The sequence below is a fragment of the Monodelphis domestica genome, chromosome 1, assembly GCF_027887165.1.
Source record: "Monodelphis domestica isolate mMonDom1 chromosome 1, mMonDom1.pri, whole genome shotgun sequence".
NCBI classification, from domain to species: Eukaryota; Metazoa; Chordata; class Mammalia; order Didelphimorphia; family Didelphidae; genus Monodelphis; species Monodelphis domestica.
In genome coordinates, this window is record NC_077227.1 from 672,485,888 (window position 1) to 672,630,066 (window position 144,179).

At 37.2% G+C, this 144,179-nt stretch overlaps 1 protein-coding gene across 4 annotated transcripts; it reads left to right on the forward strand.

The window, feature by feature from the left end:
- Positions 1 to 21,861: 21,861 nt before the first annotated feature.
- ATL2 (atlastin GTPase 2) lies at positions 21,862 to 106,594 on the forward strand. Of its 4 annotated transcripts, none has more exons than XM_056794251.1 (13): positions 21,862 to 22,091; positions 79,469 to 79,713; positions 87,727 to 87,861; positions 88,823 to 88,927; positions 90,338 to 90,388; positions 90,714 to 90,770; positions 92,571 to 92,663; positions 95,440 to 95,578; positions 96,540 to 96,667; positions 98,285 to 98,341; positions 99,321 to 99,392; positions 100,181 to 100,612; positions 102,881 to 106,594. In XM_056794251.1, exons 1-13 carry the CDS (start codon positions 21,953 to 21,955, stop codon positions 102,998 to 103,000), a joined length of 1,773 nt encoding a protein of 590 aa, XP_056650229.1. In that variant the 5' UTR covers positions 21,862 to 21,952; the 3' UTR covers positions 103,001 to 106,594. The 4 variants fall into 4 exon arrangements, 3 of the variants coding, with proteins under 3 accessions (XP_056650229.1, XP_056650156.1, XP_056650193.1); XR_008911278.1 differs by having other exon boundaries at positions 21,886 to 22,091; positions 100,181 to 102,277; positions 102,377 to 106,594; XM_056794178.1 differs by lacking the exon at positions 21,862 to 22,091 and adding an exon at positions 22,579 to 22,598.
- Positions 106,595 to 144,179: the final 37,585 nt, after the last annotated feature.

A 144,179-nucleotide genomic window follows, 5' to 3' on the forward strand; every position in this document is an offset into this window, starting at 1 on the left:
GTAAGGGCTAGGCAATGGAGGTTAAGTGACTTGCCCAGGGTCACACAGCTAGGAAGTATCTGAGGTCAGATTTGAACCCAGGACCTCCTGTCTCTAGGTCTGGCTCTCAATCCACTGAGCTACTTAGCTGACCCCTAAATCCATCTTTTTAACACCGGTGCTCTTCAAATGATAATGCATTCATGCAGTGGAATATCATTACACTTTAAGAAATTATAATGTGAAAATTCAGAGGAATATGTGTATATATATAATGACACTATTCTGCTTTCTTATGTAGAAAGACTCTTCATGTCACAACCCATCCTTAAAGTATCTGGGACTCTTTTCATATTTCAGCACCAAGTCTTGTACTATGTTAGGTTTGTTCCTTCTAGCTGGGTATTTCAGGAGTGACAGTCAAGAGTGAAAAGTTAGGACAATTTAATGGTCCTCATTAGTTGTGGAATGAAATACTCCCTGAAGTGGACTGGTTTGTCGACCAGCTGTCAGCAAAGTGTAAAGTCTACTGGGGAAGTCTCTGCACAGACTCATCGACAGAGGGCTGTAGGGAATGGAGTCATCATTGAAAACAATATTGTGGTTAGATTTGGAAAGTACATGAAGCAGTAATTTTAGAGTCCCTAATAACAACAGTGGTTGCTCTGCAAGCTGAAATAATGATCATCTGGTAATCAGATCCTGTGCTCTGAGGCCTGAAGCTATAAAATGATTGTTGTAGACTAAACCAAGAGATGAAATTTTATTCTCCTTTACCTACCACAAATGGCCACTTTCCCAAGACCTAGCTGATATATGCTTCTATCCTGGGGCTCTGCATCATGGCTTCCAACCAGACCATGGGGAGATTAGAGAAGCATTCAGGTACCATGTTACTCTCTAGGCTCCATTTCTGACTCTCTAGACTTTGTCTGCCATCCATCCTTCAGCAACCTTCTTACCCCGAAAGGTCAGCCTTTTTACCCAGGAAGTGGCCTCTATTCCTTCAGCCCTTTTCTCTGACTGGTCAGTTCCTCCCAGAACCTCCATTTTAAAGAAGGAACCCAGGATGGTCATGTCTTCATTACTGTCCAGAGTCAACTCTTGACTCTTTGGACTTTTCTCCATCGTGTCCTCACTGCTGCCTACCTTTCTTATACTCACCCTCTCCCCTACTATCTAATGTGTTTTCTTATTCCACTACAATCTAAGCTCCTTGAGGACAAGCCTTTTTTTCTGCTTTTATTCCTATTCCCCAAATTTAGCACTAAGTGCCTGGTATTTATTAACTGCTCTTTGCCTTGGCTTGATAATACAGGGTTGTGAGCTGTAATGTATTGAGCACCAGGACTTCAAGTCAGAAGACTTGGATGGTCTTCCTGAATCTTGCTTCTGCTATTTCCTAGACAGGATTACTGTCATCTCTTACATCTATAAAATGGTGATCATCATCTTTATGCCCTGTACCTCACAGGAAAACCCAAATTGTGAAGTTCAGATGATTTAATACATAATGTGCTATATCAGCACCTAATAACTAGTATTCAATGCAGTAAAATGGTGTCCCTTTTTTAAAAAAAGTTATGAACATGACATGTATTTTAGCTTCCTCTTACATGTAAGGCATCATTGGCAAGATATACTACAGACTTCTTTCACTTATCATGCGCCCTTCCAATAGCCTTCAGGTCACTGGCAGTTGCAATTTTGAGACCAGAGTTCCAAGATTTGCAGTTATATGGCATCACGGGGGACACTTGATTGTTTTTCTTTTAAATTATTTTCACTTTTTTTTACATTGCTATCACTTCCCAATGACTCTCCCTCTCTTGCCAACGGTGTGGGAGGAAACAGGATGGAGCTATCTTTAAGCTTTGGCTCCTACTAAGCCGCCATCTTGGCTCTGCCCACTAGAGCTATCTTTAAAAAAATTTTAATGATTATTCCAAATTTTACAAAACCAAACAAAATAACCATTTCTATATACAAAGATAAAGACGTAATACATGTATGAATCACAAATCTTCTATATATTTAGCTTACGTTTCAGTTGGGGAATGGCCAAATGGTTTGTGGTGTGTAATTGTGATGGAATACTTGTGCGTCAAAGGAAAGAAGCAGAATGACTTAAAGAAACTGGGAAATAACTACATGAGATAATGAACAACAAAATGAGTAGAACCAGGAGAACATTATACAGAGTCATGGAATTAATGCTGGAAAAACAAATTGTGAATATTACCTCCAGAAAGTGAACAGAAAGGTGAGATCTGAAAGACTTAATTTATATGTACATGTTGGTCTTCCTGACTATATCTTCTGTGATTCAAGGAGGGTGAGGAAGGGCCAGAGGACATTTGTGAGCTGGATTAATTATGAAAAAAAGTGGAGCCATCTTTCGTAACAGAAGTAAAGTTGAATAAAATAAATCATTACATTTACCATGTGCCTCATTCTATCTCTATATTCCATGACCTCCCTAATAAGATCTTCTTTACTGGCTGTCATGATTGGTCACTATATTGATTAGACTTCTGGTGTCTTTCCACATTGTTTTCCTTCATATTATTGTAGTTCCTGGCTCATACCTTGAGGACAATTTTTTGTTTGTTTGTTTTAAAATCTCATTTTCCCAATCTTACTCAGGCAAGAAGTACAGTAGTTACTCAGAGGTTGACCCCACTGCTGATCTCAGAAAATTTGTCCTGCTCAGTTTCCAATTGGATCTGGTTTGTTCCTCCACAGGCAGCCTGGTGACAATGCCCACTGGACATCCTGGGGCAGGGTTGACTCTAAGAAAAATTAACATTATGCTGTAACATTGACATTTAATATCAATTTGCAATATATCCCTTTCTGTTGAAATTCCCATCTTTAGTCTGTCTTAAAGAGAAACCTCTTTCAGTCCAAACTGGTTGAGGAATGATATAATTACTTCTGCGCCCAAGTCATCTGCCTGGGCAGGTACCCTTGCTTTTTTGTATCTTGTAAAAGAGAAGTCAGCCTAAGTAAGTTAGGTTCTCAACAGGGACATGTACCTTTGCCCCTGCTTTTCCCCTCATCAAATTTGGGAGTGACCCGGTCTGCAAAGGGGAGACTAAACCAGGAAAATCCTCATTGATTTTTCTGGCCCAGATTGCTAGAGGCAGCTGGGTCTCCTGACTACCCAATTTTCTCCAGTTTTCTCCTGCTGAAACCTCTTCTCCCCCAGTCTCCCAACAAAGAAGTAATAGGGAGGAGTATAGAACTCTTGGCTCACCTCTTATTAAAATGCCTGTCAATTGAAATTGTCTTGCCTTTGCCAGGGGACGTCCAAATGACATATTGTCAAGCCAACCAAGAGGAAGATATCTGGATTTAAAGGGCCCTGTGACTCTCACTTGGAGTCTTTGGTCACCTAACTAATTAATCAATTAATTATATCCATAACTCTTTTTCTCTCAGAATTTCATTCAGCACACCTTATTTTGGAAGACAAAATACACAGTGAACTTTAACTCCACTACAGCACAGAACTCTTGAATTAAAGTGCTTCACTGGCCTCAGCCTCCTCTGGTAGCAGGAATTACAGATTTGTGAACTGTACATACCCTGTGTCTTCCTTTTACTTCCTTTGTACTACATTAGTTCATACAAATCTTCCCAACTTTTTCTGAATTCTTTATTTTCATCATTGTTTGTTATAATAATATTAAACTACATTCATATACTAAAATTTAGAGAACCCTAATTTAAAAAAGATTTTTTTTTCCACCAGGGACTTAATTACTTTTGGTCACTGATCCTCTGAAGTGCCCTTCCTCTCCAATTACATTGTCTTTATTCTCATGTATAAACACATGTTTATAACATGTTTCAATGTGATCTATCTATCTATATATATATTATACATATAAATACCTCCTGTTTTCTCCCTATTAAAATATAAGCTTTTTGAGAGTGCAGATTTTATTTGTAACCTCAGCAGAATGCTTGGCTCGTGGTATATACTCAATAATGCTTGGTGATTGGTTCATTGATTGAATGAATGAACTGTCTGTTAAAGGTCCTGAATGCAATTAAAAATATTTTCTTTTTTAAAATTCAGTTCTGTATCCAACTCCTTTACCTGCAATGCAGGTCCAAGGGATGTATAATGATGATCTAATTCAATAAGACTGATCATTATGATATCCAGTTGCATTTAATAAGCTGAAAAATGTGCAATGTTCCTCCCCTTGGTTTCTTCTGTGTGGATTTTTAGGCTGGCCACTTTGAGTGGATTATGGATTTCACTGATCTCATCAAGGCTATGTATGAGAGGAAAATAAGGTGAACTAATCATGTAGCATGTGTAAAGAAGAAGCAAGTAGCCCTGTTGCTTTACTGGTACTCATAAAATAAAAAATAGAGTAAAAACAAGATTTTTAACAGGAGAAGTTATTACACTGGGTGGTGGTGGTGGTGGTTCTTCATATTCAAAGAGGACCAAAAATGACTTCACTATGTCAAGATCAATGTACATGTCTCCAGCTGTGACTATCAGAACAATAAAGGTCTACTGCAAGTCCATATGATCATTTGAGATGGAGATACTTTAAATTTGTTCATCCTGTGTTTCATTTTGAGCAATTCTGCTTTACTCACAGAGCAAAGTGCCTTCTTTCATCATAGAGTTGTCATGTGGCAGATTTGGGAAATTTAATGCTCTTGCCACTTTCCCAAGCTGCCTGCTCACATAAGTAATTGGGCTTATTCATCCTAGTAGTATTAAGCACCCAAGCTTAGAAGCCTGGTTTTTCCTTCAAAAATTTTTTCTTCAAACATTAATGAACAGAACATTTAAACAAGTCAGATAAACAAGATCCTACAATCATTTTCATCCTTATGCTTTGACTCTAACTGGCACAGCAGTGGCACAAGAAGGAATTTCGGACTTAATATAGACAGTTTTAGTGACAACTGGCACCTTCAAGTCCACCTCTGTTGCATTTTTCTTCATACAATATAGGACACATAATGTTCCCAAAGTGTCTTGTGAGCCTTTCCAGAAAGAAGAGAGGAAGTTAAAAAAGAGTTAAGTCCCTTCTACTGAGGGGAGGTGGTGCTAGCAGAAGCAGAAAGAAGGCTCCCAACACATCACAAAGCTTTGTACCTATAGTGGGAGAGAGAATTGATCAGAACATCTTCAGTGACTGATTGTCCCTCAGCTCTCATTGGAGAGCTCTAGGACACAGGAGAAGGGAAGGGACATTTGGGCACTTCAGTGATGGAGGTATCAATTGCCTTAGCCTAATGTATTCCCTAAGAATGTGACCCTCTACTAGTGATTTCCAAGTATGTGCCCACTCTTCTCATTGACCCTGCAGAAGAGTGTACTCCAGATTTAGGGGGCTGGGGGGGGGGATGAGGAAGAATGTTTTGTAACTATTGTTCTTATAATGCTATCTCAGGAAATATTTTTTTTTTGAGCTAGTTATGTCCACTAGCTGACTATTAAAGTCTGTTGCATTGGTAGGGGCTAATCTCTATTTTTAGGAGTATGAATCCATAAAATACTTTAGATAGGGTGGCAATTACCCCCATAATGATTCAACTTATGGATACAAGTTGTGGGTATTTGTTGCTGTTTTTCCTGGTTATGTTATCTTTGCTAGGGGCCACAATACAGATCCCAAAGCCAAGGCTAGCTTTTCTCCTGACTCACAGAAAGTCACACTCTTCAGAGATACCTCCTGCCTTGACTCCCTTCTAGTGTCAACATGGAAATCTAGAAATTCCCAGTTTACTTAGAGTGTAGAAACCCCAGGTTTTGACGTCGTCACAGGAGAGGGATGCAAACAGGCTTAGGAAAGAAACCACAGCCAGAGACTGGGATATCAGGGAGTGGTCTACTTAGAAAAGATATTAAAATGAAAAGATCCAGCCAAGGGCTGGGCTACCGGAGAGGGGACTTTGATACCACAGGAGAAACTACTAGGACAAAAGGGTATTTAACATTTGATTTAGATCTACTAGTTCCACTGAACTAGGACCATTAAGTACCTTAAGGTCTATTATTCAGTCTGAAATTGCTAAGTCTGGGACTTCCCTTGGGGTGAATTCTCAGGGGACTGGGGCAGAATTAGGGTCTCCAGATTTCAGGTTGACACTAGGTCCACACTTACTGTCAAAATGGGCTGGTTTCTGCTCACCAGGCAGTTTTTGGATTTCCTAACTCAACTTGGGTAGTCTTTTGTTCTACAGTTAGAAGAAGGCTTTGGCTATTTTCCAATTACATACACAGAATGCTTGCTGTAATAAGGTCAACATGTTATCCTAATCTGAAAGGGGCCAAGCTACTTTGTTCTCTTTCTGGCAAATAGAATCTCCCACTGACTCCAAAGACATTCCTGAGAACCTAGAAATTATGTGAAGGAGATTCCTAGCAGGCTAGATATTGCCAGACACCATATGACCTAGCTTTCATTAAGGGTCAAATCACATTGCTAACAGTTTGTTTTCCATTCAATATTTGTTTCAGGCACCTGGCATATTATCCTTATCCTGGTGGCTACATTCTCTTTTCCCCTTTCCTTCTTCCCCCTTCCCTCTTTTTTTTAAATAGCTTTTTAGTATCTTTTGTTGCAAGATTGTGTTATGTGTTCTCTAAAGAAGTATTTTAGAGCATATTTTAGTATCTTTAGAAACAACAACTAACTGCTTAATCAGACCAAATTCATTGATGCACTCACTACTGAAATTTGGGCACTTACAACTGAAATATGCCAATGACCACAAGGGCTCTTGTGCATTAGGAAGACCAGTCATTTTAACAGATTTTCCTTCTCTCTCTCTCTCTCTCAGGCATGCAAGAGCTATATAATGAATTCAAGAATAGCTGAAGTGCTCCTGCTGAGTCCCAGCCTCAGGGAAATTGCCGGTGCCATTCCTCTGGTGCTTCAGGGTAGTTTTTTCTCTTAATGAGATACCTTTCCCTGGCAAAGTAGGAAGAGTTTGGGGGGTTATTACTTCTGTTTCACAAATTGGGGAAGAGAAGGGGCATCCAAAGAGGAGGGACAACCCTATACAGGGGAAAGTGTCAGAGGACCTTAGTTTGAATCACAGTTCTGTCACTTTCTAACTGTGTGACCTCAGATAAATCACTTATCCTCTTGGGTCCCCACCTGTGAAGTAAGGGTTTGGGATGTGATGACTTCTGATATACCTTCTTGTTCTAATTTATTCTATCCATCCATCCATCCATCCATCCATCCATCCATCCATCCATCCATCCATCACATCTATCCATATACATCATTTCTAATTGAGTTTGATATCACTAGTCTAGAGTTCCAGGTGGTTACTTATCAAGATTACAATTGGGGTAGGTAAGTGGCATAGTGGATAGAGTGCCAGACCAGGAGTTGGGAAGTCTTAGGTTCAAATCTGGCTTCATTTACTTCTCAGTTGTATGACCCTGGGCAAGCCACTCAACCCCAATTGCTTAGCCCTTGCCACTTTGCTATCTTAGAATTGATTCTAGGACAGAAGGTAAGGGTTAAAAAGATAATTACTCTCTAGATTCCTCTTGGTGGCTAGTGCCCTTCTGAGGGCAATTATTATGTAAATATCTTATATTTACTTGTACATGTTATTTCTTTTATAAAATGTAAAATTGAAGGTAGAGATGACCATTTTTGTCTTTGTTATCCCAACATCTATCACAGTGCCCAGTTTGTTGAAATTTCTGCACCAAGTCCAGTACCTCTGTGAAGAAGACAAAGGTCTACCGGGGAGAATATAAACATATCTAGTATCCATGAAGATTTAATTAGCCAGAGGCCTCAAATTGATTTTTATAAGCCTGGATTGGGTCCCCTTCTCAGGAATTAAACAAGCATCTTTATGGTATCTCGCCTGCAAGGGGAAAAAAGGACCGACAAAATTAAAACAAAACACATAGAGATAATAGCCAAATATAGAAACAAAACTAGCTTTCTTCAAAAATGAAAGCTCACTGCGGAAACACATGTTTCTTGTTGAATTCTAAGAGAAAAGGTTATCCAGAATAACTTTCTGAGTAGGAGATGGCTGCCATTACTATTGAGTGTACTTCGGCTTTCATTTCAGTCAATATGGCAAATTCAAGTTAGCAGACCATCTAACTCATTCTTACATAATCTCGTTTTCATGTCTCTTCACATGTACCTAAAGATGAGTTCATGAGAGTTTATAAAACCTAATGGGTTTTCTGGTCCTTAGCATTATCTATTAGTCTTACATTTCTTTGTCAACTTGTGCTCTTTGGACTAATAATAGAATAGAAAATGTCCTGACAAAGTGGACTCGACAAACAGTTTGTCACAAGGAGATAAAGGCAGTGCTATTCAAGAAGTTGATATGTGCACTCTGAAATCACAGAAACTAGTGCTGGACTTTATCCAGGGACAGCCTTTTAGCAGTGTCGGCTAATCCAGTGGGGGTGAACTTGTGTAGTGTGTTGTAATGGCAAAGGTCACAGAGCTATAACTTAAGTTCCCAAAGAATATATTGATGCAGTTAACCATTAAGTCCCCACAACATCTCAGCATGTTTCTTGGATCCATGCTCTTCTCTCCATTCACATGGCTACCATCCTAGCTCAGTCACTCATCATCTCTGACCTGGGCTAAATCACAAATAGCCTCCCAATTAGTCTCTCCGTTTCAAGTCTTTCTGTACTTTAATAATATATTCTTTATTCAGCAGACAAAGTAAGTTTCCGTAAAAACAAGTATGACCATATTAACTCCTTCTGCAGCAAACTAATGACTCCCTATTACTTTTTTTTTTTTAAATCAAAAATATACTCCTTTGTTTGGCATTTATAATTCTTTACAACTGGCCCCTTTCTTTCTTTCTCGTCTCCTTATACATCACTTCCCTCCAGGTTCTCTACAGTTCAGCTGTATATTCTACTTTTGTTCTTTATATATGATGCCCTACTTCCCATCTCTGTGACTTTGCCCTCATTGTCTCCCTTGCCTGGAGCTGTCTCTCTCTCTCTCTCTCTCTCTCTCTCTCTCTCTCTCTCTCTCTCTCTCTCTCTCTCTCTCTCTCTCTCTCTCTCTCTCTCTCTCTCCACTTCTACTTTTTAGAAATCCTGGCTTCCTTCAAGATTCAGCTCAAAATCACTTTCTGTAGGAGGTCTTTCCCAGTTTCACCCAAGTGCTGGTGCTGTACCCTCTAAAGGTAACCTCTCAACTCTTCTATAGTTTTCTTATATAGATAATTTTATGTACAGGCTATGTCCTCGATTCGAATATAAATTCCTTGAGGGCTGGGACTGATGCATTTTTATTTTGGTGCTAGCATAGAGAATTTAAGAACTTGCTTAGATTTTTAAGAAGACATACACATATACATATGCATATTATATGTAATAAAGATAGATAGAGATATAGAAGGTAGAAACAGGAGCAGGTAGTAGAGGATGAATTCAAAAGCAAAATATATTTCAAGGGTGCAGTAGCTTGGAATGAGCTGAGGTTGGAAGAGAAAGTTAAGGATCATAAAAAAGGGTATTGGACTTCTTTTTTAAAAAGAGATATTGGGGAAAAGAGGAAGATCAAAGAAATGATCCTAGAGAAGCAATTTGTCCTTGTTTGCTCTAGAGAAAATTTTGTGAGGAATCCACAAAGGGAGAAAAGGACTCCCAAATGGACCCTTTCCCTACATTTGTTCTTTATACTTGTGCCTCATTACTTGCTCCTCTTCTGATTGGCCAAGGGACTGCTGGATGGGCAGTTTGACCTCTCCAGTCTCTTTTGTATGCACTTTCAGTTCCAGCTCAACAGTCAGTTAAAAGACTTTTCTTCCCCATACAGTAAGCAGGTTGGAAATGATACAGAATGTCTGCTCAAGCTCTGAATCAGAGATATGACACCTCTATAACATATTATTTTACATTTCTAGAAGCAGGCTGATCTCTTCTCCTAATCTACCAAAACACACATATATACACACAGGGTAATAGCAAAGGGTTCCTTTTGGGCATGCCCAATCTTCACCCTCTTCTCTCTAGTCTTATACTTCAATATCTTCAAAATTGTGCTGATGCCAGAATAGATCCTCTCTGTTTCCTTGGTCTAAGTCTATCTGCTTTCCCCTTTGTTTCTGTCTCCTCTGGACACATACCTAGAGCTAGGCTGTTAGAGTCCAAACTGAGGGCTCTGTTCTTGATGGTAAAAAGAATTTGTTATAAAAAAAAATCTTTGCAGAACTCTCATATCTTTTAATTACTTGCTGTCTTTTTTGTCGAATCTATCCTAAATGCCCTAGTGATGACTTTGCTTAGCTGGGTCTCATACCAAGCTTTCCTCAGGCTCATTTTCCCCTCCACTGCTTCTTGCTGTCTCATGAGGTGATACAGCTCATAATCTTATGCTATCTTTTCCCCAAGTGTTTTACAAACAAGTTTCTATTCCATCAGGGTATTGCTGTTGGTTGCCATCTCTCTTTCCTTTGCAAAAATTCTCTTCTAGATGCTAGATTTTACTGGGCTGGGGGGGGGGGGGGGTCAGAGGACCTTGGTTCAAAACTTGATTTTGCCAGCTACTATTTGTAGGGGCAAGTGCATTTACATTTTTTGGACCCCAATTATCTCATCTATAAAATAAGTGGGTTGGACAAACTGACCTCTGAAATCCCTTTCAGCTCTAAATATATGATCTTTTATTATTGTAGAAAGTTAGGTGGCACAGTGGACCTAGGATCAGGAAAACAAAAGTTCTAATCCCACTCCAGACATGTCCTAGCTGCATAACCCTGGTCAAGTCACTTAATTTCTCTCTCTCTCAAGTCTCTCATCTGAAAAATGGGGATAACAATAGCACCTAATACCCAGGGTCAGTAAGAGGATTAAATGAGATAAAATTGGCAAAGTATTTTGCAGTTTCTGTTATATACTAGGCGTTTAATAAATGTTTGTTCCCTTCCCTTAAATCTTAAAGTGCTAATATGGATACTGTCATTATGATTATCATTATTAAATGTTTGATGAATAAGGTGATGGTTAGGCTTTTTGGTATCATCATATCAAATAATTGACATCAGTTAAACTTTTGCTAGAAATTGTTATAAATCAAGCTCAATGACAACTTCATCTCTTTCCCATTTTTGACATCAAAAAATTTTTTTTTCCATTTAGTCAGTTTGGAATTATGTAAATTGCAAGCAGTATCATTTTCTCATTTTTATTCTTCTAGCTTTATACTAATTTTGATCATTGACTTAATGAGTTGGTTATGGGACAATATAGAGGTAGTCAAGTCAGGAATGATTTGTATGTTAGTAATGAATTATTTCTTCTCTGTTAATATATAGTTGACTCCACCATGGGTAGTGGTGGTGTTATTTGGTGCATTCCTCAACTAGTGCCTCCTAATTCTTTTTTCAGATAAAGTATTCATTATGTATAGGGATATAACTTTGTGTAGTCCATGAGTCTGACCTCCTCTTTCCTTATTCTTGAACTATATTGTTTGAAAAAAATGATTTTTTTGCCATCTTCACCTCATGCTCCCTTTGCATTGAATTTACTAAAGAATTAAATTATATTTTAATTTAGTTTGGGTTTATTAAGTTCTTCACATACATTTTTGAAATTTTATCTTCTGTGATAAGTGTTAATAAATAAGCATAATTATCTTTTTAAACTATATTTGTCAGGTGGCTTAGTAGATTGAGATCAGACCTAGAGATGGGGAGGTCTTAGGTTCAAATATGGCCTCAGACATTTCTGAACTGTATGACCCTGGGAAAGTCACTTAACCCTAAATGTCTAGACTTTACTATTCTTCTGCCTTGGATCCAGTACACAGTGTTGATTCTAAGATGGAAGGTAAGGGTGAGCATACATATCTATCTATATTTATGTCTTTATCCTTAGAATATGAAGTGGTTAGATATCCAATGAAATGAGTTTTCTTGTTGCATTTGGACACATAATAAAACCATCTTCTTCAACCCATTTAATTTAACTTTCTAAGGAGAACCTGTGAGCCATTCTTTAAGTGTTCTGTAACTTCCTTCTGTTTCTGGTTTTATTAATAGCAAAACTGTCAAGATGGTAAGACTAGATTCCTCAATGGTTTGCTGGTAAATGCTTAACTGATTCCCTGAAAATACAAGGTATATTTTAAAGTGTAATATGCATTATTCACATTTTCTCTATTACTTTCTTAATTCTAGACAATCAGCAAAAAAAAGAAATCAAGCCCTGATTTGTAGGCTTTTGAGTTTCTGAAGTCTAGTTGCCCACACAGACAATTTAACAATTGCAAGCTGCCTTCAGGGCACTCCTAGGAGTTCTTTCAGTAGTAGGTTCATTTATTGGTCAATAGAAAAATCAATAGACAGTAGACAAAGTTAATGGACATTTAGAGTACTAATAGCGAAATTAATGTTTGTCTATTATCTCAAGACTTTTTTCTCAAGATTCTTTGTACCTTATGTCCTCTTTCCCACCACCCACTGCTATTGCAGGTGGGTGTTGAGGTGACTGAGGGCTCTTTTATATTTTTCTCAGTTTCAGGTTTTTGGCCATGGCCAAAGAATTCATCATCAGGTCACTAGACTATTGTTCAAGAACCTTCCATATGAGTTTAATAAAAATTGTACCCCCTTATTCCATTTGAAAATCCATTCTTGGTTGATATCAGACCCATCCTTTGACTATGAGAGGACACCAGAGGTCTGCTTGACTACCTGGTGTCCTGATGTGGTATTCTAGCATATGGAAATGGGCTGGTGGAAGTCCCTGTGCAACTGATGGTCTGTTTGGAAGTCAAGACTAAGACCCCGATGGAGATTCAGCCTGTCCAATCAGAGAGTCCCAAGAGGAGTGGAGAAAACTGGTTTTATAAGAGAGGACATAGAAGGCCCCTTCTCTCTCTTGCTGAACATTTGCCACTCTCCCTTCTCTGCATTGTTTGCTTGAGCCAATTGGAGCTTGAGCCAGGGAAGCAATTTTTAGTTAGGTGTAGTCATGTGATCTTTCTCTTTTTATCTCTCTCTAACCTTTACTAATAAATAATTATAAATTAATATTCAGCCACTTCCTATAATTAACTAGATTAATCCTTAATAAGCAGGCACTACGTATTGCCAGGACCATCCATAAAACCTTTTCAATATGGCAGAGCCTTCTGGAGCTCACATTCCCCAGTGAAGCATCACTATAGGGCTCTAAGAGAACAATCAAAAAACATAGCATGATCTGAGAGAGATCTGAGACATTAAGAGAGGGCCAATGCCTGGGTCCTCCTATATACTCTGTACTTTTTCCTTCACTTCCATGAGATTGTGTTTTGTTCTGAGCATCATGTTTGAGGAAGGTTAGTGAGAAGTTGATGGTTATTGAGAAAAGGAGAACCAAGGTGAAGTGGTCTTGAGATCACATTCACTTCAGTTCAGTTTCTTCCAATTCAATTTAGCAATCACTTATTAAACATCTACCATGTAAAGGGAACTGTGATAGTCACTAAGGATACAAAAATATAATGAAAAGCCATCTTCACTCTTAAGGAGTTCCTAACTGGAGAAAGGACTGGTTGAAGGACCTCAGGGTGTTTAGCTGAAGAGAAGACCTCAGTATTTGAAGAGCTATTAATGGAGGAGGGAATAGGCCATTCCTAGATGATAAGACTAGGAGCAATGGTCTAAGTTACAAAGGGACAAATTTAGATTTTATTTAAGGAAAAACTGTGACAATTAGAGCTATAAATTACTGTGGAAATAATGGGTTCTCCTTCCTTAAGTTTTTCAACCAAAGCTTAGATGACCATTTAGATATATTGTAGAAGATATTCCTCTTTGAGACTAAATAGCCTCTGAAGTTCCTTCTAATTCTGGATTCTAGGCTTCTGTGAGAGGTGAAAGGAGAGATCAATTGGCTAAGTTTGCATCCCAAAAAAGGGTGTTAGGGATAGAAAATGTACACCTTTAAGTGTAATCTGCATTATTATCATTTTCTCCATCACTTTTTAAAATTTAGAAAACCAACAAACAAGAAATCAAGCCTTAATTTGTATCATTTATTAATATCTGAGATATAAATGGGCGATACTGAAAATTTAAGAATTGGTTTTTGAGAGCCAGGTCAAGCTAGCTCCAGCACACGCTCCCTGCCTATAGCAATGCTCCACAGGATTGTTTTAAAGAATAAATGAGATTAATACATTTACATATTTTTGTATATAGTATATGGTAATATGTAGAATATTAATATAATATATTCATAATATATGAAGTGCTATGTACTACAAATGTTAGTTACCAACACTTTTTATGCCCTTATTGATAGTATACTACTATACTAGCTCTAACTCCAACCCCTTGAAATGAGATTTCCTACACTACCCTTGAACCTTCTTTAAGGTCACCAATCACCATCCCATTTAATGGCTTTTTTTTCACACCTGATCCTACTTGATCTCTGTAGCTTTTGATGCTGTTGCCCATTTACTAATAGATACTCTTTCTCCTTGCTAGCTTTAGGCACCACATTTTTCTGATTCTTTTGCTGACAAACTATTCCTCTATCTCCTCATCCTCTTTCCAACTCCTTAATATAATTTCCTACCAAGTCCTTGATTCTATTTTCATCTCTTTCTATATGCTTTCCTTTGACAATCTTTTTTTCCAAATCACCATTTAAAATATATAACATATGTAACAAAGCAATAATATAATGCATATTATTTGTTATAAATATGTAATAAATTACAATAAATATGCTTATCCAAGAGAAACAAATTCTCACATTAGATATGTCTAAAAATCTACCTCATTCTTTCCCCCTTCCCATCTTTCTCCCTTCCCCAAGAAGGCAAGTAAATATGATTTAGATTATACATATATTATCATATAATACATATCTTCTGGTTTGTCATGTTGTAAACAAGACATATATTGCTTATATAAGAGAAAAATTCATGGAAAAAATAAAGGGAAGAATAGTATGTTTCAATTTGCATTTGGACTCTTTCTGCTCCTTTTATAGCAGTGAATATCCTTTTTCATCTTGAGTCCTTTGGAGTTGTCCTAGATCCTTGCCTTGTTTCTAATAGTTGTCATTTAGTTTGATTGATCATCATACATTACTGTTGTTTCTGTGTATGTTCTGGTTCTGCTTATTTTACTTGGTATTATTTCATATAAATATTTCCAGGTTTTTTGTGATCATCTTGTTTGTCATTTCTTATGGCACAACAGTATTGTTAATACAATCAAATATCACAACCTGTTCAGCATCCCTTCAGTTTCCAATTCTTTGCTACCACAAAAACAGCTGCTATAAATATTTTAGAACATATAGTTTCTTTTCCTTACTCAAGTAATTACTGGCAATCTTTTTTTTTAATTAAAAAATTTTTTTTAATTTAAAATGTAAATTTTCCTTTAAAGAATTTTAATTAACAAACATTTCTCTCTCCCTTCCCCATAAAGAAAATAGTTCTCAAAATATGCATAATAAAGTAAAACAAATTCTCACATTAGCCATATCTGAAAATAGGTGTCTCATTCTGCATTTTGAGTCTAGGATCTCTCTGTCAGAAGATAGATGGCAGGTTTCATCACTGGTCCTTTGGAATCATGACTGCCTATTGCATTGATCTGAATTCTTGAGTCTTTCAAAGTATTTTTTTGTCTTTACCATATTGCTGTTATTGCACAAAGTTTTCTCCTCAATCAGTTTACTTGACTCATATTAGTTCAAATTCATATGACTTCTAAGGTTTCTATGAAACTGACCCTTTCATCATTTTTATGGCACAATAAAGTATTCCATTACATCTATATACTACCATTTGTTTGCTATTTCCCAGTTGATGGGCACCTCATTCATATCTGGTTTTTTAACATTACAAAAATATCTCCTACAAATATTTTCTTATATATGGCTATTTTTCCTTTTTCTTTGATCTTTTTTGGGGGATGTTTGTCTATTTGGCAAAGTAGATAGAACTGCAGGCAGGAAGACTAACCTATATGAGTTAAAATCAAGCCTCACATTTACTAGTTGTGTGATTCTGGGCAAGTTGCTTAACCCTATTTGCCTCATTTTCCTCAACTGTAAAATGAGCTGGAGAAGGAAATAGCAAACTCTCCAATATTTTTGCCATGAAAACCCCAAAAGGGGTCAAAAAGAGTCAGACACAACCAAAAATTACTATGTAATAACAAAGCCCAATAGATGTATCTTTAGATCAAAGGATATATACAATTTAGTGATTTTTTTTAGACATAGTTCTGAACTACTTGCTAGGATGCTCCCATGATCATTTCATTACTTTCTATAACTTCAGTAATTACATTTATGCAGGTGACTGCCAGATTTCTGTTTTTGATCCTGAATTCTCTCTTCTGAGCCCTTGGCCTCCATTTCCAACTGCCAGAGGATATCTCTACCTTGATTTCTCAGGAACATCTCAAATGCAACCTGTTTAATGTTGAACACTTTATCCACCAACTCAGCCAAACTTAAAGTCTTTCCACCTTCAGTTTTTATACCTGTGGTTATATATACCATAAAAGACAAAAAGCACCCACCAGATCTGCTTCCTACCTATCTTGACTTTTCCCTTTTCCTTAACCTTTAATCAGTCACTAGTTCTTATCCATTGCAACACTACAACTTCTATTGGCTCTGCTCCTTTTAACTCCCATTGCCAACCCCCTAATTTAGGATCTCTTTATCATCTGGGTAATCATTGACATCCTTCATAACTTCATTGTCTCCCTACTCAAATCCAGTCTTTGTACCACTACCAGAATAATTTTCCTTATTGTATAGATTTGGACATACAGTCTTCTGCTAAAAAATATCCAAGTTCTCTTTTGTTCACTTGTTTCAGTCATGCCCCTCTCTTCATGACCCCATTTGAGGTTTTCTTGGCAAAGACACTGGAATGGTTTGCTATTTCCTTCTCAATGGCTCTCTACTGCCTTCTGAATTAAGTTCAGACTCTTTAAAGGGCTGTCATTTAAAGACCTCTTCAACTTAACACAGCATTCAGTATTATTGTATATTGCTCCCCTGCAAGAAATGTACAAACCAGCCAGACAGGATAATTCTCTGGATTCTTAAAGCCCATTGAACTCTCCTGCCTCTATGACTTTGTTCACTGGTCAAGATGGACAGTGAATGGTGATTTCCAACAAGGAGGGACTGGAATGGGTTTGCAGGGGGCGAGACTCTGGTGGAAGAAATAACACAAAGAAATGAAAATTTGGGAAAGCCCAGGAAGTATTCAAGGAACAATATTTGTTTGGAATGTAAGGTATCCATAGAGCAGTAGTGGAAGATAGGGATGAAGAGCCAGGTTGAGACCAGGTTGGGGAGGATCCAAAGACCAAAGGGAAGATGTTGACTTTAAAGTGGTAATGAAATCACTAAAATGAAAGACAAAACTAAAGGTTTTTGTGCAGGGGAATGATTTATTCAGACTAAGCTGGCTGTTGTGGGGATGGAAGAGAATAGAGGTAGACAGACTGATAGAGGCTGTTTCAGTATTCCAGGTCAGAGATTAAATGAGGGCTTAAACCAGGGGGATAGTGAAAGTGAAAAGGGAGGGACAGAATCCATAGGACTTGACTTGATTTTTTTTTTTTGTCAGGGGCAAAGGAGAGGGAGGAGTCAAAGAATGGCAGCCTGAGTGACTGGGAATATGGTGACCATTAACAGAAATAATGAATTTAGAAAGAAGAACCAGTTTTGAGAGGTTTGCCGCTAGGGACAAAGTTGGCAGATGATGAGTCTGGAGCTGGACATTGAATATGAAATGCTAAAGGCTACATCATTGGGGAAAAATTTAGCAGGGTTGAAAATATGGAATCTGAGCTTGGGAGAGAAGGGGGAGTTTTTGGAAATAGATTGGGGAGACCTCTGCTTAAAGATAATAATAGAAGTCACAGAAGTAGATAAAAAAAATATAAAAAGAAAGAGTATATCAGAGACAAGTAAAGAAAGCCAAGTCAGAACTTGAGGGAATAGTTGTGTTTAGGGATGAGAAAGAAGAATCCTCAAGTGACACTGATTAGAGTGGTCATAGAAGAAGGAGAAGAACCAGGGCATTTGAAATATTGTGAAAGATAAGGGAGTTTTTTTGTTTGTTTATTTGTTTTGTTTTGACCTTCCATCTTTTGACTCCAAGTATCCATTCTAAGGTAGAAAAGTGGTAAGGGTTAGGGTGATTGGGGTTAAGTAACTTGCCCAGGGTCATACAACAACCTCTGAGGTCAGCTTTGAACCCAGGACCTCCCATCATTAGGTCTGGCTCTCTCTCTACTGAGTTAACCTAGCTACCTCAAGTTAAATGAGTTTTCAAAAGCATATGTTAAATGCTACAGAGAAGTGAAGGAAATGGAGGGTTGTGAAGGCCAATGAATTTGGTGATTAGATAATTGTTGGTGACCTTGGGGAGCCAAGATGGTGGAGTGTAGGCAGCAACCTAGTTGAAGTCTTCCAATATTGTCCTCTAAACAAGTATTGAAAATAATACATTAAATAAAATTTTGGAGCAGCAGAGCCAAGCCTACACAAACTTCCAAGGTTGGCCAGAAAGGTCTTGGAAACCAGCATGAGTGCACACAGGACAGGGCAGCACCATCAGTGGATCTTGGAAGCAGCAGCTTGAAGTCAGGGACAATAAATGAGTCGAACAACTGGTTAAAAAGGGATTATGGGGACCTTTTGATAGCACTGGGTACAGCCAGCACTGACTGGCAATTGTAATGCCCATGTTCTCTGCACAGTTTCAAGGCAATGAGAAGCACTAGCACTTGTGGCTGTAGGAAAATAGGGGCTCTTCCTGGGGAAAGGCTAGAATGTAGACCAGGAGATTGGTGATCACATATTTTCCTGGACCACACCACCTTGGAAACCCTGAAAAATTTAAGAGGCCCTAAAACTGGCTCTGAAAACTGCAGCAAAAGTAGCTTGAAGCTTGGGACAGTGCCTTCCCCCACCCCAAGGTGAACCAAGTTGACTTTCACATAAAGTTCAAAGTCTCCCTCCACCAAAAATGAAAGAGTGAGAAAGAGGTTGGGCAACTGGGACAAGTGGGAAGGAAGAAGTAGGATGGACAAATTTTTTCTCACATAAAGAGGCATTGGAGGAAGAGTTTTATACTGGACAGGAAAAATAGACAGGTGGAAGTCAATGTTTGAATCTCTATTATTGGAACTGGTCTGAAGGAAGAATACACACACACACACACACACACACAAATACACACTTAGGTATGTAAATTTTTCTGACTCAGGGAAATAGAAGGGGAAGGGAATAAAAAATATGGGTGGCAGATAAAAGGGAAGGCAGATTAAGGAAGACAAAGGCCAGAAGAAAAATAGCCTTTAAGAAGAGACAAGATAAAAAAAAGGATAAGCAAAAGCACATTGGATGGAGGGGAGTACACAGTTAAAAATCATAACTGTGGAAGTAAGCTCACCCACAAAATAGAAGTAGATAGCAGAATGGATTAGAAATAGGAACAAAGACAGAGTTAGAATAAAGGGCTGGAGAAAAATCTATTAAACTTCAGTTAAAGTATAAATTACAGATGATTTCAGACAAAGCAAAAACAAAAATAGACCTAATTAAAAGAGATAATCAGGGAAATTATATTTTGCTAAAAGGGACAATAGACAATTACAGAGCAATATCACTTCTAGGTTTGTTTCCCAAAGAGATCAAAGAAAAAAGAAAAGGATCTATGTGTACAGAAATATTTATAGCAGCTCTTTTTTTGTGGTGGTAAGAACTGGAAATTGAGGAGATGCTCCTCAGTTGGGGAATGGCTGAAAAATTTGTGGCATATGATTGTGATAGAATAATACAATGCTAGAAGAAACGACAAGGAGTTGGTTTCAGAAAAAACAAAAAACAAAAAACAGAAAGACCTAAATTGAAGTGAGAAAAATTGGGACATCACTGTGTATGGCAACAGCAACATTGTAATGATGATCAACTGTGAGAGATTTGGCTACTCTGATCAATACAATGATTTCCAAAGGACTCCTGATTGAAAAAAAATGCTGTCTACATCCAGAGAGAGAGTACTGATGAGCTCAGAGTACAAATGGAAGTATAACTTTCTCACTTTATTTTTTGCAATGTGCTTAATAGGGAAATATGCTTTGCATGATTTTCTTATGTATAACTGATATTATTTTGCTTGCTTTCACAGTGGGCAAGGGAGGGAGAGTATTTGGAACTCAAAATTTTAAAAAATAATGTAAAATTAATTAAAAATTGTTTGTTACTTTTAAGAATACAGTTTTGTTGACTGATGCTGACATCAGACACTGAGTAAGGTGGGAGAGGAAAGAGAAGTGTGTAATGTAGGAGTATTAACTAAACTTAAACAATTAGTTGTGTAAAGTAGAAAAAGGAAAGGGGTGGCGGTGGAGAGAGAGAGAAAAAACCAAAACCAGTGTTTACAAATTCTTTTAACTAAAAGACTATTGGACTGCTTCCTCAACTTTAATTTAAAATATCTATAATTTCTTTTAAGACCACAACTTATATAATTAAGCAATCAATTAATATTCATTAAGTGCTTGCCATTGTGCCAAGCATTGTGCTATAAGCCCTCAGGATGCAAAGACAGATAAAAGACAATCTCTGCTCTCTAGGGGTTCACAGTCTGGTGCAGGAGACAACATATACATAACTATGTGGGGGGGAAGCTATTTTACAAGATGAATTGGAGATAGTAAAGACTGAAGACTCTCAAGTCAAAAAGGTTCAGGAGACCTTTTAGCAAATTTAAAATTGGTAAAATTAAGAAAGATTAGGAAACTTTCTTCTAGAATGTGGAATTATGACACTAGCTGGTAAACTAGATTGGAGAAGTCAAGAAGACTTGAGTTCAAATTTCCCCTTAGGCACAAGCTGTGTAAGCCTGGACAAGTGACTTGTCTGTTTCCCTCAATTTCCCCATCTGTAAAATGGGGATAATAAAAGCACTTCCTTCCTTACGTTGTGAAGGCTCAAATGAGATGGATATAAAGTATCTGGCATGTAGTAAGTGCTATATAAATGTTAACTATTATGATGTTAATAATTATGCCAAAAAGAGAAGTCAAGTTGCATTTATTAAGCTCTCACGTGCCAGGCATTGTGCTTGGCAATAATAAAAAAGTAAAAATCTTCCATCTTTTTATGCAATGCTGGCATTGCAGTTCACAAACTGCTCTTTCTTCAGTCTGGAGGGGCATGCGATATATGCGTTATCATCCCCATTTTACAGATGATAAAACTGAGGTGACTGATGCTTCAAAGGTAGTGTCTGAGCTAGTCTTTTAATTGTAAATCCTAGAATAGAAGAGACTCGGGTGGGGGAAGCACAGGACAAGGAAAGAGGCATCTATCCAGTAGTGTGTTGGCAAATGTTTTAATCACCGGCTCCCCGGTGAAAAATGCACCCACGACATACTTTTTAAGTTTAACTTGCATTATTAACATTTTCTTCACTTTTTTGAAGCCTACACAATCCACAAACCGGGTATCCCGGCCCTGACTAGTCTAGTTCGCCGGATTTCGGAGGAGTAAAAGCTCCGGTTGGAAATTTAACAATCAGATCAGTCCCGGTTTTCGTTTGCTTCTCTCCGCAGCTGCCGCAGCAGTCCGACATTTGTTTACAATGTGCGCTCGCGTCCTTAAGCTCACGTGTTTGGGGGACCTGGACGCTATTGGCCAGGCCCCGAGTCCCGGAGGGAAGGCGCAGGTTTCGGAGTCTCTTCCCCGCAGCCCACCCAGCGCGGGATGACCACGAGGCGGGGCGGTGGGAGGTGGGTGCGGGTGGGAGGCCGCCGCGGGCGGAGGGTGGGGGCGGAGGAGGCGAGGGGCGGGGCGAGGCGCGGGCGGCGCTAGGACCCACCGCCCGCCCCCTCCGGCTCCCGGGAGGTTGATAAAGCGGCGGCGGCGTTTGACGTCAGCGGGGAGTTAATTTTAAATCGGTACAAGATGGCGGAGGGGGACGCGGCAGCGCGGCGGCAGCAGCAGCAGCGCCCGCCCCAGGAGCTGCGGCGGCGGCGGCGGGGGCGGCCGCGGAGCGGAGACCGGGCGGTCCAGGACAACCACGTCTCGTCTCCGTCCTCGCTAGGTAGGGGCAGGGCTGGGCCAGGCCGGGTCCTCGTCCTCCGGGCTCCCCGCGGCCGTGCCCTCCTGCCTGCCTGCCCGCCCGCTCGCTCGCTCTCTCCTTTCCTCGCTCGCGCCTAGGCCGCTGCCGGAGAGAGTGGGAGCGGGCGCGCGCGCGTGGGGCCGGCTTGGCCTTCCCGGGGGGGGGGGCGCTGGAGTCGGGGGCTGCCCTTGACTGTCCCCACCATGGCGCCTCCCGCGGGGAGGGAGAGGTGACACCTTTCGTGGGTGGACTCTCCCCGGGGAAGGGGGCACGCGGAGAACCCCGAAGGAGCCGGGCCCGGCTCTCAGGCCCCTCCTCTTCTAGCCTGACCCCCGGGGGGCTTCCCGCGGGGTGCAAGTTCAAGGGTCGTCGGCCGACTCCGCCCGCGCGTGCCTCCTCTCAGGTGGGGAGGGGGAGGACACTGTGAGGGCGCGGAGGGGGCATGATCGGGACGGGAAGGGACGAGCCCCTCAGCTCCACTGGACCCACGTAAGCGCGTCTGGTGCATGCCCAAAGCCTGGCTTCTCATCTTTACCTTCCTCCCGAGCCCACTTGCGGTGGCAGCCTAGTGTTAGGTATCCCTTTGACCAGCAACACCCCTATTTTTAGGAGAATAGCATGTTGGCCTCTTGGGTGGCATCCAGGGTATGGAGACCGCAAATTCGCTGTCACCCCAAGTTATCCAGCTCTTGGGTAACAATGAATTTCCCACTCCCTAATTGGGTTTGCACACAGCCGAAGCCAAAAATCACTGTAAACACAACGAGCCCACAGAGAACTTTCTCTTGTTTGTCCGGCAATTTCGGTTTCAAACTTACCGTCGCTTTTGATAGTTCTTTGACTTATTTTGTATAGAAGTTGGTGGATATTTATTTTATATAATCCCAGGTAGCTCTGGACTTGTTAGAAAGATTAAATTCTTCCCCCCACATTGTTAAAAATGTTATCGGGCAGCTCTGTACATGTTATTGGAGAGATTAAGTTCTTTTTCTCCCATTGTAAAAAAAAAAATGATCCTACCCCCCAAAGTAGCCCTATATATACACTGTTGATAGAGAAATTGGAATTTTTCTTCTATGAAAAAATGATCCCTGTACATGTTATTAAATTAAAATCTTCCCTCCATTATGAAAAACGAGAACATTTATTAAGATACCTGAGATATCCTAACTGATACATCCAGTATTCTTTCCAGTATTCAGAAAACTTTTCGCTAAATTATACTAGTAAATTATACTAGTTAGACTTTTGGAGTATTAGCTAATATTTTAAGCAATTAGCTATTAGTCGTTATCCTCAGCATTAGAGAAACTTCTCTTTGCTAAGGAATACTAGATTTAAGAATTCTAGCTATTACCTATTATTTTGAGTAATTAGTTATTGTGCTATTTCCATCATTAAGAAAACTTGTTAAGTAGAAAAACTTATGGAGTGTTTGCTAAGGTACACTAGAATGTAAGAGTCTTTGGAGTAATATTTTTTACTCAGGTAATCTAAAACTCCCAGAAAATGAATCATCTTAAATAATAAAGTGCTAACCTGTAATTTTTACAGCCTCCAACATTTTAAATAAATTTTATATAAATTTTAGGTATTAGAAATCTTCTCGATTTACTACTTCTTAACCACTGTTGTCTGTCACTAATTTTATCTTCAAAACTTTAGTCATTTAAAATAGTTCTTAATTAAATCTTAAGGTATTAGGAATCTTCCAGATTTGCTGAAGTTAAATTGTCCTTCACTGAATTCCTACTTAAATGTTTCACTCTGGCTTAGAGGTGTTATCTCTCAATAGATTTTTGGAAGGTGTGCCAGCCGACCTACCAAACCTGAAAAGCTTTCAATTCGTGGCTGGTTGTCATTGGAGAACCAGACTAGATGAGTCTTGGGGAGTAGCTAGAAAGTTGGCTACTTAGGTAAAACTTTTTTTTTTCTTTAAGTCTTAGCAACTCATGCAAGAATTGGCTAATTCCTGGAAGGGGGGATATACTCTACATGCAAGGATGCACTCACAGATATGAAGTCATAGATCTTTTTGGATTAGAAGTGTATGTTGTAAATTCATGGACTGTTATGAAAAACAATTATTAAGGTGGTGCCTTTATAATGTCACCTATTGCTAGGCTTTTAAAATTCTGTCTTCATTCAGTGAGCATTTATATTATTATTTATATATTGTGCTAGGCACACTGAGGTCCTTGTAGACAAAAGTGAATCTGTCCTCAACTTATTTTCTGTTGGAAGGATACAACATGAAATCAGCTAAATAGTTAGAAATACATACTGAGTTATTTTGAGGGGCTGTAGCATGTGAGGCTATCAGGACAGGCCTCTTGTTGGAGGTGAGAATTGAGCTGAGTTTTGAAGGAGGGTGGGGATTTTAAGGGACAGCTATGAAGAGGAAGGCATGGAGGCACAAGGAATAGAGGAAGCCAGCCAGTTTGGCAGTGCATAAATGAACACCATGTCTGGAAAGGTAGGCCAGGGCTATTCTGTTAAGTTTTAAGTGCCAAACAGTTTTTGGGGGGGAGGTGGATATTTTATCCTAAAAGTAAAATGGAACCAATGGAGCATCTTTTTTGTTTTGCTTTGTTGAGAGCTAGTTAGGTGGTGCAGTACATAAGAGCTCTGGGCCTCATCTCTGGAATACCTGAGTTCAGATTCTGCTTTTAGGCACTTGCTAGCAGTGTGAAGTCACTTAACTTTTGTCTGCCTCGTTTTTTCTCACCTGTGAAATGGAGATGATAACAGCACCTACCTCACTAAGTTGAGAGGATTAAATGAGGTAGGCACACATAAGTCTAGTCACTGCTTATTTCCTTCTCTTCCCCATCTTTCTGCTTATCAATTGTTTGTACAATTGAGTGTACACAGCATGTTAAAGATTCCTTCTACACAACAATGGACTCCATATTTACTCTCTATGGCTTTGTATTGGTTATCTCTCCACTGAAGTGAACTCCCTTTTTTACCTGTGCCTCATAAAATATCTAACTTCCTTCAAGGAGCACAGACACGACCTTCTATATGAAGCATACTCTGTTCTTCACAATCTCCCCCCATGTATTTTCTGTATATCCATGTGTACTTGTTGCTTTCTGAAATCCATTGTAAGTTCACAGTTTTTGTATCATCCGTACTTAGGAAGACACTGCTTGTTGACTCATAAAATTTCAGTGAAGAGAGCCCAAGAGGGCTTCCTTTCTATTAGATAAGGAAAAAAACAGAGTCCTGTGCCTGGTCGAAAAAAATTTTTTTTATACCTCCTCTAAAACTTAATTGTATTTTCTGTACAGTCAGACAATCAGTAGGTTTAGTGAATGAATCAAGTGCATGAACTTAGGTGTATCTTTTGACTGCTTAGAAATCTTTTTTAAAAGAAACTGGTTTCTTGTCTATTTTCCTCCTAGGTGAAGTATCATGTTTGAAGTTACCATTTTTAGTAAGTTTCAAAGGAATAGCTTAATCATCCTAGAAAAATGAAATGTTTTATTAAATATCTTTTGTACTTTTAAATTTAAGTTTCAGAGTATGACCCAAACAATATGTAATATTTAAAAATAAATTTATTACAGGGTATATTTTTGGCCCTTGGTGGAATGCAATACTCGAGGTGGGGAGGGAAGTGGGTGTTGCCTGGTAAAGAGACACTACCCTTTTCAGTGAAATAGATTAGTGTTGAAAACAACTCAGATTCTAAGTAAGGTTAGAACACCTTCATCTATTTTTGAGATTCTGCTTAGTTGAACCTAGTGGTTTAATGCTTGGAGTTAAGAAAGCCTGGAACAATTCTGTTTTTGATGCTTAGTAGTTTGTGTGACCCTGGGCATGTCATTTAACCTCTTGATGCCTCAAGCAATAAACTTTCTAAGACAATAAGCACTTACTAAGTGCTTACTATGTGCTAGTCACTTAAGATGGGGATGCTAAAAGGAAAACTTACTATGTACCCTCAAGAGATTCAGTTTATAGGTGTAGATGACATGCAAACAACTATGTACAGAAAAGCTGCATACAGATTAAATTGGATACAATCTCAGAGAATGTACTAGGCTTGGAAAATGTTGCAGAAGGGAGGACTTTAACCGAAACTCCAGTAACATAAGAGTCATAAATATGCATCTTCATTGGTGTAGGGAATTTTTACACTCAAGTGCTACACCAATGAAATCATAGGCCTAGGCCAAAAAAAATGCTGACATATATATTGCTTTCTAATGTGTAGGTTACTTTCTTCACAGTAGCCCTGAATTCAAAGAAATAGTCACTAGAAGTGTTATAAATTCCAGTTTTATAGTTGAGGGACCAAATGCAGAAGAGGAATTGATATGTTGAGGTAATAGAAACATGTAAACTACTCCACTCAGTGTTAGAACTAGGACTTAGACTTAGGGAATTTATTTTGTAGGGTTTTTTAGAGTTGACATTGTTTCAGAATGACCATATATGTCTGATACCTCTTTGACTTAAGACAACATTTAAAAGTAACGAACTAGTTGAATGCTCTTGGAATTCAAGGGCATATGTCTTTTTAAAAGCTGTAGATTAAGTTGTATCAATGAAAATGAATGAAAAAGCAAATTATTAAGCACTTTCTATGTGCCAGCCACCATTGTAATGGAGGGAATATCGAAACACGTAGGGTAATGGGGACCAGGAAAGAGAGTTTTGGTCTAGGGAGCTACCATGATTCTGAGTAGTTATCTAGTGATTGATCAATCTTGCTTTTTCTAGTAGCATTGGTAGCTACATTGATTACTGTTTTCAGACAAAGCAGAGTGGGGAGCTGGGTGGTGGGGAGCAGGAGAAGAGAAGTGTTGGAACATGTCCCATTAGTGGCAGAGCAGATGGCAGGATGGCTCCTGGTGGATGGTTTGGGGCCAACTAGATATAGTGGGTTGGATTTTTAATTCACTCATCCACCAATCACGATAGTACTCCCCCAAAGCAGAGATCTAAAGGGTGGGTAGAGGGTCTGGGTATAGAAAGCTACCATTTCTGGTGGTAAAATAGTAAGATTTAAGAAGCAGATAAAATCTTGCATCTGAATCCTAATTATCATCCAGAGATTTTGTCCTTTTTTCCCTCCTTGTCATCTCTTGATTATTACTGAATAATAACCTTAAATTTAATTAAATGAAATTATTTCCCCCCACGTACTATCACGTACTATCAGATGTTGCACTGTGAGTAAATCCTACTTTAGTCAAGTTGAGACATTGAACTGGGATTAAAGAAGTACAAGAACATAGAATTGCTGACCAATCTTCCTTCCCTGATCCAACCAGACTGATGCACTTGCTTTCACCTCTTATTTTGTGTAGTTGCATCTCTTTCCTATAGTTTAAACCTTATCATTCAGGTGGGCCCAGGGGTTTTACTAATGAATTCCTATTTCTGAAGCCTTTTTTTCCCCTCGGGAATACAGCAACAGTTAACTCACCTCATCCCCCCCCCCCCCCCCATTTCTTTGGGTAAGGGCAGTAATTAAGACTAAGGAGAAAGAAAAGTTAGAGAAAAGAAATGAAACATAAAGTAACTTAGGCTCTGGGATTCAACTCCCCAAATTTAGGATATCGAAAAGAAATTTAATTGCTATAAACTTGTCTCTTTTCTATATATGAATAGTTGTGATACTGCATTAGATTATGTAGTATGATGAAAAAAGCATTTATTAAGCACCTCTGTGCCAGGTACTGAACTACATCCTTTCCAGTTTCTAGTTCGAACTGCCAACATATTTCTGAAGAGGAAGAGCTTTCAGAAATTAGAATATCTGTCTCCTGAACACAACCTCTTGTCCCATGTGATTGATCAGGTTTAGTCAATGCAGAGAGGAAGGATGGGCCTAGATGAGAATGGAGGTGAAACCAAACACTGGTAGAGAGCATTGCTTTATTTTCTTGAATTTCTGCCAGTGGGATAATATTTCTGATCTCAAACTTTTGGCTTTTCTAATTTTGTAGTAAAATGTAGATCCTATTTAACTTAAGGAAGTATGTAAAATTAGATGTCTGCTCCAATTTAGTATGGAAGAAGAAACTTTTCACCTTTAATTCTTCTTCACTACCTTACATTCACATTATCTAGCTATTTAGAGATTAAATTTGAATTTGTGCAGGCAAATTCTAGTCCTGTGATACATTTGGACCTTTCTTATTACTGTAGAGGGCAATAACATCCTCCATGTCCCTCAGGCTCACACTCTGGGAGTCAGTTATCCAAGGCTTGTGGCTTTCACCTTTGCTACATCTGGAAGATTCTCCCTTCTCTCCTCTAACACTGTCACTACCCTGGTACAAACTCTCCTTGCCTTGTATCTGAACTATTGCAATAGTATTACTGGGTCTGCCTGGCTTAAATCTCTTCCCCACTCCAATCTATCCTCCATTCAGCCACTATCCTGATTTTTGTAAAGTGCAGTTTCAATCTTGTGTCCTCATATATCCCTCTATTCCCATCCCCCAACTCCAGGGGCTTCCTGTTACCTCCAGGAGCAAATGCAAAATACCCTTTGGCATTCAAAACCCTTCATAACCTAATTCCCTCTATCTTTTCAGGTTTCTTACAACTTATTCCTCACATATACTCCTGTGTTATTGGACTTCCATCTGTTCCACCAACAAAAAAGTCCCTTCTCTTGTCATTTTTCTGTGGCTGTCCATGCCTGGAACATGCCCTTCTCTGCTTAGAATGCTGACTTTCCTGCTTTATTAGGTTACAACTTAAATCCCACTTCATGCAGGAAGCCTTTCCTAACCCCTTAGTTTCCAGTGCTTCCTTTGAAAAATTAGTTCTTATTTATTGTGGATATAGTGTGCTTAGTACATATTTGTGGTATATTTGTTTGTCTCCCCCATTAGATTGTAAGCTTGAGAGCAGGAACTGTCTTTTGCCTCATTTTGTATTCCAAGCTTTAGCATGGTGCCTGGCACACATAGTAGATATTTAATAAGTGTTATTGAATAAATGAATGAAAAAGAAGTCAGAGAAGTTAGAAATGCAAAACAAAGAGTGGAAAAAGGGAATAATGGGAAAGAAAAAATGTGGGAAGGAATTGGGTCAAATTGTTAGTCTTTTGACTTTTATCACATCTTTAAATGGTTTCTTTCTTCCCTGAAAACAGGTAGTATGAACAACTTTCTTAATTCTTTATCTTGGGGCAGTGACTATTTGCAAGACAGTAAACATAATTTGTAAAGAACAATTTATGTTCTGGATCCCAGGATTTATACTTCCTTTGAGGAGATAGATTATCAGCATTTTGAATTCATATTAGTTAATATTTTTCAGGACATTTAAGCCCCAAATCCTTCACTAACTTGCATTAGTATACAATTGCTTTTCTAAATGCACAGAATAATATGAACTTAGACTAAAACTCATTTCTGTTAGTGGAACCAAAATAACTAGATTTCAGATAGAAGTAAAAATTATGTAAGGCTTATACTTTTATCTAGATAGTAAAATTTAATAACCGTTCTGAATTTTGCCAATAAATCTGGACATTTGACCTAGGATTGATGCAAGTATCCATTTAAAATCCATATCTTATCTTTAATTTTGTGAGCATAGTTTTTGAGTGTAATTGAGGTTCTGAGATTTTTATGCTCACATAGATGTTAAATAAAAGAAGAGGGATTTGAATCTCAGGGCTTCTAGTCTATAAGTTCAGCACTCTACCCATTGTACCTGATGCCTCTTGAGGATAATTTATGTTCTCTTTCTCTGAGATGGTGTATCAATGTAATAATTAGGTTTGAATATGTAGGTGTAATACATTTTGCCACCCAAAAATGTCTTTTATCTGTGATGTTGCTAGTTTGGAATGGGTAGGGTTTATCACAATAAGTAGAGTCTGATGTACTTGTATATAGAAGAGGGAGACTTCTTTGTTCAAAATAGGAAATGAGGAGTTCAGGTTAGATGCAATGAAGACTGCTATAGCAGTGACAGTTATTAAACATGGGTAACTTAGTTGAAGACCTGTTCCACATTTTGAGGTAGAGGAGTTGGGTTTGAATCCCAGCTTTGCTCCTTGCACTAGTGTAATGGGAATTAGTCATTTAATGTCTCTTAATCTGAGGACAAGACCTATTGTTTCTAGTTTCCTTCATGGCCTTTTCCAGGACTAGCAAAGACCATGACTGTCCTTCATTGGGCTCCCCTACCTCTGCCTACTTATGAGATAGGCCTCATTTCCATCTGCCTGTATGTTGAAACTTAGTGAAGGATTTTGAACAGTATAATCTTGTGCTTCCCTCAATGAAATTTTATACAACCACTGATAGTTTGCTGGGACTCACTATTTGGTGGTTAGCTTGCTTTCATCTTGTGTCACCCTGTCCTAGTGATTCTGAACCCTTGGCTGCTAGTGTACACCAATCCAGATCCTGGTGATTTTTAGTTATCAACTCCCCAAAAGATATTCCCTTTATTCAGTGAGTCCATTACTTGACTCTCAGTTTTTCTCTTTTCTTTTTCTTCTGCCCTCATTTTAGGGGTCTCAAATACATATTGATACTCTCAAATATTATAACTTCCCATTTCAGTCTACTTAGTTCTCATCAACCTGTACCTCAGCTGAAATAGAGGGCTGAATCACCCTCGATCTTACCATTACCTATAAGTGGCCACTTCTTCCTAACAAACTCTGGATTTCCTTTATCTGGTCATAAGGCACCTGGAGGGAGAGAGAGGAAATCTATTTTAGGCAGGCTGAACCATTGTTCCTACCTCTCAGACTCCGGTGAAGGGAGCTCAGAATGCTGAGCTCAAAAGCCTTTGGCAGGGCATTTTCCCTCCCCATCCCCCAACAAACCACTAGACCTGCTTCCAACCCAGTGCCACCAGCTTTTATCCAGGAAGCAAACAGTAGGAATGCAACCTGGCAGCTACTTCTGAAGGGGCTGTAACCCCTGGGTGTTAAAACAGACACAGATACTGAAGACTGGAAAAGAAAATTGTTGCTATCAGAGCCTTTGCTTGCTATTGACCAATGCTTCAAAGCAGAAATGATCTGTGGAACTGATGTTAAAAGAAAGATGTATTACTAGCTTTTCAGCTGTCTACTGAAGTTCTTTCCATCTGACTTGGGTGTTGAAATCTCTATGTATTGTCTCCTCCATTATTGTCTCCAATTTGAACTCCTTGAGAGTAAGGACTATTTTTTCTAATTGTAACTCCAGTACTTTGCACACAATAAGTGCTTGATAAATGCTTATTCATTAATCCATAATCTTTTATTATTCCATCTTTCCCTAAAACCTTTCATATCTGTTTTTTTCTCCAAGCCGTCATGCCTACACTCCACCCTTCCCTGTCTTGACTGTTTTGGTAAACTAACTCAAATCTGCATTATACTATAATCTGAAATCCTTTGCCCTCTAGCTGTTTCCACTCACTTCTTATTCTTTTTCATTTTCTCTGCAATTTGGCTGTCAACTGAAATGATCTTTAAAATTAAAAACAATATTTTAATTGTAAAATCTAATGACTTTTCTCAATGTGTCTTGACCTCTCTACAGCATGCAACATGTTTTATTACCTTTTGGGCACTTATTTTTCAATAGGTTTTCATGACTCTCCCTCTCTCCCTTTTCCCCTTAACTTCTTTCTTTAATCAATACTATATATCACTTCCAAGGCAGAAGAGCAATAAGGGCCAGGCCTTGGGGGTTAAATGACTTTCCCAAGGTCACACAGGTAGGAAGTGTGTGGGGTTGGAGTTGAACCCAGTACCTCCCATCTTCAGGCCTGGCTCTCTACACTGAGCCACCTAACCTGCTCCAATGACCCTTCCTTCTTCTGGTTCTCCTACCAGCCAGACCTCTCTTCATTCTTCTTTTGTTGTTTCTCCATCCATGTCTCTTATCCTGAAGGTCCTCAAAGACTTTCTTCACTTTATATTCTCTCACTTAGTGATCTCAGCTCCCATGGGTTCAGTCATCTTCTTTATGCAGATGATTCTTAATATGTCTACCCCTAAGGGTCTTTCTTAGTTATTTTTGAACTGGATGGTGAATAAGTGTCTCAAACTTAACCTATCCAAAATAGAACAACTACTTCCCCTCAAACTTTCCCCATTTCCATATTAACTTGTTATAATTAAAAGTACTACTGCCATCTTTGAAGTCACAGGCCACTAACCTCAGCATCATCTTCAACTCCTTACTCTTAACTTACCCCACATATCCAATATATTGTCAAATCTTATTTTTGTTTTTACAGCATTTCTCTTGTGTACCTTTTTTTTCTCATTTATATAGCCACCATTCATGTTCATGCCCTCAAAACCTCTGGTTCAGTTGTATTAGTCTTCCAACTGATCTCCCTGCTTCAGATTTTTCCACCTTAGAAAAACTGAAGCAGCAGCTGAGGTGATTTCCCTAAAGGATAGCTGTGATTATGTGAGCTTCAGTACTCCTAGATTCATTAAAAAAATTTCAAAACATGGTTCTTTCTTAGCTTTCCAAACTTCTTTAACCTTGCTCACTTCTATTTCCTCTCCCCCCCCCCCCCATATACTCTGTGATCTATCTACACTTGCCTACTTGAAGAAATCTTTCATCACCACCCCAAAAAAATCTCTCTGTTTTTGCATTGACTATTTCTACCATTTACTTCTTGGCTTTTTCAAGACTCAGCTCAAATTTTACATTTTCCTTCCCTCTCTCCCTTTCTTCATCCTCCAACTGCTAGACCTTTTTTCTCTCTGAAGACCTTTTTTTCCTCTCTGCTAGACCTTTCATCTACCCTGTATATAATCTTGTATTACCTATTATTCACATTTCATCTCTCCCATTAGAATTGTGAGCCTCTTGAGGGTAGAGACCATTTTGGCCTTTTCTTATATTCAATGTCTAGCACATTGTAAGCATTCAATAAATACTTTCTTGATTGACTGAATGTGACTGACTGATTGACTCTGGGTCTTAGTTTCCTTATCATGAGTTTAGATTAAAGGACTCAAGGGAATCCTCTTTCTAAAGTCTTATCAAATTTTTTGTTGTTGATGGTGATGGCTTAAAGTGTGGTTAGACCTGCCATGTTGAAGAGAGAAATTCTCCAACTCATACTACATAAGAATTTCTTGAGAGCTGGTCTCAAAGTTAGGAAGATCTGCTTTCTAGTCCTACGTTTGGCACAGATTGGCTTCAGTATCCTGGATTTAGCCCTATGGTGCCCCAAGCACTTCTAATACCAGAAGACCTAGATGTGCATTGGTAGAGTTTTTTTTTTTTACCTAGGAGTTCCCTATGTAAATGAAATTTAGACTCCAAACCTATCTGTCTGTAACATATAGATCATACTTTTACTTGATTATTTGTTTTGTGAGGTAGGAATAATTAGTTTTACTTGGAGACATCTCTTTGTTAAGATAACTTTATGCCTCTTCTCATTCCCCCTAGCTATGCTCTCTGGGACCAGCAGAACAAGATAAAAATCCCTTTTTCATATGACAGTCCTTCAAATACTTGACAGTGGCCTCATGTCTTTTCCAGTGTGCCATATAGCTGCCCAAGTGATTTTCTGAAAGCCCAGGTCTGATTGGGCCATTCTTTTCAGTGTTCTCTGTGACTTCTAGGAGCAAATATTTAGCTCCAACCTCCTTTCCAGGAGTGTTACCATCACTTTCATTTACATCTCACAGACAAAGGCCCATCTTCTGACCTTGGAACTGGTTGTCTCTCCTACCTGGAGGGAATCTTAGAATCCCAAGTCTTCTTCAGGCCAAGTCCCATCTTTTACATGAAATCTTTCTTATCTCCCCAGTTGCTATTGCCTTCTCCACAAATATTTTCATATATTTATTTTGCATCAACTTAGATATGTATATGTGCTGTCCCTAGTTAGAATGGAATCTCCTTGAGAGCAAGGATGCTTTCATTTTTCTTTGGATCACGTTAATTGCTATATAGACTTAATAAATGTTTGTTGGTTGAATAACAGCCATCTCGTCCTTCCCAGGTTTCTCATTTTTTTAGGCTAAACAAAATCTTTGGTTTAAAGCTGGCATCCCCAGTTTCTTCAACCACTTCTTTTATGGAATGTTTGAGGTCTTTCACTACCCTTGTTACTCTCTCCTGAATAGTTTCCAGTTTGTTAATGACTATTTTCAGCTTACAGGGCTAACTTTAGGAGGTAGGAGAGGTAATATTTTCTGACCATTTCTCATCATTTTAGCAAATGCTTTCTAAATCAGTGACTTTATGGTGAGTTGGACACCCTGTCAGAGAAGCAAATAAAGAAAGCTAATGAGCAAAACCTAAATATCCAGGAGGTTTATTAAGAAATATAGCACTATCCACCTGGTCCCATTATGATACAGAAGGATGCTATAACAAAGCTTCCATGACATTTCTCTTAGGCCTGTGATAGATCTTCATATTGGTGAACACTAATACCCATGGAAGGCAGGCAGGAAGAACACAAGCTGACCTAGCCATCTAGGTTTTTATATCTTAAGTTTATATTTTGGAGTTAAATATTTCTCTGTTTCTCAGTCTAAGATGCAATATTAGACTCTTAAGTAAATAATTTCCGAAAATGGGCATCTGCATTCAGTGTTAAAAGTGTTGCTCAGTGGCCGTAAGTTGGGAGGTTCCATTTTTCTAGGTCAGAAGGTAGTCATCTATAGAAAGAGCTATTCTTTGGAGGGGGATGACCCCTTTCCACAGATAGCCATTATCAATACAGTTCCTCTAGGAATGTAGACAGGAGACCTCAGCTAAGGAAAAGACAAAGGCTCTTAAAGCATTTAACAAGAAGGGTATTAAAATAATATAGGTTATTCTAATGTATTTGAAATAATTTTCTGCAAAAGACATACAGGAGTGTATTTACACAGTAACTTTTAGGGTTTTCCTTTATTACTCTTAGTTTCTAAATGAGTATGTTCTGCCTGTTGAATGAGTTATGGATTTTCATTCTGTACTTCATATTTATGAAGAGACATATGTTGGGGAGCCAATTATAATACCCTTCCTAAAATGTGCTGCCTAAAAGTAAATAAGGTTCTTCACATGACATGACAAAGGTAAAAATAGGATCTTTTCCACCAAAAAAATTTAATGTTATACTTTTAAGAAAAGAAAAATTCACTTTAAGAATATATTGTTGCTACTGTGAATACGAACCAATGTAGTAATTTAAGAAATATTTTGAAGGATTATAAGAAATATTATAAAAGTAGTTATTTGAAAGGCTTTAAAATATGCTAATAAGGACAGTGTAGTATTTAAATGCAATCGGCCAGTTGAATATAGTATAAGAGGAAACAAAGCATTCTGAAATGTATACTTTTTTGATTTGGATTTTATTTTTTTATTTTATTATTATTTTTTAAAACCCTTATCTTCTGCCTTGGAACCAATACTGTATATTGGTTCCAAGGCAGAAGAGTGGTAAAGGTTAGGTAATGGGGGTCAAGTGACTTGCCCAGGGTCACACAGCTGGGAAGTGTCTGAGGCCAGATTTGAACCTAGGACCTCCAGTCTCTAGGCCTGGCTCTCAATCCACTGAGCCACCCAGCTGCCCCCTGATTTGGATTTTATAATGGTTGATTTGAGATCATAGTAGTTTACAGAAATAATTGTTTCTTGAATTCTTCATTGACTTCTCAGAAATACCATTTTATGACCTGCACATAGGTACTCAGTGTTGACTGACTAGAAATATACTGGTAGTAAAAGGAGCAAAAGGCCTTGGTCATTTAATCATCTGTAGTGTTCACTGTTTTGTGATGGTTGGAATTTTAATGTGCTCAAGACAAATAAAGAGTCCGTCTTTACACTTCTGTATTATTTGACTTTCCTTGTCCTTTTAGAGCTAAGTCTCCTTTCCTTTTACTTTTTGTCCTGCAGAGAAACTCCTGAAAGGGTAACTATTGACATAGTATTTTGCATGACCAGGTTTGTGTGAGGTCTAGACAAATGATGTTTGTTTTGCATTTTTCTTCTGAGTGAAATATGTGGTCTTGAGCCTCAAAAGAGAAATTATATAACACCTTTCTATAGGAAATGGTTAATTGAAAACAATTGTTAGTTTAAGATTTTTAAAAATTGTTGCTTTTTGTTAACACTTTAATTTTTAAATGCATGTGGTACTATGAACCATGCTGTGGAAAATTATTGAGAACTGAGAGGCTATTAGCACAAAAAAACTGCAGTCACTTCTCATAAAATGGTAGGTAGTTCAGTAGAAAAATATACAGTACAATAAAAAAATGACATCTTTTTTTTTTAAACCCATATCTTCCATTTTAGAACAATACATATATTGTTTCCAAGGCAGAATAGCAGCAAGTGCTAGACAGTTGAGGTTGTCCAAGGACACTCAGTTAGGAATTATTTGAACTTAGGACCTCCCATCTCCAGGTCTGGTTCTCTATCCACTGAGCCATCTAGCTGCCCCTGACATTGCTAGTTTTTAGGATTAAGTTGATTTCATATATTCATTATTAATATTGATGTCTGTGATCTTTTGAAGATTTGATATAGGTTTCTGTCATGTTATTTCTTACTCTCACTAAAAACAATACACATTTGATGGCTTATATAATTTATTTAAATTGCCATTTGAGCTCAACAACCCTGTGAAGTAAATTTGGATATGTATTAGAATCTACATATAAGTGGAGTTTCGGAGAAATCGAGACCTACTTTCTGCATACAGCCTTTAATATGTGAATCCAGTTCTTTTCATTCCATATTCAGTGTTCTTTCTATTACATCATAGCTCAATTTACTGGTACTCCGGCTCTTGTTTAGACTTTATTACAGCAATTCTTAAACTGATATGGATTGGGAGAAGAGTCAGAGTCATGGAGTTTAAACACATTTTTTTTTCAACTCCAAGTGTGTGTGTGTGGTTTTTTTTTAACATTTTATTGTTACCTTTTTCTTTTATGTTAGTTATTTTAAAACCCTCTCTTCTATGGAGCCTTCCTTGCAACAGAGAAACAGTTAAGCAGAAAACAAATAACACAAGTGATTGGATCTGACAATATGCATTTTGTATCCATGATCTATGAAGGTATGATGAGTGTTTCTTTATGTTTTCTAGGACCATTATATAATCTCTAATGTGTCATTTTATATGATCTCTCAGGAATTCAGTTTTCTTTTAGTGTAATCACCAGCATTTTATGTGTTTGGGTATTCTCTTGGTCTTGCTTACTGAACTCTGAATCAGTTCATGCAAGTTTCTCATGTTTCTTTGAGTTTATCATTTCTCATCAGCTACATTCATATCTTTGTGCAGCCATTCCTCAATAAATGGACATTCACTTGATGTTGGTTTTTTGATATGACAAAAAATGATGCAGTAACCATTTTAGTGTACATATGGGCTTATTTCCTTATTTGACCTCTTTGGAGAATGTGCCCAATTGTGCTGAGTCAAAGGGATATTAAAATAGCTTATTGACTTTTTTCACATAATTGAAAATTGATTCCTAGAATGGTTAGACTAATTTATAACTCCTTCAGTAGTGTTTCAGTGTGCCTGCCTTTTTCTACAACCCTTTTACTTTTTCCATTTTTTCATCTTTGTCAGTTTGATGACTATGAGATGAAACTATAGAGTTCTTTTAACTTTCATTAATGATTGGAATCTTTTAACTTTCATTAATGATTGGAATTTTTTTTTCATGTTTTTTGGGTAGCTTGCAATTTTATTTTTTCTTTATTTTTCATTCATAGATATTTTATTTCCCCAATAACAAATAATAACGATATTCAACATACTTTTCTGAAATGATACAGTCCAGAGGTGGTAAGCAATTTGATCTGGAGTATACATGTATTATCATGCAAGAAATACTTCTGTATTGGTCATTGTTGTAAGAGAATACTCATATAAAATCATAATGTCACAATGAAACCATAAATAAATTAATGTGAAAAATTGCATGCTTTGATCCCACTCTAACAGTTCTTTCTCTGGAGGTGGGATAGCATTCTTGTCATAAATCCTTCAGAATTGACCTGGATCACTATGTTTACAATTATTTTTAAAAAACTTTTTTTTGTTTATCTTTTGGGAATAATTTTTTTTTTAAATAAACCCTTACCTTCCATCTTGGAGTCAATACTGTGTATTGGCTCCAAGGCAGAAGAGTGGTAAGGGCTAGGCAATGGAGGTCAAGTGACTTGCCCAGGGTCACACAGCTGGGAAGAGTCTGAGGTCAAATTTGAACCTAGGACCTCACATCTCTAAGTCTGGCTCTCAATCCACTGAGCTACCCAGCTGCCCCCATTGGAAATAATTTTTAATATTATCTGCAACTCCAATTCTTTCCTGAGTCCTGCACTATTTACTTCTCTCTCTGATCTGATACTCCCCTTCTTGAGCTAGATCTATTCTATTGAACTTGTTTTCATTAAAGGATATGTGGATGTTAAGTGGTTGTTGTGGTTTTTTTTTTTTGTAGGATAGATGTATGGAAATAGAGAACATGACTTTTTTCTCCTTTGTCTTAAAAATACTTGCTATGTACAAGCCTATATTAGTTGGATTGTGAAAGGTATAAGATAGGTTCCCATCTTCAAGAATCTTATACTTTGAGATAAACTATATACATAAAGATAACTTATTGCCTTGTATTATATATCAAATGAGTGGTAGGCAGTAAGTGCAAAGAAGAAACCAAAAGAGGGCGCTAAAGTCTTTGGGATTTGGGGAGGGAGTACAGGAACCTGAAATGGTCAGACTTTGGAGTATTCAAAGAATTAGAAAGTTGTAGATGTTCTGGGAGGTGGAGAAACATACTGATATGTACCCTTATTAAACACATAGTACCATGCTAGGCTTTTATAAGATATAAATCGTAATCTCTGCTTTCTAAAAGATTTATAATAATCTATAAGGAATATTTATTATACTTTGGGAGCAGCTAGGTGGTTCAATGGATAAAGAGCCAGACCTAGAGATGGGAGGTCCTGGGTTCAAATGTGACCCTAGACATTTCCTAGCTGTGTGATCCTGGGCAAGTCACTTGATCCCAATTGCCTAGCCCATACTGCTCTTCCGCTTTGGAATCAATATACAGTATTGAGTCTAAGATGATATGGTAAGGGTTTTAGAAGAAATCAAAATTAAACATTTATACTATGGTTTTCTCTATAGAAATTTTACTTATTTTAGTGTGGAGATGAATATGGCTTTTCAAAGTATATTGGCATAATGTAAACTGGCTTACAAAGTTTGAACAAAATGACAAAGACTGTCTCCCACTTTAGGAGACTTCACTCCAGAGGCTTTAGTGCAGGGGTTCCCAAACTTTTTAAACAGGGGGCCAGTTCACTGTCCCTCAAACTGTTGGAGGCCCAGACTATAAAAAAAAAAACCCAAACAACTATGAACAAATATGAATACTGCTGTCTGGGATAGCAGAGGCTGCAGTGCTGGCTATGATAGGCCTATCATACCTTGCACAGGCCCATCACCGCCACCACTATACAGGGCAGCAGTATAAAGAGTGTGGAATCCCCTCCCCCAGATCGCCACTCACCATGCTGACCATTGTGAAGCCACATAATCCTTTGCACCGTGCCTCATTTTCATTCAGTTTCTCTCAGAACAAGGTACCACACAAAGGATTATGCCACCGGAAGTAGTACTGTACCTGAGCGACACTGCTACATACAGTGCTCCTCTCACTAACCACCAGTGAAAGAAGTGCCCCTTCCAGAAGTGTGGTGGGGGCCAGATAAATGGCCTCAGGGGACCACAGTTTGGGGATCCCTGCTTTAGTGTAATAAATGTTTTAGCCATAGCAACTCTCCAAGAGAAGGCTAGAAAGGTTTCAATCTTGGCTCACAATGATGGAATAAATCATGGATTGAAAGTGTACTCTTTTTTTTCTAAACTTTGTCTCCTCAAGGGTCTTGCAAGAGACTCTGCACAAAGTAGTTTTGCACTCTGCACAATGAATGTTTGTTGAATAAATATAATTATGAAACAGTATAATGATATCATTCTTTACTCGGGGAACTGAGAAGTATAATAGAGGAATACTTTTAAAAATGAGGTCAGGATATGATTTTGGATAATTTAGGAAAATTTCTCTTCTGAATGATCTAGATTTTATCCTCATTTCTCAGCTTCACTGTGATTGGAGATATGAGCTTTGGGTTACTGTTTTGGCATCTGTTTAACATTTGAAAACTAGATGCATACTCCCAAATCTTCAAACCAGGATAGGGAAGAAGGAAGGATGGGATATATGGAGAAGCCATTGCTTTCTTCTGCTGCTTTTAAAAATTGTAACTGCCTTTTTTTTTTAAGCTTGATGCTTAAAGGATGCATATTTATGTTCATCTTTGGCATTACTTCTTTTTTTTTAAAGCTTGCTACTCTCCTAGTAGGAATTTTGTCTGATGTTTTAAGCCAAGCCTGGAGGATGAGCATATGATTTCTTTAACTGCTGCTATATCAAGTTATCTGGGGGTGGGAAGATGTTTTAAAATGGAAATTGGCATCTTCTTCCAGTCTTGGCAGATATATTTTTTGAGATTTGCTCTGGAAACCTTAGTCCAGTGATGGTGAACCTTTTAGAGGTTGAGTGCCAGGCCATGCCCCCACCCTACCCCCTAGATCAAGTGCTGTGCCTGCCTCTCCCCCAACCCCCCCTATCTCCTGTGCTCCTATTGGGCTGCTGGCTAGAGGGGTAGGTGAAGTGAGATGTGTCCTCAGCCAGGGTGGAGAGGGGGAGGGGAATATGTGCTCCCATTGGGCTGCTAGGCAGAGGGGAGGGTGATAGGAAAAAATGTCATCAGGTATGGTGGAGAGGGGGAAGGGAGCAACTCCATCCAAGTCCCTCTGCCTTTCTAGTGACAAACTCTGGGGTGGGGGTGGGGAGGGCAGCTGCATGCTTAGAGAGCACTCTGTGTGCCATCTTTAGTACCTGTGCCATCATCAGTTCACCATCACTGCCCTAGTCTAACCTGACCTTGGATCTTTATATTCATTTCATTTATGTATATTTGTTAATATGACATCTTGTCTATAGAGTAGATACTAAGAACACAAATCCGAAAGTGTTCTTATTCAGCAAACATTTATTTCCTTAAAAAATGCTGTCCCAGGCATTGAGGGGGGGATAAGCCAACAGTTTCAGCCTTAATGATTTAGTAGAAAAGATAGCACATTCACTTGACATAATAGTTAACCACATGGAAGTCAAGTATTTGAAAGTGCCTTGGGAGTATAAGTGAAGAACGTGTTTCTTCCAAATTGGGAAAAGTAAGATAAACTGAAAAAAGGAAGACTTTGGGATAGATGTAGCATTTGCAGTGGAATGCCTAGAATGGGTAGAAGATTTATATGTTGAAATGTACCAATTAAAAAAAAAGAAAACAATTTTGTAGGAAGAATGAAGTACAGAGGTGATAAAGGTACAGAATGAGTTTCAGTCACAAGAGGTAGAAGGAATTTGTCTGCAGTAAATGTTTTCCTTTAGTGACAAATAAGTTTGAAATGACAGTTATGAAATTTATAGATGAATTCACAAATGAATATTACTACAAAAATATTGAGTAAAATAGTAACAAAACAGCCTCAGCACTATGAATATAATGAAAAGCTATTAACTTTGATTAGATTAGAATTATAAATGAATGTAGAGGGATAATTTGACATTAGGATAACTTATCTTATGTTTATAAGATAAAAACAACTTGTCCTGTGATTATATCAGTAGGTATAGAAAAGGCGTTTTATAAAATATAGTATCATTCATGTTTAAAAAGCACTAAAAACAGGAATAAATGAATCTCTACTTCATATGATAAAGTCTTTAAAAAACCAAGAGCTACCCTTATTTATAGTGAAGAAATGCAGGAAGTCTTTCCAGTAAGAAAAAGGTTGGCCATTGTCATTGCTTTTATTTGATAGAGTTCTAGAAATGCCAGCGAAAACAATAAGACAGAAAAACTAAGCCGAGAGAATAAAAGTGTATGAGAAATAGGTTCTGGAGGGATCCTATGAGTAGCCAGCCAAGGAGGGCAGTCTTGACCTTGTTTATCACTTTCCTCTTTTCACACTCCTTTTTCCTTTTATTATTTTTTTCTTCTCTCCAGGTTCCCTCTCTTCCCTTTCTTTTACTATGACTAACCCTTACTTTAGTCTGTATCTGATTAAGCATTTGATGCTAAGGTGGGAATGACTAGTCTTTTCTGCTTTTGAATTCTTTTACCTAAATGAATTCCCAATTTAGGTTTTTGGCTCATGTTTAGAGCTGGACTGAATACTTGAAGGAGGTTGGATGTTGATGATGATGATGATGACATTGATGAGGATGACCACGACTTGCTATAGATAAAAGCCCAGAAAGGCCAATCTACTTGTCCAAAGGTGACAAATGACAGAGCTGGAATTTGAATTTGAAGGACTTTGATTTTAGTACTCTTTCCTTGTGGTGAAGGTATATGAAGATTTGTGCTAAGGGGTCCTCCTATGAACAAACAACATTTGATATAAAGGACAGCAGTATTTATACTTGTACCTCCTAGCACCTATTACAGTGCCTGGCACTAGTAGTTGCTTAAATATTTACTTGTTTGATATTAAAAGTTAGAATTAGTTTTTCAGAATACAAGTAGATATAGAACTAGTGCATATCAGTACTAGGTAAGCAGTGTCATATTCAATTATAGAATCTCAGGAATTGGTAGTGATACTAGAAGTCATTAATTAGAACAATTCCCTGAAGCATGAGTGTCCTGCAATATTCCAAACAATTTGTTGGTTAGAGAGTAGCATTACTAAAAGTATAAAGGACTATGGTTCTATTCTTGAAAGGTCAGAGTTGAAAGTACAGTTGGGAACAAGTCAGATAGTTGTGTTAAGGTCTTATGTCATTAAGGAAAAGTTTACTCTTATTGAGGTAAAGTAGGTTCTATCTGGTCCTAAGGCATATCTGTAGAGATCAAGAAATCTCAAGTCCCTTGTTGACATCTCCTAGGGAAAATAGAGTAAACAGGTAGATTCCAGCTCCTTAGAAAACTCCAAAGAGCAAAGACTGATATTTTCTATGGTCAGTTGTGGTTTTGACACAGACAACTTCAAAAAGTGTTATTTTTAAGGTGATAAACTTTTGGGACCTATTGGAATGAGTTCAAGAATCTTAATGAGGTATTCTAGCCAACATCTTCATTTTTCAGTGGACAAACTGAGGCCCAAAGAAGTTAAATTACTTTCTTAGGGTTATACATTTAGTAAATAGTAGAGGCAGGATTCAAACCTGACCTCTGATGCCAAGTTCAGTGTTACTTCTTTATCATTAGCTTTTGTCCAAGATATGGTAGAGTTCATCCCCATATTGCCCAGAAAAACTTCTTGTTTCTTTAATTCAAAGATTTTTTTTAAACCATTACCTTCTTAGAATCCATACTGTGTATTGGTTCCAGGGCAGAGTGGTAGGGGCTAGGCAGTGGAGGTCATTTGACTTGCCCAGAGTCACACAGATAGGAAGTGTCTGAAGTCAGATTGGAACCTAGGAGCTTCCATCTCTGGGCCTGGCTCTTAATCCACTAAGCCACCTGACTATCTCAGTTTCTTTGATTCTTATTAAAACTAGCTTCTTAAATTATTTTTAAACATTTTAGCTTTACTAACTAATCCTAATTATATATGTGCTCTGTATTGCATTGGCTTGTTTTGAGCATGAGTAGGTAAAGGCAAACAGGAAGGTAAAGTACACGAGACCTTTCACATTTGGGAATCCCTCTTTCTGGATTTTCAAATACTCAAATTTTCTCATTGCTAACCCATGTTCTGGCCATATTTATTCTGAGCTCATTGAGATTCAGACCTGTTTTCAGAGAGTGGGTCAGGCAGAATTGCTTGTTTACAATTAACAGTGCTTTTTATCTTTCATTATTACTTGGAGGAGAGATAATGGTGGTGGTAAGGAAGGCAAAGTATCCATGTTTAAAACTACATATTTCCAAAAGTGGTTAGCAATTGGAATTTTTTTTAGGTTAATGATCTCTTTTTGGGTACTACAGATAATCATTTGGAATGTTAAACCTATGGATCAGTTCACTTCAATCAAGAAGCCTTTGTTAAATACCTACCATGATCCAGGCACTTGGCTAAGCCTTGGGAATACAAAGACAAAAGTGACAAACCCTCCTGAAAGAACTTGTATTCTAATTAGGGACACAATATATAAATACATATATACACAGAACATCATAATATATAATGGCTTAGAGAGAACACCTTGTAGGAAGAGTTAGGAAAGGAATGTGAAGAAGGTAGTGCTGGTGGTTGGCTCAGTAGGAAATGTGTTCAGGCGTGGAGGACATCCATTGCAAAGACATGGAGATAGATAATAAGTTGTCACATATGAGGTACAGTAAGTAGCCAGCAAGGCTTCTGCCCAGTATAATACATTGGAAATGGGAATGAGAGGAAGAATATTAAGTTAGAAGACTAGAAAGATTGAAGGGGCTAGGTTGTGAAGAGCTCTCCTTGCCAAATGAAAGAGTTTATTCTTGATCCTAGAGGTAAAAACTAAAGTTTGAGGTGAGAGAAGGGGCACATGGTTTTACATACTCAGCTTGTGCTTTAGGGAAATGAATTTGGTTGCTGGGTAGAGAATGCATTGGAATGGAGAAGGACATGAACAGGAAGAGTAATTTGGGGACTCAATAGTTTAGATGAGTGGTATAAAGGCTTGAACTAATGTATTGTCTATATGAGTGAAGGAAAAGGGGTCATATTAAGGTTTGGCAACTAATTGGATATGTGGGGTGAGACAGATATTGAGGATAATACTGAAGTTGATAATTAGTAGGACTAGAAATGTGGCAGTGCCCTTGGAGGGAAAATTTGGATAGTGGGGAGGTTTGGGGAAAGGATGAATTCTGTTTTGGACATACTGATTTTGAACTCCAATAGCTGATTTAATTGGTGCTCCTAAGAGAGATGAAATGGATATATAGATCTGGAAGTAATCTACATTTTTTTTTGAGTCCTTTGGAGCTAATGGCATTACCAAAAAGGAGTCTCTAGAGAGAAACAAAGGATAGAGCCCTGGATGATAATTCAGCAAAGTAAAATTTGACTTTGAGAAGGTCAGGGGAAACTCAGAGAGTAATGTTAAGGTAACTCAGAGAGTATAGGGTTAAACTCATTGCCATAGAGCTCAAGAAAGATGAACAATAATGCGGTGCCACCACTAGGTTTAGCAATTAAGAAATGCATGTCAACCTCGTAGGAAGGAAATTGGTTTTTGGGTTAAAAAGACAATGATTATAACAATATTACACTGTGGGAAGGAAACTCCTTGCTTTTTACATGGTGTAGATATTTGCCTGGTTACCCTTTGGAGCCATTGAGTTAACACACTACCTTTGAAACAGTAGTATGTTATGTTTTGGGATGTTTCTTTTGATCTGTGATCTTACTGATGAAAGTACTCCTTCCTCCCAGTGATATAGATGTAACCTATCTGTGTTCTGTAAAAACAGAAAGAAATGGTTTGGGTGGTTTTTATAAAACTGTTTTCTGGTTGAATAATTCCATTGGATTTGGAGTCAGAGGATCTGTGTCCAAGTTCCACCCCTGACATTGGACAAGTTATATGATTTGCCCAGACTTCAGGGTCTTTATTTTAAAAACGAGGAGGTTGGATTAGATGAAAGCCATTTCAGTTTTCAATCTTTGATCTTGTGATCCCTTCCTTTCTATCTAACTTCCAACAACTAATTGAAGTCCTTTACTCTGTATGCCTAGACTATTTCAACAGCCTTTTGACTGGATTCCTTGCCCCCAGACTCATCCTTCTTTTCTGTCTCTTTTGCAGAATGGAGTAAGATTAGGTTTCTAAAAGTAGAGCTATAACTTGAAAAGTACAAGAATCTGTGCTTGAGGCAAGGGCCGTTATTAGATTTAAAATAGTTTTGAGCGTTAAATAGTTGTAGATAAGAGAGTGGGAGCCATAAACTGTGATAATTAAAATGTTTGGGAGCAAGGGAAATATATAACAATTATGACCACTGAAATATGTTTCTACTGTGTCTTGAGTTTATATAAATATAAGATGGTCGCCAGGGAATATATTCCCAATTTATGAATATGCCCAAGCCAACTGGGTTTTATAGAGAAATTTAATTTATAATACACTGATTAATCAATAGAAAAAGAGAGAAAGTAAGAAAGGAATAAGAATGAAGGGCCTCAAGCCAATAAGGCCTAGACCTCAGTCCTAAGAGATAAATCAGTCAGTTGGTTTTATCACTCACCCAAGATCTCTCTTGGTAAAGCTTCTCATGCCAACCTCAGGCTCCACCTTCAAGAGAGCCTCCTTTCAAGAAATGTTTCCAGAGAATTCTCCTCCTGACTCCTCCTGAGTTCTCCTTCCATTGCCTCCTTCAAGACCTCTCCAGGAGCTCTCCCTCCAGGACCTCTCTCCTCTCAGACCTCCTTCAGAGCATCAACTTCCCTCTCAGTCCTCAGACCCTGCTATCTTTAAGCCAACAATCTAAGTTCCCTCCCCTCAGTTCTCACATCTACCAATCACTGTCGATGTCTCCCCTGTGCCAATGGTGGCTCTAGCTTAACCCAGGACCGCCCAGAGGTCTCCCCCCTTTGCATATGTCTGTTGAAGGTCATATTCTCAAATAATTAAATCTTGATCTTTGCTGCAGCCCTTCCTAAATCCTGTTACTCTAAGTAGGGTGGAGATTGTAGTTTCCAAGACCTGGTTCTGTCATTCCAAGTATCTCTATTGTATCAATTCTAAAATCAATCATGACTCAAAAGAACTTCCTGTTCTATGCTTAAGCATAGGTCAAAGCCCTTTCCATTGTTTAGCAAAAGGTTTCTGTCCTAAAGTAGTCTTAAGTAGGGAGGAGAAGGATCCTCCCATGCCAAGGAATTTCATATTCCAATAGAGTTCTTACTATCAGTAGAAATTTTTTTCAAGTATGAAAATTCCCAATGGGGAATTTTCCAACATTCATAAGTCTAAGAAATTTTAAGGTTTATAGCCGCTAGCCATCTGGGGTCAGAGTATAAAAGGAGTTGTCCAGTGAAGTCAGGCAACAAGTATTTATTCATTAATCACTTATTATATGCTCAGGTACCATGTGAAGTGCTTGAGATGCATAGAAACACAAAAACCTAATCCCTGCCTTCAAGGAGTTACATTCTAATGGGTTAGATGACATGCAAACAACTATATGCCCACTATTTATTCTGTATGTACATACTTAAACCTACACACATAGACATACACCACTGGAATTTATTCATTCATTCATTCATTCATTCATTTATTTATTTTAGTTTTTAAAACATTTTATTTGGTCATTTTCATACATTATTCATTGGAAACAGATAATTTTCTCCCCCCACCCTCCCACCCCTCCCCTAGCCAACTCACAATTCATCTAGGTATCACATGTGTCCTTGCTCTAAACCCATTTCCTTGTTGTTGGTATTTGCATTAGAGTGCTTATTTAGCATCTCTCCTTGATCATGTCCCCTCAACCTCTGTAGTCAAGCAGTTGCTTTTCCTAGGTGTTTTTACTCCCTCAGTTTGTCCTCTGCTTGAGGATAGTTTTTTTTCTCGTAGATCCCTGCAGATTGTTCAGGGACATTGTAAAGCCATTATTGGAGAAGTCCATTACGTTCTCTTGTACCACAGTATGTCAATCTCTGTGTACAATGTTCTCCTGGTTCTGCTCCTCTCACTCTGCATCACTTCCTGGAGGTTGTTCCAGTCTCTATGGAATTCCTCCACTTTATTATTCCTTTGAGCACAATAGTATTCCATCACCAACATATACAGTTTGTTCAGCCATTCTCCAATTGAAGGGCATCCCCTCATTTTCCAATTTTTGGCCACCACAAAGAGTGCAGCTATGAATATTCTTGTACAAGTCTTTTTCCTTGTTATCTCTTTGGGGTACAAACCCAGCAGTGCTATGGCTGGATCAAAGGGCAGACAGTCTTTTATCGCCCTTTGGCCATAGTTCCAAATTGCCCTCCAGAATGCACCCCTGGAATTTATTGACTGAAGGGTGGAAGGATGACATGGTCAGACCTGCTCTTGGAAGAAGAAAAGGGAATAAGCCTTTATATAGTGCCTACTATGTGCTTAGGCCTTGTACGAAGTACTTTTTTACAGATATCTCATTTGTTCTTTATGACAATCCTGTGAGGTAGGTACTATTATTATCCCTGTTTTAAAATTTAGGAACCAAGGCAAACAGGTAAGTAACTTGCCTAGAGTTACATAGCTAATAAATGTCTGTTGCCAAATTTGAACTTGATCTTCCTGATTTCAGACCCTCTTGACTCTATGCCCAGTACCTTATCCACTGTGCCACAGTTTGACAGCTAAGTGAAGGATGGACTGAAGTGAAGAGAGACTTGGCTGTTTCAGTGGACCAGCTGTGAAGTGATAGGTTCTACCTCAGGGAGGCAAATGTGAGTGGAAAGAAGTGGGATGTATATTTGAAATGTGAAGGTAGAAGTGTAAGATTTGGCAACAGATTAAATATTTGGTCTGAGGGTGAATGAGGAATCATTGATGATCCATGGATTATGACAGTCTGAGAAATGGGAGGATGATAGTACCCTGAACAATAATAGGGAAGTTTGGTAGAGGGGAGGATTTGGGAGAAGGATAATGAATTCTGTTTTGGAAATGTTGAGTTGTAGATGCTCATGGTTGTCCAGGTCCTAATCTCTGGAGATCCAGTCACACATCACCAATAGGGCCTGGAGAAGTAGAACTGAGACTCATTTGGATAGAAATAGTAATTGAAATTGTAGAAGCTGGATCCAACCAAAATAATATAGAAGAGGACCCAAGGCAGAGTTTTAGACAGCATTCATAATTAGTAGACTTGATCATCCAACAAAAGAGATTGAGAAGGATTTGTCAGATAGGTAGGAGGATAACCAAGATAGAGCAGTGGCATGGAAATGTAGAGAAAAGAAAATATGAAAGAAAAGGAGATTATTAATTGTACGAAAAGCTGCAGAAAAATCAAGACGGATTAGGATTGAGAAAAAACCATTTGATTAGACCTTAAGTTAAATTAAAAGATCATTGGTAACTTTGGAGACAACAAATTTCAATTGCTTTTACAGTTTGAAAAAGATTGGAAAGGAAATAGAGGCACTGATTGTAGGGTTTTCTTAAGGAGTTTAGCTATACAAGGGAGGAAGATATATAAGACCATAGTTAACAGGGATGAGGGATAGTTGGATCTAGTAATTGTTTTTTCAGGACTCGGAAGACATTGTCATGTTACTAGGAAACAGGATAGATTGGAGGAATAAGGAGAAATGGAAAATTACTGAGATAAGTGTGGAAGGTGGGGATAGGAAAAAAGACCCTGCAATGCTCATACCTGTATACAAAGGGACACTGACTCCACCTAAAGAGATAGACAAAGGAATAGCTGGAGAGAAGCAGGCTCTCTTACAGTTTCCTATTTTAACTAATTATCCTAGATAAGTAAACACTAGATATCTAGAGGAGGAGAGCCTGCCTGGAAGCCAGGAATATCCTGATCAAGTCCTACCTCTGAAATACTTGGCTGTATGAGTGTCAAATCTATAAGACTATAAGGTGCAAATGTGTGCTTACCTGCATTGGTAGAGGAAATTTTCTCACCTAGGAATTTTCTATATCCATGAAAGTACAGGTCTGATCTCTATCCTTATTCATAACTAGATGCTTAAGGAAGGTTTTTGTTCACATTTGACAACTGGACAGCAGGAGCAAAGTAGTGTTAACTCTTGTGACTAAGAGCACTCTGGGGAAGGATCTAAAAAAGGACTTGAGGCCAAAATATCCTCACCTTCCAAAAAAATTAACAGTAACCTTCAGAAGTATGAAAATATTAGCTTTGGGATACCAAAAAAGGCAAAGGGGAAGGAGACCACATAATAAACAAGTAGGTATCTACAAGTTATGTATAACATTAATGAGAGGCATTAGCAAAAGGGAAGACCTCCTGGGCCAGTCTTGGGGAGTTAGGGAGTCTAAATATGGGTGATGGGCTAGAGCATTCCAGGAACAGATGTTAGCTAGTTCAAAAGCATGGAAGTGGAGCCTTGCTTAGAGTCAGATTCATTCAGCTCATACTGAAATTTGGGCTTAGTTGTAGATGAGTCTGAGCTTCTGAAATTTATAGATTGTTGTAAGGGATAATGCAAGTCTTAATTTAAGTGTCAGAGATCAAGTGTTAGAGAAGGGGGTTATTACTTCTCCTGAGCCTTGAAATTTTCATTTCATTTGTTAAAATTTGACATTTTGAAATAGGGTAAATAAGGTTCACTCCCTTGTACAACAGTAGAACTTCTAGCCTTATCAGCTGAGGGAGAGGGTCTGCCCTTCCGAAGTATTCGCTGGTCTCCAACTCTAGCCAATTTTATTTTTTTACTCTGTATTATAAATTCTATTTATTTACTTATTTTTTCTCTCTTGTTAAGTTCATTTATTTAATTAATTTAGAGAATATTTTTCCATGGTTACATGAATCATGTTCTTTTCCTTCCCTCCTCCCACCCCCCTCCTGTAGCCAATGAGCAATTCCACTGGGTTTTGCATATGTCATTCATTGATCAATACCTATTTCCATATTATTAATATTTGCACTAGGGTGATCATCTAGAGTCTACATCCACAATCTTATCCCCATCGAACCATGTGATCAAGCAGTTGTTTTTCTTCTGTGTTTCTACTCCCACAGTTCTTTCTCTGGATGTGGATAGTGTTCTTTCTCATAAGTCCCTCAGAATTGTCCTGGATTATTGTATTCAGCAGGCATTTATTAAGTGCTTACTATATGCCAGGAACTGTGTTAAGACTTTGGAGATACAAGAAGATCTCTGCTCTCAAGAAGCTTACATTCCATTGGTGGAAACGACAAAAATACAGAGAAATAAATGGCATACGTACACATGCAGAAGAATTGGGAGAAGAGGGAGTATAATCAATACCTCATTCCAAATTCTGACTTTTTTCTCTTTATATTACTTGGAGTAACCAGAAAGTAATTTGTAGCCAGTACTTTGAATGTTAAATTATTTGAGAATATTTAAAGGAGGGGGAAAATTCTCTTGGTTGGTAAACTTTTCCTTTTAAGGAATGTTAAATCCCAACCTTCCATTAATGGGCTTGGATTTTTTTTTCTTGGTTTCCAGATGCATGAAGAAGGGAAAGAGCAATTTAAGAAGTACTGTCAGATTATCGTAAATTAAAGAGGAAGAATAGAGCAGTCTCACATCTTGCTATGTTCCTGAACCATGTGATTTTGGTGTTTCAACTTTTGGGAAATGTAGGCGTTATAAACTTGGAACTTCAGTGCCTGGTGATTTCTATGCAATTGTAAAACCACCTACCCATCCATCATCCACTGCCACTCTTGTTTATTTGTTCCCATTAGCTTGTTAAAGTTGGTCCAAAAGGGCTATTTTATTTACACTGTAGATCCCGTGTATCGTTCATATCTTACTCTTATCACATTGATTTTTCATTCCCTTAAATAAGTTTAATTATTGCTGCCTTTTTGTTTTTATAAAATCAGAGTCATTTCTGGATAATATTCCCCAAGTCCCACTCAATGAGCCTTCACATGTAACAAATGAAAACAATTAAGTGAAATCATCTGACAAAGTCACGGTCATACTTTTCTTCAATTTTATCATAATTTCTTTGAGCAATCCTCCTTTGTTGTGAGCAGTAGATTTCATGTCTGCCATTTGCCACTCTGTTGCTCTTTGGATGTTCCTCAACTGCAGTTCTTCATTATATTATTTTGTAGTTCTACAGCATCAAAAAAAAAAAAGAGTACAAATGTTAAAAGATTGACCTTTGTTTTAGGGATAAGTGAGTCATTAAGAAAACTGCTTAATTCTGGGCTCTGCTTTTGTCCCATATAGAACAATGGGAAAGTTCTGTTTGGCTGGCTAATTGCGCAGCATAGAGTTAATGGAACATTTTTTCATCTACTTTGTTTTTGCCTGTTTGGATAGTTAAACCTAACTTTTTTTTAAAATTTTAATTTAGATTAATTTATTTAGTCAATTTAGAACATTATTCTTTGGTTACAAGAATCATATTATTTCTGTCCCTCCCCTACCACCACCCTTCCTGTAGCTGACATGCAATTTCACTGGGTATTATATGTGTCCTTGATCAAAGCCTATTTCCATGTTGTTGGTGTTTGCATTAGGATGTTCATTTAGAGTCTACATTCCCAACCACATCCCCTCAACCCATGTATTCAAGCAGTTGTTTTTTCTTCTGTGTTTCTACTCCCACAGTTTTTCCTCTGAATGTGGATAGTGTTCTTTCTCATAGATTCCTCCAAGTTGTTCGGTTCACTGCATTGTCTCTAATGGAGTCTATTACATCCAATTGTACCACAATGTATCAGTCTCTGTGTACAATGTTCTCCTGGTTCTGCTCCTTTTGCTCTGCATCAATTCTTGGAGGTTGTTCCAGTTCCCATGGAATTCCTTCACTTTATTATTCCTTTGATCATAATAGTATTCCATCACCAACATATACCACAATTTGTTTAGCCATTCCTCTATTGAAGGGCATCCCCTCGTTTTGCAGTTTTTTGCCACCACAAAGATCACAGCTATGAATATTTTTGTACAAGTCTTTTTCCTTATTATCTCTTTGGGGTACAAACCCAGCAGTGCTATAGCTGGATCAAAGGATAGACAGTCTTTTAGCACCCTTTGGGCATAGTTCCAAATTGCCCTCCAGCATGGTTGGATCAATTCACAACTCCACCAGCAATGCATTAATGTCCCTACTTTGCCACATCCCCTCCAGCATTCATTACTTTCCATAGCTGTCATGTTAGCCAATCTTCTAGGTGTGAGGTGATACCTCAGAGTTGTTTTGATTTGCATCTCTCTGATTATAAGAGATTTAGAACACTTTTTTCATGTGCTTATTAATAGTTTTGATTTCTTTAACTGAAAATTGCCTATTCATGTCCCTTGCCCATTTATCAATTGGAGAATAGGCCCAACACTCTTCAGTGACTTATGGGCAGCTAGTAATAAGCATAGTAATATCTTGTATTTAAAAAAAAAATTCCACATTGGTCATGTTGTGAGAGAATACTTACATAAATCTAAAACCTCCAAATAGAAACACATACAAATAAAATAAAGTGAAAAATAGTATGCTTTGATATGCATTGAGTCCATCAGTTGTTTCTCTGGATGTGGATAGCATTTTTCATTATTAGTCTATCAGAATTGTCTTGGATCATTGTGTTGCTGAGAATAGCTAAGTCTTTCACAGTTGATCATTGTACAATATTGCTGTTACTATGCTGGAAGCCATCAAGCCAAAATACCTTGACATGGTTACACATGGAGGCCAGGAGGTCACAAAGTGGCTCCTTGGCAGGATAGAGGCATCCACTCAGCCCCCCTCTGTGACTTCTAACAATCCCGTATTATTAGAACTGCTATGATTATTGTTCTCTCCCCAGCTTCAGGAAAAATAATATAAGAGCAAAATACTTGCACACCTACCCCCTAGAATACCACTAAAAGATCATATTTTCAAAACCAAACCCAAAAGACTATCATGGATGAACTTCTGCTTATGCATAGAACTCCTAACAAAGCTGTGCTCAGAAATTTCCCACTCCCATGCACAGAACAAATTCTCGTAAGCTAGTAGTACATCAATCACTTTAGGGAGAGGCTTGTACATCATGCCTCAGTGACTTGATTTACCAACTGAAATCCATCTCAGGAACTCACCATGAAACTATGAAAAATGATTAGTTTTATTATTTTTGTTTTTTATATATAAAATATAATTTATTATTTAAAATGAATTTTGTTTTGTAAAAATTAAAATTAATCTCAAATAGTAAAAATATTATATTTTAAGGGATTTATTAATGATCCTTAGAAATCAAAGAATAAAGAGGATACGAAGTAAAGACCACGTGCCCATGGCTGATCATCCATGCCTGTCTTATCACCACCAATCTCAGGACAGGAAGTAAAGAGGCGGGACCCTCTACGTTCCTGCCTAATATCCTGTCTACAGGAAGTACAAAATGACAGGAAGTTGGTGGGCTCCCAGGAAATGTAGTTCTTTTTTAGGGTAACAGATTTTCAATTATACATTCACCCCTGAGATCCATGGAAGACTAGTCTCCAATGGATCTTGTAAACATAACCAATTTTGAAATTACAGTAATTTGGGGATAAAAGGAAAAGAGAACAAAACCAATGATTGCTAGGCGCATTGACAAAAAGCCAGTTAGGGAGCAGTCACCTTCTGTGTAAGAGTATAGGGGAAAAAAAAAATGCATTCAACTCCACACAGTTCAAATTACCACATCCCAGAGTTCACTCTGGATCTTATGGTGCAATGTGTGGTCTATGGAGGCATCTTCATGGTGCCTTCTCCAAATAGTTCACTTTCTGGATTCAGAGAAGTAGCATGTTTCTTATACTAAAATTACTCTCAAAAAGAATTTAAACTTTGCATTTTAGGATAATAATACATTCCCCCCCAAAGAGGGTGTTGAAAAACACAGGGATCACTTAGGGATGGATGGCTGAGTTTTGAGGTATATGAATCAATTGGCAAGAAAAATCAAAACCAAAAAAAAAAATCCAAATAAAAGCAAAAATAATTTGTGGATGAAATATAGACTATCAAAGTCTCGTGTATAAAAATTCTAAGTAAAGGAAAAATAAACCTATAACAGGTCTTTGAATCAGGGCCCAATTATAGTGATTTAAGCAATTATGCATTTACCCAATCATAAGCCAGGACTAGATTTCTGTAGTCCTGGCTGATTTAATTTAATTTTTAAAGTAAAAATAGATTTTTAAAATTTTATTTTTTTATTATTTTAATAATAGTAATAAGAAATCTAGATTGTTCTAGTGGAAGTAAATTTAAACTGAAGAGTTTTGTAGGAGCTATTTTTCTGACTTCCTGCTTCATAGAAACACCTTGGTAGGAACATTTCCTTGTTGCTCTACCTTTAATACAACATTCTTTATAATATAAATATATAAAAAAATTATTCATTCAGAAACCACTAGTTAATTAAAATGATTTCTGAGGACTTCTTAGAATTACTATTTAAATTCTTAGCTCATTAACTTCTCCAAAGGTTGTTAGCCAGGTTGAGTTCATCCATCATCTATGTGACACTTAACAAATGCATAATGGAAGAAAAAGCTGTTTATGAGCATTACAATATTTTGTTCAGTATAGTAATAGGGGAAAGGTAACAGAATATATCTAATATTTAAAACAGTAGATTTAAAATGATTCAGTGTAACAGAATAGTATTGATAAGATTAATATATCAACTTAACAAAATTAAGTTTAAAACATACAATCGGCAAAATACAATTCACTTCAGAGACTTTCATAAAACAATGGAGTCTGAAAAGGCTTAAAATTTTCACCTCCAGACTCTTTAAAGTTCCTTTCTCTATCCATCCAGATCCTTTTGTCAGAGGTATTTCCCATAGTGAGGGAGAACATGGGTTTGAGGAATCTCAAACTGGGTGAATCTTAGAGACTAGGAAGGTCCAAATGGCAAAGGGTTGTAGGGAGATGAATTTCTTCCCTGAATCTCAGGCAAGATAATTGAAAGGATCAGTGCACTCATGAAAAAACATCTTAAAACTGGAAGCTGTTTGAAATAGGTAATGCATTGCTCTTTCATAGAATGTGCCATACTTGTAATTTACTTCCTGTTTGTTAGAGTACCTTCCTTCTTCCCTTCCCCTTACCCCTGAGGTAAAATGCTAGGGAGCAGTTTGGTTCCCTAGCCACGTGGAGAGGGATTTAGCAATGTTGCCCAAGGAAAATATACCCTGGTTTTTACAGTTGCCTGGAGAGCAGCTCCAAGTTTATTAATTCCAAAGATACAGCAGCAGCTAACAGCAATCTGGGACCGGGCTGAGGCTGAGGCTGAGGCTGAGGCTGAGGCTGAGGCTGAGGCTGAGGCTGAGGCTGAGGCTGAGGCTGAGGCTGAGGCTGAGGCTGGGGCTGAGGCTGGGGCTGGGGCTGGGGCTGGGGCTGGGGCTGGGGCTGGGGCTGGGGCTGGGGCTGGGGCTGGGGCTGGGGCTGGGGCTGGGGCAGGAGGAGGAACGATCATAATCAAGAAGATCAGGAGGCAGAGCAAGTGAAATCAGGGGCAGCAATGCCAGAGGCAGTAGTGAGGAATTGAGGAACATGGGCTCAAGCAGATGAGTGAGAGAAGTTCTTCCCCCAAGAGTCCCCTGGCTAAAAATAGCCCAGCCAGTAGGGAGAGCAATTGGCAAAAAGTAGGGAAAGAAAAAGGCAACAGCTCCAAAGAGAGTTTGGAGTTCTCTCAGAGTTTGTGAGTGTGGGTGGGTGAAAAGCTTTGGCAGGAGAAACGTGATTTATATTAAAATTAATCTCATTAAATTAATAGTAAAAATATTATATTTTAAGGGTTTTATTAATGATCATTAGAAATTAAGAAATAAAGAGGATACAAAATAAAGACCACATGCCCATGGCTGATCAGCCAGTTTAAATGCCCGCCTTATTACCACCAGGCTTGGGACAGGAAGTAAAGAGGTGGGGCCTTCCACATCCCCGCCTAATATCCCTTATCTACAGGAAGTACATAATGATAGGAAGTTTGTGGGCTCCCAGGAAATGTAGTTCTTTTTTAAGGTAACAGATTTTTAATTATATAGTTTCTATTACCCCTTTGATCTGTCAGCTTGACCAGTGTTTGTCAGTTGTCTTCACAGAGTGTTAATCAGACAATTTGTTAAAAGTTATTGTATCACTTATCCAATTACCTGCATTTGAACATGTTGAATAATGTAGCTGTGTGCCAAAAAGTATGTAATCCTTGGGGTATAAAGATAAATTAGCCCTGGGCCTGGAGGAAACAGTTCCATGCAAAGTTTGGCCCCAGACTGACACACATAGCTATCTTCCATCCATTATTTACGCCTTTGCCATGACACAGACCTGAGAACCCTTGAAGCCGTTAACAAGGCAGGCCCTGAACTTGTGGCATTATTATATACAATGTTCTCCTCGTTCTGCTCACATCACTCTGTATCAGTTCATATAACTTCCCAGATTTTTCTGAAATCATCCTGGTCATCATTTCTTATAGCACAATAGTATTCCATCACCATCATATACCACAATTTGTTCAGCCATTCCCCAGTTGATGGCTATCCTTTAATTTCAAATTCTTTGCAGCCACAGAAAGAACTGCTATAAATACTTTTGGGCAAATAAGAGGTCTTATATTTATTAGTAAATCATGTGATTTGTTAGGATACATCACTTGTGAAAGCCTGCTTGTCTACTTGTAACACTCTCTTTAAAGATACCATGACAGGGATATTTGAATAGATTATTTAAAAATTTTTTTAAATCTATTTTTACTTTAAAAATTAAATTAAAAAATTTAAATGAACAGTGGCGCATTTTTTCCTTTCCATTCTTTTTATTGAATAAAAAAAGAAGGGGCAGCTGGGTGGCTCAGCAGATTGAGTCAGGCCCAGCAATAGGAGGTCCTGGGTTCAAATGTAGCATCAGACACTTCCTAGCAGTGTGACTGTGGGCAAGTCACTTAACCCCCGTTGCCTAGGCTTACCACTCTTCTGCCTTGGAACCAATATTGTTTCCAAAATGGAAGGTAAGGGTTTAAGAAAAAAAGAAAAAGCCCAAACTCTTCATATGCATAGTCACATAAAACAAGTTCTCACAATGGGCATATCAAAAAATGTCTGTTTCATTCTACACTTTGAATCTGAAACCTCTGTGTCATGCTTTCTCATTGATCTTCTGGGAATCACACCTGATCTTTGTGTTGATCAGAAATCTTAAGTCTTTCAGAATTATTTATTTTTATAGGGTGTTTTATGTGAATTACTCTCCTAGTTCTGCTTGTGATTCCCTCAAAAAAATGAATAAGGCCTTTTGTCTTTGCACCACTAATTTCAATTCTCCCCCCTCAAAAATTTATCATAAGGGAAAAAGCCACAAAAACATGATACCTTGGCCATATCTGATAGTGCAGACAACAAAACTCTGACCTCTTAGTTCCTGATCTATCAGTTCTGAGAGGAGGGGATATATTTCCTTATGTCTTTTGTCTGGAACCTCTTTTTAAGTTTCTCAGTTTTATTTCTTTTGACTGAACTTTTAATTTACACTGTTATTGGGTATATGGTTCTGGGTCTGCTTGTTTTGTTCTGTATTAGTTGTTGATTATTAAAATTTTGCTATAGACGGAAAAAGGCATATTGATTAATAGTTTTGATAGTCTTCCAGGGATAATGAGAGTGTAATTTTCTGCCCCTCCATCTTTTGATAGTCTCCTCTTTGGATATTTTATGACTTGATCCTTTGATTCCCTTCTTAATTATCTCATACTTTAGCATGAATAATTGGTCCAGGCCAGTTGCTTTTCTCAGTTTTGCTTTTGTTGATGCTATTTCCATTTTCTCTGGGAGCACACCTCAGACGTTGATGCTATAAGATGTTTTGTTCTTATTGGTCAAAAAATTTTGTTATAAAGATTTTTTTGCAGAAATTTTCCCTATTCAGTTTGTTCCAATTTCATCCTTAAATGCTTTCAGTTTGATATAAAAAAGTATCAAGTATCTACTCAGTATATAGAACTATTTAAAAAATTTTTTACGACTATTAGGCTTATTGTGTTCACTTTTATTTGGATTTTTTTTTGCAAATATTTGCATACTTTTTTTAGACTACTGATTCATTTGCATTATTTTTGACATTCATATTTTTAAAGTTTTGAGTTCCAAATTCTCTCCTTCCTCTTCCATCTTCCACCTCTGAGACAGTATGCAATCTGATAACACATTTTATATGCAGCACTGTTCTTAATTAGATGCTGTTGATACAAAGACCAAAAAATTCAAATAAATCTCTTCCAGCCTTGAAGGAGCTTACATTTCATTAGGTGGAAATAGCATCTATACAGAGAAACATGTAGCATACACAGTAAATTTTGAGAGGTTTGAAATTAGGATCAATGTCTTGGAAGTGGTGCTTGAGTTAAGCTAGAGGGAATAGTTAGGAGGACTGTGTTTAGAAAAGAGTAATTTGAGCCATTTTGCCCAGAATCCAGAACATATAAAAGGAAATAATGTGAAATCGATCAGAACTGGTCAGCTAGGTTAAAACTCTGTTTTTGAAGTGTTTTAAAAGTCAAACAGGTTTGTATTATATGCCAAATGCAGTTGGGAGCCACTGCAGTTTTTTTGAGTTCAGGGATGATCGTCCTGTACTTTAGGAATATCAGTTTGGCAGCTGTGGAGGGTAGAATGGAAATAGAATAGAAGAGGTTTGACAGTTGACAATCTGGAGATGAGAGTGAGCAAAGAATTGAGGATTGCTTCAAAGTTGTAATCCTGGGTTTTTGGAACAATGATGAGATGATTTTGCTTAAATTAGGTCTCTTGCCAAGCTTGCTTTAAATTTATTTTTCCTTCTTTTTCTACTATATATGAGATTTTATAATTAATTTTATATTGAATATAGATGCTACCAGATGTTAGCAACTGGCAAGGGGATCAATTGTTGGCCGACTTCTGATTTGGTTCCTTGTTATGTCCATTGATGTACATGAGTTAAATTTCCCTAGGAACAGTTATAGTTAGTATCACTGTCCTCTCCTCATCCATTTAACATTTTTCATTGTTAATTTCATTCACTCTGATCTGACAGTTACATGATGATAATTCGTTAAAAAAAATTTTTTTTGACTATACTCATCCAATTCATAAATTTGTTGTCAACATAGATCCCTCCCTCCCTCCCTTCCTTTCTTCCTCTCTCTTACTATGCTCAGTGCTTCCTGCATTTTTTCTCAAAATGAATTGTGAGATACTTATGGTGTCTACAAGCTACTAAATCACATTTTCTAACAATTTCTGCTATCTATTTCTATAGTCCTTTTTGCATTGAAATCACCAAGTATCAGGTTAAGTCAACAAGCATTAAGTGTCTACTATATTCCAGACACTGTGAAAAGTGCTGGTGATATGAAGAAAGGCAAAAAAACAGCCTTTGTTCTTAAGAAGTACACAGTATAATGGAGGAGATATCATATATATATATATATATATGTATATATATATATATATATATATATATATATAACTAAATTAATATATAGAAGAAAGGCATTAGCACTTAAGGGGACCTGAAAAGGCAGCTTCTTTTTTTATGTTGTGGGTTTTTAAAATTCAAAATTGAAGGAAATGCTGAATTCCAGTTGTTAGGAGATAAGGAAAATAAAGGTATATTTTTTCTCATCCATGTTCATAGGCTCTCAGAAATCTCTCCACAAACACCAGGTTATGACTGATCTAGACTACATATTGAGCATACAAAGAAAGAAATTGCCTAAATGATCCTCCACAGAGACTATTCAAGAGCCTCCAGCTCCTTGAGATTTAATCTTGAGCCATTTGCCAAGATGCTTAGCCTGGGAAAGCTTCTTGCAGAAAGGTTGGATTTGAGCTGGAACTTGAAAGAAGCCAAGGAAGTCAGGCAGTGGAGACAAGAAGGGAGAACATTCCAGGCATGGAAGACCTCCAATATATTTACCCAATCTGGAGATGGAGTGGCATGTTTGAGGAAGAGTGAGAAGACATGCATTACTGAATGGTAGAGTATGTGGAAGAGAGTGAGATTTAAGGTAGGAAGGGGCCAGGGTATGAAGGATTTTTAAAAAGTCAAATTGAAGTTTATATTTGATCCTGGAGGTAATAAGGAGCCCCTGCAGTTCATTGAATTGGGGGAGGGAGGTTTTCAGACTCACTCATACTTGCACTTTAGGAGGGTCAGTTTGATAGCAAAGTGGAGTAGATTTCAGAGGCTTGAGATTCAAACACTGATCTGAAAGTTCTTTGAATAGTGCAGGTGATCTGGAGGGTCTGCACCAAGGAGTGGCAGTGCCTGAGGAAAGAAGGGAACCAAGGAAGAAATGACAGAACTTGGACTGATTGGATACTGGGATAGGAGAGGGAGGAGTTAATGACCCTGAGTTGTAAGCCTGGGTGACTGGAAGACTGGTGATATCCTTACCATTAGTAATAGGGATGTTAGAAAAGTAGTGGGGGGTGGGGGAGGATTTGGAGAAAGATAATGAGCCTTTTTTTTTGCTTGAGTACTGCAGTATAAGATGATCATCTTATGAAATTTGTTGTTGTTGTTGTTATTGATTTTTGGTGCAGAACATAGAATGACAGTAGATTTAAGACTGGAAAGGATCTTCAGAGGTCATCTAATCCAGTGCTTTATTTTACAGATGAAGAACCAGCCTAGAAAAGTGATGATTTTTCCCAAGGTCACACAGGTAACTAGTGATAGGCTCTGGATTTGAAACAAGATCTTTTGACTCCAAGCCTTGCAGCCTTTCTATTACATTACTTTTACCTTCTGATAAACCGAACTTAGCCAATTCCTTTATTTGCCATTCTTTTACCATTTGCCATTCTTAAAGAAAGGCTTGTGAATCATTCTTTTATTGATTTATAACTTTTTGTCTTCTGGTTTAACTTAAAAATATCAACACTGAATTTGGTCTTGTTGAATTCCTTTAGTTGTGTTAGTCACTCATCTTTAAAGCTTCAGTAGTCAGTGTTCAGAGAATGTTTAAAAATTCTTGATTCTTTCTTTTTCCCCCTCTTTTTGGCTATTGGGGGTCTTCATGTAGAGATTAGAGTTGTTTTGACGAGTTACCTGTTTTCATTACCTCTTGCTTCTTCCCTATCTCCTTTTCTAGGTACATATCTCACAGATAACTTTTGGATTTCACTGCATAATTCCTTGTTAGTAACCTTTTATAGCCTATCCACTTCCACCATGCCTGTCTATATTGCTCTTTGGGTCATCTACTTTCACTTCCTAGAGGAGTCTCATATCCACCTTTTCTAATTTTTAGACCTTTTTTCCCCAGGTGAGAAAAATATGAGCATTACTTTTACAAAGACTTGGTGGTATTTGACAAGCCAAATAGTTTATTGGTTATAGATAATATTTATTTTTTTATTCCCCAAAAAGTATAAACAGAATTTTTGTGCCTCAGTATTTTGTGAGAACAGCAGAATTCAATTCTGTGACATCAAGGCAGGTTACTATGGTAACAAGATTCACTTCAAGTGGGAAGAAGCAGAATAACATAGCAGGAGTCCTTCCCTCCTACCCTCATGACTTTGAGGGAAAAATTTCATGATTCCATACTTATGAAGGAAGAAGAATATTCAAGTTATATAGTTTTAAATATGACATTTGCAAAATCCTTAATGATGACATTTGGCATGCTGTGCATGGAGCAAGATAGAGTAGTGAATATAAGCATTTTATAATTTATTTAATTATTCTTTTGTCCCATGCTTAGTTATTTGGACAAAAAAGCCTTCAAAATTCGTACAATGTTTTTATACTTAAAAAAAGATATTGTCTGCTCACCAATCCCTCCATTTTTAAAAACTTATTGCTGTGTTGGCACCTAGGCCAAAAATTGGTAGCATTTATTGATTGTATATTATGTGCAGAGTACACTGAGCTACCTTAAAGAAATAGCAACCTACCTGTCCCTTACCTTCAAAGTTGAACTTATCTCTTGTAGCTAGAACCCCACCCCCTTTCTTTTCTTTCTCCTTCTCTCTTAATAGGTGTAACCACTTTGCTAGAGGGGAAAGCAGATAAATGACCCTGAACATTTTGAATGGTTACTGTTTATAAGAAGTCAGCGAGGTGACTTAGGAAATAGTTGCTTGGGTCTGAAGTCAGTAAGACCTGAGTTCAAATTTGGTCTCAGATACTTACTAGCTGTGTGACCCTGGGCAAATAGTCACTAAGCCCTATTTTTCTTAATCCACTGGAGAAGGAAAACCTCATGGATTGTATTTTTATGCTTTGGCTTATGGGGTCATGAAGAGTTGGGCATAAACCACATGTTCTGAACCACAACAGTTCCTATAAATTCTTTGCTTTGGGGATCAAATTGTAGGGTAAATTAAAAATAGGGAAACCGAGTCAGTAATCAAGTGTCCAGGGTTTATTAACTGTTGTGTATATATTTTTATATTGAATTGTAAGGGGGGAAAGTGATTATTAATTTTAAAAGGGTTGGACTGGTTATTTGATAAGAATGTGGTCGCCAGGAAAAAGAGATTTATTTACAAAATGTAGAAAGAGTGAAGTAAGAAAATCAGAGAGAGGATAAGGTAAGATATCTTAAGTCTCTCTCAAGAGGTAAATCTCTCCTGAGGTTAGTTTTTTCAGAAAATCCAGCAGTTAAGAGTCAGCTTTTTCACTTCGTGTCAGTTCAAAGAAAGAGATTTTAGAATAGCCTCACCAGGAGCAGGGTCTTGGGTCCAGCCAACACTCCAAAGAATGAAGAATTGTCTCCAGTCTCCACTTCCAAAGAATGAAGAACTCTTTCTCACAGGAAGTGACACTCTTTTTAAAGATGCTTATTTTGTGTCACTTCCTATGTCTTCCCCTAATTTTATGTCTACCAATCACAGTTGAAGCTTTGCTTTAAGACTGCCATGGGGCAGTTAGTTTAATTCTGATTCTTCACCCACTATTGCACACTTGGGTCACAGACCTCCCACTTAATAATAATCACTTTTGGTGATTAGATCTAAAAATGGGCAGATCTCCATACTCAACTTTTAAGTAGGGTAATATACTTTTGGTGATGAAATCTAAAAATAGGCAGGGGTTACAATTTTAATCTTTACAATCTGGGTAGAGTTAATTTTAATATTTGTGGAATATTAAAATTCCTTTCAACTATTGCTCCTGGGGTACCTTAGGTTTTTTCTTTTTTAGCCATTTAAGCCAAACTATAGTTTTAAATTATATCGTTTGTGGAGATTGCTAAAAATTGCATTTATTCATGCTATTTACACTTCCAGTTGTATGATACTGGGCAAGTCACTAAGATTTTGTATAAAATGGGACCTCAGCAGCCACACATGACATTTGTTGTTTGATCATTTTCAGTCTTATCTGATTTTGTGATTCTATTTGGGGTTTTCTTGGCAAAGGTATTAACTTGGTTTGCCATTCCCTGCTCATTTTCCTGCTCATTTTACAGTTGAGGAAACAGAATCAAATAAGGGTAAATGACTTGCTAGTAAGTGCCTGGGGCTGGATTTGAGCTATTTGCTGTGCCACTTCACTGCCCTACTAGTGATAACATATTTGACAGGCAGTCATTCATCCTCTATTTGAAGATCTCTAAGGAAAGAGTCCCCTACTTCTTAAGACAAACCACTTTTGGCCAGATTAATTGTTAGCAATTTCTCCTAGCATTAAGCTGAAATTAGCCTCTGCAGCTTCCAGTCAGTGCTCCTGTTTCTGTCCTTCGGCGTCAAGTGAACAAGTTTTGCTCATCCTCATGACAGTCTTTAAATAGAGCTAACCTGTCCCATGTGAGTTTTCTTTTCTCCAGGTTCAATTCCTTCAGTTAGTAATTCTCTGATATGAGCTAATGAGGAAGGCCGTTCACTGTTCTGGTTGCTCTTTTCTGAACACTCTGGCTTAAAATGGACTTCTTGGTAGACTAGAACTTGGTATACCACAACTGAACACCATATTCCATATGGAATCTAACAAGGGCAGAGTAAAGTGGCACTGTCACTTTCTGTTCCTTCAAGTTGTAGCATTCCTAATGTAGTTCAAGACTATTAGCTCTTTTGGCTGGCAAATCATACTGGGGACTTATATTAAGCTTATTCACTTATTATTATATTCACTAACATTCTCCCTGCCCTGCCCCCCCACCCCACCCCACCTCCCAATCTGTTTCAAAATTGTTTGCTATCTGTGATAATTAAAAATAAATTTAAAAAATTCTCATTTTACAATTGTTGAAGCTCATTTTTTGTACCTAAGCTTAATACTTTACATTTATCCTTATTGAATTTCATCTTCTTAGATTCAGCTCAGTGTGTTAGCTTGTCAGAATCTTTTTGGACCTTGTATGCCATCTACTGTGTGAGCTATTTTCCCCAGTAGTGTGTTGTCTATAGATTTGATGAGCATATCACCTATGCCTTATGGATATCCAGGTCATTGATAGCCATATATAGATTCCTCTATTGGAGACCTTGCCAAACTGACATTGAATCATTAACAACTACTTTGAGTCTGTCTATCCAGCTGTTTTTGAGTTAATATGATTATATCATCATCTAGTTCTTGTTAGTAATATTATTTTGAGTGTAATAGTGATTTTCCTTTGCAGGGCAAGCAGAAACAAAATAAAAATTGAAAGCTCTACCTTCCACCCCCCCCACCCCCCAGTTATTATTGTCCCATTTATTCCCTGAGCAAAGGTCCTGCTCCTTTTGGGTCTTCCTTTTTCTTCTAGTATAACAACAACAACAACAAAACCCTTTTTGTTTTCTTTAGCTTTTCTCACCAGCCTCAGCTCGTTCTGTCCTTTTAACAATTTCTGATACCATTTTTATGAGTCTGTGCCATCTTCTTATAGTCCTCTTTTGTTATCTAGACCTGATTCCATTTCCTATACATTTATTTTAAAAAAAATCTAAAGTGATCTATGAGTCTCCTGTTCACTTACATTGATTTGTTTCTTTGGACAATCACATTTTCTTACCTTTATTAGAATTGTTCCCTCAGAATTTCACACTTGGACATTTCTTATTCCTTCTGGCCTGACTTCCTCTGAAGCGTTTTAGTCCGTAAGATCCTAGCTATCTTTCCTCCAAGCTCTTTGAAATTTGTTTTCCCCATATTTAAAGTGAATGTTTAAGACTATGCCTCATTTTCCTATTCCTGAATAGAAGCCTGGATTTGGAATTAGGAGACATGGTTTAAAATCCTTCCCCAGATAAGATTTACTAGTTGTGTAACCTTGGGCAAATCACTTAATTTTTGCTTCAGTTTTTTCATGTCAGCTTGGGATAATAATAGCACTCATCTCACAGATTATCATGAGGATCAAATGAGGTAATACATTGTAATGTGTTTTGCCAACCTTAATGTGTTAGGAAGATTTTAGTTTTTATTCTGAACTGTAGATTAGAGTGATCATTTCACCCAAATGTTCTCATCATATCTGTTTCAACATGCAGTTCTTCCTCATTAGTCAGATCTACAATAGACTTTCCTCTTTTTGCATTCTCTGTCTTCTGAAGGATAAAATTATCATTAAAAGTCATTAATGATGATGATGCTTATAGTAGTAGTAGTAGTAGTAGTAGTAGCAGCAGCAGCAGTAGTAGTAGTAGAAGTAGTAGTAGTAGTAGTAGTAGTATGAGCTTTCCATTTATTATCAAATTTGATCCTCACAACCACCCTGCAAAGTAAGTGCTATTAATTATCCTCATTTTGCAGATGAGGATACTGAGGCAAACAAATATCTTGCCCAGTGTCAAACAGGGGTTTGAGGCTACATTTGAACTTTCATGTTCCTGGCTCCATGTCTAGCATTTTATCCATTTTGCCCCCTCATTGCCTTTGGGACAGTCAAGAATTTATCATCTTTTTTTGGCAAAACAAATTCTAGCAGATGTAGGATATAAAGGATAATTTTAGCGTTGTGACCTAAACTATATTAATTATTTGGTCACCATGGATATCCCAAATAAAAAAAAATACCCAAGTCAGCTGGAAATTTATGGTGATTTAATTTATATAGTGCAAAGAAATTAAGAAGAAGGGAGAAGGAAAGGGTGTAGGATTTCTCCCGCCTGGCTTGTGCCAGGGGGAAGATTAGAGGCTCTAGGAAGGTAAGGTTTTGGAGAGTAAAGGAGGAAGGAATCAGCCTGAACTTCAAGAGGGCTCAGCCAAGATGCCTGAACCTGAATTAGCTCAAGGGCAAACTCACCCCCAAAACCCACACAAAGAGCTGCCACTACGCCAAGATGTCGGAATGCTTAGCACACTGCCAGCCAGAGCCACCTCTCTGGGGAAAGAGCGTGAAGAGAGGAAGTCACGTGCCCTATATAGACAATTTTATGTCACTTTCCTGCTTCTCATCTGTACCAATGTTAGCTTAGCTTGACTTAGGACAGCCCAGGGGTCTGTCAGCTGTTTCTGCACATATATGTTGAAGGCCATCTTCTTAGATACTTAATCCTTGAGTATGGGTGCAGACATTCCTGACCTTGTTTAAGTAGGGTGGAGCAATGTAGAGTTCCCAAGACCTGATTCTGTTATACCAAGTACCTCCATTGTTACAAATAAGGAAATAGCCAGATCAAATCTTCTAAAGTAAGGTCTGAGTAGAGTGGAGTAGTTTTAAAATTCACAGGGATTTAGAAATTCTCCATGATTCTATATCATGCTAATGTTCTAGGCTTGTCATTTCTTTCCTAAGCTCTTCTCTTCTTTTTCTGTCTGGCAGTTCTGTAGTTTAAAAATAAAAGTGAGACCTGTAAAACTAATAAGGGCAATAGATTGATTATTGATTATAAACTGATTTAGATACTCTGCTTGCTGCTCTCACAAAGTTGTTGCTCTTCAGCTTATATAAGTGAAGCGAAGCTCATAAATGAACTTCTCTTCAGGGCCAGGCACAAGATGCTAAAGAGACTCTTGTTATAAAAAATAAAATATTTATTGAAAATATGACGATAAAAGGACTCTTAAGGAATTCTAACTCTACCCAAATAAAACTCCCTGATTCTGCAAGGAACCCCACTTCTCCTATGTCCACAGGCTACACTATCCTTCCAAATCTGACTAACCCAAATATTCCTTATTCTTCAATAAACTAAAACACTATTATCTTTATAATTCTTAATTTGCCTCCAAGTTATAAAAATAACAAAGACCAGCTGGCTGAGTCTCACTCAGCAAGAACCAAGTTAGGATTCTGAGAGAGAGAGAAACTCCTCACTACCTCCCAGAGAGTCATTCCCAACTCCCTCCTTTCCTTCTAACTCAGACAGTGACGGGGGCGGGGGCAAATATATTACCTTCTCCAAGCCCTCAGAGAGGCTGACTGCCAACTGCCACACCCAGAGACCAACTGCCACAGAAAAACCATTAGATTTGAAACTGATACTCTGCCTCAGCTTTGTTTGAAACTCTTAATTCTTTCTCATTCCGGCTTCTCTACTTCTTATCTCTAAACTAATATTACAAGACTTAATTTCTAATATCATCCTTATAGTATAGTAGTGTGCTGCAATGACAAGATAATTTTTCTTTGTCTTTTTGTCCTTTATCCAAATATTCTATCATCCTTTCTTTTCCCGGATTTTCTCTCATGGGTGTACTCCTTATTGTACAATGCTATCCTTTTCTCTCTCTCTCCCTCTCCCTCTCTCTCCCTCTCTCCCTCTCTCCCTCTCTCCCCCTTCTGTTTCTTTTGAATAAAGTATACCCATCCAGACCCATGGTCCAGTAGTGTTTCATACCACCAAATCTCTATGAGATCTGTGAAGTTAATTTCCCCACCTTGAATTAGGATATTTAATTCCTTTTGTTTAGTTATCTAAACCATGGGCCTTTCTGTTTTGGGTTTTACTAATGGCTCTTTTCTGTGAATTTCTGAATATTTCACCTGCTATTTTTCCCTTTTTTGGAGTATTCTCTTTAGTATCTGACTTTGGAGATTTACAAAGGCAGTTTTCTATCTCCCTCATCTTTTTTACTTTATAAAAGCCCATTTGATTATATTTAGAAATTATTCTTTATCTGTTTAGGATTCTGCCAACCTTATATCATAACCCATAAAATTTTAAATCCCATTCTCAAATACCATCTTGTTAGCCAAGTCTTTGCATCAAATTAATTTTTCTCTTCATTTCTTGCTTAGTCTTCTTGATTTTCTTTCCCAATATTTCACAATTGCTGACAATGATTTTTAAGTTCCTTCAGTCTATCATTTATGTTCCTGTAAATTGCTAAAAGATAAGTGGTTGTCTTTTTGCTAAGGCTTGGGAGAGTTGGTATTTTGTCTTTTGTAAATATCCCCAGAAAGACTAAAGACTTCTATTATTATATCAGGCCTACAGATTGCTTAATATGTGCTTAGCAGATCATCTCTCACTTGATAACTTATATGGCTCTATTATAATATCCTTAGGAGGACAAGGAACTTCTTCAGAGTATCCAGCTTTCTCCAGGAAGAGCCTCAAGATTTGTAATTAAGCAGTAATTGTATAGCTGTCATTTCCTTCCCAAGCTTCCTCTCCTCTGTAGCACTTTCATGCTCCATCATTTTGAAAAAGGGTCAAGTTTCCCTGCTTTTACCTCAGGTCCCTTTCCCCCCACCATTGAAGCCTTTTATCTCTTACCTGTAGGAGCTTTTCATTCTTCCTAACTTCATGAGGGGTGGAGAGGTGATCTTTGAGCCCCTTGAGATGGACAATAACCTTATACTTGTAGCTCAGATCAGTCACTTTATGTGACAGTGTGGCAGAATTGTAAACATCATAACTTTGCCCACTTCCCATGGTGATTTTGAGGTAACTAGTTTGTAAACAGTTTAAGAAATGAACCCATTATAGTGTTACTAAATAGTTACCTCTTAAGACTGTTGTTTTCATTTCTAGTATCTGAGATTTCCATAAAACTGTTTAATAAATATCCTGTTTATGGTTTATATGAGCTTCATATCATATTCTCTGATGTCAAAATAAACTGATCAAATACTAGCTAATATCAAGAATAGACTTTTCCTGTAGCAGATACTTAATAACAGATTTATTGAGCATTACTTTGTGTAAGATGCTATTTTTAGGCACAGTAGTGGATTCAAAGATGTCTAAGATAAGCTTTTGCATTCAAGGAGCTTGCATACTAATTAGAGAAATAGAAAAAAATCCCTGTTTGCAAAGCTTTTCTTGATTTTCTGCCAAACCCTCCTCCCCTAACCAGAAGTGATCCTTCTGAGAATTTTATAATCTTATTCAAAGAGGAGGGGAAGAAATAGGAATGGAAAACTTCTTTTCTCTATCCTTCTTTCTTGCGTATAACACCATGTTCTAAACTTTCCTTGAAGCAAAAGTAAGAAGTACATAATATAGGAAAATTTGGGATCCATCTCTTACTCTTCTTTCTCACCCTCCTCTCTTTCCTTGAATGGCTTTTTGGGTTCTATATAGGTCAAGGATAGCCCATATGAAGTCTACAGTTTCTTGTGTCAGCTGCTAAGGTAAATTTTATTTTTGGAGTGATTATTTTTTCTTTATTCAGGGACTAAACTAGATGGTTTGTTAGCCCTCTATAGGAGTTGTGTATGTCAGCTTTTCAGAGACAGGATTGTAGTATTAGAAACCTTGGGCCATGTGGATCAGTTTACATAGACGCATATTATGTATTTATAGTGTTATTTTAAAGTTTGATCTTAGCCATATCTTTTTTTTTTTTTGGGGAGGGTCAATTTCAGATATTATTCCCTGGTTACAAAAATCATTTTCTATTCCTCCCTCCCCTCTCCCCATCCTTCCCATAGCCAGTGCACAATTCCACTGGGTATTACATGTGTCCTTGATCAGAGCCTATTTCCATGTTTTTGGTGTTTGCGCTAGGATGCTCATTAGAGTCTACATCCCCAACCATATCCCCTTAATCCATTCAAACAGTTGTTTTTCTTCTGTGTTTCTACTCCCACAGTTTTTCCTCTGAATGAGGATAGTGTTCTTTCTCATAGATCCCTCCGAGTTGTTCAGGATCACTGCATTGCCACTAATGGAGAAGTTTCAATTCATTCGATTGTACCACCGTGTATCAGTCTCTGTGTATAATGTTCTGGTTCTGCTCCTTTTGCTCTGCATCACTTCCTGGAGGTTGTTCCAGTTCCCATGGAATTTCTCCATTTTATTATTCCTTTGAGCACAATAGTGTCCCATCGCCAACAGATACCACAATTTGTTCAGCCATTCCCCAATTGAAGGGCATCCCCTCATTTTCCAATTTTTTGCCACTACATTAGCCATATCTTTTTGATATGCCACGCATTTTATATTTTTAGAATCCTTTCTGCAAATATATATTCATTTCAAGTCTGATTTAGTTAATTTAAAAATATTTTAAACCTTAAAGATTTTTAAGAAGATCCATCTCTACATAATTTTTCATATTTTGTCCAGGCATTTGGTCTTAACTCTGATCATATGCCACATACTCAATAGAAATTGAGATACATCATGCTGCAGTTAAAGTTTTGCTCAGTTTGAAGACGGGCTTGACTATGACTTTGACTTTTTAACTTAGTACTTGTGTGATGATAGCCAAATAAATCACTTGATCTCTCTGAAAGCCTCGATTTCCCCTGTAAAATGAAGGCCTTTTTGTGTGTGGACTAGATCACATGTATGGTCCCTTTCAGCAAAATTTATGAACTTATGATCTAAATACCAATAGATTTTAATAAATACATAATGCAAATAAATCATAGAGGCAGCTGATGCTGCAGTGGCTAGAGCACTACTGGGCTTGGAGTCAAGAAGGATTGAGTTCAAATCTAGCCTCAGACAGTTAATACTCTATAGAATCCTGGACAAGTCACTTGATTTTTTTGCCTCAGTATCCTCATTTGTAAAATAGGGATGATAGCATCTACAAGGTTGTGGATATCAAATGAGGTAATATTTGTAAATCACTCAGCATGGTATCAGCATTTGGTAGGCACTGAATAAGTGCTTATCTTCCTTTTCCTTTGGCACATACAAAAATAGGGGTACCATAAGGTATTATGTTACTAATTAAAAGGCCAGTGTAGATATTGATAGAAAGTCAGATAAAGGAACAATCATTGTCCTTTGGAATAGTCTAGGAAGATTTCATAGAAGAATAGGGAGAGTATAAAACCTTTTAAATGTAGGATTTTGTTAGAGAAGAACATGGATTTCATGTCAGGGAAAGGAAAAAAAGTATAAACAAATGTTTGGAGGAGTGGAAAGTCAATGGTGTGGGTTTATTTGTATGTGTTTGGTGGTAGGTAAATAAGACCAACTTGAATGTTGAAAAATGAGGTTGGGAGGAGGAAGGTCATGAGGAGTCATCAGTGGGAGCCATTGAATTTTTTACAACCAGGATATGATAGTAATATTGTGATTTTCATCAATGTAGACAGTTGGAGAGGTAACCTGCCTGTTATCTATCTAGCCTTTGCTTCAAGAGTTTAAGTAGGGAGAAAATGGACTTTCTATGTTATCCTGTTTTAGGCACACATAAGTTTTTCTTTACATAGATCCTAAATCATCATTTCTGCATGTTGTATCTTTTTAAAATGTGGTATACTGCCTTTTATGATGTGATCGGGGCGAAATTAATTCATTTAACTTGCATTTCATCAAAATTTTCAAATTTTTTTCCAGATGAAATACTATTTAGCCATACTTCTCTTTTCTTGTACTTTTAAATTCAAATGTACTTTACACTTATCCCTGTTATTCTGCCCCATCTTATTAGATTTCAGTCTAGTATGGAGTTCTCCCTGATCCTTTTGTTTCAGCTACAAATATGAAGAGTTCATGCAATCTATTCTTTTGGCCAAATAATTAGGAAAAATGAAGTTAAATATAACAGAACCAAACACCAATCTTTGGAGTGTACCATTAGATAAGCAACCTATAAATGATCATCTTTTTGCCATGACCATCTAATTAGTTCCCAAACTACCTATAGTTTCATTATCTTTCTCACAAAATAATCTGGGATTTGATCATATGCTTTGCAGAAATCTAGGGAAATTTATCCATAAGCATTGCTGAGATTTCCAGAAGAGTAACCCCATCAAAACAGTAAAAGAGATTGGTTTGTCTTGATCTGTTCTTGATGAAGCCATGCTGGCTTTGCAATCACTCTTTTCTAGGAATTTTTTTCTAGGATTTTAACAGCAATCAAGGTTAATCATTTTCTTCCTGTTTTTGAGTCAGGGCAATGTTTTCCTTTCTCCAGGCTGCTTCACTTCTTCCAGTCTAGAGACTTTCAGAGTTCACTGACAAGAGCTCACTAATCACATCCATCCATTCTTACTGTACTCTAGGTGTAGTGCCATCAGGGCCTGGTAATTTGAACTCATTAAGCTCCATGAAGGCAGCCATATGCTCTTATCTCCTTACTTATCTTGAACTTCAACTATTAGTTATTTTTATTATTTTTTTTAAACATTATTTTATTTGGTCATTTCCAAACATTATTCATTGGAAACAAAGATCATTTTCTTTTCCTCCCCTCCCCTCCCCCTCACTCCCCCCAGCCGACCTCGATTCCACTGGGTATCACATGTGTCCTTGATTCGAACCCATTTCCATGTTGTTGGTATTTGCATTAGAGTGTTCATTTAGAGTCTCTCCTCAGTCATATCCCCTCAACCCCTGTAGTCAAGTTGCTTTTCCTCAGTGTTTTTACTCCCACAGTTTGTCCTCTGCTTGTGGAGAGTGTTTTTTCTCATAGATCCCTGCAGATTGTTCAGGGACATTGCATTGACACTAATGGAGAAGTCCATTACGTTCTATTATACCACAGTGTTTCAGTCTCTGTGTACAATGTTTTCCTGGTTCTGCTCCTTTTGCTCTGCATCACTTCCTGGAGGTTGTTCCAGTCTCCATGGAATTCCTCCACTTTATTATTCCTTTTAGCACAATAATATTCCATCACCAACAGATACTACAATTTGTTCAGCCATTCCCCAATTGAAGGGCATCCCCTCATTTTCCAATTTTTGGCCACCACAAAGAGCGCAGCTATGAATATTGTTGTACATGTCTTTTTCCTTATTATCTGTTTGGGGTACAAACCCAGCAGTGCTATGGAAGCTTTTAGCACCCTTTGGGCATAGTTCCAAATTGCCCTCCAGCATGGTTGGATCAATTCACAACTCCACCAGCAATGCATTAATGTCCCTACTTTGCCACATCCCCTCCAGCATTCATTACTTTCCATAGCTGTCATGTTAGCCAATCTGCTAGGTGTGAGGTGATACCTCAGAGTTGTTTTGATTTGCATCTCTCTGATTATCAGAGATTCAGAACACTTTTTCATGTGCTTATTAGTAGTTTTGATTTCTTTGGCTGAAAACTGCCTGTTCATGTCCCTTGCCCATTTATCAATTGGAGAATGGCTTGATTTTTTTGTACAATTGATTTAGTTCTTTGTAAATTTGAGTAATTAAACCTTTGTCAGAGGTTTTTATGAAGATTGTTTCCCAATTTGTTGCTTCCCTTCTGATTTTGGTTACATTGGTTTTGTTTGTACAAAAACTTTAATTTGATGTAGTCAAAATTATTTATTTTACATTTTGTGACTCTTTCTAAGTCTTGCTTGGTTTTAAAATCTTTCCCTTCCCAAAGGTCTGACATGTATACTATTCTGTGTTCGCCTAATTTACTTATAGTTTCCTTCTTTATGTTCAAGTCATTCACCCATTCTGGATTTATCTTGGTGTAGGGTGTGAGGTGTTGATCCAACCCTAATCTCTCCCCCACTGTCTTCCAATTTTCCCAACAGTTTTTATCAAATAATGGATTTTTGTCCCAAAAGCTGGGGTCTTTGGGTTTGTCATAAACTGTCTTGCTGAGATCATTTACATCAAGTCTATTCCACTGATCCTCCTTTCTGTCTCTTAGCCAGTACCAAATTGTTTTGATAACCACTGCTTTATAGTATAGTTTGAGATCTGGGACTGCAAGGCCACCTTCCTTTGCATTTTTTTTCATTATTTCCCTGTATATCCTTGATCTTTTGTTCTTCCAAATGAACTTAGTTATGGTTTTTTCTAATTCAGTAAAGAAGTTTTTTGGTAATTCAATGGGTATGGCACTAAATAAGTAAATTAATTTGGGTAGGATTGTCATTTTTATTATGTTAGCTCATCCCACCCATGAGCAATCAATGTTTTTCCAATTGTTTAGATCTAGTTTTAGTTGTGTAGAGAGTGTTTTGTAGTTGTGTTCATATAGTTCCAGTGTTTGTCTTGGCAGATAGATTCCCAAGTATTTTATATTGTCTAGGGTGCTTTTAAATGGGATTTCTCTTTCTAATTCTTGCTGCTGAGCTGTGTTGGAGATATATAGAAATGCTGATGACTTATATGGGTTTATTTTGTATCCTGCAACTTTGCTAAAGTTGTTTATTATTTCAATTAGCTTTTTGGTTGAATCTCTAGAATTCTTTAAGTAGACATCATGTCATCTGCAAAGAGCGATAACTTGGCCTCCTCCTTGCCTATTTTGATGCCTTCAATTTCTTTTTCTTCTCTAATTGCTACTGCTAGTGTTTCTAGTACAATGTCAAATAGTAGAGGTGATAATGGGCATCCTTGTTTTACTCCTTATCTTTTTGGGAAGGCTTCTAGTTTATCCCCATTGCAGATGATATTTGCTGATGGTTTTAGATAGTTATTTTTATTCTGACCTTTCTGTTCAAAGGTCACTTTTCTCAGCAGAGAAACCAGAAGCTAAGTAAGAATTGAGGAATATTTCCACTTCCTGTCTGTGATGCGTTATCATTATCTAACAATGCTGAGCAGTAGGCCTGCCCATTGACTACTTTTTTCTTTAAGATGATTTTATAAATGCCTTTGTATTACACTGAGATTGTCTCTTATGTGCTTATTGTCAGTTTTGGCATTAATATGTAGAGAAGTTGCTGTAGTTTTGTAATTGTCCTTTCGTACTTATCATTGAGCTAATATTCAGTACATATGTGCCATTTAAAAACCAAAACTGGTTGGAGGATACTCTGCTTTCCACATCAGTGTCTTCAAGCAACTTCCATCTTTTCTCTTCCTTATGTTTGTTTCTTTCTCTTTGTGTCTTTAGAATCTCCTTTCCCTAGCCTTCCTCACGATTTTCCTGTAGAATTTTAACCTTTGGAATCTTTCCTTTTCCAGAACTTCTGGAGAAATCTGTCACCCATGGTTCCCATCTACTTTTGGGGAAATAGAGAAGTAAGGTGTGTAAAGATACTTGGTGACTTTTCCAGGAAAGGGGAAACAGTCTTGAATAGACTATGAATTTAGGCTAACTTTCATTGGATGAATCTCTTCATATACAGATTCTCCTAAAAGACAGTGCAATAATCTAAGCAAATGAAGCTTATTATTAAGATCATGATTGTTGTATAGCCACAAAGCCTTCCTCTTAATAATGCCAGAACTTATATATGAGTATTGAATTTGACAGTAATTGCCTTTGAGACTATATATGTATATATTAATTCCTAAAACAGGTTTGGAATTTTTTAAAAAGAATTCTCTTTAGGTCTTTTTATAAAGCCTTTCTAATAGAACCCATTTCACTACTTCAGCCTCCTCACTTTTACTGTTACCTCTTGATACCTTATTCTATGAACTTGTGTCTCTGACTTTGCTTCCAAAGCATCATCTCTATTAAAAAGAGCAAGATTTCTATCAACTACTGAGAGAATGCAATTCAGTAAATATTGAAGTGCTTGTAGGAGTACTAGACATGGTGTTGGAGATACAAAGGTGAAAAAATTATATTCCTTGCATTCAGAGAACTTGGAATTTAATGGAAATAAGAATGTGAGCATAAACATAATACAAAATACAATGTAGAAGGGAAAAGGAAATTTAGACAAAATTTGTTTAAAAATTTACTTTTACTTGGGTTTTTATAGAAGACTTCCTGGAAGAGGTGGTACTTGAACTTAATCTTTTTTTCTTTTTTTAATCCATACTTTCAGTCTTAGAATCAATATTGTGTTTTGGTTCAAAGGCAGAAGAGTGTTAAGGGCTAAGCCATGGGGGTTAGGTGACTTCCCCAAGGCCACACAGCTAGGAAGTATCTGAGGTCACATTTGAACCCTGGACCTCATGTCTCTAGTCCTGGCTCTCATCCCCTGAGCCACCCAGCTGCTCACCTGAATTAGATCTTGAAGGGAAGAAGGCAGCATTTTCATGGTGATGATTATGGAGTACATTTCTATCTGAGTGAGTCTATACAATATATGCTATAACCCTATGCCTGGAGTATACAGGAGATTGGAGAGTAGTTTGAATGATGAGGAGTTAATCCTAGCTCTGAGTAAGGGGATATTAGGAGAGATGGTATAGTGACAATTGAAAGATCACTGACTCTGGAGTTATAGGAGCTAGGTTCAAGTCTTGATTGTGCCTTCTTCTGTTTGCATGAAACTTTGCAATTCATCTTGCTTCCCTGGACTTGTTTCTAAAATGAGGGATTCTGACCTCATTTTTCATCTTAGTCATTTAGAAGTTTTATTCTTTGACTGGATGGTCTCTCAGCTCTTAAATCTAGAGCTATGATCCTAGTTCATCTAGTCCAACCTCTTTCATTTTAAAATTAAGGAAACTTGGGATAAGAGAAGTTTGCTAAAGCAGTTCACAGATGGGTTACCAGAGTTGAAATTTCAGCTCAATTTTTCTGACAATAAGTCATCTACTCTTTCTACTTTGCCAGGGACCTTTTCCTGTTTTGGAAAAAAAGAAGTTCTAAATTTTGATCCTGTCTATTCATGGAGTTTATGGATTAGAAGTAGGCAAGGGACCATATTTTCTTCGGTGTTTTTACTCCCTCAATTTGTCCTATGTTTGTGGCTAGTGTTTTTTCTTCTAGGTAGGTCCCTGCAGAATGTTCAGGGACCGTTGTATTGACACTAATGGAGAAGTTCATTACATTCGATTGTACCAGTGTTTCAGTCTCTGTGTACAATGTTCTCCTGGCTCTGTTCCTTTCGCTCTACATCACTTCTTGGAGGTTGTTCCAGTCTCCATGGAATTCCTCCACTTTATTATTCCTTTTAGCACAATAGTATTCCATCACCAATAGATACCACAATTTGTTCAGCCATTCCCCAATTGAAGGGCATCCCCTCATTTTCCAATTTTTGGCCACCACAAAGAGCGCAGCTATGAATATTGTTGTATATGTCTTTTTCCTTATTATCTGTTTGGGGTACAAACCCAGCAGTGCTATGGAAGCTTTTAGCACCCTTTGGGCATAGTTCCAAATTGCCCTCCAGCATGGTTGGATCAATTCACAACTCCACCAGCAATGCATTAATGTCCCTACTTTGCCACATCCCCTCCAGCATTCATTACTTTCCATAGCTGTCATGTTAGCCAATCTGCTAGGTGTGAGGTGATACCTCAGAGTTGTTTTGATTTGCATCTCTCTGATTATCAGAGATTTAGAGCACTTTTTCATGTGCTTATTAATAGTTTTTATTTCTTTGGCTGAGAACTGCCTGTTCATGTCCCTTGCCCATTTATCAATTGGAGAATGGCTTGATTTTTTTGTACAATTGATTTAGTTCTTTGTAAATTTGAGTAATTAAACCTTTGTCTGAGGTTTTAGTTATGAAGATTGTTTCCCAATTTGTTGCTTCCCTTCTGATTTTGGTTACATTGGTTTTGTTTGTACAGAAACTTTTTAATTTGATGTAATCAAAATTATTTATTTTACATTTTGTGACTTTCTAAGTCTTGCTTGGTTTTAAAGTCTTTACCTTCCCACAGGTCTGACAGTTCTTGATCTTAAGATATGCTAGAAGACTACTGTCATATTCTCCGGGTTAAATATCTCATCTTCTTCAGCAGTTTTCCTCTGACTTGTTATTGTTATTAAACCCTTTATCATTCTGGTTACCTTTCTCTGTAGTAGTGTTATTAGGAGAAGGGGCTGAGGATCTGCAGTGGACAAGGGCATTCACTCAGAGGAAGGGCTAACAATCAGAGGGTGGGAGGACTGTTTGCATTCTACCTTCCTTGAGTGGTGAAACTTGTTTCTATTGCAAGTTACTGTTCAGTACTTGCCAAATCCTGGCTTTGCAGCCAGCATCATCCCTTTAGGGAGGACAGAACTTTATTTTGACAATGTGGTTGTCATATACGTTTTTTTCCTGGATCAGTTCAGTTCACTCAGCTTCAGTTCCTCTAGATCTTCCCAGGTTTTTATGACATTCTTTTCACCAAGGCTTAAAGCAAAATAGTCTTCTGCTCCAGTGGTATTTCATAATTTGTTTAGCCATTCACCATTGTTTTTCTTTGTTAGTGCATTTCATCCCTTGTATCTCTTAATTGTTCACAGGGAGACTACCATACCAGGAATATTATCCTACTTGACCTCTTGGAATACTTACTTCCTTTTAGTGTTGATAGTGTCATTTCTTTCCTAATTCTCTTTTGAACCTTTGTATTAACATGAGCATATTTGCTCATTTGAGATTTTGTCATGTGTCCCCAGTAGAATGTAAGGTGTAAGATGCTATGTTACTTTCACATAAAATCTTATTTCAAGAAATTACAGTTGACATTGTGTCTATGCTTCAATAGTGAGTCTGTGGGTAGGTTATTAATTAATCTAACAGTAAAAGGGTCATATTTTCTCTTTTTTCTCAGGTGAAGATTACGAAGATGATGATCTGGTAAACTCAGATGAGGCTATGAAGAAACCCTGTCCAGTACAGATTGTTCTTGCTCATGAAGATGATCACAATTTTGAGCTTGATGAAGAGGCATTGGAGCAAATTTTGTTACAAGAGCATATACGTGATCTTAATATTGTAGTGGTGTCTGTGGCAGGAGCTTTCCGTAAAGGGAAATCTTTCTTACTGGATTTCATGTTGAGATATATGTATAACAAGGTAAATAATGTTTCTTTACTTAAAAAAAAATTTCCACATACATTATAAAATGGGGTATAAAAAATAATTTTTGCATGTTTTTAGGTTACAATTAGTTTGTATTCTAATGAGTTCTCCCTTTCCTTCATTTTATCAATTATTTTTTCTTAAGCATTATCTGTATACCCTGAAAACACATGACATTGTCCACATTAGGAGTGGGAGGTCTGGGTTTTCTTGTTTGTAAAATCAGAGTTGAACTAGGCCAATGTTTCTGAACCTACAATCTATAGAAAAATTTTTTACTAGATTATAAAATTTAACAAAAATTTTTACTTTTCCAAAAAAATTCAAATTTAAATGACTCCTTTCCCAGTAAGTTCAGTCATTCTATACCACTATAGTTTTACAATAGGTAGTTCATGATAGAGGAGTAATATATAATTATTTTACTTATTTGTACTATAGTTCTGGGTTGGGCAACACTGGACAGAATATCTTAAGATTTATTTCATCCCTTCAAAATCTTAAGATTCCGAATTTTGAGCTTAATCATTGTTTTATATTACTGGTAAGCAGTTGAAATAATAGAACATAATTAGTATTGCTTTTATATAGCTAAAACCAATATTTTTGTGGTTTATGCTAGAGACTGAGGGAACTAAGTAAATCGGAAATGTATTAGAAATAATACTTATGTGAATATCTTTATATATTTTTTCTTGCTGTTATTAATCTTTGTGGAGTATAAATTATACTCAGTAGTGGAATCATTGGGCCAAAGAATATAATTTCATAATATTTCTTGCCTGATTGCAAATAGTTTTCCAAAAGCATCGGACCAGATCTACTAGCAATGAGTTAACTGGCCCTAAGGATATTGTGCCATGTGTGGCCAATTATTTTATGGATTATTAGGGAACCTCCTTCTCCTTGAATGATTGAGGATATTTGTTGCAGAATTGTCATATAGAGAAAATATAATCATCAAAAACATGAGAATATTTTGAAGATTACTAGAAATCAGAATATATTATATTTAATATTAGTTATTTGAAGTAATTATATCATGTTAGATGCTAACTTTTTAGAAAACCAATTCTACTGAATAGATAGCAAGATTATCAGGTAGAGTATAGAGCCCAGTAAGGAAGGCCCAAGTTCAAATCTGGCTCTGTGACAATGGGCAAATCACCTAACTTCTGTCTCAGTTTCCCCATCTGTAAAATAAGGATATTGAGCACCTACTTTGCAGGATTATTGTGAAGATCAAATGAGATCATATTTGTAATGTACTTAGCACAGGATATGGCATATAGTGGGCTGTTTTAATAAATATTTACCTCAAGTAAGTTAATAAGTGCTTATTCTCTTATCCTTTCCTTTGAATAAAATCATGGTATAGATCTATGCTTTCCATTGAATAATAATCCTTATTATGAAGAGCTGCTTTTTCTTTAATGAAAGAAATATAGGAAATTTTTTTGGACCCTTTCAAGAGATAACTCTTAAGTAACTTGGAAAAGACTAAGGTTGAGAATTGTTTTCCTAATTCTCTGTTTTGCTCTTTTATCTGATTTATTCATTATCATATTTGATAATTACTAATTGAGCTTTGTAATGCAAATTAGGATCTTTGTTCATTAGCTTTAAAGTGGTCATATTGGACCAATTTTATGGTATATCATTCTGTATAGTTGTTTTAGATAGGCAAAAGTTAATAACCAAAAGTAATTGTAGATGTTCATAGTAGAGCTCCTTGGTCAAGACAGTGGTATGCTAATCAGGATGGCAGTTTAAGAAATCTGAGAGAAATAATATTTTGAGTTTTTAACTCATGAACTCAATTGAGTTAGATTCCTTGACATTTAAGTATATGGATTACATAAGGATGTGAAACAGATAAAATGCAAAAATCCTTAGAAACCTATAGGTAAAGGTAAGCATTTTAATAATAAAAATATTTAACATTTATATAGTGCAAAGCACTTCAGAAATATTATTTCTTTTTATCTCACAACAAACAGACTTTGGAGAGGTGCTATTATTCTGTTTTGCATGGGAAGAGAAGGGGAGATGGAAAGGAAATGGCATTTATTAAAATGACTCCTGCCAGCACCGTGTCAGGTGCTTTATAATATTTTACAAAAAATGCTTTACAAATAGGATCTCATTTAATCCTCAAAATAGCCCTTGGAGGTGGGTGCTGTTATGGTCTCCATTTTGCAGATGGGGATAACTCAGGCGCACAGAGTCGGTTAAATGAGTTATCCAGGGTCAAATGGCTAGTAAGTATTTGAGGCTTGATTTGAACTCAGGTCTTCTTGACTTTAGGCTCTATCCACTGTCCTTCCTAACTGTGTAGATGGAAAGATGGGAAGGAACAGGGAATTGTTTTGTTAAATAGATTTGAATAATTGTTCTTTTAAAAGTATCCTGAGATTCACCAAAAAAGTTTTTGTTTATGTCAATGCAATTTCTAACCTTGTCCTAGATTTTTCCTTTATAATGTAACCATCTCTAGTGATAGGTACCCACTTTGTAGACATTTTTTTTCCTAAACATAAAAGCTGCTACCAAAAATATTTTTATACACGAGACTTCTCCCTAGATTTTGACCTCACTCGGCATATATGCTCAGAAAACGTGATCTCTCAAGTCAAAGGATGACTTCTAGATAGTTCCAAATTGTTTTCCAGAACTAGTGGATTACAGTAATGTTAATGTGTGTTTTCCCATAGTCTCTTTTTTGCCATCTTTGTCAATTTGAGGTGAAATCTCAAACTTGTTTTCATTTGCATTTCTCTCCTTTATTGATATGAGAGATGTAGTTTTTCTACGTGCCAGTATTAACATTACATAGTTATTGCTAATAGACGTTATTATGGTGATGATGTTAGGTGATCATGATAGCATCTCTGGATTTGTGTGGTGTTTTACATATGTATCTCATTTCATCCTCACACCAACCCTATGAATAGGTACAATTATCACCCCAATTTTACAGCTGAGAAAACTGAGTCTTGGCAAGTTTAAGTGACTCACCCATGGACAGAGCTCTTAAGTGTTCATAGAGGATTTAAACTTCTTATTTTAAGAGCATTGAACTGTACCTCATACCAAACATAGAAATGCTTCTAAAATTGCTGCTGTAATTTAGAGGAATAGTTATAATAGCAGCAAAAGAAGCTTGTAAGTTTCTCACTAGGATCAGTAATACTGGATACATTTGTTGGTTTTGGCTGATTAGTACAAAATAGCCCAGTTCTGGGTGACCCCCAGCTTTTATAGCTATAGTGATAGAATGGAAGGAAATAGGCCCAAGAGTCAATGATTACACAGTTTTGGGTCTGTCTACAGATCTTAACTTATTTCTTTGTGCTTTAATGTGTAATCTGGTTCTACCTGTCTGTTGATATACTACTGGAAACACTGGACTATATCCATATTGATATTCTCACTGTAATTGAAATTATAAGGCATAAGTTACCAATTAATAGTACCTAGCTATTGAAAACAATCAAGGGAAAGAACTGTTTGCATACATTGGCTTTACTTGCAGTGGTGAAAAAAGCTGTACCTAGTGTGGGTTTTGTTATGCATCTAGAAGTTAAAAAGATGAATAGCTATTCATGGCAACAGGAAGAAACACCCTTTTTGGACTCTATCCTTCTCAATGTCTTATGTAAGTGCTGTGGGAGGAAGCCACAATGACTCTTAAGTAAATGAAATCCAGAAGGATAGTTTGAAATATATGCAAGGAAAAAATCTAGTTATGATACAATTTTACTAGCATTTGATATCAATTCCTCAAGGAAATATGAGGGGAAAAATTAACCAGTGATTTTTTTGACGTTTTCCCCCCATCAAAAAAACCCAAAACAATCGGAAAGACATCAGTAATTACTGACAGGCTTACCTTTTCTTTTATTTCTGTACAACTGGTAATGTAGACATTTTCCTTGAAGAGGAGATAAAAATTTAAAGAACCTGCAATGACCTTAAAACTTTTCTCAAACATAGTACATGCTCTAAAATAAAACAAAATTCTTTACCTGCACTCACCTTAAGTAAAAGCCAATGGTGATTGTAGAGTTCAGATAGAAGGATGAACCCTTGTCCAGTTTTTGAGTATGTTGTCCTCTTATTTCCAGTGTTGGGTTGCCAGAGAGTCTTAGGGAGACGAACTTCAACTCCTTAGCTTAAAGAATTCTTCTTTGACACACAAAATCTTGAATACTATACCTTTTAAAATTAATATTTTAAATGAGTTTTAAAATTGAAAAATAGTTTTAAATATTTTTGGGGATGAGTTTTAGAATGTGAATTGCACTGAAATACTTGATATTGAGTTAGCAATGTTACCTCAGTTCTTTTTATTAAGAGTAATAACAAAATTTGCATTTGTAAGCACTTTAAAGTTTGCAATGTGATTTACATGTTCTCTCATTTGTTCCCTCATAACTCTGAGGTAAGGGCTATCACCACTATTTTATGGATGAGAAAACTGAGGCAGAGAGATGAAATCATGGCTTAACCAAGGTCACACAGTTAGGAGGTGTTTGAAGCAGTATTTGAACTTATGTCTAATAAGTCCAGTCCTAGTTTTTGATGCATCAGAATGGTTTAGGAGGTATAGGATTGATTAGATTCCATCGGATACTTGTCCAAATTATCAGTGCTTGGAGTGTGTTTCTTCAGTGGGTATTGCCAGTGTGGGCTGTGCCTCCCAAAGGTTGTGCTAGATGCAGACAGAAACCGCCTGCTGTGGCACAGAGCCCTTCTCCCTCCTCTGTGGATCTCAAGTGCTTTTCTTTTTTATAGGAAGGTGACTGAGCCTCTCTTCTCTTCACACAGGAAAGAGTACCTGCACTCAGGGCTCCATTTCTTAAGTGGGAGCTTGAGCAGTAGAAGAGGTCTGAGGCTGACAGCTTTCAATCCTAGAGGCTTTAACCTTGAGATTGTACTCAACCGGAAATGTCCCCAGGGTGGGTTTGGGTCTGTGCTGGGCTCTCTCAGGACAGTGGAGGCGAGGACACCTAGAGTTATTGCCCAGTGGTCATCCCAGCTGTCAGACATCACCGGCAGAGCTTCAGCCGGGGTCTTCCTGATTCCCAGGCTCTCCGTTTGTTAGGCCACATTGTTTCTGTCCATCCGTTAAAAATACCTTTTGTATAAAGGGACTGCGTTTATTAAGAAGTCACAGCAGTATTTTGTTAAGTGAATTATATGAGGCATCTAGATGGTCCAGTGGGTTGAGCACTGTGCCTGTAGTTAGGAAGACCCGAGTACAAATTGGGCTTCAGACACTTCTTAGCTAGTGACCCTGGGCAAGTCACTTAACTTGTTTGCTTCAATTCACTGGTGAAGGAAATGTAACTTTGTCAAGAAATCCCATGGGGTCATAGAGTCAGACAGGACTGAATGACAACAACAAATAGGTTTTGAGCAGAAATCCCCAGCAACCAGTGGGGCTCAGGGAAGAACACCCTTTACATTAGTAAAACACGATGGACACAATGTTGTCCTTTGTGATCTTTCAGTCCAGAGTGGAGGACGGCTCAGAGTGGAGTTTGAGTAGAAGGAAAAGCATGCAAGTAGCAGCATCCAGAGTTACTTTTGCCAGCCTTTTGGCAGGTCTTTTTTCTGCCTACCTGCCAGCTATTGATGGAGCAGCACCAAGGCTATTTATAGCTTTAGAAATCCCAAAAGGCTGGTCTGAGTGAGTGCTGCTTCGCTCCAGACCTACTTATGCTGATGGTACTAACCAAGGTAATCACTTGCTGGTGCTAAAGTTAATTCAGCTTTTTTTTTTTTTGAGGCAGATACAATATTTTATCATTTCTTGAAGATCAGTAGTATTTCCTATTTGACAGGTTTTAATTTTATAATGATATTTTGGGCCTATATTTTATTTTCATAGATGTTCTATATTGATTTTGTACTGGAGATTGATTTCAAGGGTATATCTGCTGAATTTAAAAAATTATTATCAAATAGTTTTGAGTTTCCAAGATTATAATTACTGTTAAAAGACATGTTAATGATGTTTGACATATTAGAGGAGGGAATAAGAACTCTTTTTTTTAAAACTCTTGCCTTCTCTCTTAGAGTCAATATTGTACATTGATTCCAAGGCAGAAGACCAGTGAGGCAATTGGGATTGAGTGACTTGCTAGATCACATAGTTAGGAAGTGTCAGATTTGAACCCAGGCCTTTCAAAGACTCCCTATAGCCCTGTTTCTGTATCCATTGCCTCAAGAACTCTTCTTGAAACTTCTACTTGCTCTTGATGATTTTGTATGACTATTTAGTTGGTTTCCTTTAATTACTTTTTAGGATCTCCACCACTGAATACCAGAGATGAATTACTGTTCATTACATTTTTTAATATAGGAGCTCTTTTTGAAAAGTTGCATTGGTGCAAAAAGCTGAAAAACTCTTAGTCTATGAATTCATTCACCTGCTTACTATTACTGGGGAAGTTAGGTGGTTGCCCTTGACCTCAGTTTCCTTATTTGTAAAATGAGAGAATTGGATCTGATCATATTTAAGGGTTCATTCCTCCTTTGATTCCTATTTTCTATTCATTTAAAAAAGTCTGGTCCTGGCAATTAAATTATATCTCAAAACAGTAAAGTAAGAGTAGGTCTCTTCCCATCCCCCCATTCCTTTTAAGGAAGAATACTTATATTTGTGAGACCCTATTAATCAAGAATAACCAAAATCTTATGAGTTGGACATTTCCTACTAAAGTGGCATGTTATAGAATCATAGATGTATACTGAAGGGAACTCAAAGACCATCTACTTTGGCTCCCTCAATTTACAGGTGAAGAATCTGAAGATGAGAGGACTTGCCACGGTCATACAAATAGCACATGCCAGGTGGTGGGATTTGAACCTATTAGTTCTCACTATAAAGCCAATGTGCCTTTCATTGCATGTTTGTCCTATAAAATTCTTATTCTCATTTTGGTGTTTATTCAATAAATAAGCATTAAAATTGTTTCTAAAAGCTAATGAGTTCATCAGAAATACATAGATGTTTGATTACAAAACAGTCCATGTCCTGGATGACTTTAAAATCCCATAGGAGAGATAGCATTGTGTGTGGGTTTGTAAAGTGAAATTTCCAGATAAATGATGCTCATCCATGGAAAGGACAATTGAAAAACATTATGTATATCCTTTAAAGAAATATATTTAAAAGTTTTTTCTTAAGGAGAATATAAAAATAATTTAGCCTTTGTCATTCATTTGTCATTATAAACGTAACATATATTCTGTGATGTGGCAATAATGGCCTCATACAATTGAGTTGTGAAGCATTGCTGACCTATTGCCCCAGGCTGCTATGTTTACAATTTGTTTTCTTTTTTTTTTCCTGAGTTTTTCTCTCACTTAATTTGTTTTCACTTATTACTGTGTGTGCTTGTCTCTAGTAACTCTTCCTCATACAATTGAGTTGTGAAGCATTGCTGACCTATTGCCCCAGGCTGCTGTGTTTACAATTTATTTTCTTTTATTTTTTCTGAGTTTTTCTCTCACTTAATTTGTTTTCACTTATTACTGTGTGTGCTTGTCTCTAGTAACTCTTCCTCATTCCTTTGTCCTTAAGCCCTATTAGAGACTGGGGAACCACATAACTTATTAGAATTCTTTTTAAAGCAAGGATAACTATACTTTGGATGAAGGACAGTTTTGAATGGCTGACTCAGTGCATGAACTTGGACAACTGAGGGGCTAAGTAGGAGGGAAAATGGCATCAGAGGGGTGTGTGTGTTTTCCCATTTTTGGTTTTCTTTTTAGTTGAGGATCTGGATAAATGAAATATTACTTCTATATTATTATTTGAGTTCTACCATTTTGAATATTTCAGCAGTTGTTTTTTTTTAATGAATACTATTTTAAAGAAAATTAAGACTGTGAGGTTATTCTAGAATAGCATTTTCCTTAACAAACAAAAACTAAAAAATGGTGGTATTTGGAATACTTTGTTTCAATATATAAACTTATGCTATATTTCAACAGAATTCCTCTAGCTGGATTGGTGGAAACAATGAACCATTGACTGGCTTTACATGGAGAGGTGGATGTGAGAGAGAAACAACAGGCATACAGGTCTGGAATGACGTATTTGTAATTGATAGGCCAGATGGAACAAAGGTAAATTTTTACAACACGTTTTCCCTCCCTCTTTTCTTTCCTTCTTCTCCCTGCCTCAAGCCTTCTCAAAACTCATCTTTTAGTTGAGGTTAAACTATAAATGAAGTTTTCTCTGTTACATTTGATCCATTTTCCTATTCCTAATACCTTGTCTGAAGTGCAAGGTTCAGGTGTGTGAGATTGACTAGTCTAGTTCATCTCTCTCTGTCCTTTGCTGTCACTTGGCTTTTTTCAAAGATTGTAATTGGAGGACATTTTATCCCATAATGACAGGAGTCTTTCTTACTTCTTTTACTTCTTCCTGTCCCTTCTTTGCCTTACCTATGATTTTTTTTCTTTCCTGAAGATCACCTACCAAACCCTTGTAGTAAGGAGAAAGGAGAACTTTGCAGTCAGAAGGGAAGGGGGGGGGGGGGGTCAACGGAGAGTTGTACAGCAGTCACAGGCTGTGGAAGGGAGAGGGAAAGTTGGGGTACCCGTGCTAAAGAATTCTTTATTTTTTTGTAGAAGTGAAATGTGCAGAGACACCTGCCAATACTGGGAAGACATATTCTCTGGCATTCTTGTCTTCTTCTATAATAACCTGGACTAATACTCTTATTTCCCTTTGCCAGAGGCTAAAGGGAAAAGTGACAGAATTATTTCTTGAGCCATATCTTTATGGCAGACAATCCAAAATCTCCTCTTGCCCACAAGAGGCTGTTAATTGTTAAGCAGTAACTTCAGAAACTCAGTTTCTTGTTTCAGCCTCATTGCTGCTTTGTAATGACTTCTTTAATGTGATCCAAAGAGGTGCAAAAAGCATTGAGCTAATGATGGTAAAACAAATGAATTTACAAAGTAGTTAACAAAGACCCTGAATGTGACTCTGTTGGCGTATAGTTATGTGAGCCTTAAGGAGTCCATTGTTGATGGCCAGTACATTTGTTTAACATGCTAATTTTTTTTCTTTAATTCATAGGTTGCTGTATTGCTAATGGATACCCAAGGTGCCTTTGATAGCCAATCGACTATCAAAGATTGTGCAACTGTATTTGCTTTGAGCACTATGACAAGTTCTGTTCAGGTGAGTCACAGGAATTATGTAGGATGTTCAAACTAGACAAGCCTAACACATTTTGATTATTTTCCACATTCATACTGAAAAAGGTTAACACTTAGAGAAATCTCTGTCTCTGTTTCTCTGTCTCTTCCTCTCTCTCCCTTTCCTCTCCCTCCCTTCCAGATTTGAACCTAGAACCTATTGTTTTTAGGCCTGACTTTCAATCCACTGAGTCACCTAGCTGCCCCCATTGCTTTTCTCTTTAGCTAAGATTTTTAAGGCATTGTCTCCCATCTACAGCTGTGCCTTTCTGTTGTTTCTTTGATAATTTTGGCCCTTTACCTATCAGTGTAGGTGGTATGATATAGTAAATGCAATGTTGGACTTGGAGTCAGGAAGACGTGAATTCAAATTCAGATCTGGACTCAAATACTTGCCATGTAGTCCCAATCTCGCTGCCTTAGTTTCCCCATTTGTACAGTGGGGATTAAAATAGTGCTTTCCTCACAAGGTTGTTGTGAGACTCAAATGAAATAATATATGTAAAATACTGTGCAAATCTTAAAGGAGTCTGTAGCTGTCAGCTATTAATATATTTTTTCATTTTATTTTCCTAAGAGTATACCACATCCTAACTCAGATTGGTAATAATAGTCTTGGTGCTTCCTTGCTAGTCTTGTCTTACTCTACTCAGTGGCTTTAACTCTTGAAGAAGCTATTCTCTAAAAGTTAGACCCTGTCCAGCTAGGGATTTGCTAGCCTGTCATGGTGCCTAGCACATAGTAGGTACTATTTATATATATGGACTGTTTTATGGCTTGGTTCCCCAGGTTAGTCTGCCTTTTATCCTTCTCTTGGAGAAAATGAACTAAGATAAGGAGAACTTTGAATATAATCATGATGATTACTATAATTGCCCAAATAAAATGGAGAGATCGAATTCAGATTCTTAACTTGTCTTTTGATGCCTTCCAGAATCTGGTGCTACCATGCCTTTCTAGTTCTTTATTTACTACTCGTATGTGTGGTCTACACTTTAGCCCTAGTAACAGAAATCTTTTCAAAACAGTGTGGGAAGGATACAAGCACATGACTTAATTGCAGCTGGTTGCTAAATAGCCAGGAAAATGAGATTCTTGATCATTGGGGAAACAGATAAACTTCACTGAAAGGGTGGAAAGCTAGTACTGATACTATATAGGAATTGTTGTGCTTTAAATTATTATTATTATTATTATTAATTATTATTATTTAAGTTAGATGTTTGTACTACAGAAATACTAGACTTTAAATAAGAAAAAGACCTTTGATATCTTTATTTTGTTGGTTATAAAATGAAAAAGCTTCATTATATGCTGTGGTATAAAAATTATAGCTAGTATTCCAGCTAAAATGATACAGTGTTATGTAAAGATTTATTATTTCTCTTAACAGGTATATAACTTATCTCAGAATATTCAAGAAGATGATCTTCAGCATTTACAAGTATGTACATTGAAGAATTCTTGTTAAATGGCTTTTGCTAGAATATTTCATCTTCGTATCTTCTTGGAAAATCTTAACACCCCTCCCTCCACCAATCTAACTGTAATTATATTGAGAGTTGTAAGAAACCAGTTAGTAGGCTCCTTATCAGGATAACCTTTGTTATATAAAAACTGTTAGAAAAACTTAATATTTGATTGCTTTTTATGTTCTATTTGAGATATATTTAATTCCTGATTTTAAAAAATAGACCATTTAATCAGTGTCATATCACACCCTCTTCCTATCTTCCTGTGTCATTAATTTTAATAGCCTGATTTAATAGTTGTTTACAGAGTATGGAAGACTAGCAATGGAAGAAATCTACCAGAAACCATTTCAGGTAAATTTAAAAAAGTTATTCTACCTCAGTATAAAAGTTTTCAAATTAGCTTGAATCTTTTAGAGAAACAGATTTTAGTCATCCTATGGAACCAATAGTTAAATTTTTGGCAAATACCAGTTACTCAGACCTTTCTGGGTTGGTCATAAGACAAAAGGAAGCATAGAAAAGGAAAGATGGTATTTGGGCTTTTTGTTCTCAGTAATTTTTTCACATTTCCCAAAGGTTCTGCTACTTTTCCTTCATATAGGGCTGTGGCTCTTTACCCCTATATCACCTTCTCCTCTCCTCACTCAAAGTATACATTAAGAAAGGCCCCACTTAAACTCTGAACAAACTATAGTGTAACTATAATTATAGCTTGTTGGTTTGGGTAAATTTTGTCCCTTTTTGCTTTGGTTTAATACTTTTCCTTGTAGCAGAATTCCTGTGTTTGTGAGAGCAAAATTAGATTTAAGTGCTTTTTAATATATTTTGTTTCCTCTGGAGAAGCCCTTATTAGTGAAGGTAATATAAGTGCTGTAATTTTAGCTATGATGTCTTTTTCATATGTTTTGTTTGTAATAGCATCTGAGTATTTGAACATCACAGACTATTAAATCTACTACCCTCCTTTTTAGATATGGAAAAAGATTCAGAGTCAGTAAACTTCTTTGTTTAATTTGACTCTTGACTGAGAGACAGTTGTAGACAGTAAGATTGTTCTTTATGTTTCAACATATTTTGTTCACTTATTAATGCTTCCCGTTTTCCATGATGATAATGATACTATTGATAGTCTGTTTTGCTTGGTTTGGAAATAACTGGCTTGGATAAAGGTTACAGTCTCATGTGTATATGGGTAGAGGTAATATTATTGAATTGACCATATGTCAAATTATTATTTTGACCTCTTAGTACCATATGAGGTAGAAAAGTAAACAGGGCTTGTTTTTTGAGCTCCTGAACTCGGCTACTCTGTGTATTGACTATAATCTTGAGTACAAACCACTTTTACCTAGTTCTTCATCTATAAAATGACTGAGTTGTATTAAAGAATCTCCAAAATAGCTTTCAGCTCTAAAATTAACTAGTTTTATTTTCTAACCAGTACAGTCTTAATATAGTTGATTTATCTTATTCTTCTAGAATGAGGACTTTGCTAATGTACAGTATTATGATCAAATCGTGTGTTTTTTCATAATCTTGTTATAATTTTTTAAAATTGCTTTTATATACTCCTAGATAGTGGTATGGCCCAGTTAACTGTCTTTGATAACATTTAAACTTTTAGTTTGATAATGGCTGTGCTCAGTGTGAGTGGGATGCTGATATTACTGAATTGTATACATAAATTCATACACAGCAATATAGACACATGCTGTCCTGTCATTTCAGTCATGTCTTACTATGTAACCTCATTTTGGGTTTTCTTGGCAAAGATACTAGAGTGGTTTGTCATTTCCTTCTCCAACTCATTTTACAGATTAGGAAACTAAGGCAAATAGGAAGTGACTTGTCCTGAGTCACATAGTAAGTGTCTGAAGCCAGATTTTAACTTTTGGGGAAGATGAGTTTTACTAACTCTAAGCCCAATACAATACTCTACTCTGCCATCTAGCTGTCTCTACACACATATATTTGTATTATATATTTAGTGTGCATGTGTGTGTATCAAGAGGGAGAAAGTTGGAAGTAGGGACTATATCATTGTTTCTAGTAAAGGTTATTTAGAGGATATGGAGAAATTTGTTAAATGATAGTATTAAATATAATCATCTTTATGTGCTTGTAAAATGATCCCATTTTGTTTTTGTGTAGACATTAATGTTCTTGATTCGAGATTGGAGTTATCCATATGAACATTCATATGGCTTGGAAGGAGGAAAACAGTTCCTTGAAAAAAGATTACAGGTAAGTTCCAGGTTAGAGAATGAAGACTGGATATATAAATATTGCAAATAACCCAGCAAATAATATAAGTGATTGGTGTGTATTAACCAGAAACAATAAAATAACATTGTAGTCCTATTTATATAAAATGCATAATGTATTTGGGAGTCAGTCATTCTATTAAAGAACACTCAATATTGTATAGATGACAGAATGCATCTTGTAGAAATAAAGAACAATTTAAATAGCTGGGGGAAAAAATGACACTACAAAAGTTAGTTTGTGAATTTAATTCTATTCCAATGAGACTACCAAAAGGATACTTGATCAAACTACAATAAAGTACATAAAGATCAAACTACATAAAATTAAGGAATCAAAGATTTAGACTCAAGGAAATAATTGGGGGGGGGGCAGCACATCCAGACCACAAACTATTTTCATTTAGAAGCAATCAGAACCCCATTTGGAACTAGTTAAAAAACTAAAAGTGTATCAATAAGCAGAAATAGTGAAACTCATTAACTCAGTGTTTGATATATCCCAAAATATAAATTAACCAAGAAAAGACACCCTATTTGATAAAAACTGCTGGGAAAACTGGAAAAAAGTTTGGCAGAAATAAGGTTGAGATGAACATTAATATCTTATACCATATTCCATAATAAATTAAAAATGACTTGCTCATACTATAAAATAATTAGAAGAAAATTATTCTGTGCCTTTCTCTATGGGTAAGGGATGAATTATTTTTTTTTCTTAAACTCTTACCTTCCATCTTAGAATCAATACTAAATTTTGGTTCCAAACCAGAATAGCAATTAAGAGCATATACCTTAGGGGAAGGCATTGACCATTGTGTAGAAGGGCTTCATTTGTGCTAAAGTATTTATTTATTTATTTAAAAAACCCCATAGCTTCCATCTTAGAATCAGAAGGCAGAAGACTAGGCAATGGGGGATTGTCTGAGGTGAGATTTGAAGCCAGGACCTGACTTTTAATCCACTGAGCCATCCAGCTGCCCCTTTGTGTTAAAGTATTTAGAATGGTACTTTCTTTGGTAACAAAAACTGAAAAAGTAAATGTCCATTGATTAAGTTGTGCTTAAACAAATTTTGGTACATGAATGTAATGAACTGCTACTGTGTTGTAAAAGTTGTGATTGTGATGAATACAGAGAATGCTGGAAATACCTATGTGAACAGATCAAAGATGTAGTGAGCAGAACCAGGAAAAAAATATGTATGCTACTGCAACAGTATAAATGGAAAGAACCACCACCACCAAACTCTCAGAACTTAATGTTGTAAAATTATAAATTATATTTGGTCTCAAAGAGGAGATGAGAGAAAATAACCCTCCCTTATGCCTTGCAGGGATTGGGGTACATCGATTTATAAAATTATACCTAATCTTTTTGATATACGCATTGTTTTTGTTAAAAATTTTTTTCTTCTTTTTCTGACTACTGTCTTTGTTATAGATGATCATCTGCCAGTAGGTAGGGTAAGGGGAGAGCTACAGAGTAAAATCTAAGTGATAGTTTTTTATTGTTCTTTTTTGGTTTTTCTGTTTTAGAAAATAATTGGGATTTTGTTTTTAAAAATAGAAAAAGGAACAGAGGTTTCCTTGCATGGAAAACTGGATGTTTTACAGTCATTGAATCTTAAAGCTAGATGGGATTCTTAGAGATGTTCTAAGCAGTCCTCTAATTTTACTAATGAAACTAAGGAACAATGGAGAGGTGAATTTCTTGTCCACTGTATTAATGTTTCAGTTGGAACTAAAATAATAGCATTGTGTCAGGAGTCGGAACACCAGCATTTTAGTTCAGAGAAACAGAATTTCACCCTTGAGTCTATTTTATATTCAGATTGATTAAAGTACTATGTTTAGCTGGGAAAGGAGAAGACTTGGGAATATGATAGCTGTCTTCAAGGGTTATCATGTGGCTTCCTACAGAAATGGGTTCTTCCTCTTTGAAATCTTCAAATAGAAGCTATGACTTTGACTAGATGACTGGTGAGGTCTCTTATAATTCTTAAATTTGATTCTGTGAACCAGAATTCAGGTCTCTTGTGACATCCTTCTAGCTCTCTGTTGGTAAAATAAAATATAAATATCTGCAATACAATCTTTTTTGTAATTTACCTTGAGACACACCTAAGATGCTCATTGACCTCCCATCTGAGAGAGATATAAGGAACTTAAGAGCCAGAGTGATAGATAGGAGTGGGACTGATGGAGGAGGAAGAGGAAAAGGTGGCAGTTGCTTTTTTGATGGGGGTAGAGGGGAGCAAGAAGTGGTAAGAGGCATTGCATCTGCTGGGTGAGAGGCACTATCATAGGCCACCTCCAGTGGGGAGAGTATTGAGTTGGTAGCAAGCTAATTAAGGCGGGACATCACCTCTCAGATCTCAGAGAGGGACCACATAGAATGAAAAAGAACCTGAAAGATTGAGTCCAACCATCTCCATTTACAGATGCAGAAGCATTCACTTGATCTAGGTTACCCAAGTAGTAAGTCACCTGGAATTGACCCCCAGTCTAGCATTCTTTTTCCTCCTTCTCTCTTCCCTTTTGAATTTGGGTACTCATGCTTATGCAATACCTACTTAAAAAAAAAAAAGGAAGCATTATATGAAGTGGAATCTGAAAAATGTCTTTACTGATTTTCTAATATTCCATAGTGTTCTTTGTTGGCATTTAACCATGTTTGTTAAAAAACACACACACACACATACACATTTCCCCAAAGCTTATATATTTATCTTTTTTTCTTCTTTCCTTGAAACAGGTAAAGCAAAACCAACATGAAGAGCTTCAGAATGTTAGGAAGCATATTCATAATTGTTTCTCTAACCTTGGTTGTTTCTTGTTGCCACATCCTGGACTTAAAGTTGCAACCAATCCAAGTTTTGATGGGAGATTGACTGGTAGGTATTTTTCATTCTCATTTATATGAAAATGCTTTTGGTACCAGTTTTTAAAGTGTTAGTTGGATTTTATGAGGTTATTGTGATAGATGGCTATACATGCTTTTCTGCTCATTTTTCTGTTTTGAAGCATTTTTAAAAGATGGTTACCATGATCCTTATTGCGAGAAGGTGTTGAAAATAGAATTTTGTCACAAAAACATTAACTTTTTTATGTCAGTTTTATGTTAGTAGCAAAATTTTGAAAGGTTGGTTGTGTATACTAATTTCCAAGCTATAAAGCAATATACTAAGAAATCCTAATGTACTAACTGATATAGTCTGGAGTCTTCCCTTTTTGTTTGAGAAGATAGTAATAGTTCCTTTGTGGAAATAAATGGGGAAGGGTTGATTAAGATATAAAGTAACTCATTTAGGAGGACCAAGAAAAAAACAAAACACAAATATTTAAATATAGCCAAAACAAAACACCAACAATTTCTTATCCTTTGCACTGTCCAAAATGAGACTTTTGACTCCTTGTTATTCTAATCCCCTTCATTCAGTTCTCATTGATTAAGCCCCTACTGTTTGCCAAGCTTGATACTAGATGCTAGGCTTCATACACAAAATAATTCCTGTCTTGTAGGAGCTTACACTGTATTGAGACATCATTTTCAACAAGGGTATTAGGGAAACTGTTTTTATTGTTGGGTCAGGTACCTGCTATAACTAGTTGTGCCAGTCCATATACTGTGTATAATTAGCTGAGTAAAAACAATGCCTTGTAAAAAATTATATGATCTTCTAAAAAAGAAAAAAAAAGATATAGCTTCTCAATGAAGCTGTGTAAAGGAGGGACGTGATTTCTATATTGCTTTTCCATACTAAGAAACATAATGCAATTTTGTAGCTGATAGGGGCTGAAATCTCTTATTTCTTTTGTGACTAATTTAGTGTTGACTAATTCCATCTCTACTAGATATTGATGAAGACTTTAAAAAAGAGCTTCGCAATCTGGTTCCGTTACTGCTTGCCCCTGAAAATTTGGTAGAAAAAGAGATAAGTGGATCCAAAGTGACTTGTAGAGATCTTGTAGAATACTTTAAGGTAGGCAAACTGTTATATTTAAAACCATTAAGATAATTTCCTAAATTAGAAGTGATAGCTCATGAGGTTTGATGTTACATGTAGATGTATAAGAGAATTTGTTCCTATAGCGGCAACAAGGAAAATTTAAAGTCTATTCTCCTTTACTTTTTACTCTTCTTTATTTTTTAATTTTTAGGACATTTTGAAAGAACTTGTAATTGTGTTGAATTGGCCTCATTTCCTGCAAGATTTTATTTTCTTGCATAATTTTTCTACCTTTTATTCTAAGGTTTGAAATGGATTTGGTGGGTGGGAGATAAGAATAAGAACAATGACATTCATGTTACTCTAACTAACATTTATGAAACCTGTTAGGATTGAGGGTTAATTCCCTATCTTTGGTCACTAGGAAGAATTCTGGCTGTTCGCTAAGAGCAGTTGAAGTTTAAGTAATGGCAAAGTACCTTTGTGGCTCGCACTTAGAGCACATTTCATTCCTCTTTAGCTATTCTTTTCTGTCCTTCAGTGTTAGGATTACCCCTGCTACTGAAAATGAGGTAAAATAAATAATGTAATGGAAAATCAGTTTTGCATTAATTATTCAAAATTTGAGTTAGGGGTATGGGAAAAGAAGGTTGTTATTTATTGATCTAGCACCCAGCTCCTTTTCTAAAAACTTTTGGTCTAGATGTGATGTAGTTTGTTTTTATTTATTTTTAGGTTTGATTTAGTTGTAAAGCCTGTATGTCTGAATAATTATGCATATGAAATAAGATAGTCTTGATAGTCTTTTAGATGAATTGAAGGGGTAGAGTGGGATGGGCAGAAGACCCCAAATCTGCTCCTTCTCTCTTTCTAGCCAAAAATTGGAGATTGATTTTCCCTTGAGATGGAATGTGATGAAAGATGCTGGCCATCATATAATCTTGAATTTTAATACTTTCAGTGACTATATTCTGCATAGACTTGTGAGGGTATGAGTAAACCATAGTTCAAAGCAGATATAATGAAGAAAATTTTTTATTTATAACTTTTGTCCTACATCATCTGCATTTCCTTTTCTTTCCCTACTCCATCTCAGAGAATTCTCTCTTTTAATAATTTCTGAAAGTTGAGTAAAACTAACATGGAAAAAATTTGCTACATGCATTATTCGGCACCATTAGACCTTTTCCTTGCAAAAAAAGGAGAGGAAGATACTGTCTCATATCTCCTTTTTTGGGGCCAAATTTGGTCATTAATTTTGAAGCATTCAATTTGGAAGGTTTTCCATTTGCTTTGTTTTCTTCCCTTTTCCTTTGTTGTAGTTATTCTGTATGTTGTTTTCCAGGGTTTATATAGCAGACCATATTTAAAATAACATGAAAATGTTTCAGTTCAAATATATCCTTTATTCTTTTAAATTTAATTTGCCTTATATTTAATAACTTTTTTAAAAGGGGGCGGATTGGTAGTGTTGTGAAACCAACATATGATTTCTCTTTGTGACAATTCATATGCTTTACGTGGTGATGGAAACAAATTTTTTGGATGATCATGTATATGAACACTTTCCCTATTACTTTAAATTTTGTTTTGGTCTTTTTGAGCCATATTTTAGTAATAACCAATTAATGAAGATTTATTTGCTTTTAGGCTTACATAAAAATCTATCAAGGAGAGGAACTTCCACATCCTAAATCTATGCTTCAGGTACTTTATCTTATTTTGTTATACTTGAGGTAGAAAAACAGGCTTAACATAGAAAGTTATGCTGAGGGCATGAAAAAATTACATGATTTTAAAAACAGGTGACTACATTTTAAAGATAAATAAAAACTCAACTTGGATTAGGTAATTTCATAAGTGTTTTGAACTACAAATTTGTCCTGGTGTAGATTAGAAGAATTAAGTTAGGAAGGGTTAAAGTTATTCCTTGTACTAGAAACTGTATTTTATAGGAGGATGAAAATGCTATTGGAAAAGTTTGATTAAGAATTCTTTTATAGGATTTGCTGCTTTGGACAACCTATTAGTTTTACAATATAGCAGGCACATTCTCCCCTAAAACATAAAATAAAATTTATCTTTATGGATCGGAGTATGTCTTTACTTTTACATGGATTATGTGACTACATTTTTACTTTTAAATGGACTATGTGATTAGAGAAATGTTAATTATTAATTCTTTGAGTGGCAGTGTTTCATTTTTAACCCTATTCTGCTACCCCAACTTACTTTAGAGTCATTTCTGGCTATAACTATTTGGTGTATAGTCAGGGCCCTTTAAATATCAGCATCAAAAGATTTAGATCTGGAAAAAAACATCAGTCTTCTAGTCCATTCCCTCTCATTTTACAAGGAAATTTGAAGTCAGAAAGTGATCAGGAACTCACAGGTGCATAGAGTTGGGATTTGGGCTCAGATTTTCTGAGTTTTTTTCCTACTAATATAATTTGTATGTAAATATGTAAATAAATATATAGTTATTGCTCTTCTTCCTGTTCTTTTACCCTCCCATCTTCCCCAAGAAAAAAAGTAATATTTGCTTAAAGCATGGGTCTTTGGACTTCTTACTACTGTTTCTCTTCTTGGAAAAATGATTATTTATAATTTTTTGTGGCTTACTTTGAAGATTAATGTTAGATATCAAGAATGTTCTTCATTAATGGAAGTGATTTTTTTTTAATAGGCAACAGCTGAGGCTAATAATCTTGCTGCAGTAGCAGGAGCAAGGGACAGCTATAGCAAAAACATGGAGCAGGTTGGTAATTGTGTAAATTTGTATCTGTTTGTGATATGTCTATTATCGTGACATCTACATTCTTGTCTCCTTCCTCATTCTCATTTTTCGAAATTATTTTATAAGGGGTTTTGTTCCTTATAAAACAGAAAAGAAGCCTGGTAGCAGGTCATAAACCATATAAATAAAATGGGTTTTTGTTAAATAATTTAGAATGCTCTTAATAGTGGCCTTTGACAAAATAAGTAAGCTTAAGGCTCAGAGTAGTAGTTTCTTTAAAATCAGTTGTAAATTAAAGATACCATTGGGTAGTGTGTGTTTATTGTACTTTTACCATGCATCTTCCTAGCAGTTTTCACTGCATCTTCCATTCATTTATGCCAGTCTTTTTAAAGTGCCTACTATATTCCAGACGCTGGGAATTCAAAGATTAAAAATAAAACTGTCATTCCCCCCAAGGATAATGAAATTTTATCAAGGACACTGCATGTAGGATAAGACAGAGTGAAGGTGACCCAGAGTAAAGGAAATAATTTGGCTTTCTTATGCATCAGGTCTATTGTTTATATGAGGGTGATACTGTTAACTTGGAAGTTTCTAGTGGTTTTATTCTTTTGGGAAGGGAAATGACTTGGTGTACTTCTGTGACTTAAATAGACCTTTCAGGTGAAGCACATCCCTTACTCAATTTCTATACTGAGCTACTGAGAACTTGGGCCTTGCACAGTTCTGCCTATCATTGTAAGAATTAAATTAAAGCATGTTTAAAAAAATGTTATTTCTGGAAGGTAATTGTACTCTTATTATAGGTATGTGGTGGAGATAAGCCTTACATTGCACCTTCGGATTTAGAGAAAAAACACTTGGATTTCAAAGAGGTGGCTGTCAAACAGTTCTGTGCTGTGAAAAAAATGGGAGGAGATGAGTTCTGCCGTCGTTATCAGGACCAGCTTGAAGCTGAGATCGAAGAAACCTATGCAAATTTTGTAAAGCACAATGATGGCAAAAACATCTTCTATGCTGCTCGTACACCTGCCACACTGTTTGCGGTCATGTTTGCTATGTATATAATCTCAGGACTGACTGGCTTCATCGGCCTGAACTCGATAGCCGTCTTGTGTAATCTGATAATGGGTTTAGCACTGATATCCCTTTGTACTTGGGCATATGTTAAATACTCTGGGGAATTCAGAGAAATTGGAACAATGATTGATCAAATTGCTGAAACACTATGGGAACAGGTTGGTATCTATCTTTTAGTTTTTCATTGACTAATCTATCCTTCCCATCTTGATATTTTCCTCTCCATTGTTTGAATAGCTACTCTCTCCCTTGTATCAATTCTCATCCTCTCTGGGCTTTCCTTCTTTGTAAAATGAGGGGGTTGTAATAGATGATGCCTTGAAGTTTCTTCCACCTCTAAATCCTTTGAACTGTTGAATGTATTGAAGTCATGCTCTGTTGAATGGATTTAAAATCACAATGTCAATTTGTCATATAGATATGAGAGATTTATTTTCAAAATCACAATAATCATAAAAGTTTGGCTATGCCAAAACTGACAACTTTGGGATAGATCCTAAAGCTTTTTCTTAGGGTTGGTTGTTGCAGAGATATGGTCAATTCAACAAAAAATGTTCAGTTCAGTTTAAAGAATTGGGAGTATTTATTGTGGAGTTTTTGGTGAGTTTTCTTTGTATTATGAAAACCCTCGATAGTAATACAATCAGTGAAGACTTGAAGAGGGAAGACAAATAGGTTTGGGAATCATAACTAATATTTTTGAAAAGGGCTGCTTACCAATATGAGCAAAAAGTAAAATTGAGTAGTGGTCATATCTGCAACCAAAGTGATAAAATTGCTTACCAGGAAGATAAGGTTGACAGACTGAAGTACTTTGAAGAAAAAAGCCTAGATTCATTTTGTACTGGACCTGAGAAGCTGTTAACTCATTTACCTATGATATGGGACGACAGACCCACTGGAAGCCAGAAGGACTTGTTTCTGGATTTTGCTTTTTGGTGTTTTGGTATGGCCAGAGTCAAGCTTCACCAACACTAAACAGTTAATGGGTTGGAGCAGCTCTGTCTGTATCTAGCACTTATATGCTGACATTGCATGTAGTATGCAGATATGAAAAATGGTCACCTTGGAATATTTGAACACTATAAGAAGAAGAAAAAAAATAAAGCTGCTCTTATTTGTGAACAGTAGACTTAATTATTTTCAGTTTGCATTTCTGTAGCCTAGTGAGATATTTGCTCTTTCTGAAGCTATAATTCCTGTCGAATCTCCATGTTTCTGCTTTAAAAACTTCTAAGAAAGTAATTCTATCTTAATGCTTTCCTTCTCCAATTTATCTTGTAAAAATGCTTTCTTCTTTCTTTCCACTGCAATCCACCCATAAGAATGATGACTCATTCGCTTAATTTTTGAAATAACATTGTTTATTTTTAGTTGACTAAAGACTTCATATATGTATCAACTTAAATTCTGCTCTTCTGAAAATTCTAATAATTTCATAGCATCTTTGGTGTTTTACTAACAAATTGATTGAAAGACAAAACCTTTGATTTGTCCCTTGATTTTTGTAATAAGTATATTATCTCTCCCCCTCTTGTCCCAGATGCCTTTTATTATTTTAGATTATAAATATATTTTAATTTTCCAGGTTCTTGCTTTAAAAATAATCCAATTATTGTGCAGCATTTTATCTAGAATTTTAAGTGTCACTGAAACAAAGTCAGTCAAGTGAAAATGGTCTGTAGTATGTAAAATTATTTTCATGTTAATTTGAATTGCACTGATTCCTACTATTCAGAGGACAAAACCTCTGTGTTGTTATTGACTTTGTCTAAATATCTTTGCCTTTCTCTTTTCTTTTGCCTCAGAGGAGTCCCAGGAAGGTGAGAAACCTACCAAATCTCAAATTTCTTAGTCTTAAAACTCTGTCAACTTCAGGTCAATCTGACGCCATTTTCCTAACCACTCACTCCATGTTTTAGGTGTTTTCCAAACTGTTTGAAGTTATTAGACGTCGAATGATTCATCGTGCTCTTTCGTCAGCACAGCGACAGAGACTATCATCCAACAATAACAAGAAGAAAAATTAGACAGTATTTTTAACTTTTCTGTATATGAAGTGTTCATATTTACACATGTAGGACAATAAGCAGGACCGTCTGGGCCGGTCTGCATAAAATGCTGTAAACATACCAGATTGATGCTGCATATAGGGTATGGAATTGCACATACATCTCATAGGAACTATAAAATGGTTTGAATTCAGTGGCATACCATATAGGAAGAAAATAATTTCTATTTTTCTTTGTAAAGTGACTAAATACATTATTTGCAGCTTATTCTTTTGAAACTTTTTAGTTTAGTTTTCCATATTCTTGGTTACTTTGCTCATTACTTTGAATTGAATTTTAAAATATTTTTATATGTAACTTTTTTTTTTTACCTTATGGCTTTTTGTTTTGTTTTGCACATTTCTCATACCACAGGTATTGAAGCCCCTGGGTGATAATTTGATGGAGGAAAACATAAGGCAGTCTGTATCAAACTCTATCAAAGCAGGCCTGACTGACCAGGTGTCTCATCATGCCCGATTAAAGACAGACTGACAGTTCATCTCCTCTTCAACTCTGCTCTCCGTCCTTTTTCATGCTTGCTGTACAATGAGAACTCAAATAAACCAAAGTTTACAATCCACTATAGAAGTAGTTTAGTATAACTGGCTCCACAGATTGTTGCCACAGAGTGTGAAATTGCTTGTTGGTTTTAAGTATTCTCTTCACTTGCTTCCAAGACACAAGTTAGTGCCATGGAGACTGAGAGAGGAGCATTCTTTTATCACGCACATTTGTGCCATGTTTAATTCTTAATTTAATCTGCAGTCTCTGGCTTGTTAGAAAAAGTCGTCGTCTGTAAAGGATGTATCAGGGAAATATTTTGAGAAATCATTTAAAGTGAATCTTTTAACAGAATGTAAACATACAGTGTCCTGTTGAGATTTTAATTTCTGGAATAGCTATGAATCAGAGTCAGTTTGAGATGGTAGTGACAACTGGCACCAGGGAATTCTCTATTGAGCCACGACATTAAAAATATATATTACTTTACTGCCATCAGTACCAGTGTTACACAAAGTGCATGTATCATCAGATCTTCACAGAAATGACATGACTTACCCTTTGTCACTAAGGAAGTGATTTTGGAGTGTGCATTTGTCTTGCCTTCTTAAAATTCCATAAACCTGCCCTGAAAGGAGATGCATAACTGGGAAATGAAACTCTTCTGCAGTTTAGCCTTTGTGTACATAAAATATGCCATTAATTTTATTGGGGGAGGAATTCCATCCAAAAATGTTGCCTACAGCTATGATTTAGGATTGTCTGTACAGTGTGTAGCTTTTATTTTCTAAAATCACAGATAGGGCATGTATATGAACTATAAATATATAAATACAATTTTGTATTAAAAGTTTTGTAGTTTATGGCAAAATCTGGTTCTGTAGTAGGCTAAGTACGGTTTATGTAAAGGAATGTTTGTGGCTCATGTAAATGTGTGAATGCATAAACAATTTGGAGTTTTTGATATATTTGTGATATTTACCTGCCTTGAGCACCGCAATTTCACTCCCCCCTTGCCCCTCTCCATGGGAATTCAGTGAGAGTGTTTGTTGTGAAACTTTGTCTTCCGTTGCATTTTAAAGTAATTTCCTGTAATTTATTTTCAGTACATAATTAAAAATTGGTTATATATGTATATATACACACATATTTCATATGTATGTATATATGTATATAGATGATATGAAATGTGATTCTTTTTTAAGGAACTCTTCAAATATATATTCCCCAACACAAACCATGTTTGTTTATACTAAATGAGCATGAGCAGGAAATGCCCAAATGACAGCTCCTTTGGTACTATACCTTGCAATGAAGCTATGTTTGTGAAAGAATAGTTATTCTTCCATGTCTGTCTCTATTAGAAGGAAAAAAAATCTGTCTAGGTGTAATTGTGGGGTTTTGTTTTTGTTGGTGTTTGTTTTCATTTTGGGGGTATAAGTTAAGGCTGATATTCTACAATGACCTGCACTTGTGAAAGCACATAGCTTATTCTCCAAGTGAAAATGAAGTTCCATGTTGAATTTTGAAACACACTTTGATTTTGTATCTTTTTTTCTCCTTGGAATTTTGTTTTCATTATGGATTGTATCTATTTCTATCCTTATTAAATTGATACCAACTCGCCTATTTTCAATCAAAAAGAATCCACTTGAAGTTTGTATGTTTCCTCTTATCACCTTGTTTAATGATGCTATGGATTGTTTATGAATAGAAAAATAAAAAGTTGGCTGTGTCATAGCAAAGCTTTTGAAATTGAAGATTGTATTTCACATGTTTCTAACCAAGAGAGTGATGAAACCCAGACTACTTCAGTTTTGTTTTTTTTTTAAAGTAATGCTTTTAGCATTTCATGATAGGAAGTAGTATGGAAAGAGCGTTAACTTTGAGTCAGAGACCTTGGTTCAAACCCTCCCTCCCCTAATTTTAACCTGTGTGATCGTGGGCAGGGAGGGATACATACCTACCTGGTCTGAGCTTTTGATTCCTCATCTGTGAAAATAGAAGATCTGTCAGAAGGGTTACAAGGAGCAAATTTATGTAAACTGCTTTATAAAGTCTGGTATGAGCTAGAATCTGTTATTGAATGGAATTGAGGGTAATTTAATTCTATAAAAGATATCTAGAGAAATGTTTCTTTTGATCAGTAAAAGTCTTTGACCCTCATGAAATAAATAAATTAGTAGGAAAACAAAGCAAAACTAAATCTATCAAAATTCTTTACATTTAATATTAATGCATTTTTTCTAGTGAATATAAATAAGTTTGTAACAGGAATTAAGCAGTTTTCCCCATCAATAGACTACTTTTCTCCCTTTCTAAGTCACCAAGAGAGCTTGATGGACAGTATTCTGGTGAAAAGTGAAGCTCTACTTTTAATTAGGTTGCAAATGAAAGGATTTCAGGTAATTCTTTGCAAATAATACTTTTCTAGTCGCTGGATTCAAAAGGAAGTGTAACTTCCTAACTTCCTAGAGGAAGAAGCCTGGCAGAGTGAATGAATGAATGAAAAAACATTTTATTAAGCAATTATGTGCCCAGCACTCTACTAAGTGCTGAACACATAAAGAAAAAAGGGAGACTTTCCCTGTTCTCTAGGGGGTTCACTTTCTAGTTGAGAGACAACATGTAAGAAATTTTAGCTTTTGGATGGACAAAAGCGCCTGGAAGCTCAATAGAGTGAATGGCTAAGAGCTGTAACATGCATTGGTAAATTGAAGGAAGTGTCAATGGAGTAGGGTAGATGGTCCTTTATCTTAGAGAAGAGCCCTGGTCTGAGAATTCAGAAATTTGGGCTTAATTTGTAACTCTGCTACTAAGCCAGTTATATAGCATTCATCAACTCTTGAGATTTAGAAAATGCTTTGCATTCATTTGCCTGCTCTCAATCTTAAAACAATACTTTGAAGTAGGTAATATAAATGTCTCCATTTTACAGATGAGGAAAAGTTTCAAAATGTGACTCATACATCTTAGAAGTGACAGAATTGGGATTAGAACCCAGATCTTTTCAACTAGTACTCTTCCTATACCACCATGGACCTAATCTCAAAGGTCTGACAACTGAAAAAATGAGTGAATTTAGATGGACTAGTCTCCCAAAGCTACTAATGACCAAATATTTAATAAATGATCACCACCAAGCAAGTGTGTGGTCCTTTCATACAATGCCCATCTGCTTTAGGACAGTGTGACATAGCCTAAACATCTGGGGCAGAAGCAAAGTGGAGTTCATCACCTTTATCATGAATCATTTTACTCTTTATTTTCTGTGGGAGAATAGATGGGAGAGCTGATTTGCTGCTTAGTAACAGTTCTCTGAGAGGCTGAAACCCTGACCTGTACAGAGCACTGGTTGTACCATAGACTTGATCCAATGTTCACATGTGAGATTGCTCAGGACTCGAGATCCTTTTAGAAGGTGGACCAGAACCTTTCTTTGGATTGTCTCCCGAATGTGTGATGACAGTGTTTACTTTGTTATAATAACTTTCAGATAAAGGAATTCACAAATCTACTGTTTTTGTTTCCTTTTTGATAAAATTATCTAGAAATATTTCAAGAATAAAATAAGTTTACCTAGAATATTTTTTACTGATTCTATGAACATTCTGTAACTCTTTGTCTCTGTCTCTCTTTCATATTAACATCTCCGAACAAGTTGATTCTGTTCTCTTTGGGGGTTGGGGACGAATGCTGCTCTGAAACTTTCTGTTGCATGCTCACATAACTCATGGGATTCTCTCCGGGGAATAGAAGATGCAGGTATAACTGATTTTTTATTTTTTGCAATGACAGTTTACTAAGTTCTATTTATTTTGAGATTAATGTTCTCCCAGTTAGTCTTATTCTACTAATTTTTTTTTTTTGTTAGAGTGGAAAAACATTTCTTAGTTTAGCCCCAAATCTATTCTAAAGGGTAAAACATGTCAAGGATGCCAGTAATCATCTATTTAAGCTTTCTTTTACATAACTTTTTGGAGATGATAGGGAAATTTAAAAATAAGTTGCCTAACATTGAGGTATGCCATGAAATTCATGCTAGCCTTGGTTAATTTGTGAGTATTTTTTTATTTACACTGTCTTAATACTTTTGAGACTACCACAACATTCATTTAAGAGGAGTTCCCTAGAATGAAGTCAATAGCAAATGAGCTCCCTCTTTGTTGGGCTCTTTGTGAAACCTTTTGGGTATATGATGTCTCCTTTTCTAAACTGTGGTCTTTGGTCATTGCTGGGTTTTTTTGTAGAAAACCCCCATTTTATTTAAATATTCTAAATATGTCACAAAGGAATGGACACTGCACTTTGAATGGTAAAAAGATACAAGTTTATAACATCTTATAAAAACTATCATTTAAAATTTCTTGTCCATCTGTTACTCCCTTCCCACCACCCCCTATAGCAAAATAAGTATATTTAAAAAAAGGGGGGGGGTGAGAGGGTGAAGGGGATGATGAAAATAAAAGCTCCAAGGCCTGTGTAGGGTGTTGGGAAGAGGGAGCCGGGAAGAGGGGGTCAGGGAAACTTTAGTCCTCTGACTCCTAGGCAGAGGGGCATTATCAGTAGCTAAGCAGCTGCTGCGGATGGTGAGGGGGTCTCCGACCCTGACTCCAGGGTGGACAAAAAAAGGAAGGACAAGGGATGGAGGAGATAGAGGAATTTGGGTAAATGCTACATTGATGTAGCAACTCCCCTATAAACTGGCTCATCTCTTCCTCCCAGCTGTAGTTATGTAGTGCAGAGGAGGTGGTGAGGATTCAATCCAGGAGTCCTTGCAGTCTTTTGTGGTTTCTTCCATTCGGTGAGGCTCCTAGGCCTGGGTGGTCAGGGGTGCAGCAGTGCTTTCTATCCACCCAGCCCTTCCTCTAAAGTCTTAGCACCCACTGTAGCACAGAGGGGACTTCAACAAGCACTAAGTTTATTAAGTGCCAGGTACTGCTGGGAGGCATTGGTAGTACTTGCATAAATGGGAAAATCTGCCTTCCAGAGGCTTGCAATGTAACGGGGAAGGCAAACCATGCATTTATAGGCCTATGTAAATTAAAATTGTTAATCTTGGAGGAGAAGACAATAGAAGCTGGTCCTGAGTGGCCCAGGAAAAGGCCTCATGGAAAGCGGTGCTTGAGCTGAGTCTTGAAGGAAACTAGATAATCCAGGAGGCAGGTATGTAGGGAGTAAATTCCGGAACTGAGGGACTGCCAGGACAAAGACCCAGAGATGGGGAGTGACATGCAAGTAAACCAGAAAGTAGGAAGCCCTGTGGATTGAAATAGAAACTTGAGGGAGGAAGGCCAAATAAGTTATTGTAGTAGTGCAGGCTAAAGGTGATGAATGGAGCTAGGGTGATGTCTACATTGAGTGGAGAGAAGAGCATCTAAGAGGTTTTGGATCTGTGGGATGAGTCCAAGTGTGATATGGTTGACTAATGAAAGAACAGAAGAAGGGTGGCTTTCTCAGTTTGGAAGAGGGGTGCGTCTGGGGTGAAGATAACCAGTTTGGGACATGTTGGACTAGAGGGGGCTGCAGAACATCTAGGTCAAAATATGTGACTAGGAAGTTCATGTGGGGTGGAATTCAAGAAAGAGATCCAGAGTTTCTTTTGCTTGAAAATGAATTCACAAGAAGTATAGAGAGTCCAGGATGGAGTGAGCCTTGTGGTTCTCTAGTGGACAAAAACATGGATGATCAGCCATGGCAGGAGAACCAAGAAAGCAGTGAGCAGGAAATGCAGCAGAGAGCAGTGGTCGACCTTTCTGGCCCTAGAGGGCAGAAGTAGAAACAAGATAGAAGTTTCTGGGAAAATAGATGCTTGCTACAGAGAAAACTGCCCTAACAATCTGTACTATTTGTAAATGGGATGGACCGCTTTGAATGGTAGGGGGTTTCTCCTTTCAACAGTTCTTCAGAGGCCGCATGATCCCTTGCTGGGTGAGTGGTAAAAGATTCTTCAGGTCCAGGTTGGACAAAGTGGCCTCCTTCCAACTTTGCTTCTAAAACCATGACAAAGCCCCAATTCTTCTGGGACGTGTTCTACCTTTAGAGCAGAATTGGGTCTTTACTTGTCTGATTCACTGATTATTTCTTCCACACAGATCTGCTCTGCCTAATCTCCAATAAAAATTTTTGACTTGTTTCTTGAGTGAATTAATGTTCACAACATATTGCCCTTAAAGACTGTCCATTCATTTCAGTAACCATTAAGTGCCTACTATGTGCCAGGCACTTTGCTAAGTGCAGGATATACAAATGAGAAAAACACAGTCTCCCACCTTCAAGAAGCTTATAGTCTAACAGGGGAAGATAACCTACAAAGGAAGCTAAAAAAGCAGGAAGTAGGTTGCTGCCAGGAGGCCCTGGACCAGGGGATGATATTTTTTATTTTTTATTTTTTATTAAACCCTTACCTTCTGTCTTGGAGTCAATACTGTGTATTGGTTACAAGGCAGAAGAGTGGTACGGGCTAGGCAATGGGGGTCAAGTGACTTGCCCAGGGTCACACACCTTGGGGGGGGGGGAGAGGCGGGGGGGATGGTATTCTTGAATTAAAACCAAGGGAAGCTGCTGATGGAAAATTACCAGCAAGGTTTGGGGAGGCGTTTTAACAGTCTTTTCTGTAGCCCTCCATTCAGAGGTGAGAAGGTAACTGAAGGAAAATTGAGAAAATGTAGAATGTCAAAACATGAATTATTCAAATTGATTATAGGGATGAAGTTTCCGGTGTTCATGGAGAGGAGAGGGAAATTCCATGAAGTTGAAGCCAAGCAGAACTGCTTTTGGAGAATGTCACCAGGATGTCTAGAGATAGGAAACCATTTAGATTTTTGTAATCTAAACCAGTAATGATTTTTGTGACTCTCATGAGAAAAATGGTGTCCTAAAGAAAGCATGGTCAAGGTACAGAAGGGGTAGTCTAGACATTGACATTGCATTGGTGACCTATGACAGTCAAATGGCAAATCCTTGGAAGTATGTTTAAATGAATCCAGAGAGCCATTCAACTATTTCCAGAAACTTCTATATATGAAATTAACTTTGGGGAGCAGTCATTTGGCAAGGCAGTCAGTCTTGTATCTATCACCGTTCAATGTCATTTCAAACTAGTATTGCTCCCTACAAGAGCATACAGCTGTATGACCATCTCAAATGAGTAATGTTAAATTAATAAACTCAAATCTAGGGAAATAAAAAAAGAGACCTGATATAAATCTGAATTCTGGGGTGGGGAGGGGACTCACTTCAGGTTTATAAATATTTTTAAAAATATAGACTAGAACTGGATCCATTAATCGAGATTAGGATTATAATTGAATTTAGAGATTATTTTTTAACAGTATCTTTATTAGTTCTTCCAGATGATTTATGTTAGAATGTGGACTACTTTAGTTTTTTTAACATTGTTATTTACCTGATGATTTTATTGTGAGTATTCATAATAAGCCATGCAACAATGCAAAGAACATTGGATTTGGAATGAAACAATCTGTTCAAATATCAGTTCTGCCTGTGGGACCTTGGACATCTAACTTCTGGACCTCAGTTTCGTTCCCCATAATGATGGTTGTTAGATCACTTTCTTCTCTAAATGTATCATTCTATGATCTGATGATAAATCATTCTTGGGATTCTTGAAATGTCAAAGATCCTTTCAACTTTATAGGAACCTCTATAGGAAACTTGTTGAAAGTTATAGCAGTGGGGGGAGGAAGGGCTAATCCAAAATGGTGGAGTAAAGGAAGTACTACTGCTGAGCTCTCCTAGCATTCCCTCTAAAAAACTGAATGCCCTCAAGTTGAACTCCAGAGTTGCAAAGCCAAGAAAAGGTTGAGATAGGATATTTTTCCAGGCCATGACAACTTAGGAGGTTGGGAGGAGAGACTTAGGAATCCAGCTTGGGGACTGGCCTGGAGACCATCTGGTGAAGATACCAGCTCTGGCTCTGAAGACATGATAGGAGCTTTTCAGAAGTTCTCAAGCCAGAAACAGTAAAGGGGATCAGGCAACTAACTGGAGATTATAGGGGATACCTGTGCCCATACTGGTTGCAGGATTAGGTGCTGTTTGGTAATTTCATTGCCTAAATCGACTTATGGGTCACAGTTCCAGGACAGAGAAAGGTGCTTTTGGTCACAAGCAGTCAGGGGCCCTGAGGAACAATATCACTTGTGGTCCCAAGGGAGCAGGAACCCTTCCTAAAGTTGGAACAGAGAGTGGACCTGGAGAGCAGTGACCATCCCTCTCCCTAGATCACTCCCCCTTGGAAGCACAAAAAACTTATAAACCCTGAAAGTTATCTCTGAAAACAGCAGCCTCAACCAACTCTTAACCCCAGGAAGAGAGCCTTTTAGAAGAGTTTTAAAAGTTAAAGTCAAGAAACAGGTGGGAAAATGAGCAAATAATAGAACTTGACTATAAAAAGTTACTATGGTGAGGGAAGATCAAGACAAAGTCAGAAGACAATATCAAAACAGCTGTAAGCAAAGCCTCAAAGAAAAAAAGAATTGAATACAAACTCAACAAGAATTCCTGGAAGAGCTAAAAATGATTTTAAAAGTCAAATAAGAGTGGTGGAGGAAAAATGCAAAAAGTGAGAATACTGTAAGAAAATTGTGAAATGAGAATTAACAGATTGACAAAAGAGGTACCAAAAATACTGGAGAAAATATATTAAATAGCGAAATTGGCCAAATGGTAAACAAGATACAAAACTTGGCCAAATGAAAAATTACAAAAGCTCACTGTGAAAAATAATTCCTCAAAAATTATAATTAGGCAAATAAAATAGAAGCAGATAACTGAATGAATTAGAAACCAGAATCCAATGACTCCATGAGATATGAAGAAACTATAAAACAAAATGAAAAGAATGAAAAAAACAGAAGAAAGCTACTGATCTGGAAAGTAGGTCAGAGAATTTAAGAATTATTAGACTATCCAAAAGTCATGTTCAGAGAAAGAGTCTAAACATAATGTTTCAAGAAATTATAAAGGAAAACTGGCCTGATGTCCTAGAACCAGAGGTAACATAGAAATGGAAAGAATCTGATGACCTCCTAAAAGAGACCTCAAAATGAAAACTCCCAGGAAAATATAGTCAAATTCTGGAGTTCCCAGAGCAAAGAGGAAATACTTCAAGGAACTAGAAAGTAACCATTCAGATATTGTGTAGGATCAGGATCACACAAAATATAGTGGCTACCATGTTTAAAAAGAAAAAAAAAAAAGGAGTAGGCTGGGAATATGCTGTTTTGGAAAGCAAAAGAGGTATGATTATGACCAAGAAAAACCTGTCCATAAAAATGAAATATAATATTTCAAGGGGAAAAGTAGATATTTAATGAAATAGAAGACTTTCAAAACATTCCTGATGAAAGGAATAGAGTTGGATAGAAAATAGCTACATGAAAAAAAAATGGGTAAAAAGGGAGTCCCAGGAACAGCTAGAAACAGGATAGAGAGCCAGGCCAAGGAGTAGGAGGTCTTGGGTTAAAATCTGGTCCCAAACAGTTCTTAGCTGTGTGACCCCAGGAAAATCACTTCACTCCAGTTGGCTAGCCCTTACCACTCTTCTGCCTTGGAATGGATATCCATTCTAAAACAGAGGATAAGGGTTTTTCTTTAAAAAGGGTCTTCTAAATTCCTTTTGGTGACCTGTGCTAAAACCTAAACCAGGAAGAGCAAAAAAGAGAAATAAAACTATAGAACAAGTTCTCTATTGATATCGATATAAGCATTTAAAATAAAATGCTAGCAACAGGATTATAATATAATCACAAAGTGTTGTATACTATGACCAGGAGGGATTTTTTTAAGGAATGTAGGCCTATTTTAATATTAGGAAAAGTATAAATACAATTGACCATATTAATAAGAAAAAGAAAAACATCTCATATGAAGAGATTCAGAATTTTTTTGACAAAACACAACACCCATTACTATTAAAAACACTAAAAAGCATAAGAATATAGTGCCTTTCTTTTTTTTTTTTAATTAAACCCTTACCTTCCGTCTTGGAGTCAATACTGGGTATTGGCTCCAAGGCAGAAGAGTGGTAAGGGCTAGGCAATGGGGGTCAAGTGACTTGCCCAGGGTCACACAGCTGGGAAGTGTCTGAGGCCAAATTTGAACCTAGGACCTCCCGTCTCTAGGACCGGTTCTCAATCCACTGTGCTACCCAGCTGCCCCCCTATAGTGCCTTTCTTAAAATTATAAGTATCTATTGAAAGCTAAGATCAGCATTATCTATTTTTCTCCTACCTCTCTTATTTGATTTTTAAAATATTTTTAAAGCTCTTCCATTAATTATTTTTGGGCTCAAGAGCAATGCATTTTTGGAAGCTTTGAATGCAACAGTATTGACTTCATTGTCTTCTGATTTTGGTTTCCCTGTCACCAAAATAACTTTCTAAATTGAGTTTTTTTTTTTGTTGTTTGCTCATTTTCCAGCCTTTTTCTTTTAACAACAAACAAAACAAAAAGCTGTTAGAGTTGGGCTCTGTAATCAGTGAAGGGAGCACCATTTCAGGCTTTGGGATCTTTGTGCAGCTTTCTTCAGTTAGCTTTGGGGATCTATCAGCTTTCAGTTTTTCGGAGGTGGTATGATGTAAGAAGAAATGTGTTTAATACTCTCCTGGGTTGTGCTCTGAAGCACTCTTTTCCACTTTGGACCTGTGGCTACAAGTGCTGATGTGGGCTAGTGTTCCTCCTCACCCTGAGATCTTGACCCAGGACTGAGACCTGGATCTGCATATGGGCAATGGGACAAGAATCTTTTTTTTTTTTAAATATGTTTTATTTGATCATTTCCAAGCATTATTCGTTAAAGACATAGATCATTTTCTTTTCCTCCCCCCCACCCCCCATAGCCGACGCGTAAGTCCACTGGGCATTAGATGTTTTCTTGATTTGAACCCATTGTTTTGTTGATAGTATTTGCATTAGAGTGTTCATTTAGAGTCTATCCTCTGTCATGTCCCCTCAACCTCTGTATTCAGGCAGTTGCTTTTTCTCGGTGTTTCCACTCCCATAGTTTATCCTTTGCTTATGAATGGTGTTTTTTTCTCCTGGATCCCTGTAAGTTGTTCAGGGACATTACACCGCCACTAATGGAGAAGTCCATTACATTCGATTATACCACAGTGTATTAGTCTCTGTGTACAATGTTCTCCTGGTTCTGCTCCTCTCGCTCTGCATCACTTCCTGGAGGTTGTTCCAGTCTCCATGGAACTTCTCCACTTTATTATTCCTTTGAGCACAATAGTACTCCATCACCAACATATACCACAGTTTGTTCAGCCATTCCCCAATTGATGGGCATCCCCTCATTTTCCAATTTTTGGCCACCACAAAGAGCGCAGCTATGAATATTCTTGTACAGGTCTTTGTGTCCATTATCTCTTTGGGGTACAGACCCAGCAGTGCTATGGCTGGATCAAAGGGTAGATATTCTTTTGTCGCCCTTTGGGCATAGTTCCAAATTGCCCTCCAGAATGGTTGGATCAGTTCACAACTCCACCAGCAATGAATTAATGTCCCTACTTTGCCACATCCCCTCCAGCATTCATTACTTTCCTTTGCTGTTATGTTAGCCAATCTGCTAGGTGTGAGGTGATACCTCAGAGTTGTTTTGATTTGCATCTCTCTGATTATAAGAGATGTAGAGCACTTCTTCATGTGCTTGTTAATAGTTTTGATTTCTTTATCTGAGAACTGCCTATCCATTTCCCTTGCCCATTTATCAATTGGAGAATGACTTGATTTTTTGTACAATTGATTTAGCTCATTATAAATATGAGTAATTAAACCTTTGTCAGAGGTTTCTATGAAGATTTTTTCCCAATTTGTTGTTTCCCTTCTGATTTTAATTATATTGGTTTTGTTTGTACAAAAGCTTTTTAGTTTGATGTAGTCAAAATTATTTATTTTACATTTTGTGATTCTTTCTATATCTTGCTTGGTTTTAAAGCCTTTCCCCTCCCAAAGGTCTGACATGTATACTATTCTGTGTTTACCCAATTTACTTATGGTTTCCTTCTTTATGTTTAAGTCACTCACCCATTTTGAATTTATCTTGGTGTAGGGTGTGGTGTTGATCTAAACCTAATCTCTCCCACACTGTCTTCCAGTTTTCCCAGCAGTTTTTATTGAATAGTGGATTTTTGTCCCAAAAGCTGGGATCTTTGGGTTTATCGTATACTGTCTTGCTGAGGTCGCTTTCCCCCAGTCTATTCCACTGATCTTCCTTTCTGTTTCTTAGCCAGTACCAAATTGTTTTGATGACTGCTGCTTTGTAATATAGTTTTAGGTCAGGGACTGCAAGGCCCCCATCATATGTGTTTTTTTTCATTATTTCCCTGGATATCCTTGATCTTTTGTTCTTCCAAATGAACTTTGTTATGGTTTTTTCTAAATCAGTGAAGAAGTATTTTGGTAGTTCAAGGGACAAGAATCTTGCACTCAAAGCTAGCAAGGGGACCCCTGTAATTTCCTTCTGAGCAGATGTCCAACTCCCTTTACTATCTGTGACTGATTAGTCCTTTTACTGCTGCTTCCCTGCTAAGAAGGGAGACCAAATAGGTAGCAGTATTTAGCCATGGCTAATAACACAATAGACTCTTACCTTCTTTATTAAAATTAATTAATTTATTTATTAAAATTAATTAATATTAAAATTAATAACACAATAGACTCTTACCTTCTTTATTAAAAACTCTTACCTTCTTTATTAGAATCAATATTAAATATTGGTTCTGAGACAGAAGAGTGGTAGTGGTTAAGCAATGAGAATTGAGTGATTTGCTCAGGATCACACAGATAGGAAGTTTCTGAGGCCAAATTCCAAACCTAAAACCTCCCATCCATAATAGACTAAAAAAATTTTATTTAGAATATTTTCCCTTGGTTACCTGATTCATGATTTTTCCTACCCCTCTTCCCTCCCTGTTTCCAGAGCTGACAAGCATTTCCACTGGGGTATACGTGTATCATTGTTCGAAACCTATTTCCATGTTATTCATAGAGTGACCTTTTAATGCCCAAACGCAATCATATCCTCATCGAACCCCATGATTGAACTTATGTTTTTCTTCTGCGTTTCTACTCCCACAGTTCTTTCTCTGGATGTGGATCACGTTCTTTCTCATAAGTCCCTCAGAATTGTCCTGGGTCATTGCATTGCTGCTAGTAGAGAAGTCTGTCACATCGATTGCACAATAGACGTTTGATTTAAGTTTTATTAAATATATAGATTCCTGAGAGGAGAACTACCATGGAATAAAAGAATGGAAGGATCTATCTTATTCAATAGAAACAGAGCAGGTACAAAACAGGAGAATGGGTGAGAGGAAGCATGATATGTTGGGAAGATATGTTTATTTCAGGAACCAGTATGGGGAAGCATGGTAAGGATTAGAAGTGTCAAACAGACAATAATAGCCTTGATAAACCAAACCAGATAACAATGTTGTTGGGAAATAAATTCACAAAATAAAATACATTAGAACATAGATAAAACATTAATATTTGGTTTTCTAAGTAAATGAGTGGCTCATATGGTTTAGTAGTTACCCTCTCTTCCAACCCTCTTCTATTTGAATTTGACACTACTGGTATTGAGCATTTGTATGAAGATTAAAAGAAGCAGAAATAAATTATATTTTATCAGTGTGTACCAGGTGTGTATCAGTGTGTATCAGGGCACCTAGATGAAAAGAATAAAAGGAAAGTCTATTTGGGAAATAGATTATAAGAGAGGAGAGGATGTAGAAGAACCAAGTAATTTAAAGCCATCCCAAAGCTGACAGGGAGCAGCTAGGTGGTATACTGGGTCTGGAGTCATGAAGATTCATCTTCCCGAGTTCAAATCTGGTCTCAGACATTTATTATCTGCGTGGCCCTGGACAAGTCACTTAACCTTTGCTTCAATTTCTTCATCTTTAAATGAGCTGGAGTAGGGAATGGCAAACCCTTACAGTATCTTTGCCAAGAAAACCCCAAATGGGTTCATGAAGATTCAGACAACTGAAAAACAACCAGATCAAAGATTGACAGGACTACCTCAGGTTGTAATAATTTCTCCTTTTGTAGGAAATCTTCAAGAAAATTAAGAGAGGGGATTGAGATTCAGGTATGGGTTGGACTAGATGGTGGTCAGCTTTGAAATTATATGGTTCTTTGCTGACATTCAGATTCAAAAATATCTAGGATGTTGGACTCATAGGAATAAACATTAAGTCTTCTATTTGGGCTTTACAAAATCAATTTCACAAATAAAAAATAGAAATGTGGCTAGGTAAGCAGTTTGCCCAAAGTAGAGCCAACAGTATGATGTGGGGACTAAACAAAACAAAACAAAATAAAACTAATGAAATCCTACTAAAATACTCATCCTGATTTGTTATTGTATGGTCCAAAAGTTCACTCCTGAAAGTCTACCCAGTGTAGTGATTTTTTTCCACTCTGAATTTCTCAACACCATCAAGTGCCAGTGAAGCAACTAAACTACCCTGTTGTCTCTTGCTTCTCAGCATATCACTAATCCAATCTCTTTCTGTTATACAATTGATGATATTTTTTACTTCTATTTTTCTTTGAAGTTCTTCATTGGTTATACATTGCAGGCTGCTCACATGCTCTACATATACACTAATTTTTAGTTCTTCAGAGTTGATTTCAAGAATCTAATCTATATGTTATTGGTAAGATCTTAGTATTAAAGAGACAGGCTTTTACTTTCAAAGGAAACTTGGGGTTAGGGAAAAAGCTTCTCATTTCCTCAATAGCATTTCATCTTGCTCTCTGCAATTCAGGGCCCAGAGCACATCATGCATCCTGTATTGCAAGTTCTATAGGGTGTCCTTTCAAGTACATGTTGAAATCTGGGCAATATCCTTCATCTATTTTGTCTTTCTGGTATGGATGGAAAGTCCAAATTCCTTTGAGCAATTACAGACCCCTTCTAGTAGATTCTGAAATGTCTTGGGGTTAGATGCAGCCAATATGATGTCATCTACAAATAGAACCATTGGCATGGTTTCACCATCCACAAGGAATCTGTCCTTGAACTGGATGCTGGGCTAGATCTTCCCCATTATCATAGTGAATACCATTGTTGAGCAGATAGATCTCCATGTTTTATGACTTAGTTCCTGTTAATTTTTAGAAGGTCACTGAATAAGATTATTTCTTTGTGGTATCTTCCAAAGAATCCTGAATGACCTTGATATATAGATGGCAGACACTTTGTCATAAAAGGATGTATTTTCTTCTAGAGTCAAAAGCTGATTCTCAGATCCTCAGATCTCTCTCTCTATATATATAGGACTAATTCTCTCCTGAACTGAAGTCCAGTATTACCAATAAGTACAATGAGATCTTATATTCTCTACATCTTTCAGTTAGTTATGAGATGATAAAGATTTGTACATTGTTGAATTTCATTTGCAAAAATCATCTTATTCTCTAAGGATAACTGCACTGAGGATGCCCTCAATTCATGTATACACGTTCTTTTAGACACTTTGTAGATTAGTCCCTTAATAACTGTGCCCTCATAATCATCTCTCCATTGTCAAATGTCTTTCTATATACTTGATCTAATCTTTCCCCTTTTCTTGTCTTTGTTCTCTTTAGAATAATTCCTATTTATTCTGTAAGCACTTTTAGTGACTGCGATGTTAGAATCCAAATGTGGTGATTCCACTGTCCTTGAGGGAGAAAAAGTTCATTGTAATAATATTTGCAAATAATCTCCATATTTTTTCTGCTTATAATCCTCTTTCCATTTTCATTCTTGAATGTTCTTGGAATAACTTTGCTTAGTTGACTATCTTATCCAGCTTCCTTCCAATTGATTTTGCTCTCCACTGCTGTTCTCTCTGCTTTATGAGATGGTATTTCTTATTATTGTCCCTCATCTTCCTTTGTAAGAGTTTACAAGTGAGTTTAGATTCTAATGTTGTTTTGTCTTTGGTAGTCATCTTTCTTATTTGGCCAATAAAGTGAATGCTTGCTGAGTAAGGCACTTTCTGAGTTCTTTTGATCTCCACTTATTATAATTAATTTACATTGGTTACATTCTTTTCGAGTTGATGTAATTGCTAGAGCTCGTTTCCCACTTTTGACTTTCTTTAGATTATTTAAATAATTCAAGGTTTAATCTTTTAAACTGCCTAGCATTTTCCCCCATAACTATTTTTCTTCTTGTTTATAAAAATTCTCATCTTAGTTCTGATGAATCAATAATCTGACTGTGCACAAACAGCTTTGTCAAGGCAATTTCATTCTTGGTGAGAGTGTTTGGTGCTCATTATGCCTATACTTACCAATTCAATCTTAATTTGCATGACTAGAAGCATATTGTGTGGAAATAAGACCACAGTAGTCCTGTTATAGTCTGTACTGACACCCCACCTCTACTACTCAGAAGAGGATGCTTCTTCCTACTTGCCATAAACTCTCTTTCTCCCTACGCTACACCTTAAAAGTCTCCTACAAAAAAAAAAAGCTAAGTTCAATGACCATCACCTAAAAAAAATGTTGGGAATAAAATAAAATCTTTTTTATTAAAAAAAAAAAGTCCCCTACACAGTCTTTCCTCCCTCACTTTAGACCTGATGTAAGAGGTTATTGACTTATTAATTATTGGTATATTGATGATATCAATAGTTGTATCAGGTGTGAACAAGTTCTCAAATTTGACTGCTGAAAAAAATATGGCCATCAACATCATAATGATCATTATAGACTCTAACAAAGATGTATACTTTCTCACCAAAGCCAACTACTCTGCATTTCCTTTTGATTTTCTCTCTCTTTGCCTTCTAAGAGCTGAACCAGTTCATCATATTTTGTTCCTTGCTCCTCATCTCTAATTTCTCCTTCTTTCCTAGCTCCTCTGATGCCTACAAAGATGTCTAGGGATCCCGCATCTCCCTTGGTAAAATACAAGCTTCCTAAGAGCAGGACATGTTTTTGTTTTTTGACTTTACATCTCCAGTTCCTAATACAATGTCTTGCCCATAACAGATGCTTAATAAATGTTTGTTGAAGCAATATTGGATGATGATTATCTGTGAAAACTTGGTTACTCTCAGCAATGCAATAATCTGGGACAATCCCGAAAGACTTATGACAGGGAGTGCTATTCATCTCCAGAGAAAGAACTGTTGGTCTCCTCTTTCACATCAGTGTATTCATGGCTTTATTTTGGGGTTTTGGTTATGTGTGAATTTGCTCTTACAACAATGACCAATATAGAATTGTGTTTTGTGTGACAATAAAAAAAGAATTATATGTTACTTTGAAACACAAAGAAAAATGTTTGTTGAATTGAGACCTATCTTAGGTTCTTGAAAGTATGCCAGAGAGATTCTTGTCCAGCAATCAGGGCATGTAAATATTGAATTTTTAGAATGAATGAAACCAGAAGATTTAAAGCAGTTGCAGCTAAATGGGAGGATGGTCTACAGATTCTTCTTGCAGATATAAATAAAAGGGTTTATAAGATTGGTTTCATTTCTATTCCTCAAAGTAGCAAGAAGATAATCGCATGGAATGCTTTGTCATTTCTCCTTGTAGGTCTCATGATGAGCAAAGGCTACCATCATGAAGATCCCTATAGCTTATATGCTAACATCTATTGTAGAGGATGAGGGGAGAAAAGTTATATGACCCGACTAATATAAAATAATATTTTATATTTAAAATGGTACTATGTGGAGGGGGGGGTAGTGAGGTGGCTCAGGGGATTGAGACCTAGATCTAGGGATAGGAGGTCCTGATTCTAAGATGGAAGGTAAGAGTTTAAAAAAAAAATGGCACTCTGGGAGCAGCTAGATAGCACAGTAGATGGAATGCCAGGCCCGTGGAGTTGGGAGGACCTGGGATCAAATCTTACCTCTATCACTTCCTGACTATGTGACCCTAGGCAAGTCATTTAACTCCAAATGCCTAGACCTTATAGTTAGTATTGATTCGAAGTTAGAAGGTAAGGTGTTTTTTATTTTTTAAATGGTACTGTGAATGTAACACAAAAAAGCTCTGGACTTATTCTCCCAAATCCATATTTACACTACATACCTCAAAGCAAGGTTTCTGGTTCCCTCAGAGTTGTAGGGATAACGTTGAGAGTTTGGGGGTATTTTTTTCTTTTATTCATGAGACTCTATTCAGTATATTCCCTCTAATATCAATTGACCAGTTAATATCGCCTTCATATCATAGATACTAATAATCACTGACCCAATATCAACTTACCCTTTAATATCGATGTGCTTTTACAAAGGAGTATTTACTGAGAAGAGAGGAAGACCCAAAGTATAAAAACCTCTGCAACCAGGAGCACAGTTCTATGGCCTCCCTCCCAAGGAGAGTAGGCTCAGACTTAGAGTGGTTGCTATCAACATCCTTTCAACCAAGTTTACTTCTGTCAAGGCAAGGTGACTGGGCTTCCAAGTGGATTCACTGCTGGGCTGTAGCAAACAGAATGCTTCTCAGAGGACTCAATGGTTCTTTCACACTTTTGAAACTTAATGAAGTGGTATTCTAGTCAGCCTAGAATGTTTTTCCGAATCTAATAAGATGAAATTTAATCAGGATAAGCATAAAATCTTATATTCTGATTCTGAAAACTCAGCACAAGTACAAGCTGGGGACGGTGGGAGATGTAACAAGTCAATAGTTCATCAGAAAATGATCCAGGAGTTTTCATGGACTGCAAAAACCATTATGAATCAACAGGGCATTGTGACGATCATAAAAAATCTAATTTGATCATACATACAGAATTGCAAGGAATTCTTGTTCAGGCATGGGTCGATTTAGATTGCCTCTCAAGTCCCTTTCAGAACCTGAGATTTTGTGATCAGTGGCTGGCTTCAAAGTGCAGCACTCAGGAACCCCCCAAACCTGTCTTACCCCTTCCATCCTTGCCCACGGAACTTATGTTCTCTCCCAAAGAGTACCATTCTACCAAGAGGGGAGAGAATACATGCAGAGAACTGGTACGGCCTCAGACTTGACAGGATGGGGTACTGTGGGTTTTAAAATATTGTGGCTGAGGGAACTGCATCCCCCAGCATGCCCCAGGCGTCCCTCCCCCCTACTTCCTGGTGTGGTGGTCTTGTATAGACCAATTCCGTGCTGGGGGAGGGACCATGGCCATCCCTACTTCCTAGCGTGGGATTGGTTTTGAATTGGACCAATCCTGTGCTAGGGAGGGGCCACGCCCCCTACTTCCAGGGAGAGGATTGGTCTATATAAGGACCAATCCCGGGCCAAGGAGGAAACTTTGAAAATGAGAAGATGGGGGTTGGGGGAGGGAGTGAGGTTTTTTTTCTTTAAAATGAAGTTATTTGCAACATCAGAGTCAGATAGTTTTATTTTCAGCTCTCAGCACTTACCGAGGAATCTCTTAGGGGAGAAGGCACACAGAGATTATGTATGGCCAGAGAACCTGTTTGTTGAGCAGTCAACCAGATGACAAGCGTAAGAATTTACCACTCTGTGCCAAGAGTACTATGTTAAAGGAGCAGCTAGGTGGCTTAGTGGATTGAGACCCAGGTCTAGAGGGTGTGTGTGAGGTCCTGCGTTCAAATATGGCCTCAGACTTGTTCTAGTTGGGCTAGTCACTTAATTCCCATTACGGTCCCTTACGACCGTTCTGCCTTAGAACCAATTGATTTGAAGAGGTGAAGCAAGGCTTTAAAAAAGAATACTGTATTAAGCCAGACAGCCAACAAACATTTATTAAACACTTATTATGCACAAGGAACTATAGGGAGCTGGGGGTCTGGGAAGCAAAGATGGGAAAAATAATAGTCGTTCCCTCAAGAAGTGTACTTTATAACTGGGCACAACAAGCAACCAACCAGGTACACACAAGATAAATATGGGGTAGATGGAAGGTAATCTGAGACAAGGGACTAGCGCCTGAGGAGATGGCGAGACCATCTCTTGCTGAGACCTGAGCTAGGTCATGAAGGAAGTCAGTGAAACCAAGAGGCGCTGGTTTTGGCAATTTGAAAGCACCACCGTGTCTATTTGTGGGTCTGATTTGTGGCTTCTCTGCTGCCACCTTCTGGCCTTCTGTTGAATTTCAGCCTTTTCACGGGAGGAATGAATCCATCAATTTTAATTCATAGCTCTTCAGGCTATTTTATTCTGTGTGATTAAAACCCCGACAGTCAGAGAAGCATCAGTGCTCTTTCAAATTCTTGTTTCTGCCTGAATTGCCACTCTCTGAACTTAGTCTAGTCTTGGCTTTTTTCAAGCTAAAATGTCCCGTGGCAAGGCTAGAAAGAGCTAAGTTTGCCTAAAAATCTTTATCCGACTTCCCAGCTAGTGATGAAGTTCATCATGCTTTCTATCAGGCAATAGAACCCCCTTCATTCTTTGCCTGCGATAAAGTCTGGAGACCTTTGGGTTCATCCAGTCCAAGCCTGCCCATTTTACATATTAGGAACCAGGCGCCAAGTGGTTTTTTGATTCGACAAAGTTTGCCCCATGGCAAAGTTGGAATCTGAACTTGACTCGAAATCCGGTATTATTGCACTGTACCAAAGTGACGACTCTTTTGTACAATTTTTAAAAATTAATTTTTATTTTTACCGATTCCGTGTAATAACAAATTTCCACTTAGGTTTTCCAAAGTTATAAGATCCAAATTGCCTCCCTCCTTCCCTTCCCTTCTCCCTCCTCGAGCTGGCAACTACGATCTGGGGTACAATATTTTATGTTGGTGTTTAATCAGTTTATTAAAAAAAAAATAACAACAACCCAATGTGTTCCCATATTGGAGTGAAATGTTGGAGAACTTTAGCAGAGTCAATTACCGAGAGAAAAATCTAAATGGCAGGTTTTAATAAATCCATTAATTGAAATAAAAGCACAAAATAAAATTTAAATAAATATATAAATCTTAATAAGCATATAGATTTTATATAAATATAAATAAATTTAAATTTAAAATAAAAATGCATATAAAATTTAATAAATCAATACTAAATTTATAAATAAAATATAAAATAATTTTAAATAAATATAACATTTAATATGTTTAATAGAAATATTTAAATTTACAATCTAAAATGTATATAAAGTTTAATACACATATAAATAACAAATTTATAAAAATGTAAAATAATTTTAAAATAAATATATACATATAAAATGTAATATATTTTACAGAAATATTTAAATTTAAAATCTATGTTGTATATAAAATTTAATAAATATATACATTTATAAAAATAAAAATATCTAAATAAATAGATTTTATATATATATAAAAATAAATAAATAAAATAATCTACATTTCCACTTTCTTTTACTTTTCTGTAGAAGAAATTGACTGTAAAACTGGGAAGAGGAGACCCTAAGCAGGGCTAACCTAGATGTCAGGGTTCTTTATTTATTGCAAACTATCTGCTCTCCCCTTGTGGTTTCCCTCCAGTGAATATTTCAAAATGAAAAATGAGGGAGAAATCTTTTCCTGTCCTTAGGGACACATGGGACTCATCAATGAAGGACATTCAGGTTTCTAATGGAAAACCCAAGAAAAAGAAGTGTCCCTGGAACAGCTGTGCTCCTAGCTGTTCAGGAAATGGGTCATTCCAGTTATAGGAGGAGGGCAGAGATGGACTTTCTAGGACTGGGAGGAATTCATCAGTGTAAGGTGGAGAGGGAAGATTTTTGGGGTAAGGGAGAAAAAGTTTCTAAGTGGAGGGCATATTTCAGAGGGGGCAAGTTGTCCATTTGGGCTGGATGATAGAATACATGGAGAAGAGTAATCCATTGTAAATTTGTGTTGCCAGAATGCAGAGGTCCTGGAATATAGGGCTAAGTAGATTGAACTCTAGGGGCACCCGGGTGGTATGGTAGATAGAGTGCTGTTCCTGAAGTCAGGAAGACTGATCTTCCCGAGTTCAAATCTGGCATCAGATATTTACTAATTGTATGACCCTGAGCAAGTCACTTAACTCTGTTTGCTTTGTTTTTCTCATCTGTAAAATGAGCTGGAGAAGGAAATGACAAACCAGTTCAGGTTCTTTACCAAGAAAACCCCAAATGGGGTCACAAAGAGTTAGAAATGACTGAAAAGCAACAATATAATAGTAGTAATAATGACAATTATTATTTGTGATGGCATATGATGCATATAGTGAGATTTAAGCTTATTCACCATGAAAAGCACTTAATAGCTATCCCAGTTGGTAATAAATACTGAGCATATTGCTTAGGAAAAAAATTATAAGTCTGTAATTTGTTTAGCAGTTAATCTTCCCTTCAACCTACCATGGGACCCTTGGAAGCTACCTCAAGATTTTTGCATCTTTTAGGACATAATCCTTTCCAAGCCATAGTTTTAAGAACCCCTACCAGTGTTTTTACATTTATTACTGGCTATGTGATCATGAGAAAGCAACTTGTTTGCCTCAGTTTGTCCATTTGTAAAATGGGAATAAAAATATCTATCTTTTAAGTTTATTTTCAGGATCAAAAGATTAATAATTGTAAAATGCTTAGCATAGTGCCTAGCACATAGTAAGTGCCATGTACCTGTTATTATGATTGATAAAGCATTAGTAATATTAATTAAATAAAAATTAATAATAACCCTGATTTCTGTGGATATGTTCATTTTGCCTAACATGGAAACACCCTTAGGGGTCCTTCTGAGCATGCCTAGTTTACCTAACATGGAATCTGCTGTGTCTCTTCAGATATGGGCGGAGATAAACTCTTCCGTGACTCCCAAGTCTTTATGGCTGTTGAGACCTAACTGCAACTTTTTTTTTCCTGCTTTGGGCTTTTGGTCAGTTTTTATCCGAGCTTCTAGAAGTTGCCTGAACTGAAAAGAAGAGAGGGGGAAAGACTTTTTCTTCTTCTGCTCCCTCTTTTACCCTTGGCCTGAGAAACAATCCAGGTGGTTTGTTTTTTTTTTTTAAATTTTGTTTTGAGTTGTTTGTCCTTCTCCGTTTCAGGAGCCAGAGATGATCCTCATGGAACAAAGATTCGAATTCTGGTGAACTTGGAACCAGAATCATAGGTAGGGCATGTACAGTCAGCCATCCTAGTATGGAAGAGCTGAGAATGGGTATCTGGGAAATGACCCTAAGGGGGTATTTTGGACTTGGAATGGGGACTTTGCTCTATGGGAACTGGGCTAAGCTCTGAAACTAATCCTTTGTCCTTCCCAGAGACCAATTGAGGCAGAGCAATGGAAGTGGAGGATTATGTTCAAGGACTCACTCAAAAAAACTTTTATTAAACATCTACTGTTTCCCAGGCACTGTGCTAAGTGCTGGGGATGCAAAAAGAGACCAGAGACAGTTCCTGTTCTCAAGGACCTTATCATCTAACAGGGGAGACAATATCCAAACAGATACAGAGAAAGTAGGGCAGTTAGGTGGTGCAGTGGATAGAGTGCCAGTTTTAGAGTCAGGAAGATTTGAGTTCAGACACTAGCTATGTGACCCTAGGCAAGTCACTTACCCCTGTTTGCCTTAGTTCCTCACTTGTAAAATGAGGTGGAAAAGGAAATAGCAAACCACTCCAGTATCTTTGCCAACAAAACCCCAAATGGGGTCATAAAGAGTTGGATAAGACTGAAATGAAACAACTCAACAATAATAAAAATATTTTGAATTAATTAACACAGAAAGATGCTAGAATTTAAGAGGAGTTGGAGAAGGTTTCCAGTCAAAGATGAGATTTTAGTTGGGACTTGGAGAAATCCAGGAAAGTGGGCAGGAAGAGGTAAGGAGGGAGAACATTCTAGACATGGGGGACAGTCAGCAAAAATACCCAGAGAGATGGAATGTCTTGTTTCCTCAACAATCTGGAGGTCAGTGTCACTGGATCAAATAATATGTGTTAGGGAATAAGATAAAAGAAGACTGGAAAGGTAGGAGGGGTCTGGGTTATGAAGGGCTTTGAATACCAAACAGACTATTTTGTGTTTGATCTTGGAGGCAATAGGAAGTCACTGAAGTTTATTGATTGGTGAGGAGAGTGGTGACATGATGAGACCTGTGCTTTAGAAAAATAACTTGAGTGTTAAGGGGATAAGTTTATATATTTGTGATGATAACTTCTGAAATAAAAATTTCTGGGTCAAAGCTAATCCAACTATTGTAAACCTTAAAATTTCTTAGACTTATGAATGTTGGAAATTTCCCCATTGGGAAATTTCATACTTGAAAAATTTCCTACTGATAGTAAGAACTCTATTGGAATGTGAAACTCCTTGGCATGGGAGGATCCTTCTCCTCCCTACTTAAGACTACTTTAGGACAGAAACTTTTTGCTAAACAATGGAAAGGGCTTTGACCTATGCTTAAGCATAGAACAGGAAGTTCTTTGAGTCATGATTGATTTTAGAATTGATACAATAGAGATACTTGGAATGACAGAACCAGGTCTTGGAAACTACAATCTCCACCCTACTCAGAGTAACAGGATTTAGGAAGGGCTGCAGCAAAGACCAAGATTTAATTATTTGAGAATATGACCTTCAACAGACATGTGCAAAAGGGCAGACCTCTGGGCAGTCCTGGGTTAAGCTAGAGCCACCATTGGCACAGGGGAGACATCAACAGTGATTGGTAGATGTGAGAACTGAGGGGAGGGAACTTAGATTGTTTGCTTAAATATAGCGGGGTCTGAGGACTGGAGGAGAGAGGGATGCTCTGAAGGAGGTCTGAGAGGAGAGAGGTCCTGGAGGGAGAGGTCTTGAAGGAGGCTGTGGAAGGAGAACTTAGGAGGAGTCAGGAGGAGGATTCTCTGGAAACATTTCTTGAAAGGAGGCTCTCTTGAAGGTGGAGCCTGAGGTTAGCATGAGAAGCCTTACCTAGAGAGATCTTGGGTGAGTGAAAAAACCAACTGACTGATTTATCTCTTAGGACTGAGGTCTAGGCCTTATTGGCTTGAGGCCCTTCATTCTTATTTCTTTCTTCCTTTCTCTCTTTTTCTATTGATTAATCAGTGTATTATAAATTAAATGTCTCTATAAAACCCAGTTGGCTTGGGCATATTCATAAATTGGGAATATATTCCCTGGCGACCATCTTATATTTATATAAACCCAAGACACAGTAGAAAACATATTTCAGCGGTCATAATTGTTATATATATTTCCCTTGCTCCCAAACATTTTAATTATCACAGTTTATGGCTCCCACTCTCTTATCTACAACTATTTAATGCTCAAAACTATTTTAAATCTAACACTATTCACAGCTAATGAAGCTGGGGTACAAGAGATCTCCCTACACTCATGGGAACACTATTGGTAGGAGCTGAAGTCATAGGCAGAAAGCTTAGACATCTCTTAATTTTTTTTTTTAAAGATTTTATCCTTCTCCCAGGGTTATTATACCTACTTTATGGATAAGGGACTTGAGGCAGACAAAGGTGAAGTGACTTACTCAGTGCCCCAGGTGAATAATAATAACAATATTAATGATAACTAATATTTATATAGCACTTATTATGTTACAGACACTGCTAAACTCTTTACAATTATCTCATTTGATGCTCAAAACAACCCAGAGAGATAGGGACTATTGTAATCCCCATTTTACAGAAGAAGAAACTGTGACAGACTGGTGAAGTGATTCACACAGGGTCACACAGCTAGTGAGTGTCAGAGGCTACATTTGAATTCAGATCTTTATGACTCTAGGACCTAGTCTTCTCTCTATTGGACCCTCCTGGTTACTATGATATATCGTTATAATTTTTTTTCCTGAGGCCACAATGTAAGGTGTAGTTGTAATCACTATTCATTTTGGATTTTCCACTAATAGGTTTCTATTCCAAAGAGATCAAAGATGGGAGAAAAGGACCTACTTGCATAAAAGGATTTATAGCAGCTCTTTTTGTGGTAGTAAAGAACTGGAAACTGAAGGGATGCCCATCAATTGGGGAATGGCTGAACAAGTTGTGGTTTATGATTGTGATGGAATACTCTTGTCCCATAGAAATGATGAACAAGATGATCACAAAAAACATGGAAAGACTTATATGAAGTGCTACAAAGTGAAATGAGCAGAACCAGGAGAATACTGTACACAGTAACAGTAATAATGTATAATGATCAACCACGAGCAATTTAACTATTATAAACTATGCAAGGATCCAGGACAACTCCATGGCATTCATGAACAAAAAGGCTAACCACTTCTAGAGGAAGAACTGATGGAATCTGAATGCAGATTGTATCATACCATTTTCCACTTTATTTCCTTCATGAGTTTTTTCTTGTATAAGCAATATGTGTTTCCTTTTACAACATGATGAATATGGAAATATATATTGCATGATACATATGACCTATATCCATTTAGGGAAGGGGGGAGAGGTAGGAGGGAGAGAGAGAACATAGATCACAAAATGTCAGAGAATGATTATTAAAAATTGTATCTACATGTAATTGGGGAAAAGATAATAAAAATAAAAACCTTATCATTTAAAATAAAGGTTAAACCTTTTTTTTTATAAAAAAATGAGACTGCAACTAACCTTTGCCAGACCACTATAGATGTGGATGAACAATTTAGTAAACTCTTTGGACAAATAATATAAAATGTCCTTTTCTTTAGAGTGTTTTTTTAGCACCATAATAGAATGCAATATTACAATGAACTCCAGTAGAGATTAAATGACATTGAATTGCAGAGCCCATAGAGACAACCTGCCTATAGTCAATTCACAATGAAGCTACAACAACTAGATATAGTCTACCTTCAGAACAGGGAGAAGGATATTTTTTTTAATTGTTTTTTTAGATGATCTTTGAGTCCATTCCAGAACTATACTTGTGATCCTCTGAGAATCACATTGGCTATTTTTTGCTACAATTTCACATTGTTGACTAATGTTCACTATATGATCCAATTCCTTTAAAAAAAGACAACTGGAAGCCATGTTTCACTATGCCTAACCTATACTCTTTTAAAAAAATATTTGAATAAATATTTAAATCTTTGAAATATTTAAAGAAGAAAACAAAAAAAAAACCCTCAAATGTAAGCAATGACATATTTACTTCCTAAATGTCATCTTAACAGTTTCAACTGATCATTCTAGTCTTTTGAGTTCTTTGGATATTCCAGCTTGTTTAATTAGTGTTCGACATTTTCTCTAGATTTGCTTAATGTGCATTTTTGATAAACATATCATCTTTGCTTTCCTCTAAGTCAGGAGTTATTAGAGTCAGATAGCCCCTGAGCTAAGAATGGTTTTTACATTTTAAAATATAATAAAACTTTATCGAGCTTGCAGACCATACACAAATGGACAGTTTCCTCAAAAGTAGAATGAAGCGATTGTACCAACATCCCCCATCCATCCGGTACACTTGCCTTTATGTCTTTCTGAAGTTGCATCGTTTGCATCTTCTACTCAGTTTCACCAATAGCCACCAGAGGGCAGACGAAGACCATCTTTCAATGGTACCATTTGTAAGTCCCAGGCACGAGAATGGAAACAACCATTTGGCGTCCACAAGAATGTGACTGATTATTACTTCGTCTACACTACTGGGTTATGTTGGATTCAGGGTGAGGGGTGAGGGAAGGACCTGGATGTTGGTTTTGTGTTTGCTCAGAGCAGTTCGCGCTTGAGTATTGTGGGGATCCCCAAACTCAGGCAAAAACTATTCTGCAGGTGTATTTCACCTAGGACGGATGTTTTCCTGAAAAGTTGCAGATGAAACTGTCATACTTATATCACACGGGGAGTTTGCTATGTAAAGGACTTCTCTCTGATTCCTCTTCTAACCTGACACATGTTTTGCTAATCCAATAATCTGTTCATTTGTCTTTTCTGTAAATCCAGGGTTTTTCATGTTTGATTAAGTGGAAGCACACTTTGTGCAAAAGGTGGCCCTTCAGCTGGATCTTGAAGGGTGGGTAGAACAGGAAAAAGGTGATGATAAAGGGAGAGTATATCCTAAGCATGGGGAACCCTGGGAAAATGATGCAAGTGGAACTATGGGTATAGTATAGTCATGGAACACTGAGTTGAACAAAACTTCAGCACTGGCTGCTGGGTAGGATTTGGAGCGAAGGGAGTGCAACATTCTAGGGAGGTGGAAGATTGACCAGATCATAGAGGAAGCTGGGCAGGCTTCCAAGTATATGGAGTGCTGGGTCTGGAATCGAGAAAACTCAGACAATTACTAGCTGTGTGACCCTGGGCAAATCACTTAACTTCTGCCAGCCTAAATTTACTCAATTTATAAAGGAGGATAATAGCACCTACCTCCCTGGGTTGTTGTGAGGATCAAATAAGATAATATTTGTAAGTTTGTGCTAAGAACATCCTGGAAAATAGTAGGTCCTTAATAAGTGTTTATTGAATGAATGAATGAATCTGTAAAATGAAGGTAATAATAGTTCCTACTTCCCATGATGGTTAGGAGCATCCAGTGAGACAATATTTGTAAAAATACTTAGCACAGTACCTGGAACATAGTAAGTCTTTAATAAATATTTATTGAATGAATGACTGAATCTGTAAGATGGGGATAATAGTGGCATCCACCTCCCATGATTGTAAAGATGAGACAATATTTGTAAAAATACTTAGCACAGTGTATGGAACATAGTAGATCCTTACTAAATGCTTATTGAATGAATGAATCAATCTGAAAAATGGAGATAATAATGACACCTACCTCCCATGAATGTTAGAAGTAGCAATGAGACTATTTGTAGAAATACTTAGCACTGGAACATAGTAGACTCTATTTAATGCTAATTATTCTTAACTCCTTTTTTTGCTCTCTTCTACACTGTGCTTCAGCATGTCTTTCATTTTGTCTAGTTAAACCATTCTGGTTCTATGTCTTTAGGCAAGCCAATAACCTTCCTGAAATCACAGTTGATCTGGGAAATGGGAATAATACTAGCTAACGTTGATGTTATCTCATTAGATCCTCACAGAAACCCTGTGAGAAAGCCAGTCCATGAGAATTTCAGCAGGGACCATCATTATCTCCTTTTTATACACAGGGAAACTGGCAGGGCAGAGAGAAATAATTGATTTGTCATGGTCACACATTTAGGTGATCTAAATATCAAAGGGGGAATTTGAACTCAGGCTTTCCTGGCTGAAACATTTTAAAACAATTCAATCACCTTTAAGTCAGACAATACCATATTATCCAAAATTAGGGAAGGGATGTATGTTGTCAAGACCCAAGAAATTTGGAGTCAGCTAAAAAAAACCCACAATGGGAATAAAACTGCAAAAATAACAATAGCATTTGTATAGCATTTTAAGGTTTTTAAAGCACTTTGCAAATGTTATTTTATTCTCACAATTAACTTGGAAGAGGAGTGCTAATATTATCCTCATTTTATAGATGGGAAACTGAGGCAGGCAGAGGTTAAACAAACTGCCTTGGGCCATATAGTTGGATTTGAACTCTGATCTCCTGACTCCAAATCCAATGTTTTATTCACGTAGCTAGGGTAGGTACCAGTCAAATATTAGAGCATCAGGAATTTGGGTAATTATGTTCATGATGACTATATCCTCATGTCTTGGTTCCAGTTCTGCTGGCAACAAGGAGCTTATGTAGGACTGGGGTATGTACAAGTGTCTATATGCCCTGGGAAGGTCACTATCCACTATATTAAAGATTATATAAGTATACATATACAATATAGTTGTATCCACATATCCCCACATGTACATGTGTATGTACATCTAGAGGTACACACATACAATATATGTAAACACAGATGTGTGTATAAATCACACAGTAAACAGATATGGGTGTATACATCCAACCTCAGAAGCTCTAAGGGTGTAGACTTGGTCCCTAAGGGTGCTGGACTCTATCACACTTTCCTCCATATGTTTCCTCAACCCTCATTCAAGGTAGTATCCATGCTTTAATTTCATTGGCCAAAGAACTAGTTGAAAACTTGAGCTCTGCTCTCAGGAGAGAATTGAGAAAGGTGCTTAGGAATCAGGAGAAACAAGTCTCCCCAAGAAAGAAGTTTGATTGGCTATGAACATGGAAGAGACTAGAGGAGTGACCACAGAAATAATAAGGAGGGTGGCCACACCTGAATCCCCAAATAAAATTAGTTCAAACCTGGGGTTGGGGATGGGAAATATGTGTCCTTTTTCTCTTCTGTGCCTGTGACTTGATTTGATTGACTGCTGTTCCAGGCACAGCTTCCATCTCACCTTAGATTTTGCAGCATCGCCTTGGGTTTGAGTTTAGAGGCTGGAGAGAGTTGATCCATCTCTCTGATGAGTCTCCAATATTCTGTAGTAGATGCTCTCCAAATGGGTGGTTATGTGGTCAGTCCTTAAAAGTAAAAGACGAGAACAAGTCATGATAGGTAAGAGTGAAGGATATTGACTGGGCAATTTGGTCCCAAAATGATGGAGAAAGGTTATGGGACTGTAACTACATCTTGTTCCCTCTGGACCGATGATGACTCTCCATGTCTCTATGGCCAACGATGACCTTCTGGATCTGGGGCCAAAGGGATTGGGGTGAGAGGAAGGTAGAAAGGCAGTAGAGAATCTCTGGAAGCAAGGTGATTTGAAGCTGGGTTGTTCTTGCTTTTGTAGAGGAAACGTTTGGCTTTAAAAGTAATTTATTAGGAAAGAAAATCTCTTTGATGTAGTCCTGAAGATCTGGAGAATACTGACACAGGTGGCTGAGCTCATTGCAAGGCTTTCGGAACTGGTCTTTGGGTCAACTTCACTTGGCACTCATTCAATGCCCTGAGTAGCTTCAGACACCAGTGGCTATTATTTGGATGGGAAGCTCAAATTTGGCAGTTTCTCACAATTATTTTCTCTTGGGGGTGGGTGAGGAGGGTTGGGAATGTCGAGTGGGTAACACCTGCATATAGTAAAGCTTCTCATAAATGTCACAAGACTTAAAAAAATCTGCTAAACTTTGAACAGGCAAGGTCAGAAATTATAAGCAGTTATGATATACTTCAAAGAAAATAATTTCAACCTATGATATTCAGAGTTACAGTATATTTCATTTAATGGAAACATTTTTTAATTTTTAGGAAGCATTATATTTATTTATATTTTATTTATTTTAGAGTTTACCAACATGAAATTGGCAATGACAGTTTCTCTATTACAAGAAAAATGTAGTTAGAACCTCAGGAGTCATCTAGGTTCAACTGACCACTAACAGCAAGAGTCTCTTGTGCAGATGACGGATAATCATCCAGACTTTGGTTGAATGCTCCTGGTGATGGGGAGTTCATTACCTCACAACCATTGTTGGAGACTACAGCTGTTGGAAAGTTCATTTTTTTTTAATTTATGTCAAGCTGAACATTGCCTCACTAAAAATTCTCCCCTTACTTCCAAGGGAGTTTCTTTATCTATATGAGAGCCCAACCATTGAGCTCTTTTTAGAGGGGGAACCTGGGGATAGACTTAGAGTAGAGATTCTTCACCTGGTTCCATGAGCCTTTAGAGCTTCCGAAGACTGATTTCATGGAGGGTGGGAACAGGGGGTCTGGGACCTTGGATGAGGAAAAAAATGACACTGTTATTTTCATTGATCTCTAGTTAAAACTTAGTATTTTCTTCAATTATTTCAAAATATTCTGAGCAGTCTATAGCTTTCACTGCATGGCTTAAGAAGTGCATGACACACAGAAAGATTAAAAACTCCTGACTGAGGGTCAGGAAGACCTGGGTTCAAGTCTTTTATCTGATACTTATATGCCACATGATCCCAGGCAAGCTACTTAACCTCAACCCATCAGTTGTAAAATGGGGGTTAAAAGAAAAAAAAAAGCATTTGCCTGATGAGATGTGTTATGAGGATTGAATGGAACTGTGTAGATGAAGTTCTTTGTAAACCATAATGCATTATACAAATGTGAGCTAGGATTATTATTGGTCTTCTCATCTCCAAGCAAAGCATTCCAAGTCTCTTCAAGTAGTTATGGTGTAGTTTTCAGATTCCTCACTGTCCTCGGCACCTTTCTCTGGGGACTCTTATTCACTAATGGCCCCTGTAAAATGGGGTGCTGGAAGTAGGGCCATCAGGTGTGGTCTGATACTCATATTGCATGTTGGGACTATTATTTCTGATGATATGGATGTGATACTCTGATGGATGTAGTTTGCTTGCATCAATCATGGGAGCATAGCATTATAACTTGAAAAGACCTTAGAGATCAGCTAATTTCCTCCCCTTGTTTTTCAGATAAGGAAACTAAGACCCCAAAGTAGAAACTGACTTGCCCAAGGTCACGTGAGTAGTAAGTGGGCAGAGAATGGTTTTAAATCTCAATCCTCTATCTACAAATTAATGACCTTTTCCATGGCATCTGTCTGTTGTCAGTTAAAAAGATGAACCAAAACCTCAAATATTTTTCACTTTTTCTAGTAAAAAAATTTATGGAGTTTAACTAATAAGCATTTATTTTCTTTCCTTATAGCTCCCCAGTGAAAACCAAACTTGGAACTTTGTGACAAATATTCATAGAAAGTAAAACAAAGTCCCACATTGGCTATATCTGCAAATGTTGTCTTATTCTGAAGGATCTTGCATCCATCATCACCTCGCCAGGTGGAGGCGGGTGTCATGCTTCAGTTAGGGATTTTTCACCTGGACCTGTGTTTTTCAATCACCCTCTTCAAGGGGGGGAATGTAAAATATTATTATTTTAAATGGTGAGTTGGGTCTCCCCTATGGAGATATTGATACTTACATATTTGTACTACTGTAAAAAAATCTGTTACCTTGTTAAATTCATTTGCTTGTACTCACAGTGGATCATGACCAGATATGAAGAGGAAATGGATCTCATTTTTGGTGAGAAAGCCTTGTATTCTATATTTTCTTAGCTGACACAGTGTGTCAATGATTATAAGCTATATTTTTGAATTTTAAAACTCTTTTATTATTATATTTTTCTTGCATGTGCAATATACTATTTCAGTTTTTTTTAATTTTTTCTCTCCTTTTAAAATTTGAAGCACATGTCACCAGCATTAAGATTTTCTTTAACTTTTTGATTTAGCAGTAGTATAAGTTTAAAATACATTTGCTATAATGTCAATGCATGCCCCAAAAGTTTGAGACTATAAAAAAGATGCCACTAATTGTTTAAAAAAATTATGGGACTTTGCTTAGTGATTCTGTCTGATTCCAGGACAAGGTATACAAAAGAGCCATTGCACAGGGCCAAAAAACCAATCCAGGAAGGATTGATGCACTTCTAAGTCAATACAAAGGACTTGAACCTGGTGTGAAGACTCAAGTTGCAATGCTTAACATACATTAAGACATAGGCCTTCCTTGTATCCACACTCACTCGAAACTACTTATAGATGAGTATCCCTAACTTGGCTCCTACTTGGCTTCTATAATCTGGTCCCTTTTCTGTCTTTCATAGTGTGGCAAACTTTCTGTAGTCCTGGCTACTGACTGGGTAAATGCATCATTGCTTAGATCATTTTAATTGAGCCCTGATTCAAGGACTTGTTATAGATTTACTTTTCCTTTACTTGGAATTTTTACACATAAGACTTTGATAGTCTATATTTTCATCCAGAAATTTTCTTTTTTATTTGGATTTTTCTGATGTATTTTTAATTTCTCTTACCAATTGATTCATATACCTCACAACTCAGCCATGCATCCCTAAGTGATCCTGTGTTTTTCAATCACCCTCTTCAAGGGGGGGAAATGTAAAATATTATTATTTTAAATTGCAAAGTTCAAATTCCTTTTAAGAAGAATTTTAGGTTAAAGAAACATGATACCTCTCTGAATCCAGAAACTGAACTGTTTGGAGAAGACACCATGAAGATGCCTCCAGATCACAAGCTGCACGAGAAGATCAAGAATGAATTTTTGGTGTGGTTGATTGAACATTTATTTGTATGTATACTTTCATGCCAAAAGGGACTGCCTCCTAACTGGCTTTTTGTCAATGTGTCCAGCAATTATTGGTTTTGTTCTTTTTCCCTCTTATCCTCAAATTATTGTAATCTTTAAATTGATTATGTTTTCATGATCCTTTTTGGGGAAACTTCTCAATAATGATCAAATAGGGGGAATGTAAAATGGAGATTTGAACCCCAGACTTCAATTCCCAGAAGTCCTTGGTAGTTCCCAGAATTCCCTATAATATCACCCTGAGTCCTCACCTGAGTGCAGGAACACAATTTGTATTTAAACTGACTCTCTTGCCTACTTCGCCACTCTCTCTCGGCTTCCACTTCTAGGCACATGCCGCTCCACCTAGCAGGCAAGATGTAGGTTGCACGTGCTTTCTTATTTTGTATTTTCTTTATTTCTTAATCTTTAATAAACCTCTAAAAATAAAAATATAATACTTTTAGCAGAGAAACTAATTTTAACTGTTACAGTGGTTAGGTGGATGCCCTGGGTCTTTGCAGCACAAGTGAGGAATCTGTTCAGCCAGCCTGGGCTGATCCTCCCTAATGTGCCTTCTAAGCGCCTGACAGCTGTGGAGTGGGTTGGAGGTGTTTATTTTGAAGTGCAAGGACAGGGTCCAGATCCCAGGGAAGAATCTCACTCTCGGGGCTGGTGGTTTGACCTGCTAGCTAAAAATGTTCTAAATACCATGGGCTTCACAATTGCAAGTCCCTACAGATGAAGAGAGACCCCTACAATCCCTTTCTCCTTCCAAGGAAACATTTCCTGCAGAGGGGGAAAATGGAAAAGGGAGAAGGCGGTCAAGGAGAACCCTCAGAAGCTTGGAAAGGCCCTGAATTTGAGCAGGGAAGCTTCAGCTGCATCCATCTGCAATCTCTCTAGAGGAGTCTTAAATTTCACTAAATGGTGATCCCATTGAGCGGGTCCCCCAGACCACATGGAGCTGTTTGCTGCTTGAGATTCTCAGGGCTGGGCTGTTTTCTCAGAGAGCTGAGCAGCTCTTTTCAAGGCCCGGCCAAGTGACCACAAACCCAGACTGGGTTGGCTCCATTCCACTAATTGCTTTCCAAAGGGAAGAGGCCCGAATGTCCCAGATTTCACAAGGAAGGCTTCTGCCATGTGGGGCTGCGGTTACCAAATGGCTCTGCTTGCTGAGGAGTCATGTTTCCAGATAATGAGGGGTTATTTATTACACCACAGGACCAGAAGACTTTCCCTTGCTTTGTGAGCATGGTGAGTTGAAGATGCCTTTCATGTTGAATTAAATTTGATATCAGGGGCAACACACACAAAATCCATCCCAAGATAGATTCTCCCCCTTTCCTTCTTTCTCTTTTTTATCCTCCTTTCTTTCCTTCTTTCTCTCCTTCTCCTTACCCCCTTCTTCCTCTCTCCTTTCCTCTTTCCTTCTTTTCTCCTTTTCCTCCTTTCCTTCTTCTATTTCCCCTTTCCCTTTTCCTCTCTTTTTCCTTTCCCCCTTTCCTTCTTTCTCTTCCTCCTTTCCTTCTTTCCTTCTTTCTTTCTTTCTTTCTTTCTTTCTTTCTTTCTTTCTTTCTTTCTTTCTTTCTTTCTTTCTTTCTTTCTTTCTTTCTTTCTTTCTTTCTTTCTTTCTTTCTTTCTTTCTTTCTTTCTTTCTTTCTTTCTTTCTTTCTCTCTCTCTTTCTCTCTCTCTTTCTCTCTCTTTCTCTCTCTCTCTTTCTCTCTCTCTTTCTCTCTCTCTCTCTCTCTCTTTCTCTCTCTCTCTCTTTCTTTCTTTCTTTCTTTCTTTCTTTCTTTCTTTCTTTCTTTCTTTCTTTCTTTCTTTCTTTCTTTCTTTCTTTCTTTCTTTCTTTCTTTCTTTCTCTCTCTCTTTCTCTCTCTCTCTCTCTCTCTCTCTCTTTCTCTCTTTCTTTCTTTCTTTCTCTCTTTCTCTCTCTCTTTCTTTCTTTCTTTCTTTCTTTCTTTCTTTCTTTCTTTCTTTCTTTCTTTCTTTCTTTCTTTCTTTCTTTCTTTCTTTCTTTCTTTCTTTCTTTCTTTCTTTCTTTCTCTCTCTCTCTCTCTCTCTCTCTCTCTTTCTTTCTTTCTTTCTTTCTTTCTTTCTTTCTTTCTTTCTTTCTTTCTTTCTTTCTTTCTTTCTTTCTTTCTTTCTTTCTTTCTTTCTTTCTTTCTTTCTTTCTTTCTTTCTTTCTTTCTTTCTTTCTTTCTTTCTTTTCTTTCTTTCTTTCTTTCTTTCTTTCTTTCTTTCTTTCTTTCTTTCTTTCTTTCTTTCTCCGGCCAAGTGACCACAAACCCAGACTGGGTTTGGTGGTCTTAGTCAGTTCCCAAGGACCTAGAGGTGCCCCTCACTAGCTCTAGAGGTGCCCCTCAATCATTCACTGATTCTGGTGTGCGCTGGCTCTGACTCTGGCTTGGTAGGTGGGGTGGGGGAGGGTAGATAAGCTCGCATTTTGGTGGGAGCTTTTTCACTCCGTTATAGTGTGGAAATGCCCAAATCCTACATACCTTCAATGCTGTGCCTGACTGTAGAGTCCCTTCGTTCTTATGTATTTTTTTTTTTTTGAGGTAGTCTATATCTGGGGGTTGTGAGGAGAGGAAGAGTCCTGCATCTAGACTACCGCCATGTTTACCCAGAAGTCGAACCTAGTTATTTTGAATCTATTTTTATTTTTTTTAAACCCTTACCTTCTGTCTTGGAGTCAATACTGTGTATTGGCTCCAAGGCAGAAGAGTGGTAAGGGCTAGGCAATGGGGGTCAAGTGACTTGCCCAGGGTCACACAGCTGGGAAGTGTCTGAGGCCAGATTTGAACGTAGGACCTCCTGTCTCTAGGCCTGGCTCTCAATCCACTGAGCTACCCAGCTGCCCCCTTGAATCTAAATATAGTATTTATTTTGCTTTAGTGGGTATCTCCATGGCTAGAGAGCTGGATCTGGAGTCTGAAAGACTTGAGTTCAAATCTGGACTCAGACACTAAATAGCTGTGTGGCCTTGGGCAAGTCAATCCCTGTTTGCCTTAATCCACTAGAGGATTGGAAATGGAAATGGAAATGGAAAACTAACCCAGTTTCTTTGCCAAGAAAACCTTATGAACAGTATTAGCATGCTAGGGTCCACAGGGCCATGAAGAGACAGACCCAAATGAACAACAAAAACAACAACCATACAACATTGCTAGAAAAGAATTTGTCAGAGAACTAGACATCTATTTTCTTCTTTCCAAAGTTGCATCTAGAGGGAATGTAAGGATGGAAGGAAAGAAAGAAGGAAGCTTTTATTGAGTACTTATTTTGTACCAAACACTATGCTAAGTGTAGTGGGATGGATTATTTCAGGAAGGATTGATTTCTCTCTCACTGGAGTTCTTTCCCGCTAGCCCAGATAATCACTTGTTCGATTTGTCTTATTCTGTTGTAGCTTCCATTGGTTGACCATTGTAAACCTTAAAATTTCTTAGACTTATAAATGTTGGAAATTTCACTATTGGGAAATTTCATACTTGAAAAATTTCCTATTGATAGTGGGAACTCTTTTGGAATGTGAACCCCATTGGCATGGGAGGTTCCTCCTCCTCCCTTCTTAAGATTACTTGAGGACAGAAACCTTTTGCTGAACAATGGAAAGGGCTTTGACCTATGCTTAAGCATAGAACAGGAATTTCTTTGAGTCATGATTGATTTTAGAATTTATACAATAGAGATACTTGGAATGACAGAACCAGGTCTTGGAAATTACAATCTCCACCCTACTCAGTCCTAACAGGATTTAGGAAGGGCTGCAGCATAGATCAAAATTTAATTATTCCAATCTCTACCCTACTCAGGGTAACAGGATTTAGGAAGGGCTGTAGCAAAGGATCAAGATTTAATTATTGAGAATATAACCTTCAACAGACATGTGCAAAGCCACAGACCTCTGGGCGGTCCTGGGTTAAGCTAGAGCCACCATTGGCACAGGGAAGACATGGACAGTGATTGGTAGATGTGAGAACTGAGGGGAGGGAACTTGGATGGTTTCCTTAAAGATAGAGGGGTCTGAGGACTGGGGGGGTTGGTTGGAGAGGTGGTGCTTTGAGAGTCGGCTCTGAAGGAAGCTGGAGTTGGAGGCCCCTGAGACTGTTTCTCCATTTTGGTCACTGTGAGTAATAGGGACTGATCTCCTTTCTTTGCCCCAGCTATCTAAGGGCTTGGGCCTTTTGGCCCAGCCTAAACAGAAGGGGTATTTAAGCCCTATTCCCTTCTCTCCCCTTTCTCTCTCTCTCTCTCTCTCTATCTCTAATACCTTTCTTCATCCTGTTTGTAATTAAACTCCATAAAAGGTTGACTGCTGACTTGAGTTTTCATTTAGGAATTACATAGCTGAATTCCTTGGCGACCTTAAATTAATATATATCAGTCTTTTAAAGTGATTTCCGTGTCACACCATTTAGGTCCTTTCCAAATTTGTGAGTCTGTAATTGTGAGCAAGAAGAGAGAGAGAATCAAAAGCTCTAGTCCAAGATTTCTTAACCTAGGATCCACAGATCTCCAGTGAATCTGTGGGTAGATTTCAGGTGGTCCAACAACCTGGTTAGGAAAAAAAATCATCTTTCTTTTGACTAATCTCTAATTAAAATTAAACATTTCCTTAAATTATAAATAAAAAATAAATCTTTTGGGAAGGAAACCTTCTTAAGAAGAGAAAAGGAGGCTTTTCATAAGTTTCATCAGATTGCCAAAGGGTCTGCAATGATATATGCCAAAAGGCTAAGAACCCTTCATCTACTCAGTCCCATTACTACTCTTCTGGCTGAATACTTTAAATTCTTGTCACCCATTGGCAGGTGACTTTCTTTGTGTCCTCAGAGATAGAATCAGTTTAGAACTTTTGCTCACCCAACTCTATTACTTGTGACATGACTCCTCCATTCCAGCTCCTCATATCTTGTCTCCAGACACTGAACCCCCCTTGTCCTTTGTTCCAATTTTCAAATCTCTGGATAACATGCTTGTCTCTGGTTGGATCATGGTCCTTCTGAACCAGTGACTCATAACATTTCTGGTTAGCTAAAAGTCAGCATGTATAGTGGAGATATTTATAGTTTTGATACCATAAGACTTGTGTTCCAATCCCAGCCCTGATATTTACTATCTATGTGACCTTTGACAAAACCTAGTCCTTACTATCTGCCATTCAACCTTCAAGTTAGGACATCAGTTAGATATTTTCCAAGTTCCTTTCAGCTCTAAAACCTTGCTTTGGTCTGTATTCAACCTGCTCATTTCCTTGTGCAGTTCCCCTCTCCATCTTTAAATGGTGTACTGATTTGTTTTGTTTTTCTGGGGTATGGTTCTGCTTTCTTGGCCCTGACTTTTGTTTTTCCATCTAAACCCCTCCTCCAATGGGCTACTATTATGACTCACCCATGGTTTTCTCTATTGTTCTGAATCAGTTAACAGAAATGACTTACCGATATCCAAATACCTGGCAAACAACAACAATAAGGTCAGTGCCTTTGGGTGGCTTGGAATTTCTTAGTATGGTCTTTAAATATGATGTGTGCAAAGTGAAAATTCCATTAGAATAGATTTTTAGCTATGGAAGGTGTTAGTCCAGAACTGAAATGAAGAAACTGAGACATGAAGAAGTGATTTCCCCAAGGGAATGAAACATACTGAAAATAATATTGGATTTGGAATCGAAGGAACATGGTTTGAATTCTTGCTCTATCATTAGTTTTTCTGTATCCTTGGCTAATTCACTTAATCTCAATAGGCCTTAGTTTAATTGTCCATAAGATGAGGGGGTCAGACTAACTGACCCCCTAATTCTTCCAACTCTAAATCAATGATCCTTTGACACCTGGCACTCAGGTCTCTTCTTTCTCCACTATGTGACACTTTCTAATTCAGACTCCATTTGTTTGGACAATGACTAGGTTGGAAGTTTATTCTGTTATCTTCATTGATTCACAAAAAAATTCCGAGAAAGCTAATAGTATAAACAAGGTTACAGGGAAATGAATTATTTATACGGAATTTGGTGGAGCTCAGTTTGCACGCAAATGGTGTGCTAATTACAAATAAGCCTTCTTTCCAAAGAAAACAAGTCTGGCAAAACTAATGGGATTTTGTGAGCAGTCCATTACTAGTGTGTTGTTTTTTATTTAAAACCCTTATAATCAATACTGTATATAGATTCTAAGTCAGAAGAGTGACAAAGGCAAAGCAATGGGCATTCAGTGATTTTTCATGCAGCTAGAAAGTGGCCACATTTGAACCCAGGATCTCCCATTTCCTGACCTATTTTTCTATCCACTGAGTCACATAGCTGCCCCAAGTTCCTAGTGTTTTATATCTCACTGGGAACTCTTGAACATCAATCCCTGAGTGTCTTTAAAATAGCATTTGTCAACTACAAAACACTTTCCACACAACTAAAACTAGACTTGAACAATTGGAAGAACATTAACTGCTCATGGGTAGGATGAGCCAATATAATAAAAATGACCATCCTACCCAAACTCATCTATCTATTTAGTGCCATACCCATGGAACTTCCAAAAATTTTTTTTACTGATTTAGAAAAAAAACATAACAAAGTTCATTTGGAAGAACAAAAGATCAAGGATATCCAGGGAAATAATGAAAAAAAAAATACAAAGGAAGGGGGCCTTGCAGTCCCAGATCTCAGACTATATTATAAAGAGCAGTCATCAAAGCAATTTGGTACTGGCTAAGAGACAGAAAGGAGGATCAGTGGAATAGACTGGGGGCAAGTGACCTCAGCAAGACAGTATATGACAAACCCAAAGATCCCAGCTTTTGGGACAAAAATCCACTATTTCATAAAAACTGCTGGGAAAATTGGAGGACAGTGTGGGAAAGATTAGGTTTAGATCAACACCTCACACCCTACACCAAGATAAATTCAGAATGGGTGAATGACTTGAACATAAAGAAGGAAACTATAAGAAAAGTAGGTGAACACAGAATAGCATACGTCAGACCTTTGGGAAGGGAAAGACTTCAAAACCAAGCAAGAATTAGAAAGAGTTACAAAATGCAAAATAAATAATCTGGAATACATCAAATTAAAAAGTTTTTGTACAAACAAAACCAATGTAACCAAAATCAGAAGGGTAGCAACAAATTGGGAAACAATCTTCATAAAAATCTCTGACAAAGGTTTAATTACTCAAATTTACAAAGAGCTAAATCAATTGTACAAAAAACCAAGCCATTCTCCAATTGATAAATGGGCAAGGGACATGAACAGGCAGTTCTCAGTCAAA

Excerpts from the sequence above, each read along its gene's own strand:
- ATL2 (XM_056794251.1), top strand. The coding sequence starts at position 21,953 with ATGGCGGAGGGGGACGCGGCAGCGCGGCGGCAGCAGCAGCAGCGCCCG. Across the intron at positions 90,771-92,570 it reads TCTACCAGAAACCATTTCAG|ACATTAATGTTCTTGATTCG; the intron begins GTAAATTTAAAA and ends GTTTTTGTGTAG. Across the intron at positions 96,668-98,284 it reads ATCTTGTAGAATACTTTAAG|GCTTACATAAAAATCTATCA; the intron begins GTAGGCAAACTG and ends ATTTGCTTTTAG.